This window comes from Centroberyx affinis, unplaced genomic scaffold (genome assembly GCF_046629955.1).
Source record: "Centroberyx affinis isolate AG114_WGS23_722 - 3 ecotype Tasmania unplaced genomic scaffold, CSIRO-AGI_Caff_v1 ptg000814l_1, whole genome shotgun sequence".
Classification (NCBI taxonomy): domain Eukaryota; kingdom Metazoa; phylum Chordata; class Actinopteri; order Beryciformes; family Berycidae; genus Centroberyx; species Centroberyx affinis.
This window is the reverse complement of record NW_027279416.1, coordinates 287,811-426,819: the sequence shown is the minus strand read 5'-3', so window position 1 is coordinate 426,819 and position 139,009 is coordinate 287,811. Positions and strand designations below refer to the sequence as shown.

The 139,009-nt window shown below is 42.2% G+C and overlaps 7 protein-coding genes across 12 annotated transcripts; 2 read left to right on the top strand and 5 right to left on the bottom strand.

Moving 5' to 3' along the window:
• Positions 1 to 17,602: 17,602 nt before the first annotated feature.
• Positions 17,603 to 66,662, top strand: LOC139645050 (sphingosine-1-phosphate transporter SPNS2). The gene is made up of 12 exons (XM_071520632.1): positions 17,603 to 17,702; positions 36,629 to 36,765; positions 41,258 to 41,409; positions 44,046 to 44,112; positions 46,818 to 46,960; positions 47,772 to 47,924; positions 48,440 to 48,629; positions 51,256 to 51,321; positions 51,995 to 52,093; positions 55,420 to 55,583; positions 58,307 to 58,343; positions 62,961 to 66,662. The coding sequence occupies exons 2-12, from the start codon at positions 36,646 to 36,648 to the stop codon at positions 62,973 to 62,975; spliced, it is 1,206 nt and encodes a 401-aa protein (XP_071376733.1). The 5' UTR covers positions 17,603 to 17,702; positions 36,629 to 36,645; the 3' UTR covers positions 62,976 to 66,662.
• A 10,989-nt stretch (positions 66,663 to 77,651) lies between these two features.
• On the bottom strand, positions 77,652 to 83,711 carry ruvbl2 (RuvB-like AAA ATPase 2). Its single transcript, XM_071520647.1, has 14 exons — positions 83,667 to 83,711; positions 83,068 to 83,122; positions 82,818 to 82,873; positions 81,794 to 81,935; positions 81,503 to 81,632; positions 81,359 to 81,425; positions 80,656 to 80,762; positions 80,421 to 80,514; positions 79,839 to 80,057; positions 79,643 to 79,761; positions 79,427 to 79,546; positions 79,208 to 79,337; positions 78,767 to 78,881; positions 77,652 to 78,022 (listed from the first exon to the last, which is right to left on the bottom strand). Exons 1-14 carry the CDS (start codon positions 83,676 to 83,678, stop codon positions 77,997 to 77,999), a joined length of 1,392 nt encoding a protein of 463 aa, XP_071376748.1. The 5' UTR covers positions 83,679 to 83,711; the 3' UTR covers positions 77,652 to 77,996.
• A 6,189-nt stretch (positions 83,712 to 89,900) lies between these two features.
• ftr83 (finTRIM family, member 83) lies at positions 89,901 to 95,504 on the bottom strand. 2 transcript variants are annotated; one of them, XM_071520637.1, is made up of 8 exons: positions 94,850 to 95,504; positions 94,265 to 94,360; positions 93,834 to 94,067; positions 93,171 to 93,330; positions 92,954 to 93,010; positions 92,035 to 92,103; positions 91,067 to 91,148; positions 90,659 to 90,796 (listed from the first exon to the last, which is right to left on the bottom strand). In XM_071520637.1, exons 1-7 carry the CDS (start codon positions 95,423 to 95,425, stop codon positions 91,096 to 91,098), a joined length of 1,245 nt encoding a protein of 414 aa, XP_071376738.1. In that variant the 5' UTR covers positions 95,426 to 95,504; the 3' UTR covers positions 90,659 to 90,796; positions 91,067 to 91,095. The 2 variants fall into 2 exon arrangements, with proteins under 2 accessions (XP_071376737.1, XP_071376738.1); XM_071520636.1 differs by lacking the exon at positions 91,067 to 91,148 and having other exon boundaries at positions 89,901 to 90,796.
• Positions 95,505 to 100,483: 4,979 nt separating this feature from the next.
• On the top strand, positions 100,484 to 106,387 carry ftr82 (finTRIM family, member 82). Of its 4 annotated transcripts, none has more exons than XM_071520640.1 (7): positions 100,484 to 101,164; positions 102,720 to 102,815; positions 103,047 to 103,280; positions 104,396 to 104,555; positions 104,651 to 104,707; positions 104,959 to 105,009; positions 105,103 to 106,387. In XM_071520640.1, the coding sequence occupies exons 1-7, from the start codon at positions 100,580 to 100,582 to the stop codon at positions 105,621 to 105,623; spliced, it is 1,704 nt and encodes a 567-aa protein (XP_071376741.1). In that variant the 5' UTR covers positions 100,484 to 100,579; the 3' UTR covers positions 105,624 to 106,387. The 4 variants fall into 4 exon arrangements, with proteins under 4 accessions (XP_071376741.1, XP_071376740.1, XP_071376739.1 ...); XM_071520639.1 differs by having other exon boundaries at positions 104,651 to 104,716; positions 104,944 to 105,009; positions 105,103 to 106,384; XM_071520638.1 differs by having other exon boundaries at positions 104,944 to 105,009; positions 105,103 to 106,379.
• Positions 106,388 to 109,747: 3,360 nt separating this feature from the next.
• On the bottom strand, positions 109,748 to 112,253 carry atp5l (ATP synthase, H+ transporting, mitochondrial F0 complex, subunit g). The gene is made up of 3 exons (XM_071520653.1): positions 112,118 to 112,253; positions 111,548 to 111,708; positions 109,748 to 109,944 (listed from the first exon to the last, which is right to left on the bottom strand). The coding sequence occupies exons 1-3, from the start codon at positions 112,167 to 112,169 to the stop codon at positions 109,846 to 109,848; spliced, it is 312 nt and encodes a 103-aa protein (XP_071376754.1). The 5' UTR covers positions 112,170 to 112,253; the 3' UTR covers positions 109,748 to 109,845.
• A 954-nt stretch (positions 112,254 to 113,207) lies between these two features.
• Positions 113,208 to 118,931, bottom strand: nherf4b (NHERF family PDZ scaffold protein 4b). Its single transcript, XM_071520631.1, has 11 exons — positions 118,905 to 118,931; positions 117,130 to 117,157; positions 116,472 to 116,536; positions 116,144 to 116,355; positions 115,829 to 116,033; positions 115,584 to 115,720; positions 114,650 to 114,854; positions 114,366 to 114,562; positions 113,701 to 113,913; positions 113,345 to 113,563; positions 113,208 to 113,240 (listed from the first exon to the last, which is right to left on the bottom strand). Exons 1-11 carry the CDS (start codon positions 118,918 to 118,920, stop codon positions 113,208 to 113,210), a joined length of 1,530 nt encoding a protein of 509 aa, XP_071376732.1. The 5' UTR covers positions 118,921 to 118,931.
• Positions 118,932 to 128,031: 9,100 nt separating this feature from the next.
• Positions 128,032 to 138,753, bottom strand: abcg4a (ATP-binding cassette, sub-family G (WHITE), member 4a). Of its 2 annotated transcripts, XM_071520648.1 has the most exons (15): positions 138,525 to 138,753; positions 134,067 to 134,184; positions 133,791 to 133,923; positions 133,659 to 133,709; positions 133,411 to 133,556; positions 133,167 to 133,290; positions 132,824 to 132,938; positions 132,613 to 132,720; positions 130,190 to 130,219; positions 129,727 to 129,833; positions 129,397 to 129,565; positions 129,195 to 129,295; positions 128,944 to 129,102; positions 128,638 to 128,756; positions 128,032 to 128,257 (listed from the first exon to the last, which is right to left on the bottom strand). In XM_071520648.1, the coding sequence occupies exons 1-15, from the start codon at positions 138,751 to 138,753 to the stop codon at positions 128,032 to 128,034; spliced, it is 1,935 nt and encodes a 644-aa protein (XP_071376749.1). The 2 variants fall into 2 exon arrangements, with proteins under 2 accessions (XP_071376749.1, XP_071376750.1); XM_071520649.1 differs by lacking the exon at positions 130,190 to 130,219 and having other exon boundaries at positions 129,727 to 129,825; positions 132,581 to 132,720.
• Between the last annotated feature and the right edge of the window lie 256 nt (positions 138,754 to 139,009).

Below are 139,009 nucleotides of genomic sequence, written 5' to 3'. Positions count from 1 at the left end.
CCATCCAAATTATATTATTTGCACTTTGTAATGACAGTTTATAATTGTTTACATTCTAGCAAACCAATGCCATTGCTAGAAAGATTTGTGGCTCAGAAATAAACAGAATTCTGCACAGTCAGACATTGTTGTCATTTAACTTTATTTATTACATGGTCTTGTGGCTGTATCGTGAACCCCATATCACGTATCGAATTGTATTGTGAGATAAGCACATCGTCCCATCCCTACTTTCTATCCACTTCACTATTCTATCTGCCTCTGCTTCTCTTACTTTCTCTTTCTCACACAACCCCTTCCGTGGAGGCTATTCAAAGCGCACCCCAACGGCACAGATCTTAATTGCAATTACGCATGCTCGTCCACACCTACAGAAACACACACACACACACACACTAGTAAAGGTTTCCCCCCCAGCATTTCAAGCGGGGCTGAATGGGAGAGGGGAGGGGCTGCTTGCTGCAGTGGCTGGCAGTCAGAGAGTGAAGAGTGGCCGCAGAGCAGAATGCAGGCAGCTCCCCCTCCGTCAAAAGGTCCTTGTACCAACAGCCTGCACTGTGGTGTGTGGATCAGTAAAGCATTGTCACAGAGACAGAGGGCTTCCATTCCACACACCGAGGCTATTCTGCTCCGCAACAATGGTGGGAAAATCACACACACATCAGTAACACACACAAACACTAACACTTTCTTTCTCTCTCACACACACCCCTGTCAAAGAGTTAGATCTTTCTGGTAATCCCCTGTGTCAGAGGTGGAGACACACGCATACAGACACATACACATATTAAAAGAAGCACTGCGTACAAACTGCAATTTATATTTCACCACTTGCCCTTTATCTTAGATGATGGTTAGAACCACAAACGAAGGGAAGAAAGTCACAGTGTCTTTTATTGGAGGTTGTTTTGTTCTGGATTTGATAGATTTACAGCCAATATTATTTATACTAGAGTTGAATACCTAATGCCGCCACTTTGTGAGGAGTGACAGCTTCAAAACAAAGTAATTATATGAGACTTAAGCTGCTGTATTTTGGGGTTATTGGATCGTAGTATGGCCCTCGGTTAAGAATGAACAAAAAACAACATCAATATTAATTCATTTAAATAAATCAAAATGTTCACAGGGCAAAAAGCAAAAGGCATTACACTTTATGTCATATGTCCTTCAGATTTATAAGAGTGACTATTACGTTCCCCTCTGGAAATATAATTGACTGTACTGGTAGCAAATTACTGAAGGCTTCTATCTTTTCCACCCCCTAAAACATATTTAGAGCAATGCTGAGAATTCTTCTTGAAATGTGTTTTCAATATCCGTCTCACTGCTTTGTTGTAGTGCTCTATAATTTCAAATGCTTTGGTGTTCAGCTGGGGAACGGATACAAACAGTTCTAATTTCTGCAATTTCCATATTTCTACGCTGTCGCCTCGGTAAATAGACAGAGCGGGTGAACTGTTTTTAGTCAGACACACTTATGGGCAAAAACCCAGGTGTGAACAGGCACAAAGGACACCACTGTTATGTTTCGGGGGGTGCTGAAGCGATGGAGGGTGCCAAGCGACAGCAGTTAGCCACAAACACTATGCAGTTGGATAGACTTTGGGCTCAGCTGTTCAGGCGGCGGGTCGGGCCGTCTGAGCCTCTCACCCCTAAACTGGAGTGCTGCTTCAGAAGCCTGCGCTTGTTTTTACGACTGTCTGTGAAGCAGACGGGAGAAATGGGGGAGAGTCTGGGTGGGTGTCCTTAGGTGTGGTTGGATGATGAGGTTGTTCACTTAACAAGGCTGCAAGCAGGGGAAAGAGAGGGAGATCAGACCACAACGGATTGGAGAGGAGGCAACAGCAGCCGGATGAGTTACGATGCTCGGGCCGGGTCACCGTGTCTGGCCTTTCCATCCGTGGAAGCAGCCACTTATATATGCATTTTGCTTTTTTGTATGAGAGTATATGAGAGAGCTCAGATTTAGAGGGCCACTATGTTTAATTTAATTTGAGGTGGCTTCAAAACCTTAAATCCTGGTGGTGGTCTCCCCTGCTGCAGACAGTCCAAGCTCCTCGACAGCTTATCATAAAGAGGGGATTAAGTGTTTTTGGGGAATATGAGGATATGCGGGGCAGACAGTCAGCACTTAGAGTTATTTGCCGGTAGAGTCAACGCTGATCTGGGTTAACCCCAGCCACCCCCCGTGTGCACCCACAGTCACCCCCTCCTCAGCCTGTAAGGGGCAAGTCGGAGGGGACTTACTCCAGCCTAATCTGGCTCTATTCTGAACGGAAATGTTGGGGAGCGGCAGATTAGTGTTTCCTCCAGGCACCTTAAGCTTCCAGCTAGTTGCCTCAGTCAAGCTGTCATTCCTGGAATACCCCGAAACAGGACAAGTGGACCCTTGCATGTGAACGCTCAGCATCTTGCATATATACGCAGATGACAGTGTGGCAGTAATCCTCTTAAAGGCAAGCTCTTTGTCACACTGTAAGAAAGATATTATATGTTGGGGCGAACTATCCAGTCTGACTGGCTATGCAGATTAGAGCCTGATAGTTCTGTCCAGCTCCCTCTGGCTACTCATTATCACTGTCTACATAGGCCCTGGGGGCACTGCGCTATATTGTAGCTTTCCTATACCTCCTATACATTTGAAGGCATCGCAATGTAAGTACGTTGGGTTTACTCTCTATCCTCAACATGTTTTGCTTTGTCAAGCTCAGTTTTTTCTTGTGTTGGAAGCACTCAAAATGCAGTAAATCCCATCATTTTCAATTCCACAGAGGGTAGGAAAAAAGAGAGCTGAAGACAGTGCAGGTGTAAGAGGGAATAGTCCAAATCCTATGCAGATACAAGTGTAGATAATAATGTCAGAGCTGATCGTTTCTGTGAAGTTTGACATTTTTCAGCTGTGGGTACAAATGTGTCAGCGTGGATCTTCTCAGTAATGAAAAGCTGCGGTGTTAGAGCTGAATATCTCAGGATAAGACATGCGGGATGTGTCTTCTCACTACTAAACTAAAGTGTGGGGCATGCTGCAGTCGCTTTGGGTTGAGCTGTTGATTATATCACCCTTCACTCGTCTCCCTGTTTCACCCTGGCTCATTTTATAGTGTTCACATTAAAGGTCCCCGAACAAAAGCACAGGCATTAAAGAGATGGAAAGGCCTCTAGTAATTTACTTTATAGGGTTGCCTCTTTCTTGCCATGCTTTTTCCATCTGATGTTGAACTGCTTCAAATTAGACAAACGGCACTATACAGCACATATCCTTTTCGCTCTGTGTTCAATCAGTAACGTCGGCTTCTGACTATTATCAGATCTTTCATTTCACTGCAGACAGCACGATATCGACACTATTCAACAGGCTTTAAAATAGAGTAGTTAACAAATTCATGATATCCCGCCAAGTGGACTTTTCCAGACTGGTTTCCCACAGATATGCCGGTAATGTCTTTCGGTCCATGTCCTAGCGTGCCCGTTCCCATTGCTGTGGGAAAACAGTCTGTGTGTTCTTTAGGCTCCGATTTAGCCGACGTCTGTAATAGTAACCAGTGAAATTAGACGGACCTTCTTCCTCTGGCAGCGCCGGCCCTTTCATGTGGGCACCCCAGCTTTTACCATCAAGACGACACACTTCCCTCACAACCGCTCTTACCCCATGACCCTTTGTGTGAAAGCATGGTTTCATGGCTGAGGGGTGACACTCGATGACGACTCCCCCCCTTCCCCTCCCCACACACACACACACACATTATTTTGGCTTTGCCCCAACCTTGTATCCTACATCACTCATCGTAGCTATGAGGCCGATCCGTGCGTTGCATTCTGGAGGAGATATTTTTACTCGGCCTCGTTACCGCTGGTGTTACGGATTAAAACAGCCATCCCTGTTAGCGCCCAGGCCTTCCCATACACAGCCTCATATCATTGCGGGGTTAACAAGATCCAAGTTATCAGGCAGGAACCTGAGTGGCGATTTCGACATACAGTGCTTTTCTTATCATTTAACTTCCAGTAGCTTGAAAAGGACAACAGTGCTTACTCAAGCCCTCTGCTGATCTTTGACATGTAAAGGTGAGCGGTAGCCTGATAATCAGTGACCTCCCCTTTGTCATTAGAGGCCACCTTTGAGCGAGTTCAAACAGTCAGACTAAAGGAGTGCAGTGTGGACATTAGGAGAGGGCGGTAGTGTTTTCTTTGGTGTTGTCTCCTCCACTTCCAGGGTTTGCTTTAGGATTACAGGCCTGAGATAAACGAGCTGTCCGCTATAGGTTCACTCCAGCAAGGCGTTTCAAAGCATGCTGGACTGACACCGATGATAATGATTCATCCCAGAACGAGAGGGATTCTCCCAACCTTCATCCAGCTCCTTCCAAACACCCCATTAGCACCTACGTCACATTCTCTCCCATGTTAAACACGCCGCCTCTCCCTTCCTCTCTCTCATTATCTGAGAAGATTGGTGTGTTAACCTGCGGAAAGAGCTGGAACTCCTCGCTTCAGGCAGACGGCAGGATCGCAGGAAGGAAGGCGGAGGGATTTGGGATGCGCTGAGCACTTCACCATGTTTGACACGCTGTCAAATAACAGCTCAGCCCTGCTTGAAAAATGTGATAGGGAAAAATGTTGTTTCCTCACTCCCTGCATTCCGTCTCTGATGATTACTTTAACATTTTAACAGGGAATCATTACAGCTGTTAATATATTAACACAATATTATGCAGGTGTTTGCATTGTTACCACATTAATCACTGCAATATCAGACGTTGTTATAGATAACGGTGGCAAAAAACAATGTTAGCAAGGTGCGTTATTTCATTGAGCAGCCACATTTCATCCAGATCCAAATACGCTGTGACATTCCCCACATCCATTTTCCACACACACACACACACACACACACACACACACCAAGGGAAATTAAAAGTGAAATTTCTGTCCTGTTAAGGTCATATTCAAATGTTCCCCTGAGCCTTATGCTTTTGGCTGACTCCAGTGATACATGGAATGGAGGAACACCCTCTGAAAGACAATGTCATGAGTTTCATATCCATGCACACACACCCACACACACAGACACACACTCACGCACACACACACACACACACACACACACACAGGGGATATTGATCAACAGAATAACATCTTAGAATTTGTTCCAAGTAATGAAACTGCGATGTCGTGCGACACAGTGAGATTTTTCTGTGAGACATTAACAAGTTGTTCTGGAGAGGACTGGGGTCTAATATTGACCTGCTTGCAGCAAGAGTTACACCCAGTGGTTGTGAAAGCAGACCTGCTTTCTCTGACCCACAGCTAGCAGTAATATTAGCTCTCAGCCCCTGGAAGGTTCCCCACAGCTAGAATAATATTTAGAGTGTTTATTTACAGCAGCCCTATATTTGAAAACACTTCCTTACTTGAGGAAAAATTTAATCTTTTTCCCCTCATTTACATATGATAGAGTAAATAGTCAGGCTTGGCAGGGGATTATGTAATCTGTTTATCCACCAATCGGCCCCTGGATAAGGTCTTTGTGTGTTTGTGTGTGTGTGTGTGTGCATATGTGTGCATTCCCTCACATGCTCCATCAATGTTTGTTTGATTTAATTTGTGAATATCTGTCACGTCTGCAGAGCTAGATGCGTTTGCGGCAAAGTTTTCATTACTGTGTTTGTGGGAAGAACAGAGGTTGAATGAGGGCACTGACCTCTGTCAGAGACTTAGAGCTTTCTGTTACTGCCCCGGGTCAGAGGTGGACACACACACACACACACGCACACACAACACACACCCTTTGCTCTGTGTGTGTGTGTGTGTGTGTATTTCTGCTGTAAATGGTGGTTCACACTTAGGATTGAATTCCTGTGAGAATGTGTCATTGGTTTTGTGTTTCCAAGACGTCAGTGACAGGAACAACACATATGTGCATATTCAGGTACTGAACCTAAGGATATTTGGCTCTAGCCTGGCAAGACTTTGTTGTCTTTTCCATTCAGTCCCGCCCCCATTTAAATCCTGGCTAATGACTAGATGTTGTACTACCCAGGAATGAAAACATTAGCAGGTTGGTAGGTTTTTGCGCCTGTGTGTTTTCTGCATCTACTGTAGGAGAATTTCTGGGAGCAGACTGAAGTGACAGGCTGAGTTTATTTGCGCAGTGGGTTTGTACAGCAGAAGGGTCGGTTCCACCCCACTTCCCACGGTGGATTATTACAACATTCTTTTGATTCTTCAGCCCCATAAATGTTTACCGGTCCATGTTTGAATGTCTACCCCCCAGGCAGCGCGTCACCACACCACTTCAAGAAACATAACACATGCATAAAAACGCTTACATAGACACATTTTCATCTCATATACATATGGCACAGAAGTCCTCGCACACAACGCAAAACAGTTTGCCTGCACAACATTGATTAAAAAAAAATTTGCAATTCTTTTGCTGAATGTTGCAGCTGTGATATAAATTGCGATGTGTACATGCATTTTCTACATAATTTTGTTTTTCAGTAATTTGAAAAAGTAAATTTGGGGGTGAATAATGAGATGCTAATGGTTTGAATATAATGATTACAGTGTACAGCTTGATTTTGAGGCCAGCCCAACACCAAACAACATTGTTTAGGAGACAAACACATTTCCCTTTGAGATAAAACTGCAGCCTACTGCAGCAGTTAATATTGGCATTTTGTTTTTTGATTATAGTATGATAGATGGATATGGTAGATGTCTTTCTACAGTTTAATGACCGACTGATAAACTGTGTATAAGGCCTAGGGCTGTGTACTGTGCTGAAGTTGGAGAAGGTGGAGGAAGTTACAGAGGAATGAAGAAGAGTCCATGATTTGTTTTCCCATGCCAACACTAAACTAACTTCAAACCACCTCACCTCATGAGAGATAAAACCGTTATCGAGGTCAGTCGGGGAAATGGGGTCAGATACTTTTTATCATGTAAAATAAGTTCAAACACATTTTTATAGAAATAACACGGTGCTTGAACTCATTTTAAACAATAAAAAATAATTGCTGTTCGTGACCCGCAAAAGATTTGAAATGGCCTCTGAGGTCATTTTTCATAAGTTTGTGCAAAAAGACATATTTGGGTTTCTCAGAGTGTTTGATGAAATAGCAGAGGAAGTAATGAGATGCATATCTAATTCATGAGCAAATGAAAGATGAACCCCACAGCCCGAGCTGAACTGTCCTCCCTGTAGTCAAACTGAAATGGAGTTCAAGGGCCTTCCTCCTGAATGAAGACACAGTATTTGAATGACATTGGTAGGAAAGGCGATAGTTATTGTTGATGGCTATTCCGTGACTAGTGTACAGCTGTTGAGAAGTGACCTTGACAGCATCTCAGAAAAAAAAGGCTTTTATATGTCTGATTGTCCTTCCCTCTGGCTGGACTTCTAATGGGAATTCAGGAAGAAGCCTGAAGATGGAAAAACCATGTTTGACATTCATATACCTATACTGAATGTCTATAAACTCCCAGGAGCCATTATGGAGCTGAGTAACTGTTACAGTGCAGGCATTGAAGTACACATGCAGTATATGGTTAATGTACTGCATGGGAGTGACAGATATACCCCATTAGTGTGTTATGGGGCGAATGGAGTGTTTGTAGCTGCTGTGGGGATTGTGATTGATCTCTGTGGGAGTGGAAATAAACCCATTTATGACAGATGTTATCATTGTGCTAAGAAGACCGGCTACGGCAGAGAGCCCTCCCTTCTTCCAGTTTCATCAGTCATAATGATCCTCTGCACTATCCAGCCTTGCAGCCGTGCCACTGAGGTACACATGAATGTCTCTGCTCAGGAGAAGGAACAAAATGGCCGCTAAGCTGCACGGCAGAGGTGTGGTGCGGCGACCTGCCGGTACTATTGTCAAGACACCCGAGGCACATTAAGTTCCTAATGGCTGACTGTTGATGGGAGTTCACTGGTCCATGCCATTGAAGCAGACTGCCAGTCATATGGAACCAACTGGGCCGTTGTGGCCCCCCGCATTCTCCATTTTGTGGAGCCTAAGCATTGTGATTATCCAGGGAAGATAGCTCCACTGTCACTATTTGATGCTAAATTGAGCCTAAAACACAAATCTTGGCCAATTTTCTTCTTTTCTGTCTTCATGGCCTAGGCTCACTTTAAACCCCCTATATCTTTTTCTACAAAGAGCAGAGAGGTCTATCTGGTCGTTTGACAGCCTATCGTTCTGCTTTACAGCCCAAGCATGGTTCAATCAAGGCGAAGTCAGATGAATTAGGGGAGTCAGGTGCCAACCAGGGAGCTAAAACTGATAGATATGTAGCATTGTCTTCACAGTAGACACAGGTACCTAGTATATTATAGCTAAAACAGCAGCGTTTTAGAGCTCCCTGCTTTAGAACCTCTGGGTAATTAAAGAGGCCTTCCAAAAAACGCTGTGTGCGTAAATGAGTGTCATTAAGAAGGCTAATCTAACAAAGCCCGCCTTGACTGTGTGTGTTAATTATGCAGCAAGATGGCTTCAGTGCCCCCCATAGTGGATCCCTACATATTCTTCATATCGAGAGGGGCTGAAGCCAAAGAGAGACCAAAAGAGAAAGTGGGAGAGAAGGAGAAATGAAATCTCATTAAAAAGCACTACATAATGACTTTAATCCTCCACGCTGTTATGTAAAAAAGCACTGGGATTACCGACGGGATATTTCAATTTCACATGTGCTGAGACCGGCTGTGTGTTAGCTGTGTACCATGCACACACACGCATTCGCATGCACATGCATACTTACACACACACACACACACGCAGGGTAGTGTAACTGAACTCCTCGTTGTCTTCTGGCGTTTTTGTTGGACAGACTGTCCCTGCACTGACATAACCCTACATCCCCCTAATTAAAGGGAGCACAGCATGGTGGGTACGAGGGTGGTGTGTGTGTGTGTGTGTGTGTGTGTGTGTGTGTGTGTGTGTGTATTCTCATATGAGTGATTCTTCAATTTTGACAAAAAACCTTGCACATAGACTAGCAGTGTTTGTGGGTCTGCTGGGTTCTTCCTTGTGACTTACTGGTTAACATGCCAACTGTCTGGCAACAAAAGAGCTTGTTATTTATTGCTGTTTTTAAATAACTCTTTCAGACAGTACACACGCACAACATGGTAACTGCTGTATAAAAGCAGTAATACTATTAAGGTTATTTTTTTTTAGTTTTGGGGGGATTATGGCTACAATGGTGATGCAGCTCAGTATGAGGCTCAGCCAAGTTGGCAACTAAGGTGCAGGGCATTTTTTGTGGTTTTGTAGTGAAGGGGGGCAATTTCCACACCACTTCCCTACAGAGCTCACCCGGGCACTATCTGAGCCTCTCTCAACGATTTTCTCTGGTTAACGTGGCTCCTTTTCAAAACAACCCTGCTCCAGGTCCACATTCAAGGTTGAGTTCAATTGCTGTTCAATATTCCTTAGGGGCTGTGGTGTGAAGCAGGGCAACTCACAGAAGAGATCCCCTGGCAGTCAGACAGCCTCATCTCATCTCAAATACCTTTGCCTTGCTCCACTGCATTTCTTTCCAATACATCTAACGCATTATCTCATATGAACAAGTGTGCTACCCCTGGATCTATTATTGATGAGCTATAGGTTAAGTCTGCTCCGTGGATGCTTCACCATGCATCCTCTCCACTACCATCAAATATTTAGCACTTACTGGCTGGGACTAATACACAGTGGCCCTTCAGCTGAATTCAAGCTTTTGATTAGTAAAAGAAAATCCGGTGGAAAAAAAATCCTATTAATCAAAATGGTAGAGCTGGGAAATCTACAAGATTTTATTTTGATTTAGCCCCAGTTTGGCTGTCACAGATTTAGAAGATTAGCTTGAAAGCTGTCTCGAATGTCATAGTTTTCCCCAGTGTCTTTATCAGGGCAACCTGATCTATGAAATTGCAACATTACCACACACACTGGCAGAGCAAGTTATGATTCAAATACTTGTCCTTGTGTGTGACAGTCAGTGATAAATAAAAAGGTGGGTAAACTATAACCTCTAGCCAGTGGCATCAACTTAAACGTAAACATGAATTTATATTTGTTTTCTTAAAAGAACCTATTTTCATATAACTGACAGTTTCAGTTCGAACCTCCCTCAGTTTGAGTGATATAGGTTTTTGAAGACCAGTAACTGATACTGATATTTTTCAACTGAAGTTGCTGATAGCTGATATTTTGTGTTGATATTCATTTTTAGATTTGACCATTTTCATGCCAAAAAATACAATTATTCAGTCTTTCTGGGACAAATTAAACCTTGAGCAATTCATTTACAAAAACACAACTGAACAATTAAATGAATAAACAGAATATGCAAAGAAAAAACATTCTTTGCAGGTTTTTTTATAAGCCGATATATCAGTCCAACCCTTACGTATATGAAGAATCTACGTTCTAAAGATTAATGTGAGCTTAAAAAGGTGGGTAAATGGAATTTAGGTGGATTTAAATCCCTGGTGACAGTGAATAAATGTATAGCTGCACTTAATCAGCTGTTTGGCTCAGCTCTCAGATGGATTATGTTTTACTTCACAGTCACACAGTAGCGCCTCAACTTGTCACTAGAGTGCCTCTAAAATCTGGACTGCTTCCTCAAGTGAGGCAAAGACGAGGTCATATTTCTTCGAGAGTGTGCAGTACAAGCGATTCGGGGTGAATCTGAGTCTTGCCAATAGGGAAGCAGGATATGAACTTGCAGGCATACGCTCACACGCATTACACACACACGATCTCACACTGTTTTTACAGGGAATCCACCTCTTGTGTGTGCTCTCAAGCCCTCCCATGCAGGCAGGCGGCCCCGCACTGTTGCTCCGACATCTGCAGCACGTTTCCTTTCCGTGTGGCGGGGGGAAAGGAAGTGGAATGGAAAAAGCGTCCTCCGCCCACTGCAGCCACATGGCAAGGGAGGAGAGCAGTCGGTCAGGAGCCCGCCGGCCACAGTCGGGCATATTTGTGGTCGGCTTTCTCCTCGCTGCCGTCTCAGCCTGCCGCTCTGCAGCTCTCCCCCTTTCTCCCCCTCTTTCTACTTTCTCTCACACACTCGCATCGAAAACTTTCATCAACCCCCCCCCAAATACACACTCTCACTCTTTCTTTCCCCCCGTTGTTTTTCCCAAAGCTCAGCCTATTTATACTGATCCGGGTGACACATGAAAAGGGATCGCCCCTCTGCAGGAATGGAGAGGAAGGATCTGGCCACATCAGCAGAGCGGTTCACCGCTGCCCGTCACACTCTGGCCAGGATGAATGACTTCCATCCATGGCTCCCTCACTCACACACACACACACATACAGCAACGGTGAAACCAGGGGAAAGGGGAACACACACACACACACATATATATATATACACAAACAATGGAAACATATGTTTTACAAAAGGAATCCAGCCCTGTCTGCCCTGATGTAGCCACCTACTTCTTTGCTACTCTCAACTCCTTTCCCCTCTCTTTTTCTCTCTTTCTCTTTCTCTCTCTCTCTTTCTTTACACTCCTCCCTGCTAAATTGGACCGCTATTCTCTCCTTCCTCTTAGCCTAGTTTCACTGTGCAGAAATAGAACCAGGGGGCCGGAGATCCATGAGTCTCTGGTGGGGATTTGATATGAAGTCTGTCCTCTCCAAGCTGATGGGATTCTGTGTGTGTGTGTGTGTGTGTGTGTTCATTTACGGTGTATTTGTGAGTGTAAGGGGGTCCCAGAGGAGTAAGGCTGGCAGTGTGAGTCATAGCGCAAAAGCTGGCCTCGCAAAAACAGCACGCTGTATCCTCGTTTAAACATTTCCTCTGGATCAGACAGTCATTCTATATTGTCCTTTTAAACTGAAGCCTTGTGGGAGAACAAGTTGGTTTCAGGTAAATGAACATTTTACAGCCTCCCCACTGATGATCACAACAGATGGCAGTGTATTGTCATCAATATGTTCTTTGGAATTATGGCTTTTATGTGTTGTTTCTCTGTGTAGGGGAGGCTTTTGAAAAACACTTGATCTATATACTGTAGATTTACAAATCCCACCCCATACAGTAAGTGAATAGTCGACTGGTGGCCTTATAATGGAAACAGCAAAGAGAGTATGAACGTAGTATTCATATTGAAGACTGATCATTCACCATTCACTCCTCTAAATGCAGCATTTGTGGCACGCTAACATTCACCAAATTGAGAGTCATTTCTGAAGCTACATTGAAAGGAGCGGCCATAAAGGAGGACTTTATGAGAGGGTGGAATAAGTGTCAGCTCCAGGCTGCACCCGACTCTGTTTCAACTTTGTTTTGACTGGACTGAACACTGCAGACGCACAGCACATACAGTATAATGTCACTCGCGTCATCATAACGATGGAATAAATCCTTCAGTGTCAAATAATAAAAAGGTCTGTCAGTGGGTTTGTGATTTGGCTCTGGTTTGTGCTATTCCACAACACACAACAAGTCACTCAACTCACTGTTTATGTACCAATGGACCAGTGCGCCCTCAGAAACCCAGAATATTACATAAACCATGAAACATTAGGAACTTTAAAACTCCAGACTGAGCATTTATTGTTTCCTGTGGCTTGTTCATTATTCTTGTTAGGTATATAGGTGAAAATGAAAAAAGAGCATGTCCTATTTCTCAGAGGGAGCGGCCTACAAAGCAGCTTTTAGCGTACATTGCTGAAACCACAGCCACTTATTTAAATCAAGCTTACTTTGTGTGCGTGTGTGTGTATGTGTGTGTGTGTGTGTGTGTTACTTTGAAGTTGGAAATAGTTTGTGTTATTGTGTGCTGTCAGGTAGATCCACATTCCTGTAATGCTCGGCTGTTTCTTGCTTGGCATAATGCTCAGATGTACTCAGACCCCTGGAGGCCTGAGACTTGAGGAGCTCATTTGCATTGTTCAATTAAACGGAAACAGGAATACATTTGCAGTATTTGTCGCAGCTAGGGTGGCGACCTGATATGTGCCTATACTGTGAAATAACCTTAGCATCACTTGTCTCAGTATTTCTCTGGTATTATACTACCAGTCAAAGGTTTGGACACACCTGATTGAATGTGCTATGTTTTTCATTATCTTAAAGCCATTTTGATCTAAAGGTTTATGCTTAAATGGTTGAAATTTGTTTCCATCAAGGCAAAGGGTGGCTACTTTAGAGAATCTAAAGTATAAGATTGTTTTGACTTTTTTGGTCACTGCAATTCCATTTGTGTTATTTCATGCTTTTGAAAAATAGTAAAAATAAAGAAAAATGCATGTCCAAACTTTTGACTGGTAGTGTACATGGTATTACACATAATCACCGGTATATTTCAGGAACAGCCATGCCATAGTGAGCAAAGCCTACTGTAGAAAGATCTACAGGTTTACAGTTTTGTATATGAAGTTTATTTTTGATTCTAGGCTGAAGTAACAGTGATAGTAAATGTCAGATACACTGTGTAATCAGAAACACTAGAAGCAGGTGGAGTGGAGAGCACAGGAGAAGAGAGAGTGTATTTAAGAGAAATTAGAAGAGGACAGGTTGGTGATTTGGAAGGCTGAGTTCCTTTGCAGTCTCTTGACCTTTTTCTCTTCGAGTGCCCATACAGCATCATTACCATGGCAACTAAGTGCTGGCGCTGCCAATGTGGGCGACAGTCAGACGCCGTGGTTCCTCATCAAAGATATCACCAAATTAAAAAATATTAAGGCAGTTAAACTTAAAAACATAAGTTTCCTTTCTTAAAATTGTGAGTTGACTGAAGTAGTACTGAATAGTTAGGTCAAAGATCATTAGTTAGTTGTCTAGTTGTCAAATGTCTAGTCATGCTGTTTCGTGTTTCCAAGTTGAATGCATTAATTGATGAACTGAAATCCAGTGTTATTTATTTTTAATCACTTTTTCATTTTAATTAATCACATGATTAATACACAGCTCAGCATATACTATAGTATGCAGCTGCAATACACTTACTAGTGGATTGTACTTGCCATGTGCATCAGAGAGAAACTTACTTGGTTGTGAATTCCCAGATACATAGATAAGATAGATAGTAGATTTTATCATGTTTTTTTTTTTAAATCAGAAATTGACCTATGATTCACCAAACATACATACATAACAAGTCTATCCTGTAACTTCATTCAAACCAAAAGAAGGAAGAGTTTCTGGAGAGTTAAACTGAATGCAATGCATACTGGGAAGTCTGCTAATAAACTAACAGTGTTGAGTTTAGTGAATGCTTTATAAGGTGTTCTTTCAACTCATAAGTCATAAGATGTGAACTCATGCTTTTAAGTCATGAAGCTCATAACTAGCACTTTTAAGTTGAAATTGACAAACACATCTATATACATTGTGTTAATGGATAAAGATGAGTTGATTTCACTAAATTGCACTACGAGTTTTTACAGTGCAGGTAGACTGAGGAAAAGATGGAGAGATGGAGAGATGGCACTGAAAGGACAGGGAGGGGAGGATGCAGAGGAAAGGAAGCTGAGGTGGTAGAAAAGGGAGAGGAATTGAATTGAGGGCAAGGGCGGAGTGTGATTACCATGCATTGAAAGACCTCATTGAGAGCAGAGATGATAGCAGTGCTACTGGCTGCCTGTAATCCCTCAAAGATTAACACAGTTCATAACACAGCTCATTGCACCTGAACACAATACAGTAAACACTGTAGCAGTCTGACTTACCACCACTAATACACATTCAACCACTGCAATACAGAAAGTTCTGCAGATTTAAGATGGCAGATTTAACATGACTTCATCACACAGTGGCTAGTTCTAGTATTTATCTAATAACCACAGCTCTGTTTTGCCGTCTTCGGCTTGCATGAAACGTCTATTTGCCAACTCTACCTCCACTAATTGTTTGGTTATTGGGCGGTGAGTGTAGACGGGTGTGGCACAGACAAATGCTGACTCTGTTCAGGAGGGACGCTCCACCATCTGGTGTAGGGATCCCCCCTCCCAGCAGGCTGTGTGTATGTGTGTTTGTGTGTGTGTGTGTGTGTGTGTGTGCAGTTCTGCCAGGCTAATTAGAGTGCAGCCACTACACTGCAATGTTAAACACTGTTGTCGCTGTTTGACAGGCTTGACAAGGGGGACAGAGTCGCTGTCACAGCCAACCTGTCTGCATCATACAGGAATAGAGTGACAAGCTAATGTGTTTAGGATTATTTGTAGTTTTAAGTGTGTGTTTGTGTGTGTGTGTGTGTATGGTGATGGTAGTGGCCTAATGGATAGAGGAACTGTCTTGCAACTAAAAGCTCACAGTTTTGATACCTGCAACAGCCAGTGTCCATAAACAGCCATGTATCCTGCGTCCTTGAGCAACCTCTACCTGTCCACTCATTTTACGTCCCTTAGGATAGGAGCATCAGCTAAATGCCTCAGATGCAAAATGGAAATGTGTCACATAATGACAGATTCTCATTCGACCCATGATTCACCTTATCCTGGACTGGATGCGGACTGGGATTTACCTGCATAGAAATGTAAATTGAGTCTCGCCTCCCTTGAGGAAATTGCTGCATAATTGCCATATTGTGTGCTCTAACTGCCGTAGGACCTGTTAACGAGGAGTGCAGTTAAAGAGGGAAAAAAGCGGTTGAATACCACCTGTCAAAGCAGAGCTGATATAGCTGCCGCTGGCTTTTACATGCACGTGTCTGTGTGTATTCCACATTGGACTTGGACAGCCATCAGAGAGCCCACAAGCAGCAGTAGCAGAAATCATCATCAGATTCCCCATAGTGAAGTGTGTGTGTGTGCATGCGTTCACATAGTTACGAGGGAACGCTGACAGAGTTCTCCCCATTAGTCACAGCGTACAGTAACTAGCATACAAGCACCTTCAAGTGAGGTCATTATCAAACAGAAACCAGACACAGTGTTGTGGGTGTAGCGCTTGCACAAGAATGCTGCCTGAAGTGTGAGAATGTGAGCAGGTGGCTTGTCTCAGATGACTGGAATCTGACTTATGTCTCTGCTCCCAGTCACAGGCCAACCTGCACCTGCCTCTGCATCGCACTACCTTTGAAACATGCTGTGTCGCCCCGTTGACGAATGAACTAGCGATGACAATGCTGAGGATAGCAAATACAACCGCACTTACTCAGTTGAATAAAATATATGAATGAATGGGTCTTTGCCAGTTTGGCTGTCGTCTTTCTGATCCTTTTTCAAACCAAAACGGTCAAGGATATGATGCACAAGATATTGTTGAAAGTCAAGGGTTTGCTGTATTTTCCTGTATAAGCTATAGAGACTGGGTTATACTAGACTAGAGGAATAGGTTATGCTAGGTCATACTGGTCTGCCAGCCTTACAGGAGAGGTGCAGAGAGATGAGAGGCGGCTTTTTAAAATGTTACTCATGCTGCTATTCCATTTTCATGAGCTGTGTTGCAATGCCCAAGACCAGCCTGTCAGTTTCACACAGAGTTAGCTTGCACTACCACACACATTGCATCCAGACTGCAAGGGTTACTAAGATATAGAAAAAGAGATGCTGTTTTATTTCTTTTTCTCGGTTCTTTTAAGCAAGAAAGTCAGACTTTGAACCCTTCCAAGCTGGTGGTCTCAGGAGGAGCATAATTAATTAGATGATGCTGTGTTGCTGCTTCTTGTTTACAGACTCCTAGAGTTGTATGGTAGCCATGAAGGAATTTTATAACTCTAACATAGCCTACCACCCTCTTATCTTGCTGTTTATGATGCATTATAAGTGTAAGACATTTCTTTTGCGTGTTTTACAGGCCAGACTTACAGCCCTTATAACAACAAACGCACACGAGTGTTAATGTTATGATAATAACCACATTTTCAGCTGTTCACATATCCTCTATCTGTCCTGCAATCAGCAAGTGCCAGGTAGTTCATTAAGGCATCAGAGCGATGCACAGTATGTGACCTTTGCAAAGGAATTTCCTCCATTCCAGCCTAACTGCTCTTTTGGTTACAGTAACAGAATAAAGACTTCAAAGTCAATGTGCGGTTTCTCACAGGAGAGAAGTGCTGTGCTGCTATTCTCTGTGACTGATGGTTTAATTTCTGTTGGGGAAGCAAACATCATGTGAAATATTTGCCTCACAGAGCCGTGGCAGTATCATCTGGTGAAGCCAAATCAACCACAGTCACTATGCTGGAGCTGTTTACATGAGCCAGTGGGAAGCTAATGGTGGAGAAAGTGCTCTGAGCTGGTTGAGGTTGTTTGTGTTTGTGTGGGTGTGTATGTGTATATGTGTGTTTAGAGGAAGGTGTGTTTAGGGATTTAAGACCAGGAATTGTCCCCATGTACCAAGACCCTGCGGCAAAATCTTAGCAGCCACTTACTGAGGCTTAGCACTGTATGCCAGCCAAGAGAGCACTTATCACCGAAATGATATTGCTCCTTGGGGATGTTAAGTGAATGATAGCGTTGGAGTACAATGTATCCATCATAACCAACAATAATCACAAACCACAATGGGCCGCCATAAAGCCAGAGTTAATTCGGCTATAAGTCAAAGAGAGCTGAGTGTTTAAATATTGGTCATTATGATTATGATTATGGCTGTGAAACCACTAGTCCAGTATCAAACGCACGGTATAATACACATCAATGTTCTCCCTCTCCTCTTGTTTACAGGTGTTCTGCTCGACATCCAGCGGCATTTCAAGGTATCAGACAGTGGAGTCGGCTTGTTGCAAACAGGTAAATCTCCTTCAATCCCATAATTACATGGGTGAATAACCTTAGCTCACACAACTCACACATTCTCCATGTGATGGACGCCGATAATCTGGTTTCAGCTATGCTGATTGGAACAATTAAAGGCAGAGGTGGAAGTCCTCCCCTGTAGTCAAGCTCTTTCACCAGTCTCGAACCCCTCTCTCCACTTTGTCCTAAGCCTGGGTAATTGGCTATACTTAAATCGCAAGTCCCAGTCAACAACAGAAATGCTTGCTTTGGGTATTGTGTCAACACACCCCTTTTTCTGTTTTCACAGACAGCCAGCAAAAGGATTTTCCAAATGATAGACACCTCAATTTACAGATTGTGAAACTGCACATTAAGGACAAAAACTAAATGATCAACCTACTAATCATTCAGTTACTGTGTGCCTCTAATCTCTCTCTAATGACTACTACTTGAACTATTGCTAAAGTAAGATTTATGTAGAAACCACTGACTGTTTTTTTCAGAAGAACAGATAAAAATTGGCTCAACTTCCCTGCCTCCAACTTACAGAAGAGCAGAACTGCAACACAGTTGAAAGTCAAACTGTTTAAAACAAGATCTTTAAAGAGAGATCAGGTACTGTTTCCATCTTTGCAAGAATTCAGCAGTAATTCGAGGCATAATGTATTCTAGACCACTGAAACCTGGATTTGCAGCATTGACTGAAAGAGTGCCTGAAAATGACATATTAGGAGTCTGGTGGTGTTTTAGGGGTGCAGACTTCTAGAAGTCATTGCATTGAGTTTTTGAGAACATACTAGATATATTTAAAGTGAAGCTGACTGTATTTACTTAAAGCCGCTGTATCACACACTGACTTAAATGTAGGAGGTTGGGGATCAGCGTTTCCTCAGCAGGGCAGCAGGGCAGGTCAATAGAAATGAAAACAAAGTTGAGAGCCAGGCAGGCAGGCGGTTCTCCTGAGAGCCTGTGTGCATGTGAGGACTCGGGGTTAGGGCAGGGTTTCCTGCTCCACTCCAGACCCTCATGAATTCACCTTTTCGGGAGATACCTTGCAAAGACCTCTTATTGGAGGACAGGACCCAGTCTTGTCTCCCTGTCCCCTCAAACTCATTCAAACACAAACAAACTCGCACACAAAGTGCTATTGAGGGCCAAGCGAGCAGGTTTGAGGTTGAGGGGAAAGAATATAGCCCAGTGTTTCCTCTTCTACTTGATGTTCTCTGACTGAAAAATCCCTTTGCCTTGGGGTGAGCTGAATACTGTGTGAGTGTTCAGGACAAAAATACCTTCCAGAAAAAGTCACTGTAGTAATTTCTGTTGGCTTTGAAATGAATAAGCCATTTCATTGCTTCCAAATCTCATTTCCACTCATTTTCACCTTAGTATGACAAATATATATTTCACTCAACTGAATTTCCATCTTCTTAGCTTTTATTTTTATCCAAAACAGAGAAGCAATTCTTCTTCTTGCACTTCGCCTTCTTTTTCTTCTTCCTCCACTTTACCTTATTTTTTTGTCTTCTTCCTCATCTTCTCCTCCTTGTTTTTGTTGTCGGTGTTGCTGTCGTTGTTGCTGCTGCTGTTGATCTTTTGTCTGGTAGTGTTCGCTAAGAATTTAAATAAAGTCAGTCTCATGTTTGTTTTACAGTATCAGTTCAGTTCAAGTTTATTTGTATAGCACAGCTCAACGTGCTTTCACAGAATAAATAGGCATAAAAATGCAACAAAAGCAAAAAATTCAGATTACATTAAAACGTCAAGTTATATATACATAAAAACATACATAAAGTATACACAAAAATATACACAATATACATGAAAATATACACAAAATTTACACTCCCCCATCCATATATTTACTACCACCACACCTATATAAAAGTTTTAGGGAGCACTCAACTTCACTCACACAGTTTTTTCACATGACGCCTGTACAGAGAGGTAATGGTCCTGGCTGAGCAGTAATGTGTGGAGTTAAACAAGCTGTTAGGAGCCTGGCCCAATGAAAACACAGGAGAGAAAAGTGCACTATTAGTTTAGAATCAGCAGGGTGCCTGACTTTGTGAAGGCTCATTGACCTTTCCAGGTGACGGCTGCTCTGCCCGGCACTCTCTGCACCGCTCTCTATATTCAGATTTGCACAAAATCCTTACGAGAGACCGGACACTGAAATGGCTGCTTTACTTCTAATTTTATTTACATTGGCTCATTATATGGGTCATACACACAACCCCGGTAGCACAGAGATATAGACACACCTGAACACACAGATACGGACGTAGACAGAAACACAAACACACACACAATATTTTCCACGCACAGTATGTCAGTAGACTGGCATGCATAGCTATCTTGCCCTCTGCACCGTCTGCATTAGCAAGTCTGTGAGAGGCGGCCAGCCGCCCGGCCGGCTGGGCTAAAGCCAGCGCTGCTCTGTGTGCCTGTGGGCCTGCTCCTGGCCTGCCTCGTCCCGGCCTGCCGTGCCTCAGACTCCGCTTGGCCCTTGATCCCCAGGCGACCTCCGTCTCACACCGGCCTGAGGAATGCTGGGTGGCCCGGGCCCCTAAGCTGTGAAAGCGGGTGGGCGCAGACAGAGAGCCTAGGTGTGAAGGAGAGGTTAGAGGGGGGAAGGCTGACGTGATCAGGGTGGGGGGGGGGGGGGGGGGGGGGGGGAGAGAGTGTGTGTGTGTGTGTGTTTGTGTGTTTACTGTATGCACATGTCCCTCCAGATCCCCCCACCCCCTGACTTCCGTCTCCAGAGAGAACAATCCCCGGCTCTGTGAGCACCTGCACACCAGCTCTGCCTTCTCTCCTTCCTCGCTCTCCCTCTATTCTTGGCAGCTTTCTTCCACCTGGGAACGCAAACTGCCAACACAAGTGTTTTGCAGGCAGTGGGCGTTGTGTGTGCTGAGGCTTTTCTCTCTTCCTCTGAAGCCAGGTCACCCTCACGCCTCGCAGAAAAACACTGACCACACACTGCAGGATCCAATTCAAAGAACAAACTCGAGTGTCTGGCTCAAAGACACTTTAATGAACTCTGCTCCGGTTCATTTTACACCTGTTTGGCAACGGGTAGTTTTGGCCCTTTTCTTTGGCTGTTGATGAGAACTGTTGGAAAGGCAAAGTCTCCCATATCTAGAAATTACAGTTTTTCCCTGTTGGGAAATAAGTCTATAATCCAATTGGCCACTAGAGGAGCCATTTAACGCTGCAACAGTGTTTGCATTTTAACGGCTGGTGGCTGTAATGAGATTTTTAAGGTGGTGTTTCCAAGGACAACAAATGGAAAAATACCCTGTGGTGAGCTCATCCTGTAGATAGCTTAGCCTCTGCAGCACTAGTTATTTATGTTATGTGGCAACTCCAACCCTTTCGAAAGAGCTTACACAACACAAATTGGCATGAGGTATGTGTTCTTTGTTATGTGTTTCTTTCTATTGTGTGTGTGTTGTGTGCGTGCGTGCGTGTGTGACATTATTGCCTGAGGAGCTGAAGCCTCAGCCCTCTGTGTAAGAGGATGAGGTGTGTGTAGCCATCAGTCAGGTTACGGTGAGGCATGCTGTTTGAGCCCGAAGCTCTCCGGGCCGTCCGTCAGCACGCTGAGATAGTCTCCATCATTCCCGGCCTCACCTGTGTTCAGCAGACCTGTCAGATCACTGGGACAGCCTATACTCAGCTCTCCCATTGGAAATGACAGCCCTCTGCGCTAATGGCCCTCGGGCGGCAGCCATCTGAAGTGACTGACACTCACACACAGCTGTGAACAGGACCTGGCTGTCCCCAGGGTGTGGAGGACACGGAAGGTTAATGGAAGGGGGGGTTCACCTGGATGATATTACCTTTGGTTGGGGGAGTTTTGAGCCCTTTTGTTAACCCTAGACTGGGAAATCTGAGAGAAGGCTTTCTCCTAGTGTTAACATGGTAAGGTTATTGTAGTGAAAGTGCTTTGAGGCAGATTAGGAAAAAACTGTTGTAAGGGGTTGAGTTATCACCTAGAGTAGACAGTCATAATGAAAGCTGGCATAATAATTATCCATCATTGGTGTAGCATGAAAGCAGACTTATTGGGGTCAGTCAGGCTGGGGGTGCAGTGGGTTAGTGGCTTAATAAGGAGCCAGCGCTCTCACCAGCCTGCAGACTGTCTGTGCCCTGCTCTGTCTGGGGCTGCCCACCTTGTCTGAAACACGACACCGACATGTGCACGGGCAAGCCACACACACACACGCACACACACACACCCCAACTGACATAGTCCCAGTCTTAACATGGTGTCAGTCTGCCATTCAGCCAGTATGTGAGCTGTAAGGAATGGGGCCACAGGTGCTGTGTGAGCCTAACGCCTTGAGCTCCACTGACACAACATACCTAAATCCTGCACATATTGCACACACAGCTTTTAGGCCTAAACCGCAAGAAGTCAGTATTATGATTAGTGGTAGAAGTCAGATGCTTATGCTTAATGCCCATGTTCTTTTGCTACTGAGGGTTTATCCCAAGGCTTATGCTGTGGACATGGCTATCTGAAACCCATTAGTAACTGGGCCTGAGGTGTGGCCAGCTGTATACGTTTATGGACAATATCAATCACAAACTTCTACTGTTGAAGACAGGCCTCTCTGATTCCCTTCTACACAGTGGGAAGTTAAGCTATCAGTGCTTGATCAGCTGTGTTGGCTGCTCACAGCTGCTCCTATTTTGTCTCTTGCCCTCCTTGGTATCCCTTGGTACACCCCCCACCCCCACCCATACCTCTCTCTCTCTCTCTCTCTCTCTTCTCTCTCTCTCTCTCTCTCTCTCTCTCTCTATCAGCAGTCTGGCAGCTGTTGTTGCCCTGTTGTCACTCCTACTGACACCTTATAGGAATTAGAGAGATGGAGGGATGAGGGGAAAATGGAGGGAGAAGAAAGAGACACCTGTGACTCCCTCCCCCCGGTCATGCATGGCAGCGAGGTTTAATCTCTGACTGTATTGATTCCCAAAGCCAAATAATTGCGTTGCGACGGTGCTCGGCGGCCCCGGCTCCTGCCGAGACAAGAATAGAATGATGACCCGATGATACATCAGCATCATGGCCGCGTCTCCTATCGAAGGCTGTTTTTATAGGCCACGTCTCGGAGGAGGGCAGCTGTTAGCCGATGATTGGCACCCCCGCACCCCCGCTCCCTCCCCCTCACTTCCTGTCCGCAAACCAAAAGCGCTGCCAATGAGTGACTGCCAGTCCAATCAGGACATCGGGGCCAATTACAACAAGCATGCCGCCGATCCTGCCTTTCATAAAGGCAGATTCCTACATAGGGGGGTCTTCCTGGTTGCCCGATTGGCTGAGGCGCTAAAGGAACTGCACAAATAGGGGGTGGGAGGTGGGGGTGAGAGACACAGGTCTGAAATTAGGCCTGCTATTTCACCCTCTTTTTCAATCATCACCGGAGCGATCGAGCAGTTGTTTATGTTAACGAGGGTCCGGGTGATATTTTCTCTTGCCTCTCCGGACAGGAGGCTGAACCCAGATCAATAGTCTGTGCCGCCTTGCCTGCCGCCACGGGAGGCTGCTCCACTCTTTCTGCTCTGAGTGACATCAACAGATCAATTAGGAACACACACACCACCCCCACCGCCCCCACCCCCTAGTCAAACACACACAAGCACACACACACACATGCTAGATTCATATGAAGCTCAGCCGCTCAAGGTCAAAGATAGGACTGCTGCCTGCCTTTTGGTTTGTTTTCATTCATGATGAAAACAAGCGCGTTTGTGTAAGTAGAGGAAGCAGAGGAAGTGTGTGCGTGCCTGTGTGTGTGTGTGTGTGTGAGTATATGCGTGCCTATGTGTGTGTGTGTGTTCATGCAGACTTGTTTTCATATCCCATTAGTCCCACTAACAAGGGCAACATACACAAACAGACACACACTCTAGCGTGGCCCTCTGTCATTTCAGCCATAGCTTGTCATTAAGTCGTCTGCTCCTGTAGTTATGGCAGGAAAGTAGCAGGAAAGAAAAACTCCTTGCCCTGCGCTGGATCCCAGTTCAGTGCCATGTCACCAGCCACAGGAAAGTATCCCTGGGAAGAAAAAAAAACAAGATGTTTTTAATGCTGCAGCTTGGAAAGCAGCCTGGAGCCTAACTGCACGTCTGTCTACTTGTCCGTCTCTTGTTTTTGAAGTGAGCAAATACCTTCCTTCATACTTGCCGCATTGCATACCATATGCATTTTCCTTCAATATGTGCTGTTAATGTGTAAAGTGTGGTGTTCCAATGCACGCCCTTGCCAGCCTAGTGTTTGTAGCAGTATGTAACTCTCCGCAGCTGCAGCTCTCAGACCTCAGCTTTGAGCAGGTAGTAGAGAGGCTTGTTGAAAAGTCTGAGAGGGGAACCCAAGATTATTGGGCCAGCACAGAAGCAGCTGTGGTGACAAGGAGAGGCTAACAGCTCACACTGTACCTGATAGAATCGGTAAAATAAAAGTGTTTTAACTTGTGAACGAAGCAGAACTCCATGGCCGTTTCTCAGAAACAGGCGAGTCCCGCATGGGTATTTCCCAGGCTGCATGTGGCATTTATCAAACAGTGGTCAATGCAATGGTAATCCACACGGGTGAAGTCTAAATGGGTGGCTTTTTGGAAGAGTTTAGCGGTGTTCAGAAATGTGTGGAATGCAGAGATGTTTTGAGCTCCGCGTGAAGGGGAATCCAGGAGGGAGAGACATGATGCATGGGAACGTCTGAGTTGAGACACATCAGCCGGGTATGGTGTCCTACTCAGGCCAAAGTTATGTGGCACACCCTCCCCAGGCAGCCGCATTAATCATTAGAGGAAGAAGAAGAAACCTGCCACTCCTGGCCGCGCTGCACACCTGACCTGAGAAAACGCAACACAATACCCTGCTGCCACAATAACACTTGATGCAGTCGGTTGGTGATGATTGACAGGTAAAGGGGGCGAGATATCTTGGATTCCTTTTTCCAGACTGCTGCTCAGGTTACTTTTTTCTATCATAACAGACTATAAGACCACTTCAGTCAGGCCAATGGTAGCAAGATGTTAGATAACAGAATATGGAACATCTTATCCCAAACTGTGCCGTAGTGAATATCTATTCTGTCTGATCCCTATTCTACCATCATGGCATGATGAGGTGTCATCTGGCAGACAGAGGGTAGACTAAATTGCTCTGCTCCATATGGATAGACCGGGACCATTTATGAGACCCAGAATTCGAGTAAACAGTCTTAGATTTAGTGTTACGTTAAATATAAAGTACACCGGAGACAGTGCAAACCTCCAGACTGCATTCTGTTAAAGTCATAGAGCGCTGTGCTGGTGGAACAGCTTTATTCACTAATACACTTATCTTACACTTTCCTCCCTGTATTTCATTGTACATTGTACACTGTTTCATTGTGTCATTGTACACTTGCATAGCTATTAATTCTGGCATATAATAACATAGCATAATGTGAATTATTAACGTGAGTTATCCTACCTGAAATACTCATTCATCTACTGTAGCATCTTTGCTACCAAAAATTTCACTCCGAATGTTTCAATTCTTTTTTTCTTTCTGTCACATGCAAACACGCACACATGTATGGAGAATATTTCCTATTATGAAGACCGGGAAACCATAACCTGCAAACATCAACTTTGCCAGGTGGTGTTGTGTATTTTGGCACACACAGTGGTAATTTGCACTTGTAATGTAGAATAATGATGCTGTAATTACTGTGGAATTAGGAACCTGCACTTAAAGTCAACATACACGACTCAAAATCATTTACACAGATGTTTCAACAGGCCACTAACTCTTCCTCTGTAATAATAATAATAATAATAATAATAATAATAATAATAATAATAATCATGATAATGATAATGAACAGTTTTCCACTCAGAGCGAGAGGAGAGCTTTTCCCTCTGGTCCTACACTGTCTCTTCCTTCCTGGAAACGATGAGGATTCCTCCACCTGTGATTTTACTGAGAAAATCGTGAGGCCTAGCGTTGCTTCTCTCAGTGGGAACTCCAGGTACTGTTCAGTTTGAGCTGGCCCATACATAAATGTACAGGTTGAGTTTGAATGAGGACACCAGTTGAGAGAACAGACTCCAGTACCAAACACGGCTTCTCATCCAGAATAAGCATTGAAGCGCTTTCATTATGAATGCTTAAGTCTTCTCAGGAATAGCTGAAACAGCATCAAACAGAATCCATCTGGTTGTCTGTAGTCCAGTATAGTGCACAAATTAATTATTTTGATCATGACACTACTGCGTTCATAAGTTTCTGTCGTTAGTGACTCATGCCAGTGTAAAAACAAACAACTTTTATGTATTAGAGACTATGGTATTATCCTCCTTTCCTGGGAAGGATTACATATGGTTGGAGTGCCTGACATATTCTGTGTTGGTGCTTTGACAGCGGTATGCAGGGTTGGATTACCTTGCTCCAAGGTGTTTCCAGTGTATTCTACCCTGGGTTTGAACCGTTCGGGTCACAATAAGTGTCGTTGTCCCGATATTTATGTGAGAAATGTTCAATGTATTCCAGACTGCTATGCCAAGAGGAACAACACTGTATTGTAACATCAGTAAGGTGAGTCACCAGGACACTATGGTGACAGACAGAAATGTCAGCCCAAAAATAACAACAGTAGAATCTCAAGTTTTATTGGGCCCGATTGTTCTGCCCAACATTAGATTGCGTTCATCACTCAGAACGCAGCAGGGGCGACAAAATACACTGCTCATTTTAGCTACGTTTCATCTACAAATAGATTTGCTAAAGTGGGATACAGAGAGAGAGAGAGAGAAAGAGAGAGACAGAGAGAGAGAGAGAGAGAGAGGGGGGCTTCTGTATCAGGAACTGTCTGAAAAAGGACTACTGAGAATCTGTAAACAACAAAACACCTTTGCGTGACATGTCAACGGTGGCTTGCATTCCTTGAGTTATGAAACACTGGGCAGTGTAGATTGACACCTCTACTGTGGAAAGACATCAATGAAAACACATAGTTTCGGTTAGAGGGAACAACAAACAGAAATGAACAGAATTACCCAGTCCTACACAGGTTGTTCACCTTTCAGCAAATGTAATTCATGACATCATTTGAATGATAAAGCAGCGGGGGGCTATTGTTTTTTTGTAATTTCATAGAATAGTGAATCAAAATCAGTGTTGATATTAGCCTAGACTCGAGAAAGCCTCGCTCTGGGCCAACAGGAGCGCGAGACGAGAGTTAGAAAGCAGTTTTTACTGAGTAACAAGACATTACTCATGCACAGTTTACTCTTCATACAGCGCCTCCGGTCGCAGCAAGCAGATAACCTTGGTAGTGGCGGAAAGGGCAGAGACACAGAGGTAGAGGAGAGTCAACAGAAACTGAAGAGGGAAGTTGTATTTATGGAAGTGGCATGTTTGCGAGGCGATGAACGGCGGCACACAGACACACACACCTCGTCCACGGTGGGCAGGTCAAAGTGACACTGTGCGCTGCTGTACATGAGTGACAACGCCCAGCCTGCAGACATGTACAGACCTGCAGTTAGGATGTGGTTCTCCTGTTCCTCTAATTCAGTCTCTGGCAGCTGAGGGACATTTGAATTCCTCAGACTGCGGTCCTTCGGTCACACCGTCTGTCCTGACTGTCAGGTTTCACAGCTGCAAGATTAACGCTGCCTTCATGTGCCGTCGGAAATTCCCTAATTATGAGGGAGTGAGAGCATGTAAGCATGCTAATAACGATGGTAATGATGTAATTTATTACTATATGCTACTGTTTGGCATGCCATGTAAATAACTAGTATTGTTGGATGTTTCTATTTCCCCTGTGTGTTTAACATGCAGTTCTCAGGCATTTTTGTTTTTAATAAATTAAGACATCAATTTAATTACATGCCTGACATGGATTTTCTCCTCTATCAGCCACCAAAAAAAAATTACTTTTGTTATGGGGTCATGTTATCATTTCCACCCAAAAGCATTTGAATGCATGACAAGTTGTATTTATGACTTCTGATCTTGGAAGTAAGGAGCTTACAAGGAGCACTTGAAGGCAGCATGATGCTACACTTATACACTTATGTATAAGCCTGTCTCTCTGTCTATGTCCGTCTGCATTCATAGGGGAGTAAGCCGCAGTGTATTTTAGTGCCTTTAAACATCCTCATACCCACTTATTCAAACACTGTTAACCACATTCAAGAGACATTTGAATTATCCCATCGTGGTCAGGAAATAAACATTGTTATCACAATCAGACAAGCGCCTCGAGACCTTTTTTTTTTGTTGATAAAGTTTTATATGAAAAATAGATCAAACGGACCGCTGTGCATTTGGTATCCCGCAGCCGGATGCGGAGCCTCACAGGTGTTCTCTTCAGTGGAAACTACTGTTTCATAGGGAAATGTATCTGTACAGGCTCAGTGAATATCAATCACGCACGCACACACACATACAAAACATACGTGCGCCTGCAGCTCCTCCTGATGCTCTATTCACAGTGGAATTGAATCATAGGGGGTGAGTCATCCCAAGAGGTATTGTTCTGCTGGCCAATCAAAGCCAGAGCTGGATGTCCGGTGTTTCTAGTCTCCTCCTGGGGGTGGCATGTGGAGGAGAAGTGTGTGTGTGTGTGTGTGTGTGTGGGAGGGAGGTCACTAGGTCTGCCAGTGGAGGTGGACAGCTTTCTCTGTTACATCCAAGTTCAATTATATTCACTTTCTAAGCTCAGTTACTTCAGTTACTATTACTTACTATATGTCTAGTTACTATTTAAGACGCATGACTCTGCAGGCCAATCCATGGGCTGCTCAGTAAAACTCTCTTGTCTACATCTTTGTCTCTACTCTGCACAGTTATTTTCTTCTGGGCTTCACCGCCACACAGCAAGCTGTTGGCAGGCTGTACTGCACCTGTCTTTACACTGGTGTTTAGAGCAACTCATGTGCTTTATTCAAGTATGGTGCTTGTGCTTTTTCCATTTAATGAAGCTTCATACTTAACTAAACCACTAAAAAAGACCAACCAATTTACCTAAATATAGACGATTGCGCTTCAAAGATGGAACGTTGTGGATTGCTGAAATACAAAGACATTACATTGAGTGTGCACTTTCAATACTTACAGTACTTAAGTTAAATAGCAAATGTCTGTACACTTTGACTGAAGACCCATTCACATTTAGAATGATAACAATAACTAACTATAACTATAAAAAGGTTTAAATCGTTCTCAGTAAATAAAATGTCTGTGCTCCCACTACAACGATAACTATAAAAACATCCCAAACGATAACTATAACTATATTTTTGGTTTGATCTCAGAATGATTTTTTGGATGCCAGAGACAAAGCTAAAATATTTTCAACTGATCAAATTATAGTTCTAAGAAAGAAGAATTTGTTAGCTCGCTGCAGTAATGCTTCATTTGCTAAAGGGGAACAGATACCATTGTAGTGTGAATGCCTGAGCCACAATGTATTGTTATAGTTTATAGTTATCTTTATAGTGATTGTTCTACATGTGAATGGGCCATTACCCTTTCCCGAAAACTAGTCTATCAGGGTATTTCTGCTTTTACTTAAAAAAGTTGTGAGTACATTTCCGGAAAGAATTAACCACCGGACATTCACAGCATGATTCACCTATCTCTAGCACCACAATGACACAATACAGCAATGTTGTTCTCACACCACCTTTGTCATCCCATGGAATGTCCCAGGACTGTGATAATTGATGTAATTCGCACCCTGAGAAATATGCCCAGCATCTCATTCGGAATTTGAGGAACATTAGAACAGGTTTTCCACTTCCACCTCAAGCAGAACTAAGACTGAAATTGAAACACAAAGGTGTATCGCAGTATTCAGTGTGGGAAGATGTGAGTGAGTGGTGTTATCTATTCTGTCAGAAGTACACAGAGAATTCAAGAGTACAAGCGAGACTTTGAGAGTTATTTTTTTTAACAAATGCTTTAGATCATCTCTAACAGCAGCAGCAGAGAGAATGAGAATGAAGCAGATAAGCAAGAGTAATGATTAAGTCATCTACTCTATAGAGGCTTTAAGATACAAGACCACTTCTAGCAGACTGCCCTGAAAGGCATCTCCGCAGCGAGACGAGTCAACATTAATGAATGACCTCGATGGTTCAAACAGCTCTGCAAGGTTACAGTGAGTCGTCTCCATATTCACCGCATGGCTTTGTGCCGCATCATTATGAGCACACACAATAATTTAGTCACAAATGTCCTTGCCATTAATTAAGAGGCCATTCTGAGTGCAGTCATGCTTTCTTCTGGTACCAGAGAAAGCTTCGGCCTCAAGTGTTGGAATTGCCAATTACCCTCAGTCTAAGAGGAGGGAGTTGGTTTAATGAGAGAAACAAAAGATAGAAATCTGTGTTTGTTAAGCTAGTAGTAGGGAATATGTTACATAAGCCTAATGATAAAGCCAGGCTGCCGGGCAGCGCGGATACAGCTATTGTTTTGAGCTGTTTTCTAGTGTACTGTTAAGTCACTTTCCTCAGATGTCTATGTAATGCCTCCATTGTCACTGGCAGCTATCACAAATACACACCATGTACAATGAACATCAACAATCTGGACCCGATGTGGAACTTGTCATTCTGATGGGCCTCAGTAATTACTGAGCATTCAATTGTCTTGTCTGATCAGGGAAAGATTCATTTCTTGAGGAATGTCTGTTATCCAGACAAAATGTTCTGTTGTATTGTCTGCAACCTTGAAAAGTCGCACTTCTATAAAATACATTTAAGGCATACTACACATTTTCTCACTGCAGTGATGCATATGAAAATGTTCTCCATTTACATAGAGGCATCTCACCTAATCCTTTGCCAAATATTAAATTCTTACTAGCAGACAGTGGTGTTGGACAGAAAGTGGAGCTCCTTAGAGGAAGGCAGTTCTGCCACGCCACTGAAAATGTGGGTTGAATGGGCTGGCCTGTTTAAAAAGTCGGTCGCTGACCAACAAAGTCAAAGCTGGGCATTGTCCTATAAATTAGGCTTTCAAAAACTTTTTTCCTCTTTGGCCTGCAGCGTAAACATCCACAGGATAAATCTACGGTACGAAGGAGCTCCTGTCCAGACATCAGCTCCTCACTGTTGATCTTAGTGCTTTTCTTGCTGCATGTTTGTTATATATACACTTTATTTATGAAAGATTGTCATCTTTGGTGTTGGGCCAGAGCTTATCTCTACTGGGGCTGTAAAGATCACACAGAAATGTGGCCTCATGTGGCTCATGTGGAAAAGTGGCTCCACGGTATAAACAAGAACAAACAGAGAGACAATGGTACTCAGCTTAGGAATGTGACCAGTGAGGACAGCTAAGATTTGGTCCTGTTTCAGGCTTAAGATCCATTTACTGTATGCCAATCAAACCTCCCATTCATTCTGCTTCTGTCTGACTTATTGCGGAAGAGGCAATTAAGGTCTAGGGCTTGATTCAGACTGGGCAGAATGACACATCTCTGCAGATTGACATATGCACTTTGAGTTCTTCCTATTCAGACATATTCAGTGCCCATACTGAGAGCTTTGGGTGTGCCTTTGTGTCTGTGAAGATTTATTCTTCATCAAGGTTTGTTTGTCCTTCCCATTGTGATGATGGAATGTCTGGTCATGGATTACTGTAAGCTCAATTTAGTTTCTTGCCATTGAGTCCATTCCTGTTAGTCTTGCGTACCTGTAACACCTCTAACCACCTACATGTTATGTAGTTGTGGAGATCATGGTGAAGCCAATGTGAATATTATTAATCATAAGAAAATATTCTTACCAAACATAACCTATAACCTTACTGTAACATTTTCAATTTTTTCAGTTTTTAAATGTGATCCCACTACTTGAAAACGTAACCAAATGAAGCTTGTGAAGATCCGTTTATTTTTAAGAAAAACATATCTATCAAAATAAGTTGCACCAGGAAGAGGAAGTGATCGTTTGTTTCCAAGCATGACAGATTTCTTTATTTGAGCCCTTGTGTGAAAGCTGACAGGCCTTCATTTTGTGGCCATCAGTGAGAGTGAGAGGGGAACAGTGGGCTTGTTTTAAAGACAGAGCATTTCCCTTATCCTGGGAGCAGATGAGCCTGCATAAAGGTTACATGTGATATCAGTGTGCATCCGATCCGGTCTCATATATCCGTGGCAGCATATATTACAGTTTTTCTTAATTGCTTAATCACATTTTCTGGAACATTGTCAACATTCAATGGACTCACTCAAGTGCTGAGCCCGTAATGTTTATAATGTGTAGCACAGCACTATATTTCACCTGCAAAAGCCCCTAACTCACTCAAAATGTTTAACTTCTGTTTTAAAAGTAAATAAATCCATCAATGAATACAATCAGCATCACCAAAAGGAAAGTTCCCTTTATTATTGCTTTGCCAAGACAGACAAAATGGTAACTATTAGCATCAATATGAAAGTTTGTTCCTTTACCTCATACCATATTGATAAAGTAGCCGACTGTAAAATACTGTCAAATTCTATGTAGCTGACCGCATGGTTTTGCTGTCAAAGATTATGCCACAAAAACACAAAATTACTGTAAAGAAAATATACAGTATATTCACAGGTTTCCCATTGTGTACCTTTATAGCACAGTAATATAAAATACAAAAAATGCAAGTGTACATTACAAGTATAGTGAATTTACTGTATTTTACACATATATGTATGTCAGTTTATTGAGTGTTGGTTGTACTGTTTTGCATGTAGGGTTTGCACAGTGAATTATGTAGAAATGCATGTGAGAGTGATAGAATTCAACAGACAAACAATGTAATCCATTCTGTTCAGAGGACTTGATTGAATATTGAGGCAATTGTAGACAATTGTAGTTACAGGTTTGGACAAATGTGCTTCACATTTGTATTTTGTGTGAAAGTAATGAGAAATGATATAGTGCTGTGAGCAAATGAATTAGTGGTGTGGGGTATTTTACACATTGTTGTGAGAGGATACAGTAGATAGTCATTTTAGGATCTTCTGTTTAGTGGTATGTTTTCTGTGTACCATCCAAGTCAATATGTACAGTGTAACACTGAATTAATTACACCAATTACAACCACAAGAAATTCCTCTATATTTAATGTTTTTCGGAAATTAATTTTGATTTGCTTAGTATGAGGAGAACCACGTTTCTCCTGTGAAAATGCATATTATAAATTTTATTGCCTTTTAATTACCTCTTTTTATATTTTTTAAAAGAGGCAAAGGTTTTTTGTAACTCTCAACAAGATTTTTAACAAGTTTATCCTATTGTGGATCCATACACTTGTGTCATTCATCACTAAGGCCAAAGGGAATTGGGAAACTTATCTGGCCCCTTGTATTTTATTTGAACTTAGAGTGTGGCAGGGTTGGTGGTGAGGACTCTGCAGAGTGAGTCAGGGGAGATTAGCAGGAATGTAAGTTACAAATGAGAGAAAAGACAGCCTCATTGAAACTAACTCACCCTGATTCTGTGGAAGGGTGTGTCTGTTTCTGCTAAAAATAAACGGCCTGACAACACTTCCTATACGTCTTGTCAAATGGACAAAGCATCCATCGGTAACTCAGTGACGCAGTAATTTATCATCACATTCTGTTATGGTTAACACCTCATATTTATAGGTGATAGTCACTGTACTCTTGTTCTATGGAGGGTTGGTCAGGTGACAGGTGAACATTGGATCTAACTGAATACTCTTATTACATTGTACAGGCCAGATCTGTGTGCGTTTTCAGTGTATTGCAAATTAAAATGGTAATTGGCATTTTTTAACATCAGTGTGCTGACGTTTTGTAAGAAGTCTTGTACTGAGGGTCTTGGCTTTTTCCTCTTAATATCTTCTCCTCTGTTTACACTGAGGCTGAACTTGTTTCAAACACGCAGGGAGTTAAACCACTATCACAAACGCTAGCATTAAATAACATATACCCTAGCTCAAAACACAGCAAAGTTAATGACCAGCAAGGTTAACAATGAATAAATCAAGACTTGACTTCATTCCCATGTGCTGACACTGCAAAGAGGTGATAATGAGCCTTCAGAAAATGGCATAGTTCATTTACAAATCACAAAATTACATGAAGCAAGACACACAGGGAGTTGCCGATGTGCGGTCCTGGTAATAACCTAAAACAGGCTGGTTAATGATGTGAGGACGTGTCTTTTAGACAAGCTGCTAAACAGTGGCTGTCGGCTCTGTGAAACTAATGATCTCTCCCCCCTGGCTTTAAAAACCCATGTGGAACCGGCTGGTGGTGGGTGATTGTGGACCTCTCCCTCTTATCTACAGCATGCACTGCAGAACACTGTGCTCTGTGTGTGTGTGTATGTGTGTGTGTGTTTAAGGGTCTCTCCAGCAGTGCTGTGGCCCCAGGGTGGATGGGTAAAGCTCTTCAGAGAGCTGGACCTGCATGGAGCCGTCATCAGAGTCATTTAACATTACACAATAGACCTGCAGCACACAGCCACATAAATACTAATGATGGAGGCTGCAGAGAGAGAGAGGGAGGAGGAGGGGAATGCAGGCAAAAAGAGAGGGAGACAGAAAAGGAGAGTAGAGAGAGAGAGAGAGAGGGAGAGAGAGGGAATGGAAAAACAAAGGTAGAGACAAGGGAGATGTGTGAGGTGTGATGATGAACACATAAAGTCATTTCAAGCTTTGTGGCCAGTCATGATTTGATTGTCACATTTACTGCACATTAAAGCACACAAATAATGGTGGAGATTAGATTTCGATTAGCACAGACATTCGATTTAGATTAGATTTCACTTTGTCTTAAAATGGGATTTTTTTCAACAACCTCTTCCGCTGTTGTCAGCGTAGAAAATGAGCCAATGGCGGTGACTTCCCATAATTTAGCAGCCGCAGCATTTCAGAATTTATTAATATCAAGACGTGGGAACTATCGGCAGCAAACCAGGTGCATATACAGTACAATAGTATAATGTTGGAGTTTTTAATGCATTCATTGTAAGCTAGCCATATTGTCATTAAGTCATTATCTTTTCAGATGAAGAATGGCATTGGTTCTTCTTTTCTTTTATTCTTTCTGTCATTCCCAACCAAAGAGCAGCTTCTTAAGTATGAGTACTTATTTTCTTCTGAACTTCTCTGATGGAAACCTTTGTAGCTTCCCTGTTGTTCTTTTTGTGTATGCTGCTGTTTTTTGCAGGCTATGCCCTTGTTGTTTCAATGCTGAGTCCAAAAAACGCACTGATGGTTTGAAGGGTTACTGTCAAATATTATACACGACAGACTTAATTACCTGCCTAGAATTGCTGCAATGTTATAATGTAATGTGCTTACTTTCACGTCATTTTTGGGTTACTCTTCCCCCCAAAGGTTTCACCTGATAACCAAATTACCTTGTCTGCATGTACAATTGTTCCTTTTTTCTGTTACACATCAACACTTCCTGACCCTGTATGTTGGCTACTATAGCAGTAAACTGAGGTCATGATTGGTTTGTCCCTTACCAGCTGTATGACAGTGATGCTGTATGATCCACGTCTTATATAACATCCCCCTCTCTCTCCTCCTCCATCTCCTCTCCTCCCCTCCTCCACTGTATGTTTATGCTGATGATGTGTCAAAACACTCCAGCCGGCCTCCCTTGCTGCCTTCACTGCTGTCAAGAGTAACATCTCTGCCCTTTCTCTACAAAACTCTGTTTGAGAGCATTAAAAATTCAGGCCTGTTTGGGTTTGTCCTCCTCATAAATATTGACTCAAAGCCCTGACGATGAGGCATAGTTGTCCAGTCAGCAGTGGGGCAATTAGAGAAACACGTTTTAAACCACTTGTGTTTCTTGCACTAAGGCGTAAGTTCAGTTGCAAGAAATTAAGATGAAGGAATTATTTATGGCCAGACAGCAGCCGCGCTCCTCTCCCTGGAATAAGGTGGATGAGAATCAGAGCGGCATCGGTCACAGGGTGTGATTTAATGGGCTGACGGTGGAGATTTATCTCCATTCTGCTTTTGATTTGGTCTATTTAATTGTAACTCCCGCAGCGATACATTTTGCTCCCACATATTCTGTTCTCATTTAAAAAATAGGAATTTTGTCCCCAGCATCTGTTTCATCAGTTTGATCTCACTTGATTATTTTTTGTAACCGAAACCCCAATGGTGTTATGACCTTGTTAAGGCCCAACATGCTTTTTTATTCACTGCATTTGACTCACATACAAGAAAAAACTGTTGCATATACTGTACTGCATTGCTTATTAATTAAAAAGACTGGGATGTATTTTAAGCAGAGGAGGCTACCGGGTGCAGTTCATACAGTATAAGGTTGTGGTTTAATTAATTAAAGAAAGTGATTCCTGGTGAGTGATGTTAGAAGCCAATAGATGGCTATTAGTATTGTAGAAACAATCTGTCTGCCTGTCTCTGTCTCTGCCCCTTGTCTCTCTCTCTCTCTCTCTCTCTCTCTCTCTCTCTCTCTCTTTCTCTCTCTCTGTCTCTCTCTCTCTCTCTCTATGTGTCTATTTGGCTGCATGTCAAAGCTACATTTATACAAAACCTTCTCTCCTCACTTTCTTCACAAATTGCTCCCTTTACATCCCACATCATAATTCCTAATAGCATTACCCAGTGCTGTGTCATCTTTATTTAATATTCCTGTGCCAGGTTTCATGTAATATGTAGGTGAAGTGTAATGGGATCCTAATTGGTAGGAGTTGAGCAGAGGCGTCCTCTGGCAGTCCTTCACTGTGGCTGGCTGGTATCACACAGTTGATCTGGACAGGATTAATAAGTGGACCTGCAACCTGAAATATTTGGCTCAAGGATCTTTGCAACAACGTTGAATGCAATAACACACTATCAATGTAATACTAATACTGCTAAAGATATTTCACTAGTATTTTCTGTATCGTATTTACTGTTTTGTCCTTTCTTCTTGTCTCCCCCAGTCTTCATCTGCAGCTTCATGGTGGCAGCTCCCATCTTCGGTTACCTGGGCGACCGCTTCAACAGAAAGGTCATCCTGAGCTGTGGCATTTTCTTCTGGTCCATTGTTACTCTGTGTAGCTCCTTCATCAGTAAAGAGGTACGGCAGCACTCTGAAGGGAACTGTACAACAATTGTGGCGCAAAAGCTTTTACTCCATACACTGATTCAAATGTTATTCTATTAGCCAGTCTTGCCTTTGATCTGGTCTACACTGACGGGCTAATTATTCTGTTATGATCTGGATATGCTTGATATTAAGGCTAGTGAAATGAAATGACATGCTCATTAAGCCAGAAACCCAGATTGCCTTTGTAGACATTCTTTATGTCTCCCTCCCTCTCTCTCTCTTTTCTCTGTCTTCTCTCTCTCTCTCTCTGGCTACCAGCCAATCAACTAATGAAGGCCCATGCCTCAGAGTTGTCTCAATTACAATGCATCAGAAGATAAGACTGTGTCGTTTTACTGCCCCTTGACAAGTGGATTTAGATTTGATATCTCTAAAAGCCTGTGTGTGGTGGGTGGTGTTGGAGGCATTAAACAATAGCATTATTCTTGGGGGCGTTGAGGTCGGGGTGGGTATCCCACTGAGATTTACCATCACATTAAAAGCCTCTGTGTGGGTGTGTGGGTAGGTTTTGAAGTGACTGGGCAGACCCCTTCTCGCCATCTTGATGAACAGTCCTAATAAAATCAAACAAATCGACAATTTCAAGTCAGTTGTTGACAGCAGGGGATATATGGCATTAAAAGCCTAGTCAGTGAAATATTCGCAGCACGCGGCCTGTGTGCAGAGCAGGATCACGGCATCCCGCAGTGTTTTGTCTCCGGTGAGTAACTCTGTTCACTGCGGAGGCTCTTGGAGGGGGATGACAGCTTAGGGATGTGTGTTGCTGGACTCAGGAGGGCGTCCTCTGACTAAATGCCCGATGGCAGCCATTTGCCTAAGCAGGGAACGCATTCGGGCTGCTTGTGCTGACGTTAAGGGCCAGCAGCATGCGTCGGCCTTCTCCTTCTGACAAACGCCACAGAGGCTAATGTTACTGAGGCCATGAGGAGGGTCGTCAGCAGCCACAATGCTCTCCCTCCGACTTTAATTCCACCCTCAAGAGATTGGCCCTGAGTCTGCCAATCAAATAAATGGATGTCTCTTTTATAACAGCTCTACAGCGCAGTCGCCATGAGACATGAAAGACATGGCATGTAATGAAATGTTAATAACCACTTACAACTGTGTCCTATCATTATGCATTTGCGGCACTCTGGGGCATTTTGGAGGGATTTGCAGCAGATATGCCATTCACGTCTTACGTAACAGAAAATTGTCCAGCTATTGTCATAAAGTGGGATTGTATCGTTTTTTTGCTGTATGCCCACAACAATGTCCCTGCAGTGTTTGTAAATTATCATCATAAAAAAAGATCACTTTTTCACTAGATGATTTGAGATTTGAAAGAAATTAGTGGCAGATGTGTTTCTATTTGATTAGTAAACAGGAAAGGTAAATTCTCCGTATTGCTTCTGTCTGTGAGCCAAAACACTAAATGTCTTGGTGTGCAACAAACTACACTTCTTTGAAAATATGCACATATTTTAGCTGTAATTTTTTTGCACAAACTTAATCTCTGTTTATCATTTTATCAAATGGAAAGTGAGACTTATTTCATTTATTTTTATCTCATATTAATTGGTGAGAAGAATTCAAGGATAAGCACCACTGTACTATTACAGTTGATGATTGTCATCTTTGTAATTGTGACAGTTATCTCTAAAATTGACCTTACAGTTGAACAACATGTTTTTTTCTTCAAGATTTTTGATCAAACTGTCTGTTGAGTTATTTTCAAGCCAGCAATATAAATGCTAAAAATATACAGTATATGTCCTCATTTTTTCTTCAGTTGAATTCCATCACCTCCCCCAACCCCAACCTGTGGCAATACCCGCCTCTCTTCCCACACCCAAATTGACACTGAGAGAATGTATGGGGAAATGGGGTAATGTAGGAAATCACTAACTGATGCAGAAGTAGATGAGGCAGGTTGGGGCAAAGTGGATATACCAAAAAAGTAAACTACAACACTTGGGAGTTTCCTTTAAATACAACATGGAAATAGGTTCAAAACAGCTTAAAACCAAAATTTCTGAAACCTCCTTATCTTCTTCTATCTTTTCATACTCTTCAATTTTCTTTTCCAGTTGCTAAACCTCTAAGTTCTTTTTTTGGCACTTTCCTGGCGTGGCTGCTTGGAGCTATATCTCTTTTGGTTGTTGTCACTGCTACTGGCAGGTCTGGTGACCACACACATAAAAACAGCTACCATCAAGACTCCACTAAACGAGGGGCCATCAAGAGAAGAAAATAGACTTGCCATAATTCATTCAAAACAAAAGACAAGCGCAAAGATATGCTACAGTCACAGTTGTAATCAATCATAAACACACAGCAGCAAATATAATCCAAAACCAAAAACAGTTTAGAGCAACTGTAAACACATATCATTTAAAACAACATGGGCGAATACCACAGCGTAGACAGTTCTGGGAATAAGCCTCCCCGGTGTCACATTGTATCATGGCTGGTGGGGTGTGTGTGTGTCGTTGGCTCTCCGGAGGGTGTTTGATGGCTGTGTGTGTGTGTGTGTGTGTGTGACCCCTGACATGACGGCCCATCCAGCAGCCTTAGGCCTGGAGTGACAGCTGAGGGCTGAGCTCAGCCCAGGGGTCACGGTCTCTGCCCCGCTACCTACAGCACCTTAATTAATCTCTTTTCAAAGCTGACAAGCCCAACAGGGTGTAACCTTATCACACACACACACACACACACACACATGAAAATTGTTGGATGACCCACAATGTGCAGATATATGATTAAGGTAGAAATAGAGAATATATATAATGTAGGGATAACGTGTGAAAAGCTCACAAGGGAGCAATATATTAATCGACCCAAATTCTTCTATGCCGCCATCAATGGATATGACTGCATGGCCACATTATCAAGTTGTACTCATAGACACGCAACCAGTCTTACTGATGGGACGAACAGACGGTATGCGAACAAACGGCCAATATTTGCGATTCACTTTGATCCCGGTGTGTAGGAGCACCAGATTTCTCCGCAGCTCCAAAAGCAGACATACAAGTCTGCATCCAGTGAACGGTGGTTGCCATAGAAACAGTTAACAATCCAGCTGCCTACATACGTGCCCCCCACTGGCTGGCATGCGCCTGTAAAATACACTTTTTTGTTTTCATCATTTTATTTATCTGTTTATTAAGAATGATGTGAATATGCCACGGTAATTTCATAAATACTATTAAACACGATCAGATTCTCCTCCATGCTGATGTGATGCTATTTCACAACACGATGAAGTGAAATCTTATTGGTCGATCAAGATATCTTCCACCAGTTGGCTGGAACATGTGTGACCACCTCTCAAAAGTTGAACAGATTTCAACTCTGATGAAAGTCGCACCAGTGCGGCAGTTTGACGCCTAGGCAGAGCTTCAAAATACCACTATTCCAGTCACGTATTGTCTCTTTGTCCCATAATTTGTGTTGTGTGGGAAAGAGTGATTACCACTCTGTGATTATGGTCTGTCTTCCCGATTCTTCCCACTACAAAATAAAGTTTAGGACTCACATTTCACTCAGCCTATCATATTTCTAATATGAACTCCATTGTCATGCATGTGTTAGACCAATAAAACTGAAGCAACTCACTGGAATACTCAGGAGAACCAAGAGAGGAAAATTGTTTTTCAGCAGTAATAAAGGTCTTGAGTTGCAAAACAAGGCAAATTCACTCTGATTGGAAGAAACCAATGGAAGGAAAGAGGACACATATATTTGCAGAGCTTCTTTTTTCTGTGACTTAGACTGTAATTTATACCACACTTTTACTGTAAGCTTCACATGGTAGGGTAAAAAACTGATATGTCATATATGTATGGACTAGAACTTTCCAAACGTGATCATTTCAATGTCCAGCCTCCCACATCCATAACATCATTGCTCAGCCCTGCATGTCCCCCTCTGTAGGCTGAAGCTGATTGGTTCCTTAGCTGGTAGATGTATAGAAAGAAGTGCGTCTGCAGCCTCCTTGGTTCTTCCCAAGTTGACACAGCTCATAGCTTACTGTCCTGAAGTCGCCCCCCCCCAGCATCTTCTTATTGTTATGGCACCTAATGCCTTGACAGCACTGGTGACTTTTCAACCTGCAGTTAGCACATTCTGCTGCTGAATCTGTACTCTGTGTAAGGAACTCTTGGGAGTTGAAAGCATGTAATTATATCTCGTATGTGCTTTGTAAGCCTGATTGGAACGGCAATATAGACATATTTATGGATCTGCTGCTGAGTAAGCGTTCTAAGGACTAAATGTAGTGTAGAGAATCCGAGCTGTGCCTTGCTCTAATGGCAGACTCATAATGAAACACTGGGTAGGAAGAGAAGAAGAAAAAAATCACCTTTGGGTTTCTTGCAGAATGTTTCCTGCTGAGCTTGATAACACAACTCCTGTCTGTCTCTCTCTCTCTCTCTCTCTCTCTCTCTCTCTCTGTTTCTCTGTCTCTTTCTCTCTGCAGTACTACTGGCTGTTTGTGCTCTCCAGAGGACTGGTGGGCATCGGTGAGTCCAGCTACTCCTCCATCTCTCCCACCATCATAGGAGACCTGTTCACCAATAACAGCCGGACCATGATGCTCTCTGTCTTCTACCTGGCCATCCCCCTGGGAAGGTAGGCGGCAGACCCTGTACTCTTAAAGCAGACACTGGGAAACAACAAGATAAACATTCTGCCTTGATGCTGATGTTCATTATAGTTTGGTAATGATATTAAATGTGATGATCATTTCATCCCATCCAGCCTGTACTTTAAATGCTGCATCTGACATTCAGTAAACCTGAATGCATTTAGGATAAAGTAATCAGGAGAATTAGCATTAGTAATGGAATTTATCCTCACATAGAGAAGGTCAGACTGGCTTCTATCGGGCCCATCATGGTCTTTGTATTTGTAAGCAGAGAGACAAAGAACATTGGCACTCTGCAGAAAGAAAAAGGACAACTTACAATTGCCAGTGGAAAGCTTCAAGGAGGGTGGGAGGCTTTTTTGGAGATGCGGAGTGGGAGTGTGGGAGTTGGAGGTATTATTAAGCTCAAATCTCCAGCCTTTTCAGTTCATTCAATCAGAAAAAGGGCCACAGGGAGAAAACAAACAAAGCCAAGTAATAAAAGATGAATGCGCCGGTGGATACGGCGCGGGAGCCACTTGAGGTTTATCGTTATATACAGTGCTTAACAGCATCTGCCTGGGCTGCGGCATGCTGCACTGCTCTCCAGCTCACACATGCAGAATCACATAGAGACAGACAGTTATGAAGGAGATGCTAAGTGAAGGGGAAATCTGCTGCAACCTCTCCAACAGTTAACATTAGCTTTAAATTAATGTAATTACAGTATGTCACTTTACTTCAACTTGTAGTTACATAGCAAAAATAGAGTGCTGAATGGTTATATAACTGTTTTTAATGGAACAGCAAAAGAAACAGCAACAACACATGGTGAGAAATTCAATATTACAATTTACTATTTCCCATCTGGCAGAAAGATAAAAGCTGCCCATGGAGGCACTGTGGTATGATCAGGCAACATGTTTGGGTCACAGTAAACTGCCCAGCAACACGGACAATAGAAGGTGAAAGAGTGGGCCTCAGTAAAGTGCAGTCAAACATCCTATCCACTCTCCCGCTTGTTTGTCTTTACTGAGGCTGTTATGACCGTTTCCAGGAAATGACCTCAGGAATGAGACTGGGTTCACAGGAAATGGATTCTCCTGCTCTCTTCCCCCCCACCCGTGATTTTCAGACTTGGCCCATGGGCCGGTCCCTGTGTGTCCCCGGTGTTTGAAGTGACCATATTTTTCATGCTTGAGTTTTATTGTTGGTGTTGAACTTTCCAAACACTCCCTGGGTGGACTCTGATAAGATTAGCTGTTAGTCACTCACTGGAAATATCATATGCTGTCTGAGCCCGTTATACTATGCTGTTATTTTTGGAGCACTAATCAGCTACATGGAAGCACAACGGTAGACTGTTTCCCCCTTTCCTCTGAGTGTGTGGATATGTGTGTGTGTGTGTGTGTGTAAAACCAGTTAAACGTGTCTTGGCCTTTTAGTAGCCAATGCTGATAAGAACCTATTGTAAGCTCCTGTTGGTGACGTTTGATCATCAATCTATTGCTCCAATCTGCTATTCTAATGGAAAACAACATCTCCTGGCCAAAGGCGCTGTACGTGCGGACAAACAGGTTCAAGGAGCTCTGAGAAATCAGGAATTGGGCTTGGCATGTATTGATGGTAGCAAAAGGCCAATTTAAGTGAAGGGGCTTAAGGAATTATGGGAACAACCTACATCCACTGTGTTTTTTGGCAGGGGAATAACATAAATTTATGCAATTCTGAAGATGTAGTTATGTTTTTGTCTTTATCGGTGGTTCTTCGGCTTATCATGATCACCAACTAGAGTTCATAGTTTATCCACCATTTTATTTACTACTACAAGATAATGCCCACATCTGAAACTGTCAACCAAAGCACCTCTGCCCCTCATACCTGCTGTTTCCCATCTAAATCCTCTTTGTCCTTTGAATGCTGATGCTATCTAGCAGCGCAGGCTTAACACAGCATAGAGGCAGTTTTATCGCATCCGATCTGATCTACAAACATTTGCCTCAAAGCGGTTCACTGTTATTTCCTACTGAACAACATTCAGGTAAAATGCAGTGACATTAAATTACTGCATAACAACCCACAGCCTTTGGCCAGACACCATGTTAATGCTAGGTTATTTTGCGGGTTTTGACTGGGTATTCACATGCACACAAATCACACACCCACACCCACAAAATAGACCAGCTAACAGAGTAAGTGGCTACCAGTGCTTTGATCAGTAACAGTGTCATATGCTCCCAAGGGCCCAAACACACTCAGCATAGCTTTTATCAAACTATAAACAGGATGTGTGTGGCACAGGCTGAAGGTGAAGTGCTGGACATGACACTGAGTCATTGAATTCACAGGGTAAAAAATATATATACATGTCAGTGCTCAGTGGAAGAAGCAGAAAGGTGGGAAATGAGTGGCAGGAGGCACAAAAGAGAGAGAACTCAGCAAGAGAGAATGGCAGCAACTAGCAACAACAACACACACACACACACACACACACACACACACACACACACACACGAACACACACAGGCACAGAGTTCTCTAGATGTCAATGTAGGAAGGTTAGAGTAATGGATACAATTTTTTCAATTGCTAATACACTGTGTCCCTCCCTCTCTCTCTCTCTCTCTCTCTCTCTCTTCAGTGGGTTAGGTTACATCCTGGGCTCCAGTGCCAAGGAGGCTGCAGGAGACTGGCACTGGGCACTGAGGGTAAGAGCATCATCATTATTATCCCTCACCATCACACACACACACACACACACACACACGCGCACACACACACACACAAAGACAGATGAGCACACCCCCCCCCCCCCCCCCCCCCCCCACTTGCGGGGTGAGGGGTCAGCGGTGGCAGAAGCGCTGAGGGACACACATGGCTGAGCAGGCGGGCCGAGCCGTGACGCTGCTGGGAACTGACAGAGGAGAGGCGGCTAAAGGCGACACAACCCTCACACACACATCATCATCATCATCAGCATTAGCTTACCCCCCCGGCCCGCTCCAGAGTCCTTTCCAAAAATGTTAAATATGATGAAAAATCCCCTTTAACATCAACCTCACTCGAAACCATCCAACATGTGCTCAGACTAATCTCTAAAATAGACGGATGCTACAGCGGTGCGATTCTGCAGCAAAGGAAAGTGGATTTCTATTAAAGTTCAAGACTGATAGCAGCTTTTTCTTTCTCAGTTCCTGAAAACACATTTATCTTCCATTACACTTCGCCCCTGGCGGTCGTCTCCGCTGAAGTAGGATCAATGTCAGCCTCAGTGAATAACAAGGTCTCCGTGCTTCCTCAACCTGCTTACAGTGTCTTAGAGGACTCGGGTCTCTTTGCGGGGCAGTGATGGAGAAGGGGGGTTGGGGGTGGGGTTTGAATTTGACCTGGCACAAAGACACACTTGTTACCACATATTGGCTCACAATACGCCCCCGATGGAGCTCCAAGAGCATTAAACTGGATCCCTTTTAATCAAAGGCTCATTTCAGCTCCCTGGGGAAATTAATCTGGAGAAATTTACTGAAATTTTCAAACCCTAATGGAGAAAAAATTCCTTACTGGACTGTTTCCTGCTGTGGCACACTTGTGCGTACTCAAGGGCACACGCGTTGTTAAATCAGGTACATAAATCACTGTTGTCATGGAACTTTTTTTTATTGTTACCACCATTGAAACACTGGGCCTCCACTGAGTAAATTAAAAAAACTGTTAGACAGCTAGGTGAACATAAGGCATACCAGTAGTAACAGAGAAGGCCTCAGACCAATGAAAGCCCTACTGCGGGGTCGGCCTTTAAAGTCCTTGTCACTGAAAACAAATTATGACCTGCCTGTTCTTACTGAAATTTTAAAAGAGGACGTTAAACATCCTCCCAGTGCACCACGGTGGAAGGGATTCCTGGACATGACAGTGCGCTGGGCTTGAGGAAACGGGAAGTTCATTTCTCGGAGTCTTGGTGGGGCGTATCAGAAAAACAAAGAGTGGGGCTTTTTGTTCCACAGCGGTCACAATGACATTCCAATAAAACAATCCCAAAGCGCAGAAGGGCCAATTAATCACCGGTGTGGCACGCAGAGGAAAACAAATACCAAGACATGAAACGGTTTCTCGGCGGCAGTATCCTGTTTTAAGGAAAAAACACTTTGCAGCGTTTTCCGTTTGTTTTTGCCCAGTCGTGTTCTAGCTACCTTCCTCGCTTAGGGGAGAGGTGGAGGGTGAGAGAGAGTAGGGGAGATACGTAGAAATGCGGAGTCAGAGAGGGCAGCAGTAGATTTGTTTGATCGCTAGCCCTCTATACAGGAAGCATAGTCTAATGGGACCTGTGTGAGTCAGGGTCAAAGGTCACAGACTCACACAGCATTTCGTTGACTAATTATGGAGGGAGTTGAGGGTGAAAAGCAGAACTTGTGAAAAACAAATTTTAAAGTGTTTATTGTCCTTTTCACTGAGAGGAGCTCTATATTTTCCATTAAGTTGCCTCTCAGCAGATGCTTTGATAAGATGTAGATCCAATTAAGTTGTTCCACACTAACTTAGAAGATTGTAGTGAAAATAATGGCACAACATAGGAAAGGAAATTGCCCATGTTAGTGTAATCTTCACACCTCTGAGTGCAAACTGCTGTGTTTGAGCCACATTATGAGCCATGTTATGAGCCACATCAGCCACAGAATTACTCCCTCAGCGAAAGAACATTATACATACCATAATCATCTAATAATCAAACACACACACGCACACATACAGACACACATATCATAGTGCATTAGCCGGCTGCTTATGCATATAAATGGGGTTTCATAAGTCACAAAATATATTAAGATGAATTTCACCTGACAGATGAAATTGGTTTTGCTTTTGTGAGCAATTTGTTTTACTGAAACAAATCCTCTCCCACACATCCCCCACTGCCTTTGTCTTTCTCTCCCTCACACACACACACACACACACACACACAAACATGCTGCGGCATATCCCATAAAAGATGATAAAAGAGATAATAGCAGATGGGCAACGATGCGGTTTCTTGCTGCTGTGGTACAGAATTCATACAAAGGACTGAGCTTTCAAAGCCCAAACACTCTTAGAGTCGTACATGCTTACTGTTTACAAAGACACACACACACACACACACACACACACACACACACACACACACACACACACAGTGCTAACAGAGTAAGACGAGGCAATGTTCTTAGCTTTAGACAGCTTGTACAGGACATCAAGCGTATCGGCAAACACAGTGGCCACCCATTCAGACTGTGAACACACTGTCCTTTCTTTATCCTGCATCGTACATCTGATGTCGCCGCACCAATCCACTCCGAGGCTCACTGACACCTAACGCCATGACAGTGTGATGTCTTAATGTGACCCGTGCCCTCATAGAGCTGTGATGTTCCTGTAGGTGTCCCCAGTTTTAGGGATAACCGCGGGGACTCTGATCCTGCTGTTCGTGCCTGAGCCCAAGAGAGGCAGCGCTGACCAGCTGGGAGGACGCATCAAGACCCGCACCTCCTGGTTCTGTGACATGAAGGCTCTCGCCAAGAAGTAAGGCCTCTGCTCAGCTTCAAGGAATACACTGAGTTTTGGGGAGATTGTCACCTGTTAAGTGATGAGAATATAGACACTAAAATCATCCATGTGTCCCTGGTAGATCTTTGGCTCCGGTACTTAGGCGACTAGCAGTATCTAAAGTAAGAAGACTGGGTAATAATACGTTCTTGGCTTTTATTATATGGCTTGTAGATTCATGAGTTTTACAAATGAAACTCAAAATAGCTGATGTAGCCAGGTTTATTTTTGGAATTATTTCATGTGAGCAACCATGAATTCATCTGCTGCACAGTGATTTTTAACTGCACACAGTCTCCCATTGCCCACAATGTTAACTTGCTATGGAAACAGGGAAAGTAGTCCAGAGTAGTTCAAATTAAGTTGTTTTGTATCATGGGCGTGCAAAGTTCTACCAATTGTCATACAGAAAACACACTATTTAGCTTTAGAGCTGCTACAAGTTCTCATTTTCTCACTTTTAAGATAATTGCTAGTTTCCTACTATCACTCAACATAGTGTTTGCTGAAGTGTTAGCATGGAGCACCGTAGCCAATGATCTACTGGGGACACATGGATGATTTTAGTGTCTCTGTTCTCATCACTTGACAGGTAAGCTCCCCAAAACTTGGTGTATCCCTTTAATATCTGTTAATAATTGTTATCTGATGGGTTTTGGAAAGAGAGTGAGGGAGGGAGACCTAATAGCAAGGGAAATGTTTGAGATTGTTATGTTTTTCTTTTGTATGCCAAGATAAATATCTGACGTGTGCGGCTGTGGTTGTGTGTGTGTGTCTTCCTGGCTAGTCGGAGCTATGTGTTCTCCTCCCTGGCGTCTGCGGCGGTATCCTTTGCTACCGGTGCTTTTGGCATGTGGATCCCCCTCTACCTGTTCAGAGCACAGGTGGTGCAGAAGACGGCGGAGGCCTGCACTAAAGAGATTTGTAGCAGCAAAGACAGGTGAGAGGTTAATGACTAAACCCAGGCTTTGAAGTCACGCCTGCTTCTGTTAGGCTGATGTCATTTGAAACCTTGTAAAAGAGAAAGATACCTGCGTCCTTTGTTGTTTAATCAGCGATGTCTCAGCCAGAACCGGGCTTTATCAGGCATGCTGTACACTCATGTGAAGGAAGAAGGGGTGCAACATATACAGTATATATATATAAATAACTATAATTCATATAACCTCACAATTAGTGATGTAGTGGTAAATAAAAAGACCTCCAAACAATCACCAATATCAAAATGCAAACAACCTTGAATATAAACAAGAATCAGTTTATTTTTCAGAAAAGCATTAATTTATGCTTTTGTATAGCTAAAAATATCCTGTCTTCATATACGTTTGATACTAGTTTCTATGATATATACTACAAATTAATCTCATAAAACCTAGAATGGTAGGTAAATTGGGTTTAGGTGGGATAAATAAATGGAATAACATTATTTCCCCTCTTCTCTGCTGTCCTGTCTAGTCTGATCTTCGGGGCGATCACCTGTGTGACGGGCCTGTTAGGGGTGGTGATTGGTGCTGCCACCACACGCCTCTGCCGCCAGAGGACAGAGCGAGCCGACCCGCTGGTGTGCGCTGTCAGCATGCTGGGCTCGGCCATCTTCATCTGCCTCATCTTCGTTGTGGCCAAGAAGAGCATCATAGGAGCTTATGTAAGGGCGACACCCAAAACTTTGTCCTACCTCTCAAATTGTGTGTCTGCTGTGAAGGTTCAGCCTGGCAGACATAGAAGCTTCATCAAACATTGAAGGGAGACTTGTTCAGGAGCTGTAATTGTCAAGTCCACTTTTGCTTCTCTGCTGCCAAGAAGCCACACAGGTCCCCAATAAAAAAGGTCTCTCCGACAGCGAGCGATATTAGTATGTTAATTATGGATTAGCCTTGGGGGCTCAGCATTAAAAGGGAAAGCCTGTTAACTCATTTAACAAGAGAGGGCCTAGTAAAAGCTCACCAGGGCAGGGTAAATGTTTGCATCAGGAGTAGAGGGGGAAGTGGAGACTTCACCTGACGGCCCCAAGGCAGCAAGTCGGTCTTGCACCTAATAATGAATAGTCTTAGTTGCAGGTTAGATTGAGATGCCCTTAGGAGGTTTATACCTTGGTTTATACCTTCTCAGGCCAAAAGGAAAGGGTTTCAGGCAAATGTGTGGGGGTGTTTGCGTGTCTAATTGCCATGTAAAGCAGGAAAGGGTGCAACTTTAACAATCACTGCCCTGGAACAATGCGCTGCGGCTTTTTGGACTCGCCAGGCACGCATTTCACAGTCTTATCAGAGACAAAGGAGTAGGAACTGACTTTCAGCAAGTTGGCCAATAATAATGTGGTGAAGTTGGAAGTGATGGAAAATATTTCCCATGCTTGTAACAGAACATAACAAACAGGCTCCTATGTCCTAAATATGTGACCCTGGCTGCCCTTGGAAAGTCTGACCTCTGACTTCATGGAGGACTACTGCTGCTTCAATGAGCAATGAACTCAATGAACTACAGAGCTTCTCTGAAGGAGTTACACTATATCTGATTTGTGTCTGAGGAGTTAATCTTGTTTGTGTGATTGGAACATTAATGAAGCAATAAGCCACAACAGGCTGTGCTTTACAGTTATTTTAGTACAGTAAAGAGGCGATGACTGCTTTTATAACGCATTGCAATGAATAAAGAATGCAAATGTTCAATAAATCATTTTTTAATCAAGAATGATTAAATAATAACATAATTAATTACATTTTAATCTTCTGCCAAAGCAATACACTGTAGTTTTTGAACAGCACATAAAGTGGTTACTAAGTGACACATAATTACTTATTTTTTTTCTGATACCACATTAATATTTAAATGAACTGTTATGCGGTCAAAGGTGCGCGTTTATCGGGTGTTTTACAGCGGCTTCACACATGACTCAGCCAATCAGAACTGAGGACCGGAAGTATCCGTATTAATTACATAATTACAGATCTGTCCAACTAGATTTTATACTGGCGCTGTGTGACGGAGTGAGCTTTATCTTGTGCTGTTGCACGGCTGCTCAAGTGACACCTGCTTTCTATCTTTGTATAGGAAAGGATAATGGTGGAGGGGATTGATGTTCTTAAATGTTTTATATCACAGTTTAGGGATTTACTGCAAGATCTTAGAGCAGCTGCATCTAAGAAAAATTTTGCTGTAAAAAAAAAAAAAATATAACAATAACGATCATACTTAGTGAAACAGGGTGCCATTTCAAACACTGTGCTTTCACTTATTCACACCCCCAGATAAACTGTACTCACTCATGTACTGTACAATATTAAATCATCTTACAGTACAGTGGCTGTTGTAAGTGATCAACTCAGGTTTCATGGCAAAGCACTGACAGATGTGTTATATTATACAGCGTGACGTGGCTGTAACGCTCGGTGCTGCTCTGTCTGGGCCGATTGACCCTCCGCAGCTGTCGCCTCCTCGACACACAGCTAATCTGAGGGAAGGTTGGGCTTCTCCCTTTTAGGAGGCAATGTGTCGGTCACGGTGTCTGGTTCGCAGCTCTCAGGACAGACCCGTCTACATCTCCACTGTCAGGCAGCTCCTGTGGCCCTCTGCAGGCCTGGCAGACTGGCGTAGGGGTTATTCCCCAGTCAGGAAACACACATTCACCGGCAGTGTGAAAACCGTGCCAGACCCGACCGGCCAATAGAGATACATGAGATTCCATTGCAACCAAATCCCTTTGGGTCTGTTATTGAAAGTGGCCAAATAGCCCCACCAGCTGCTACCAGCCCTTGTTTGAGGTTCGGATGTTAAGAGCCTATGTGTACATACGCTGAATGTCAACCCCACTTCGTTATCTGATATTTTCATTTTCCTGTTACGACCCTCAGACTTGTGATTCAAGAAAATGATTATTCATACTGGATGTGGGAAATGGTTAATTAAGTTATTGCAACTGGATCCAAATTTAGGAAGTGTTAAAATGCCTCCACATCTAATTTATGTGTTTGACAAGGCTTAGAATAGACAGTCCTTATCATCCTGTGCTGTTTTTCAGCTCTTAGGCTAAATACTCAATGGGACCAAAATGAAGGCCTGTACATCCCTGTATAATTGGGCCACAGCATAATAACAGGTTTCCAAACCACAGCAACCAAAGCTCTTTTATTCAACAGTGGATTCCCACAGACGGTATCAATATCTGCAACACTAAAACACCCGTTGGCTTCATGTGTTGTTACCAACTGTCTGTGCAGTGAAAATTGGCTGATCCTAATTAGTGCTAAATGTGTAATCTCTTCTTCTTTATTTAGGTCTGCATCTTCATAGGAGAAACGCTGCTGTTCCTGAACTGGGCCATCACAGCAGATATTTTAATGGTACGTACTGAGAACCTATACTTATCCACTGGGTCACTGGAAACTTCTGCAACGCACTGAAACAAACGGCGGTCATCCCCTTAGACGCAGCCTCTTATTTTGAGTTATGAAATGTGTGAGTGTGCAGGGACCTTGTATAGTTCGGGTGGGGTTGATAATTACCCGTTTTGACTGAGATTGATTCATTCACCACTCATGGAAATAAAAGGAGGGAGGCCCCCTTTTTTTTTTTTTTTTTTTGAAAATGGCCTATATGTTTTTGTATCCCAAAGCGAAAAGAGAGGGACAGAGTAAGAAGAGACGGCAGTTCCATGCGTGCGTGAGCCAAATGAAATGAGACTTCCTGCAAAGTGGGTCTATCAGCCAGCTCCAGTTAGTTTGGAGACTGTGGTGAGTGTGCAGAGACAGGGACAGACGGCTACAGTGGGCTGGAGAGATGGCAGTGGCTCCCGCTCTGACATTTTTACTGTGACTGACAGGCATGCATGCCCGCCTGGGGTGTCCTGACCCAATGAGGTGGGCTCTGCGTGCATAATTGAAGACTCCAGGAGTTGTTTTATTATGGATGAGTGACTCTTTCTACCTCTTTCTACTCATCACCCTACATGATCTTATGTATTTTTCACCCTCTCTCTCTCTCTCTCTCTCTTCTTCTCTCCTGATCTCTCTGCAGTTTGTCGTTATCCCCACGCGGAGAGCTACGGCCGTCGCCTTTCAGAGCTTCACCTCTCATCTCCTAGGTGACGCAGGAAGCCCGTACCTGATCGGCTTGGTAAGACTTTACAAGAAACAGCACTGCTCGGTTGGTCAAAGTGTATAAAGGGGAATGGGAATATGTGTAAAATTCACCCCAGGTTATAAATCCCAGCTGAAATGTATCGGTAGGTAGCTGTGAACGTCCCATTCACACACACACAACGCATTCAGATACCAACTCTGTTTGCTCTTTAAGTGGGCCAGTGCAAATTGAGGTACAGGAGGAGCTTTTAGCACAGGTCTCAGGAGGGCTAGTGAACAGACTTGTGATTTCACCTCTCCTCCTCAGGCTGTCATGGTGTTTTCCAGTAAATCTCGCAGCTCCCAAGAGGGGCCAGTTTTACTGTATGATTGGTCAGGAGTGGAGAGAGCGGTTCTTACTGGCACAATTGGCGTCTCAAGGTCACAGTGTTCCCTCCGGTCTCTTGAAACTCTCCTCCTCATCCGCAGACAATAGCTGCAGTCCTTGCATCCAGGAGGCCAGAATACAAGGTCTGCCCGCTATTCAAGGGACAATAAAACAGGATCCACCTCAGATTGTCAACTGGCATTCCTCTCATTCCAGAGTATGAACATTTTTTTGAAGTTAAACAGTAACTCCATGGAAGTACCCCTTCTGCATGCCTTATTTGCGCTAAGAGCAAGCCTCGAAAACTGGGCTGTGTGCACATATTACACACAGACGTAAGCCACAGGAAAGAGTGACAAGCCTTAATATGTGTTCAGAGCTGCTTATCATCCCAAAATGGTGCAATAACACCATGAGCAGATATCATAGTCTACACCTCACATCCTAATTCGAAACTATTCATATTAATGTGTAACATGCACTTTGGTGTCAGCAAATAGCTGAGACAGAATAGCTTGCCCTACTGTTATGTGTTTACATTGTGTTTTATTGTCCTTCTGGCTCAGAGCCTAGGTCATGTTAACAAAGGTAGTGGAAGTTCTTTGATCAGCGAATCAGACTGAGATCCTGAGTCCTTGAGGGGCTGACGGGCTGACAGGCTGGTGACATACATAACTGTCGAGCTGCATAGAAAGAGTTCACTTCTTTTTTTTTTTTTACAAATGGAGCTGAAAGCCAGACAAAAGGAACACTAAGCTATATCCAAGTACTGACAAGCTCTTCAAAGGACTGAACAAAACTGTCAGTACAAAAAAACCCCTTGAAAACAGAATCAGGCAAAAACAAAACAGTGTATTGTTTTTACTCTTCAAATGAAACCCCAGTGTCATCTTCACACACTACAAACAGAACACTTCCTACTGGCGCATTTGGAGACTGACACCTTGGAAGACTGTGTGACTCAATCTGGATCACTTTAACTCTATTGATAAATACTGATAAATACTGCAACCCTGTAACATTTGTGGATATGGTACTGTACACAACCAATGCCCTGGTCACATTCCAACATGCTCCAAATGTCAGAATACTACAACCCTCTAACACACACACACATGTAAACACACACACACACTGGCAACCAGAATTGCCCAGCCGTGGCCCCACAGTTAGCCAGTCACCCTGGTCCTCTGCGTGTTCTCCAGGGCAAGGCTCTCCTCTGAGTGACACACTGAATGTCCCTGGGTTTCTCACCCTTCCACAAACCCCTGACCAACGAGGCCCAGAATGCACCAAGTGCGTCACTGCTGAGTCCTCAGTTCCCCGACTGAGGTTTAACATCCGAGTGTGACAGCCTTGTCGTGACGCACGATGAGCGCGGGCGGATGCACGATCACCCGTGCAGACTGGCACATATCCTGCAAACAGGCAAAGCGAAGAAGAGAGAAATCTTAAGAAAAATAAACCTCCGATTATTGCTTAGCAACTGCAGGAGAAAGCCTTGAGTCAGGCTTTGGAATTTGACATTTACATGTACGTGTGCACCAAATGTTAGACCTGCAGAAGATGTATTCAGCACTGCAAACCAATGTGGCGTTTTACACACAGAAAATTAAAGGTGCTGAAAATGGTTCTTCGGGAATGATGCCATCGAAGAACCATTTCTGGTTCTTCTAATAGCAGTACCTTTGTCTACTGTAGGCCTGCCTGTGGATATGAACTAGTTGGTGGCCACTTGCCAGAAAACTACCACCTCCTCTGCTGTGTAAAAAATGCTTTGGAACATCTGAAATTCTCATAGCTTCAGCTGAGACACCCCTTCATCAGCACGTAGACCATGCCAGTTGTCACATAAGAAGCGTCCCCCTGAGAAACACATAATGGACTCGCTCCACATACGAGTGGGACATGGCCTGAGGCGGAGTGGGTGGCAGGGGAACGCTGGGAACAATCTCTCTGCAATCTACCAAGAAATGCCTGCTAGCACAAGCACAATAATTAGACATGCACCGGTCCGCTATGTATTTTTAGCCGAGCCATTTTATCATGAGCGGCACTGTGCGAGTGGCAGGCAATGTAGTGTGGCAGAGCGCATACCTGACTGACTGAGCTCTGCGCTGCCCACACACACAGCTGTTGGACGGGCACCAGATTCTGTCTCACACATGCATTTATGTATTTATACACTTTCTCGAACCCTCCTCTCTCTCTGATCACTCCTCACATACACACACGCACACACACACACGCACACACACACACGCACACTCCGACATCCTCCTGTCAGCAGTTCTCTCTCTCCAGCTCTCCCTGCAGAGAGTCTCATTCTGCTGATGCTAACATATAATCAATGTGCTTCAGCCAGGGTGACCTATGTCTGCTCAGACCCTCACTCACACACAGAGAGGCAAACCCCCCTCGTTCCTGCTGAGCATACCTCAACACAACTACATTAATCTACTAAAGGCTGTAATCAGCAGCCTCCTCCCCCTCGATTGTCAGTATGGTGATCTATACGTGTTGGAGAGCTGCTGTATGAGTGATATGGGAAGGCAGCAATCATCACTTTGCACCCCACCATCCCCCCCAGCTGTTGTTTTCCTTTGCGCCATGCACGACAGACTCTCCACCAGCGTTACTCAAGCCTTCCACAAAACGATGACCTACGAGCTGTGAAATCCTGCCTCGTTTAAAACAAAAACAGGGCATCTTACATCACAGTGTGTGTGAGCAGGTTTTTCTGTTGCCACGATGAAATATCTGTAACTCGCACTGGTAAAGCAGTCAAGTGTGAGCGCATAACCATCACAGCGTCATGCAGGAGACGGAATGATATTATCATTATGATCCCTGAATGATTTGTTTGACTAAAATCTCCCTCTCTTCCTTTTTGTGTTTGTGTGACTGTGTTTGCATGTGTGCGTATGTGTGGTGGTGGTGGGAATGTGGGTGTTTGTGTAAATGTGTGTTTGTGCTGGTATGCGTGGGTGCAGATCTCGGACGGCCTTCAGCAGAGCTACACTACGTCAGTGCTGTGGCAGTTCCTCAGTCTGGGCTATGCCCTCATGCTCTGTCCCTTTGTCATCGTCCTGGGGGGCATGTTCTTCCTGGCGACTGCCCTGTTTTTCCTGGATGACCGGGAGAAGGCCGAGAAACAGTGAGTGGCTCACGCGTTGTTTGAATCTGTACGGCAGATGACTCATTATTGATTCATTCATTATTTAGTAATTAATTATTTGAATAATTTATGCTTACTGGAGATGTCTTGGGAGTTGATAGTTACCCTTCTCTGCCTTTGTGGATAATATCTTCTCTAGATAATGGGTTGAGCATTTTCCATCCAAACACAACATCTGAGTGCGTGAAACTGCAGAAGTAGCAATCATTTTGGTTTTATTCTGAGCGCTACAGAGAGACAAAGAGGTTCCAGGTAGAAAAGACCTCCTTAGGAGGATGCTGTAGCCTTTTACCCTGATCTGGGAGTTAGATATGTTGAGGGACAAGCTGCCTGTTATTCAGAGCGATGCCAACAATGGTGCCAACCCTGCAAGACTCAGAGACGCCCCTCAGCCAATAGAAAGCCCCAGTCAGCTAAAACTGCTCCAGAGCTGACACAAGCTGTTCTAGCCATCAATTTGTTAAAGTGTGCTTACTTAGTCTTTTATGAGCTACCGCCCCTCATATTCGTGCATTCATATTTTCCCCTTTCAAACACCAAAACACAAACCCAGAGGCCACAGCAGCTCGTCATGGCCTTAAAAGGCTAAAACAAACACACTCATCCTCTTTCAGATGGTGAGACATGGGTTTTTTTTTTCTTTCTTCCTTTTTTTTCTCATTTTTATCACATTGACTGACTCCCCTGGTGCCGGGGCACTCAGAAATGACTTCCTTCCTGTTGAAGATGAGGGACATTTTTAGGCAGGATGGCAGTCTGACGTTCCTCTGCAGTATCATTCTGTCTTCACCCTGCTGCGCAGGTCGCTGGCCGTTCCCACGCTGCAACTCCGCACAGAGGGAAGATCCTTGAAGCATGTTCGTACAGCTTGACCAGAATTAACATATTCAGAATCATTTGAGTCGGAAACATAAGCCTCTACACGGTAAAACTTGCAGAAGTATAAAATGCAGTCAGGCAACTTTTGTGGAAACCACCAACTTCACTTTTCATAGGGTTTACTGTTTAATATAATCCAAGGGGTGAGCTACCATCCAAGCTGTTAACATCTCTCCTGCATGATATTAATATGCAGCCTTGGAGGGGTCACAGCTAAGGCAGAGAACCATGGCCACCACTAGTAAGCCATGCTGTGGCTGTCGCTGGGCCCAGTCCAGGAAAAAAGAAAAGGGAAGAAAGGCGGAACAATGATAAAAAAAAAAGTCACACTCTTGCCATCATGCCAGTAATAGATACTACTTTGTGGTTTGATATGTGGTTCAAACCATCCGGCCACATTATTGCCCAGTGTGGGTGGATGGAACATGTTCAGTCAAACTCTATCTGACCACAACCCCTTGACTTCCACGCCACACAGGGCAAGGCTGACACAGATGGGAGTTAAAAAGGATCAGGGTTCACTTCTCAGACATGAAATAGAAGACATATTTGTAGGCAGGGATGGAAAGTCAGTTTTACACAAGTATGACCCTAAAACATATTTCTGTGGTTGTTGGAATATTTGAGTTTTCCCCATTTTAGAGTTTTTGAGCTACTATATTTCAAAGCAAATATCCAACTTTTTACTGAACTACATTTACTACAATTACCATGCATGCCATCAGTTGATACTAGAGCATTGTATTGAACATATACTTACTTAGGTCCATGTATTATCAAATACAGTACTTCAGTACATTTACTTAAATAGAAATATCCACCAATATCTTCCGGAGTATTGTCCTATTAAAGTATTTAAACATTTCCTTAAACAGAGGATTTGTGCAACTGCACCTCTTGTTTGCTACGATTATAGAAGGGTTAATCATACACTAGCTTGTTGGATTGCACCCAGGCACAGATTCAGCGAACATACTGCTGCATTCATCATATAGCTGTGTACAACATGCCTCTCTATGCTAAAGGCCTCTGCAGAACTGTATAGATCGGGACTGGCAACATCCCAACCAAGACAAGGGCTCTACTCTGACAGCAGCAGCTCTTATGTAAGAAGCTTCAAACAGCACTTCGGGGACCAAGAAAGATGACAACATCAACACCTAAACTAGGGTTATTCCACAACTGGGATATTTATAGCATCCATTCACGCTCTAAAGCCCCCGATTTATAAATTTCCCCTGACTTTACAAAGCGCTTTGCAGCTTTTATGAGTGTGTCCTCAGATACTCAGAGCTATTTATAAAAGGAGCGGAGCCGAACGAGTTACTCACTGGAGCGCGCCTGTCTATTTCCAGCCCCGAAGAGTGCTTTATTATTTCTAGGTTGTTGGCTTTTTTTGGCTGAGGGGATTCCATTAATAGCTCAGGTTTAATGCATACCCCCCCCCCCCCCCCCCCCACACACACACACACACACACATTCACACACGCATACAGCGTGCACACCCACACCCCTCGTACTTACATGTGTGTGAGCACATCTGCCTCATCTGCCATGCCAATTGACAGTACAGATACAGTATGGGTCAAGGCAGACTGAGCTTCACAGCCTGGAGGATGAGAGAAGCAGATTGTCATGAAGTGTGCATAAGAGATGGAGAGACCGAGGAAGATAGTCAGCTTGTGATGAAACAATGTCTGTTAGGGAGAAATAGCTTGAAAGAGTGGGACGAGGCTAGAGAAGAAGAGGATGGGTGCCTATGTGGGTTCAGAAAATCTGTCTCATGTTGTGCATTCCTAATTAAAACCTTTTTCTCTTGCCAGGTTGAGCCAGCTGACACGGCCGCCCTCCTCAGTCAAGGTATGATCAGGTAATTTGCATTCAAATATGCCTTTTTCTACTAAAAAGGCCTTTTCTCTTTATAGCTTTTCACATCAGCAAGTTTAAGAGGTTGATACAGAAGAGACGTTCCTGGAACATAAATATTTATTGAGATCTTTTCTCATTAGCTGGCGAGCATGATATAGACCCCTTCTTTCTAGATTCAACAAAATCTGAAAGCATGAAGATTTTTTTAGAGAATTTTAAGACACTTAACAAACCCTTTGACCTGAGGCTGTCCAGACCTTTTAATCATGACAGCGTAAATGTTGGAAGTGATACTCATGGTGATACAAACATGATTGATCTCTGATCCGTTTCCTGTCCCATTGTATTTATGTGTCTGGGCATTCTTGGTGGGGTTATTTGGCTATGTTTCTGGCATCTTATCAAGACCTGAGTTGCCTTCCCTCCTTCCTGCCTTTATCAGACTCACACACACGGCAAAACCTCTCTCACTAATTATTAACTGAGAAAAAAAAACACAACAATTGGCGGCGCACCAGCCGACCCTGCACAGTAGGACAATAGGGAGCCACTGTAGTTGCCGGTTAAGAATAACAAGATTAAACTCTGACTCACTGATTGCAAGGCCAAGGATTTTGTTGTGACTAGCTTGTAAAGGTTATCATGTTTAGCCAACAGGTCAAGGTTTTGCGCATTCCTATTCATTTCTTTGTACCCCTATCCGGGCTTGTTTGACTTCCAAGATATTAGTCAAAATACCATGTTAAAAAAATGTGTAATAAAATAGGTCATGAATGTATACACTGCTGGGTTTATTTTACCACCTCCCCATAATGCCCTGCCTATGTCCTTTAGTATGAGAGGGATGTAAAAAGAGCAACAAACTGTAATGAGTCAATGACCTTATGTGGCAGCCCCTTCACTATTTCTTGTGTTTGAAATATTTTTCTTTGATCACGTGACCAAACAACATTCTATTTTGTGGTAGCTTTCCTAAAAAAATGCAAATCAGTTTGTGTTTTTTCTGGGTTTATGTGCAGTGCAGGGACTGACAAACTTCCAAGAACAAAGATCATAAGCTTGCTGACAAGTGCTGTGATTAGAGGTTTTATGATAAAATCGCACCGACTTGTGAAAACTGGAAAACCGAGGTCCCTTCCGTTTCTTTCATGATGGATAGAGTTCCATTCAGGAAGAAGTGTGATGATTTGCCAAAACTGCAAGTACTTGCAGTATGTGAGGCTGTAGTCGATTTGGTGAAAAAAAATCTTGCCTTCACAAAGGTGCGAATTCCTGGAGAGGCTGAGGAGAGGATGATCTCAGGATCTTCAGGAGGACGGTGTCATTATCAGTGGCAGGGTGACATTAAGCATGCAGAGCGAATGACAGGTGACATGAAAGGCACCCACATGGCTGACACACGTTTCAGGTTTCAGCCCATGAGTGTCATTTTCTGCTCCCGGCCTCCGGGCTTCATCAGTTCTCTGTCACACACACACAGGAGCTAAATCTTTCTCCTTCTGCTGTCAGAGTGGCTAATTATAGGGAACAGCGGTTTGCAGCTACATGAGGTCAGAGTTGAATGTCCTCGTGAATTGTACATTTCTATTCTGAAGTGGAGCATGAGGGCGCTCTCTGCTGATAGATTTTCAACAAATTGGTTTTGGAGGCTAATCCAATCAGAGGCAGGCAACATTTCCTCCCTTGGGTCTGACTTGCTCCTCACGGATCAATACAGTTCACAGTTGCCTGCTCTCCGATGACAAGAGTCCACCTCCCATTCTCCCCCAACCCGGCAGTACATGCTGTTAATCTGTGCTGGTTTATGGAGGATATTTAAATTGCAGCAAAAGGTGTTTTGCACGGACAAGCAGCGGGCCCAAGAGAAGGAGAGGAACTTAGAGGGAAAACACGAGAGGGAGAGAGAAGACGAAGGGACTGTTGGATAAATGAGGATAGAGAGAGGCAGTAATCGCCTAAGCTGTTATACATCGCAGGCTATTAATCTCTGGCGATGCAATCCCAGACGGAGATCAGATAAAGTGAGATCCAATTAACTTCCTCCACAGGAGTAACCGGCCTCCGCTGACCGCTGAACAAAGATTCCCTCCGCAGCACACGTTAACTAGAAGAGATCCCCAAGTCGGAGGCTGTCAGAAGATCAGCGTGAGATCTGACAGCGGGGCTTGACACTTATTTATTCAGTAACCGCTACCCCTGACTACTTGGAGAGGAAATTCGCAACACGAGGCGAAACCCTGATTCAGCTGCTGCGGTCCAAACTTTTAACTGTTATAAGTGTTTATACAGCTGCAGGCACACACTTTCCTTCTTTGCGCTCTTATCATTCAACAAAAGCTTTGAGTCCTCAGTCAGCAGTGCTGAGTGGGTTTATGGTGCCGGGTAGGGCACTAACCACAGACCACACACACACACACACACACACACACACACACACACACACACACACACAGTGTACATCCAGGCTCTGACGTGAACTATACAGCATACAAAACACCAAGAGAGGCCCTTGACTTTCAAGCCATTCCTCTTTCATAAGCTGATGAATAAGTGAATAGGAAGAACCCATTCAGCGCTTTCTTAAATGTGTCTATGGTCTTGTTTACCAGGCCATTCAGTGCTTTCTCCATCCGTCCCCGAATGTGAAGCCCGCCAGACCTATAGTAGTGTCAGAGCATTCAGCCCAGCCATGTTCAGTCATGATTTGCATCCTCCCGGCCAAAAAACCACTACAAGTCGGTTTGATTAGAGTTTGTTTGCTTGCCAGACCAATCAGACCTCCCCTTTGCTTGAGAAGCCAACAAGCTCCACCACAGTAAAAGTGAAGCTGTGAGGAGGCAGGCCAGTCTCGCAGATATCAAAGCATTCACAACTCTAATTATCGTCATGCTGGCGTTTGAACAATTTAATTTCAAGTTTGGCCCATAAACATAAACAATTCACCAAGGTTTTACAGTAACAGTCGAGACTAATAAGTGTAGAAAATGGTCAGACCCGGAGAGGATTGAATGTCTCTCCATTGAATACACAACCAAAACACAGTGTTTTTTTTTTTAAGTCCTCTAATCCCCTGTTTTAGCTAATTACTCTTGTTTGTATATCATAGGACTGCTGTTTTTCTGGGACATGTTTGTGTATCTGTGTGTGTGCGTGTGTGCATGCCTGTGTGGATTAGTATGCGTGTCTGTGTGTGTATGTTTGCCTGTGTGTATGTGTGTATACATACACTACCAGTCAAAAGTTTGGACACACACATTTTTCTTTATTTTTACTATTTTCCACATTTTAGAATAACAGTAAAGACATCAAAACTATGAAGAAACACAAATGGAATCATGCAGTGAGCAAAAAACTATCTTATATTTTAGATTCTTTAGTAGCTGCCCTTTGTCTTGATGTAAATAATGAAAAACATAGTACATTCAATCAGGTGTGTATATATAAATGTGTATGTGTGTGTATACGTGTGTGTGTGTGTGTGTGTGTATGTGAGTGCGAGATGCTAGCTTGGAACAGCGCTCTGCCAAGCCCCCTGCACTAATCCCATTGTAGCAGCAGTGGTAGCTTGTGTACTGGAGCGTCCGGGGCAGAGGGATTCCTCTGTAATGACAGACCACAACAAGCAGCGCGACTCACTGCCATCTCTCTCATCCAATCTGAGCAGATCACAGCCACGGCCCCATGAGCACTTAATGGCCCAATCTCCAACTGGAATATAGTGTTCCTTCTGGCACCACATCTCCCCCACAATACTGGCTTTGTTTATGAGTATTTCAGCAGCTGGAAGACATTTTTAACAAGTCTGATTGAATTATCATGAACGAGTAATTTCGTTTTATTAAGTCCATTTTCAGATTTTGGTGGGAAAATTGCTAGCATTTGTTGCCAATGCTAGTGCAAGTGAATGGGGCTGAAAATGGAGCAAAACAGTAAAACTTGCAGAATTTTGCACAATGACATATGCACCAATTGAAAAAAGAGACACACACTCTTATGATAGATAGCACAGAATAAAAACAATTCCTTGCAATTGCAATTGGATCCTCTTTGGATTTTAGAGATACTGAATGATTAATTGCAAGTTAAGATTATTTTGCTCCAAATTGGTTTTTATAGCATTTTGGAAATGAACTTGTGTGATCTGAAAGTTTCAAAAATATCATTTTACATCAGCAAACCCCTAACCCCTCCATGAATCTTGTTCTATCTATGTCTATATGTCTATTGATGTTAAAAAACACCTTTGATGGGACACTAAGTATAGCGTTAAATCATAGTGTAAAGTGAGGCAGGTGTATTGTAACACATCAACATGCATGATCCCCACTCTGTACATCCTGAAGGTGCAGTGATTCTGTTTTGCTTGTTGCTTGCTGTCACACAGATTGAGGGGATCTGCAGAAAACAGAGTGTTAGTGTGTTGGTATGTTGTGTACAGTGACACATGTAGGTCAGAGGCTGGTCCTACTGGGCGGGCGTTATCAGGAAGGTCCTAACAGATGGCCAAGGAGCTTTCGACCTCAACATTAATTACATGAGAATGTCCTGTGGTGAGGACAGACTCTAACCACACCATTTCCTCTTCTCTCTCTTCTCTCTCTCTGTCAGGTGACACCCAAGTGAGGGGGCGTCTAGAGGAGCAACCAAACTCAATAAGGATGACAAAAAGGAGCTAAACAGCGAGGGCAGCTGATCCACTTCTTTAAAACCACGCCATCATCGCCTCGTCCTTTTGTACATGCTTATGGAGGCTGTTCGTAACTGGAAAGAGGGAGCGTCTTGCCCCTTTAAACACCTCTAAATCACCAGCCGGTGAGAAGGCACACAGCAGTGTGTTGAAGCTGGCCAAACCGACAGCTGGTGTCCTCTTCACCTCTGTCTGCTAGGATCCACTGAACCTTCCAGGGAGGCAGTGCGGTGGTAACAGCCCCTGTGACCCCCCGCACCCTCCCCCCCTACTCCCTCCCGATGCCATACTACTGAATGCTGACCATGAACCTGCCCTGTCTGTCTGCCTGTCTGTCCAACGGTCTGTCTGTCTGTCTGTCTGTCTGTCTGTCTGTCTGTCTCTGTCTGTCTGTTACATCGGCTGTCAATCTGCACCAAGTGCCATAGCGTCATTACATTCCTTCGGACTTTGCACTGACCACCAACAACCTTCATGGCGTCACTGACTATGTTTACATGCACACCATCAAATCTATGCTCTTACTTTGACGATGAGATTAGTTTGATTCAGCTGTTTACATGCATAGCAGAAAAATTTTTTTTTTCAATACCCCCGTTTTCATGGATTCTTGCATACTGGAGTTATTAATTGAACACTTTGTCATGTGCATCATATTGCTCCCTTGGCGTTTCTGTTGCTCCCATGCAAATTTCCCACAATTTATTCAGTGCTGACATTCAAAGCATGGAGCCTGGATGTAAACGGATAGTAGCTGTACAAATTTACAAATCAAGTTCTGCCGAGCAAGTTACGCAACTTGTTAAAATGTGTTGAGTGAGACTGTTTGGAAAGTAGTGCTTATGAGTCCAAATAACTCTCTGATAGCGTGACTAAAATCACATTAATCCACACGTCTTCATCGCAGTATTAACAGTATGAACTTCAATATGACATAATTACAGTGTTTACATGGTGAATGCATTAATCACAGTATTCTCATAATCGCATCAAGATCAAAGTTTTGCTGTGCATGTAAACATAGGCATCAATAAAAGGCCAAAAAGTGTTACTGTCTAAAGGTCAGTGAATCAGCCTTAAGACTTGGAGCTTTCACATCAACAGAGCAAGCAAGCTGTTTCTTTTGACCCCCATGTGTCGTTGTTGTTGTTTTTAGCTTTTAGCACTTATATCAATGTAGACAGTGCCAGAAAACATGACAGAGATGAGCAATTTCTGCACATTACTATTCACAAGCTTTCTTGTGATTTTTATTCTGTGTGATGTTGGATTTGAAACTGGAGGTTACTGCCTATGATTGTTTCAGAAGGATGATGCAATCCAGGCAATGTAGAAAGGACACTGGATTATATGTTTTATAATTTATAATGTACATGTTTTTTTTGTTTCCCAAAAAAGCTATTCTTTTGACTTAGAGCCGTTTTAAGGAGTAACACCTGTCTTTGTATACACGAGAAGCAATACAAGAATTTTAATGTCGAGGAAACCAACCTTTCATCCACACTGCCTTATCAGTGAGCTGAGTTTCCCTTTAAAGGATGGCTCTCTGATGGCTGGTTTTGAATTTCTGGACACGACACCCACACAGAGACGGAGTCACTTTTAATGATGGATTCCAGTCGGTGCTAGCTGGTTACAATAACGAGCATTGTGAGAGGAGAACTTTTCCCCCTGCAATTGTAGATATCTCATTCCATGCTTAGAAGAAAGGACCTTTGAAAGGAGCTGGAGTCACAGTCATCCGTGTATTAGTCAGGGAAATCAAAATCCCAGACAGGAACAGGAAATCTATTGGCCCCAGGTTAGACTGATGGAGAGCTTTTATCGGCGATAAAGGATAAGCAAGGAATCCCCCTGAAACCGGACCAGCATGTCCTCAGATGTCACTACAGGCAAGGAGAGAGAGAGAGAGAGAGGGAGGGAGAGAGAGAGAGGGAGAGAGAGAGTCCCCTTCAAAACTTGGAGTTAGGGAATTAGGTAAAAGCACCAGAATAGAGGTATGTGTGGGAAATACAAGTCCGCTTCCTGAACGACACAATAGCCAGTAAACATAATTGCCTGGATTTTATTTCTTCATCACTCTATGCACCAATTACAGTATCATATTTGTAGTTATGCAAATTCAATGCAATCTACCACAAAAAACAATATGTCAGAGAGGACAGCTAAAGCTAGTTGTGTGTATATATTTAAGATCTAGGCAAAAGCTTGATCAGAAGTACTCTTGAAGGATAATATTTTGTAGTATTTTACCCAGTGGATACAATTTTTACTGAAACCTTGGAACCGACAATGGAGTCGGCGGATTCAAAACTGCATAAAGGGAAAAGCACCTTGCAGACCTCTGAGAAACACAGGAGGAGGAGGAGGAGGAGGATAGATTGAACTTAGCGGAGAAATAAAGGGAGACTTTGAGATGGTTCTTGTAGCATTGGTGTGTGAGTGTGACTCACTGGCTGTGTGTGGGGTGCTGTGTGGGCTGGGTGTCCTTGCTGCCAGATCATTAGCTTTAGCTTCTCTCCAACTGTGTGGAGCTCTCTGAATGTGATTCTGTCCAACCTGACGTGTTTACACACCTACATCATCTTAATGAATTAAGCTTCTTACCTTCCTTTTATTGATATTCTTTTCTTTCTTTTTTTTTTACCAAATGAGTTTTATAAAATTACTACAATAGAGATATATATAGCTATATCATGCAGCAACTTTAATATATTGTAAATGATGGCTTTGATGCAATGTATTTATTTGTATGTTACCATAATGAAGAATAATCTGTAAAGGGAAGTTTAAGGTTTAAGTATACTACACTTTGTTGTTTGTTTTGGGTTTAGAAATGCCTGTATGTTCATCCTATTGTATCACAATGAAACAACACAATACCTTTTTACATCACTAAGATTCATCGTGTTTACTGTGATCATGAATTGGACATCTCACACATAGAGAAACATGTTGCGCACACACAGACACACACACACACACACACACACACACACACACACACAAGGAACTGCAATGTGATAAGACAATGTATTGGCCTCTTCTTTATGGCGCAATACTTTTGTATTCATTTTTGTAGCTGTTGTATGATGTTTGTTTTTCTAGGACAACTGATCAAACCATTTTGCACGCTTAATGTTCAGGGATTTATTTTAACCATAGCCTAGCATCCACTTCACCACCTCTGCCACAGAGGTCCGACACTTCATGCTCACAGTAAGTGCTGACATTTTGTCACTTATCATCAGAAGGGAAGCTGGCTCTGGTTGGATGGGTCATGAATTGAGTTTCACCTTGCCAAATTTAGTTGATTTAGCACCAATCCTTTAGGAGTATAAGTCCATTGTATTGAGTAATTCTATGTTAATAATCACTGAAGTGATGTATTGAGAATGTGCTATTTCTTGTCATACAAGAATCATGTATAAAGAAACCTATTTCTGATGTTGAGCAGAAAACAGAGGTTATTTTTATTTTTAGAGCAAGTGAATACAAGAGGGAAAAAAAGCAAGAGAAATCAAACAATATTATTCTAGAAATGAACTGTGATGCTCCCTTGGGGGTTGATTTAAAATGTACATGTCTCTGTAAATCAAATAAACTTATTTAATCAATTCATACCATCATGTTGTCTCTTTTCTTTTTCTTTTACCAAACGTGCAAAATCCAAGTGAACCAACATCCAGGAGAATCTTATATTAATTAATAAGGAATTCATTACTTTGCATGTATCTATTTTAGAAGAATGTAACATTAAGAGTTCAATTCAGAGCTAAAACTGGATTTGATGCAAAGATTGTGTGTCAGTATTCGCACCAACTTGTCTTTGGTATTAAGTGAGCTACAGACCTGGTAAGGGTTTTCCCCATTTTCAAACAAACCAATACTAGAGTATAGAAACGTCCTCTATGTCCTCTATGATTCTGACAAGCCATTATTATTCTTGAAGTCTTTGTAGTTATCTATTTGTTTAGTTATCCCAAATACAATACTGTATGGATGTGACAGACTGAAGATGCCTGCTTCTTGCATTTTAGACCACAGCCTCTTCCTCAACTCAATGGAACCTGATGAAATACTGTATATTCATGTATATTTTATCAAAATAAAACAAGCCAAGCATGTCAAGAGCATTGCATTCCTAATGAAAACACTGTACAGTCTACATAATGGTGGTGAATATCCTTGGATGGGTACTTCTTGTAGGAAACTCATCCAATTCAAATTCTGGCAAAGGTAAGCGAATTCAAGGTGAAATAGACCTGAGTTATCAATAAAAAAAATCAGCATTTTCAATTTTCATCAGTCATCCACAGATTGATCAGCCAACTGCAGTCACAAATGGGCGAATATGGCGATGAGTAATGACTGAAATCTGATGATAAAACTTTGCAACCAAGTAGAGATTCTTTCAAACTTAGTGAGCTGCCAGGTGCAGAGTTGAACACCTGTGCAGCACAGATCTGAATATAAATAACTTTTTCCTCATGTGTGGGACTTAAGTCAACTCAGCTGAAGTCCCAGCGCTGAGTCAATGCACTTGCTAGACTCCCTCACTCCCTCAGGCTACCAACACAAGCTAGGTGAAAGGTAAAAGCTAATGCATAGACTCTTTTAGAACAAACTCCGCTGTTGAGAGTCGGACCTTTACTTGCTACAAACCCCTTCTTTTTTTTTTCTTCCTCTTTTCCTCGTCTTTGGACAGGCTCACAAAGGCTTGATTTTTATCACAGTGAGAGGACAGTAGGCCTGAGCTGGTCTGTGAATGAACTACTGTATTGTTCAGGTGCAGTCAGGCAGCGCTTTGTGAGGCTTAGTTTGTAAAGTAATCTCGCCGTCCCCGGAGTGGTTTACAGACGCACTGACACATCCCAGACCCAACACAGGGCTCCATCCACGCTGCGGACGCACTGAAATAAAAACACAATATTTACCTCCGCAGGAACTGAGGAAGTCCACAGCTGAAGGCCCTCAGTGTGGTGAGGTTCATCAGACAGGGGCAGAGCTACCTGCCATGGCAGCCAGCAGCACTAATGGGCTTGTCTATGACAGGGCTGCACAAACACAAAGCTTAAGTATACAGTTGTGACTAAAGAAGATCTGAGATGCTCGGTGTGAGGCCTTTAATTAGACAGAGCCATGTTTTAAATGGATCCGCTAACTGAAGATCTCCTATTATCACCCGGGGTTGATGAGGGGAAGATTACAAGTCCCAGAGGGAGAAGTGAAGAAGTAGTATAACTCTTCTGTTTGGTCTCATGGTGACCCAGAGAGAGCAACACCCTTTTCCCACAGTCGGACCAATATGTACCCCTATAGATGTTCCAATCTAAAAGTCAACACACCTAGTCATGCAGCAGGCAGGAAACAGTGGGGCGTAGACAGGAAAAGGGGAGCCATTCTAGCAAGCCATGGAATTTCCATTTGCACTTTGCCACTTAAATTCACAGAGGACAAACCTTGTACAACACACTGGGCACATTTAGATCGCAAATAGCTGCTGGTGGATGTGAAGCTTCCAAATGTCAGCTGGGCAGGATTTAAAAACCACGTTGTTTTGACCATTTTTTTTTAGATGCTACAATGTGTTTTGAATCAGTTTCATGGTATTTTGTTGACATGGAATTTACTCAGCACATGAAGGACCATGTCAACTTTAGTTAAATTAAAAAAAAAAAAAAAATTGAGTTATAAAACTTTCACATAACAGCAGCAAAATGTAAGTTTTACCACAAGATTCAAGAGATGAGATTGAGACATTGACATTGGAGAAGTGACACCCCCTGTTGAAACACAGTCACCTCTCATTAAGGCTCTCATTAAAGGCTTAAACATTTTTTTTTTTAAATCTTATTATGAATCAAATTTTAGATTGCCTCATCATGGTGGTAATCTGGTCTCATTATAAATATAGGACACAATAACTTATTATGTGTGTTGACATTTATTTAGTTACAATGTAACTGTTTATGAATAGTCTCACAATACTATATAGATATAGATGTATGCTTTAAAATGACAATCTATCCTAGAACAGAATACACACATCAGTCCTATGATCTTAGACACCTCAAACAATATTTCAGTTATTATTTCACTTCAACAGTAAGTTGTCGTCATTTTGATGTGTACATGTCTGTCTGAGAAGCTGCCACACTCTTAAGCTGGAATAATGGATTTTTGGACAGATTGAGTGACAGGTCCTTAAGCATGTAATCACAGTCACACACACACTCCTTATTTAACAGAATGTAATGGGAAATGTCTGAATGTCAGAGTGCTTCACAATGAGTTTCGTTGTAGACGGAGACATTAATGCAATTAGACCGGCCTGATGATTAATACAGAGGCACCAGCACAGCACAAATAGAGATCAGGGCAAGGAAGCCCTCTTGTCACATGGAGACAGAATAGACTATACTCTAATGTCTATAGTAGAATACATGATACAGAAGAATCTGCACTCTGCCATCACACCTCCACTGTGAATCTCTCACCTCTCTCTGCTGCCACACTCCCATTGACGTTTCCAACCGGCTTCACACTCCAGATATAACCTACACTAATGCAAACTGAGAAACTACGGTGCACGGAAACCCTATAGAAGTCACCCTTTGCACTCGGAGAGACATTTGTCATATTCCTATACTCATTTGAGTGTTCTTTACTTTTGTATGTGAGATCTCTTTCACATTGGAAAGAAAGCTGGAAGTGCAGCGGATCATTTTACAGTGGATTATTTTGTTCATAGGAGCTCATATTTGTGTTTCACAGGAAAGAAAAATGGATTTAACTGGGTGTTGGTGAAAAGAGCAAAGACTTTCTGGCATGCTGTTATGTGTGAAGGAAGAGATGCAAAGTGACAAAGCTAAGTCATCCACTTCCCCTTGTGGCACATTGTTCTTTCCACTACTAGGATTAAGCATGAGTGATTTAAAAAGAGAAACACAGCATGAAAAACTAAAACAGCTACTGTAATAGTGTGATTGAGGGGGGAGAAGGCGAAAATAGCTACTTACTTCATCAGAGGTTCACTTGAGGCAGATAGAGCACTTATGGTTTGAGCCACAGCTGTCACAAGAAGACACAATGAAGCAAACACATTAGTAACTTTCCCATCACAGGCGCTTGTGGCAGTGGCATGCCAGCTCCGACATGAAGGAAGCCAGGCATGAAACAGGACATAACAAAACAACAAAACATATTTTCATTACAAGTTATCAAGTGTTTTAATTGCATTTACATATTATGAGTCGAGTCAAAATAATGTTTTATGATCAGCCTTAGGGGTTCAAGGCATTTTTCTAACGCCTTGAACAATGTCTTGACAAAGAAGCAGTATTTCTTCATTTCCAACTGAATGGTGTTTTTTGTAAGGGAAGCACATTACTATGACGAATTAAATTATTTACTTGGAGGTGAAGATGCTTTAACATCACGAGTAACACAAGTTTTCTTATTATAAAGTTACCAAACTGCTCAAGGATGAAATTATATCAATGCCAAAACTGAGACATTCCCCTCCTCTTCTCCCATTGATAAGCATTGGGGCTGAGATGTGTGAGACAGCCTTGTAAATGAACAGTCAGGCCCAGAGAAGCCAACCAACCTTCGGCCGGGCCATGCGCTTTCTGAGATCCTGCATAGGCTACATGAATGGCTCTGCCTCCGCTGCTGTGTGTAATGAAGCCGACACATGTTCTAATGGAAAGGCGACATGTCCTCCTCCCCTTCTCTGTCTGCCCATGCGTGTGGAGGGAATAAGAGACGTGTTTCATGCTGAACTGAGCAATGTCAATGAAGGAGCCGACGAGAACGATTCAAGAGGATGTGAATGGCAAGTAATGCTCGGGCCCGCTGTCTTCTATTGCAGTTCCAGCAGCAGAAGACTTCCTTCCCCTCAAGCCAATTATAATGATCACTCCTCATCTTCTCGTCAGGCCTGGAAGCCAGTGGGCTTGACTTCAAACAGCGCCGGCAAGGTCCCCGACGCAATGAAGGATTAATTTAATTTGCATGCTTACTAACAAGGATGTAATGTAAATTGACAGAGGAATAGTGTTGCCACAACTGTGCTTGTTGTACGCCGCAATGGGTTCAGTGTCGCGGGTGAGGGAAGTGTGAGTTATAAATATCGCAGTTTTCTGAATTAAACATGAGCTTATGCTTGACTTGGCTAGCAGTGAATGATGTCGGTTGGCTTTAGTTGCCATTTTTAGCTCACACGATTCCATATTTAGAATTCGTGTTTCCATTGCAGCATAAACTGAATGAGAAAAAATCTTCACAGGCAATGTGTTTGTGTGTGTGTGTATGTGTGTGTTCCTGTGTGCACGGTAGCATCTGTATTTATGTCTTGGGTGTGTGTGTGGCATACGCGGCTTTGTGAATGACTTGCGTGTGTGTAGTGCAGAGTGCAGGCAGGCAAGCTGGCTGAGGCAATGAATGGCATCGGCTCAGGGTGAATGGAAGCAGAAGAGCAAATTACATACATTACACACACACACACATACACATACACATTCATAAGCACAGTATAGGAATCTTGTTTCTTATTCATGCTGAGCAGACGTGTGCAGCCGAGGGGCCACGCATACACCGATGCACACCAGTGGACCAACCAACCCACACAACACCCACACACATACACACACACAAACACGCACGCTAATGTTAAGATGCATTCCCATCATTTCCCATCATAAGGCTCCACAGACACACGCTGGCAAGCAGCAATGCAAAACAGTACTGGAGGTCTGCCACTAAACAGATGCAGAAATCCATCCAAGATGTTTAATTCTATTGTGCTTATTGCCACTGTAAGTCATTATAACAAGACATCTCAAAAGGCCTCAACAGACCGATAGGCCCACAAATATCACAATCACAGACTACAGCTAAAGAAACACATTGAAATGGAAGAAAACAAAACAAAAGAAACAAGCCTTTCCTTCACCAAAATTTCTTTCTCCTTTAGTAATGGCGGTAGACTCATAATTAATGTGAAAGGTTGACTTTACTTGACTTGGCATATGTCATTGTCTTTAATCCCTTCCTGCCTCAGACTAACAAGGCAAGAATATAACTTAAATCACTGTCATTCTCATTTCAGCTGTGGTGATTAACTCATAATTGGTTTGTCATCTGAAAGCCGATACCTGGAACTCAGCTGAAAGACTTTGAACAAGACCATAACACTGAAGGGAGAATGACGGCCTCTATTCTTGGCTAGGAAAGCATCACACTCTTGTACCAACAAAGGAGATCCTGTTCAATCTCTCTTAGATCCCCATTTTCTTGTTCTTCCATTCTCAGATTCTTTCTGTCTCTCTCTGTCTGTCTGTCTCTTTCTTTTCTCTCTTTTAACCTGCTCACACAAAAAGAGCATTTGCCGCTGCTGCCTGTGCCAAAAGGGCCTACTTCTATTTACATAAGGCTTTATATCATTGTTTCCATTGCCAAACCCTCAGCTGAACCCAGATGATGTGCCACATGCAGGCTTCTTTTCACCCCTTGTTCACCTCCTCTACTCCCACTTTCCTCACCCCTCACACAACTAGAGGGAAGAAAAGCTTGAAAAAAGCTTTGTGAGTTTATTCATGTTGTCAAGTGACCTATTTGGCACTGTATACTCTTAAACAGTGATGGGCAACTGACTGCATGTGGCAACTCATCCTTCAAATCAGTCCACCCAGAAAAAATATTTATCTTAACTTCTTAACTTATCTTTTCATATTGCACTTTACCTGTGCTGCAAAACCATTTTTGAAATCTACAAACTCTGTTGTATCAAACTGGAAGAACTTTATATGAATGTATAATTGTGGCATTAGGGTGGTGTAATGATTAGAGAGACTGTTCTACACCAAGAAGGCTCAGGTTAAATGTCCCGTAACAACAAACTTCCACCATGTCAAAGTCTTTGAACAACACATTGAATCCCTTCCAGCTCCAGGGTCGCTGTACTGTAGCTGACCCTGACCTTTGACCTCTCTGTGGAGGAGGGCAAGTGAAAAAACGTTTTTTTTCCTTTGAGGATCAATAGAGTAGACCTATCAAAAATCCAATTTCAGAAAGAAATTGTATGTGAAAGTATTCAATCCCTTGCTTCACTTGGGTCAAATTGCCTCATTCACTGCAATCACTACAATTTTCTTCATTTCATACCATATATTATTCATACGTCATCTTGAAAGTTTATCCTATTATTTATAGGATTTTACCTCTCTCTCCAAATGTGATGTAGTAAAATGGCAGAGCACAGCATGGATTATCTCAATTTTTGAGGTTTCAAAGAAAAAATAAAATATCATTCCACATCACTACCTTATGTGAAAACACAGATGATGCTCTTCCAGTGAACTTTCTAGTCTCTAATTTTACCATGAAAATATGGACAGACATTTTTTTTTTGCATGCTCTGCACTTTCACATATGGTAGTAAGAGGAGGATGATTTATTTTTTCTAGGAAACCTCAGGAAATGGACTCAAATGCCATCCATTCATGAGCCACATATTCCATGTGATGCTAAAATCCTACAACCCCATTGAAGGAGCCTCATATATAGAAAAATGTGTAAAGAAAGATGGAATAGGGAATATTTTGAAAGGAAAATCCTATTCAAAACCCTGTAACTAGGATGTTTGAGTTGCAGTAGGGAATGTTGAATACAAAATACCAAACCAAAGGGGTTGTGAAACTCAATTTGGTACCAAATGAATGCGTATCATCTCAGAATGAGTCCAGACTTCCTTTTGACCGCCACCCCTAGTAAAGTTGTTCTCTGATCTAAGAGGTCACCCTATCACCCTGTGCATAACCGCATATCTGGTTGATACATCAGTGCATTAGAGCCAAGTTTAACTTCAAGCTCCAGATGGAGAGGATAGAGAAAACAGGACAAGCCAAGCGTGAAACAGCACAACTTCTAGTAATCAGTTCTCACGCTGGGCCGCTTTACAACTGGGAGCGTCATCAGTTAGAAAGCAATAAAACTACAAAAACACTGTTTTCCCTACAGGAGCCACTACAACAAAACTACCGTATTTACAAAACGGATAGTTCAGGTTCTCAGTTATGATTGGTTCAGTGTTCAAAGCTGTTGTAAAACGCCTGATAAAGGCTTATCTCTGACCACATAGCAGTTAATTTAAATATTAATGCTAAGATATTACAATATATAGACATATCTGTGACTGCATAATAGTTCATCTAAATAGTAATGCACTATCCAAAAGTCACCCCTCATCTGCTACTTATGTGTCACGTAGCAACCATGTTGTTAGGCTACTGTTCAAGAACTATATCTATTGGCAGAAGCATAACATGTAAGCTTATTATTGTGTTCTTCTTTCCATTACATGTCTGATTTGTGTCATGCCTAACAGCGCCTCTCGCCAGCGTCTCGCGTCTTATTGCTTCAGAACAGCAGTCAAAAGCCGCTTGATGAGGACAAGGCAGTGGAAGAAGAAAGAAGGGTGCTGTGGCACATTTCCAAATAGATATTGCCGTTTTTGGGTGACAAGTGATTCAAGAGGAATCCCATTTGGCTCCAGTGGTCCTGAGGTCAAATTCAGGTTGACAGATGAATCCCTTTGTTATCCCTTGTTTCAGCTGACAATATCCCAAATCAATCCAATTGATTCATGAGTCGATTAAGTGATTGATGGAAGTGATTTTAATGTGGATACATTTAACTAATGAAATTCATACTGAAAGCCTTATTAGACGATGAGAATGTCCTGTGACCCTTGACACTGTCAATACTGTGGAGGCCTTTGCTGGCTGTCATCGTGTTTGCTACCACAGACCTAAACCAAACCATCAGACATCACTGCAGACTGCTGGCTGTGTTTGAGAAGGCCCAGGTCCGCCTGACAGGAATGTGTGCTGAGTTTTATCATCCTCACTGATTTCTTTCTTTCCTGGAGAACGAAATAATGTCAAGAACCCTCTATAGAGAGATGACTGGGTACTGTGATGGCGACATGGGTAGAATGCTAGCATGGCCGGACAGTGGAGGAGAAAAGGGCATCCACATCCGTGCAACAGGCAAAATGCCACAACATGTTAGCATGCTGTGCAGCCTTGTAGCCTGTGGACAATGGTGGGTGGCCAAGAGTAGGAACCACTCCAAGAAACCTGCTCACGCCCAGATGGGTTGAGCTGAATGTGCTTCTTGAGCAATGCTTTGGATTCACAGTCACATCGAAGAAGGATAAATGTCTTCAGGATACAGATATTAGATACAGATACAGATCAACACAGGGTTTATTAGAGGAGAGGCAGCAAATATCCTGGCTAGGTTGAGTTTTTGTGTGTCTCCAATCATGCAGCACTGAGCATTATCCCAGCCCAGGTGTTGGATTGTGGGAATGAGAGTCAGAGAGATTCTAAATGCTGCTAAAGAGAGGAAATATGGATTCAGGCCAGGATAGTGGTAGCATGCTGTGGTAGGACTTTGTATTGACTCTGCACAAACACACACACACGCAAATACACATACAAGTGCATAACAGCGTCTGGACCGCCACTGGACATCCGCCAGCTACCCTACACATTTCCACACAAGCTGACCGTTACTAACAGTACATTACAACAGAAAATACATGGTTCCTGCAGAAACTCTGCTTTACTGGATTTTGGCAGCACAGACTTCTTAATATTCTGGACATTGTGCTGTTTCAAAGGAGGGGTCTCCTGCAGCTTTGCACGCACAAACACCTACACACACACTCTCACTCTCTCTCTATCGCTCTCTCTCTCACACACACAATTGATCCCGCATGAAATTTATCCCAGCCTAAATCCAACCAGCGAATCCATCAGATGCGATAGTAGGCAGCGGCCAACAGTGGCCTTGTGGGAATGAGGGCGATTTATGGGATGTAGGCAGCAGGGTAATCCACGCAGAAATCTCTCCCACCAGAGCTAAACATTAAATATTCATTTCCACGTAGGAGACAGTCTGGCAGTGGCAGTCGGGCCTGTCCTCATACTCAATGCAGGTAGAATTGATTATGCCATTATAATTGGTTATGGAAGAAACACAGCCTCTTGGTAGAGGAAATGGCTGTAGGTAAGTTTGCGTGTTTTAGTAGGTTTGTGCAGTTTTAGTAGAAATACCAACAAGAAGTCTGCCTTCATCCTTTCAAACAACCTCAACTAACTGCTAAATACTGTGCATTCAATCATTTCATGTTGATGTTGCAATGTGTCATAAGTAGCAGACAATAACATACTAAGTGCCTAATATCGATGTAATGTAACCATTTTTTTAAGTTATAATGTAAAAATGAGACAATTATACAAACTGTGAAACTCCGTAATGCAGTATAGCATTTTGTCAATAATGTAATGACTATTGACTGGCTATATGAATGAATGGGCAACCATTTTAGGAATAATTAAAATATAACATAAACCCATAATGTAATGACACTAAAGCAGGATAGGAGGATGGGATTTGCAGTGGTGGGCATCTGATGAACTAAATTCAAAGGATAGGTGTGATGTAGTCAGTTACACAGTGTGTGTTGCCTCCGACAAATACACCAGAGCATATGTAATTTGTCAGAGCAGGGAACACCTACTGTGTATCAGACTGGGTGTGAGGGTGAGGTGTGGACTGGTCTTTGGAATTGGTTCACACCCATTATACAGTAGGTCTGATGGGCAATTATGAATTAATTGATGTAGCAGGTGGACAATTTTAGGAGGTCAGTAATGTAGTTTGACTTGCTTGCTGAAAGGCATGGTGGAGGCATGCACACATCCCAGCACCATATTCACATTCTTTTGTTCAGTGAAATACTGCTTACAAGAGATCCTTGGGCTCCACCTAGTGGCAACAATATCAAACTACTGCGCTCTTCCCTATCAGTAGAGTTAATCAAGACATCCTCAAAATCATGAATCTTGGCATTTCACAGAATCCTCAACAAAATCAGGGGGGGAAAAGTTCCTATATGTTGTGAAATGCAGCTATTCTGAGCCTGAGATGCTAAACTGCAACTTAAACAAGCAAATGCAGTGACTTATTCAAATGGACAATATTTCTCAACCTCAATTAACTCATAACATTTACACATACCAACTTTTCTGATTTCCTTATGAATGACTCTGTATCTTTAACATTCTTTGATAAACATTTGGGTCTTTTGTTTTAATATGTGTAATTTGGTAGCTTTGGAAGCCTGGCACAGCATTGGCCAGTTGGTTTAATGTTGTTATCTTGGATAGTCTCTGGCTGTGGTGTACTCGCCACTTGAGTGGAGTTAGCATTATCCACATCCAGCTCATCTGAAACGTCTGAGGTTCAGTAGCAACGCAGTTTCCCATATCAAACCTTTTGCCCATAGTTTATTTTTCATCTTCCTGTTGTTTTTTTTCTTTTTTCACATCTATTGTTCCAATATCCTCATATTGTTGTCTTTTGTATCATGTATGGAGGTAATTTACAGTTACATAGGCCGCCTTGCTGTAAGAATGCACTGTGAATGGTGTGCGTGGCGATCAGCTGATAGATGACTAGCAACGCGTGACGTCCGTCTCCTGCCTGAACTGACGCGATGCTTCTTGACAAGAGAGGAAAAAAAAGAACACAAATTGTACTCACAAAAGCTTGTTTATTAATAAACTCCATAAAAATAAACCACATGTAAAGATAAGTCAACAAAACAAGAGAGGAATGGATATTCCTGCCACCAAGGCCTCAATGAAGAACAGAATTGTGGTAAATTGAGAATTTGTGAATTAAGTCAAATTTAATTCAATAAATTTGAATTCAAACAGAATTAAAACTGGAGAGTAGAAGCATTCTGCTCATGGTCGGGTTCTAAAATTCAAACCTATTCTGATTTGCTGAATTCAAATTCACTTCTGAATCGACTCAAACCCCAATGAACCAGTGACAACGTAAAAACTTCACAGGAAAAAAAATCTTCATCTTCATTAGGAGGTGTCCATTTGAGATGCTTCTGAAATGTAAAAGGAGAGAGATCTTAGAACTTGCTGACTATCATTTGCATCTTGTGTAGAAATACAATCAATCGGCTCCCAAGCTACATTCACCTGTCTACGCACAGGAAAACAACATTCTTCACTGACTAGCAAGGCATTTGATTTATTATTTGTTTTTGTTTTTTAATGACAGGTATGGAGTGCTGAGCCTACTTGAACATCGTACAGTGCATTTAAATTGTTTCATGCTTCTCTTCTCTCTCTCCTGCACTGTGCAACTGCTATCCAATCGGCACCCTACAGAGCAGTGATAATAAGCCATGATAATGTCAAATATCCCTCCCAAACTGAAATCTTCAGTGACTGGAGTAGATTGCAGGGGATGGTCCTGGAGAATCACCTGTTTCTTTTTTTTTTTTTTTTAAGATTTATTTTTGGCATTTTATGCTTTATTTGAGAGATATAGTGAGAGAGAGAGACAGGAAGGTATGGGAGAGAGAGCGAGGGGAGGACATGCAGCAAAGGACCACGGGTCGGATTCGAACCCTGGTCGCTGTGGGAAGGCCTGAGCCAAATGGTACGCGCCCTACTCGGTCAGCCACCAGGGCGCCCCAGAATCACCTGTTTCAGCGCTGAGATGTGATGTTGCGGTCTGATCTGTGCAAGCAGGAATGCTTTTTGCCTTACTGTGTGAATGCAGCCTAAATATGAATTGCTGACTGATCCATACCAGAGACACAGAGGATTAACAGTAAACTTACGCGTTTCGTTGAAGAGGAAGGAATCCTGATACTCCTTCATGTACTGAGAGGATCTGGATTCGTCCAGGAACAGAGAGTAAACTCTTTTGATGTCCTCTACCTGCACCTCTGTCCCCTGAGGAGGCAAACACACAGATGTCTGAAGCTGAAGGCAACCATTAATAAAGTATAGCTCAAGCAAATAAGTACAAGGTGCGCTTCAATGGTGTGAAAACATAACTAGTGGTTCTCTTTGGAAACAGGGGTAACAAAACACTCAGAAAAAAAATCACTAATCCTTCATAGCACTTGGTAGATTTGTGTCATGGAACTATAAAGTACAATCTATCAAAGAAAAAAAAACATTGGTTCATGTTGATGACAATGGCTTTTAATCCTTGTTACAGCAGTGACAATGCGATCTTCTTATCTCTTATAAAGCTGGTTGCGACTGAGACTTACCCTGCGTTTGCGACACACCAAGCCAGCGGTGCTGATCAGCTGGATGGCGTAGCGCAGCGATGTCTCCAGGCCGATGCGGGTCAGGACCGTGTGAGCCTCCTCACTCAGCTCCACATCCTCCTCCTCACACCTGAGATAAAACCACGCAGGTGTAATTCAGTGTTATAATACTGGGAAGAAGGAAGCAAAAGTTTGCTGGCGAGATTAACAGATTCTCACCGGATCTTGAGGATCTGCCTGGTCTCTTTCTCGGTGTAGGGCGAGGTGGCGATGATGAGCAGGCGGTCCAGCAGGTCAATGGGGATGCCGTGGGGACTCTGGTAGTTTGTGCCGCGGATACTGAAAGAGAGAAACACAGAGTGAATATTCAGCCATGGTGAGACACCTCACAGGGTCAGACGGGAGGGAAAGGGAGAAGTGGACAGCGGACAGTACCGAGTGATGCCTCTGTTGGTGGCCATGATGAGAACTGGGGACAAGTCGCTCTCCAAGGCACGGTTCAGGAAGGAGAAGCACTCCATGTCCAGCATATGGACCTCGTCAATAAATAACACCTGGAACAACATACAAGGACAATCAGTCAAGGGCAATCAAAAAAACAAATGCGCACACACACACACTCCCAACCTACCCCTGGAATGATCTCAGCCTTGCCCTCCTCCCTCCACTCAGACACTTTAGCGTTGATCTGCTCGCGGACTTCAGACTTGATCTCTCCAGTGTCTCCGGAGAAGAGGGCCAGGAAGCCCTGCGTGCGGCTGTTGATGACGTCAATCTCATGGAGGGACACCGTATGCACCACCTCTTTCCTCTTCTGCAGTTCCCCCTCTGGACACTGTACAAACTGCGTCTAGAAGGACAAAAATTTAAAAAGCGATCAATAAATGGATATTCTACTAAGCAGTATGGTAATATTAGGCTACTTTCAATTTAAAACAAGTCAGGCCAATGGATTTTGAGCCAATGAGCGGTTAAATGAAGGTGGTAAATATGGTACAGATAATAACTACCATTTCTTTGTGTCATTTTTTAAATCTAACAACCCCGATTTGTACACAAATTGGGTCAATTTGAAAACATATTTCAATGCTAAAATTCCAAACAGGTATCAATTGATAGACGCTGGCCTATCTAATGTTAAAATCTGCTGTTTGCGAGTGTGAGTTTGGGACTACTGCTGTACAATTTCACAGCTCTATCAGTTGTAGTGTACCTGAGCTCCCATGGCATCATAGTCTCTGGCTCTGGTGAAGGAACGGCCCAGCTTGCTGATCTTCCCGGTGGCTTTGTCAATGGTAATGACATCTCTAATAGAGAGAGAGGGGGCAGAGAAAAGACAGGAGAGACCAGGTCAGGCTGTATGATAGTAAACAGTATTATACAGAAAGATAATAGATCCTGGCAAGCAAAGATCAAGGTGTCAAGAGATTAACAAGAGATTAGCTCACCCTGCCTGAACCTTCTCTTTACTGAGACTCTCAATCATCTTGTTGCCCAAGTCATAGACCGTCTCCATCTCAGTGGTCTTTAGAGTCAGCTTGCCCACCTTGGCACCCTGAGAGACAAAGTTAAACATAGTTAGAAAAATGATTTGTCTGGAATGACACTACAGTGTGTAATGTTCTGAGATGTAAATAAAATGTTTAAATGTTGTCTTTTCATCAAACAAATGAGCCAACTAAAACAGCCTAAGATTTTTTTACTGAGCCAAATCAGGAAAAGCATATGAATTGCTAGAATTTTTTTGATAAGGCAAAGGGAGTGAATGTTATTTAAAAACTGCTCATCTATTTAGAAAATGTGTAGTTTGCATATAATTCAAACCAAACATCCCAATTAAATTAATTTCATAATAACTTTGTAGCTTTGTAACAAACAAATAACTTTGTAACAAAACTGAAATAAGTCAGGGCATGAAGGAATATTTTTGTGTGACTGTTATTTCAATGGATATCAACAGGCATTACAATTCAATGCAAAGACATCATTGATGAAACAGATGATGGCATTCCAGCAATAACCTATAATGAGCAGCTGAGCTGATATACTGTATATAGTGCTCTACTAAATATTTTCCAATTTAGGGATAAAGAATTGAAAGTGTAAAGCATGAATTCCCCCGCAGCCTAAGACAGAGTGTAAACAACTTACCGTTCCAGTGGCTGGCCTATCAATCTGGATCTCCACCACCTCTCCTTCAATAATCTCTGTCTCCTCTCTGCAAAAACACACTGAATAGCAATTCATTTCGCACAATGGGAATTACAAACACAATTATTCTGTTTGTTCACTCACTTGATTCTCACTCCAATGGCTTTTCTAAAAGCTTGGCTGAGTGCCTCGGTCTTGCTCATCTCCAGGGAGAAGATCTCACTACCAGCCAGCGCTGTGAAGGGTGTATCAGGGCCAAGGGACTGGGCAATACCTGCATAAGCAACAGATAACTCATACTCAACTAGTGAATCTGGGAGAAGGAACTCTTCTCTAAGGAAGATATGATTGAAGCCAATAATATCAATGCCGGACAACAGCAGAAGTAAAATTAAATTTTATCATGTTCTGGAAAGATCCCAATGTTGGCCATACCCATAGCGATGGCAGTCTTTCCTGTGCCAGGTTGGCCAGCTATCAACACAGCCCTGCCGGCGATGTGGCCATCTTTGATCATCTCCAGGATGACCCCCGCTGCCCGACGGGAGGCCAGCTGGCCGACCATCCCTTCGGACACCTGCAGCAGGATGGGAGCAGGTATTCTTCAATCCCAAATCAACACATACTGATGCACATCTGTGCCTCTAGCATGTTCAGCAGATCAGCATGAGGAACAGACGTGTGACCAGCTGTATGTGCAGCACTCCACTACAGCCTATGATTGTTTTGATATGCATTTCTTTAGCAGCAGAATACACAAACAGAACTAAGATGTGAGACATGCGCCTGCAGATATTTTCCAATGGTTGCAAAGCAGTGTAGATAGATTTACTGTAATCCTGTCAGCTCTAGAATGGTCAGTGTATTTTTGTAGATGTAAAGATTCTGAATAGGAAAATGACAAATGTCACAAAAATGAGTTATGATAAAAAATAATAATAATAATTTCAATAGTGAATGAATAATTTCATGGCTAAAATGTTTAGAACACTAATAGGTATTTTAACTAAAAGACTAAAAACAAAAGTAAAAAAAAGTAAATGGCTTGTTCCCAAGTGATAATTTTTGCAACAACCTTCAAAGCTTTTCCATCAGCAAAATTTCTGCCTGTTGAGGATAAGGCAACATGGCTCATTGGAGGTTTTCTTCTTTTCTATGGTGCAAAGTAGCCTGGTATCCAGCCCCTATGAATCGCAGTTTTCAGCACTCTTCGAATTTGCATGGCGATTCATAATTCATCCTTATGAATCGCCATGCAAATTCGAAGAGTGCTGAAAACTGCGATTCATAGGGGCTGGATACCAGGCTAGGTGCGAAGCAGGTTATGTGTACAAGTGCAGACCCCTGGGCAGGACATGGGATTTACTCCAAATACATCTCTTTTAATGCTGAGTGCCAGAGAAAGAACAGGTCCCACTTTTCACAGCTATGGACTAGTGACTTTAGGACTTGACCCTACCTGTCTTGGCTCCAAAGCATCATCCAAGCCAAGGCCACGAATGTGAGAATGTGCACCTAAACACAAAATCAAACATAAATGTGTTAACAGCAACCACATTTGGGGGAGAAACTGAAGACCAGGTAGCACTTGCATCAACTTAAATTAGGGCTGATCTAAAACATAGTTATTTAAATAATCTAATCAGTGCAGGCAGATTTAAGACTTGTATTAGTATGTAACCATGGAAACAGCTAAACAGTCGGGTTACCTATCCTCTCGATCCGTGTGATGTCACGAACCTCCGGAACCTTTGTTGTCGCCATCTGTATTAACGTTAAAAACAGGCAGAAGAATGTCGTAAATACCGAAGTATTAAAGCTAGGTTAGCTAACCAAACTTGAAATAATTTTACTAGACTAGAGCTGGTCCTGGTCAGTCAGTTGTCATAGAGACAGGGTGTAACGCATGCCACAACAGTGGCACAGCAACACACGTTGGGAAGCTATGTATTTTAGCATTAACCAACGTCCTATAGCTATAACTTTGTCATATGTGTCTTTTACACTAAACTACGAACAGCACACACGTCAGAAGAATAACCTTGAGTGAAATGGCTTTCGGTAGTTACAAGCCTTGCCTGTTCGACAGTGCTCAAACAGCCAAATGTAATGCTAACGCTAGCTAATGTTATGTTAGCAAGCTAGCTCCATTCATATGTTTCTGTCTTGCTCATCTGTAACTAGTCAGACCCCGCCGAAGAAATGTTGAATAGAGCGACTGGCAAAATTTAAATTAAAAACGTGTATACTACGGTATCGAGCCATGCAAGAACAAGGTCTAATATACTCCAAATGAAGCAAAACTCACCTGTGCAGCCATACTTGCGAAAATGCGGCGCTTCTCTCAGATGGTGCACAGAGTAAATGTGTCCGAAGAGAAACACATACTTCTTTTTCTGTGAGATTTCAGACGGCCTGCCGCCCATAGGAAAATATGCACACAGAATTAACTTGCAACTCAAGGTAGATAGATAGATAGATAGATAGATAGATAGATAGATAGATAGATAGATAGATGTTAATTAGTTCCAAATCCAGATTGATCATTGTCCACAATGGTCTTCAACAAAATGGCAATCACATATTACATGTAAGGTGTGCAGTTACTTTGCCTACACACATGATCTTATGGAAAGAGGAGCCTTGTAAAACAAACGTGGACAAAGTGAGGATAGGCAGATTGAATTTGTTCAGGGAGGTCCTTTTTGTCTACTGTTGAAGTAACCAAATAATGAAAGAGTGTGGTGACTGTTTGCAAGGTAAACCATAGATAAGCATGTCCAATACTGTAACCAGAACCAGGAGCAGAGAAGACCTTTTTGTATATTTCCACATGTACTTCCTTCATCTTCTAATTTCTAACCTCTGTCCCTGCTGCAGTCCTCCAGTGTGGCTGCACAGTGACCAATGATAGCCTTGGCTATACTGCTTGCAGCACTGCACACATTCCTCCACTGGGGGTAGCTGCTCTCTCTAGTAGGTGGGTGGAGGAGCCAGTCAAGCTCATCTACTGACTTTATAGATATAAGAGTTTCACTGGCTACACACCAAATGAACTTATATTGAACAAAACTGTACCAACGTTCTGTATTTTACCACCAATGCTCTTTAACTTTTTATAGCTCTTTGTCACCAGTTTTCTGTGTAAACATGAAATAATGTGCAATGAAAATAGATTTACCCTGATCAAATAATGTTGTTGACACTGTGTATGTAGCATGCAGCAGCTGACATCACCAAACCCCTGGACATATGAGGCGATGTAACAGGTTTTAAGTACTTGGGAAACAACTCCCCTAGGAAATCTCAGAAGCTTCAACTTGAGTAGGAAGGTCTTCACACACGTGGACTAATCCCTTGTGAAAAGTGTAATAGCATTCAATCTGGTCTCCTGGTGAAGTAACAATGTCAAAAATAAATCCCAATTTGAGAAGATATTTCAGCCAAGGAAACAAAATCACTGGACAACAGAACACTTTTTCATCCTCTTTGCTGTCTTCAAAGTGCTCCCTTAAGGTTGCATTTTTAGGTTTCCACAAACTAAAATCACTCATCAAAACACCACAAAGAGAAGGACTTTGCAAATTGCAGAGGATTAGTACTGAACCAAAATATATTTTTTTTTCTCCCTGCACTCAGTTGTGATGTGTCTTTATGTTTGTTGCCCTTGGTTTGTGTTTTATGTTCTGACGTTTACAGTATAATGCAAACTGAGCTGTTCAATACCAAAGACACATTTCTTTTTTTATTAAATGGACACTGTAACCACTAAAATAAATGGTGCTTGAGAGAACCATATATGGTATAAATCAAAGATTTACATGTACTAACTGTCAAAATGTATGGACCTGTCAAAGTCCACTGCAAACAACTTTTGTTATTACAAGCAAATCAGATTCAGTGAAGAGAGAAAATGCCACCTGTTTGAGTTGAGTTATTTTAGTTAGTTAATTTATTTTACAGCCCGCTAATTACGGTGTAACTAGTTTGTAATTATGGGTTACTAATAAAATAACAATGCTGTAGTTACAGGGTAACAAAACAAGAAGTCCGGGAATTAACGGGTTACAATTTTGTAATTATGAGAGATTCATAAGGTAGTTATGGTGTAACTGTTTTCGTAATTACTGCATACTAAAAATAATTACAGGGTACAATAACGTAATTAGGGGGGACAAAACAAATGTTATCGGTGATTAAAGGTTCATGCAATGGAAAAGGCCATTGTAAAGAAAAAATATATTCTCCACCTGAAAAGCTGAATTGTAGATGAATAACTTTTATTTTATTTTCCTAAAGTATCCCCTCAGATATAATAGTAGGTAGTAGTAATAGGCTACAATAGGTAATACTAATATATAGTAGTAATAGGAGTAGGTAGTAGTAAGATTAGAGTGAGCTAACTTGTGGCTTAAAACAGTGAAAGTGCAATAGGAATTAGCAATTAAATGTTTTCTGCATAAAAAATACGTTATCTTAATACAAATTCCAAATATTCAGTTTTATGTTTTTAATCATGTGTAGTTTATAAACCATGGATGAAGTGAGACATCTCTGTCATCAAAGTTTACAGGAGCCTGAGCTTCATCTGATGAGTCATAATGCAGCTGAACACAATGCAGCAGAGATCAGAGAGTTTAGAATGTCGGTGTCATAAAGGAGCGATTGACCTGAAGACAGACTCAGACTCACAGTTTCATCTCTGATCGGTGTTCACCTGCAAGTTGAGACAGAAAACTCACATTGCATTCATTTGGAGAAACATCAACAATATCTACCTTTTAGAAAGGAAAACATGGAGAGTGTTTTCCATCTTGGTAAGCCACATCTATTTAGAATTGTATTTTTTAACAGGAAAAGATCAGTACAGAGAATTTTACTGAACAAACAAGAGACAGACAGTCAGGATAGACTAGTTGTTTGTGTTGAAGGATTTAAATTTGTGTCCAGTTCTTCCGTAGTTTGATTTACATTATAAATTCACAGCTAGATATATTGTTGAAGCAAAACTATGATGAAAGGCATAAGATGAAGCTGTGATGAAGCATGTTGACCTTGAATGAAGCAACATCAGGTGGCCTCATGGTTATTTGATTATTAAGATGTTGCCATTGCATTTCTTTCAGCATCCATGCAAATGGTCGCTCGACTCAATGCCCTTAATGACGATCGCCATGAAAATATCAACTGCATGTTTGCGAAAGTCCTGAATAAGGAGCAGTACCTTTATGCTGAAGCCTCTAGTTTCTCTGGAGGTCCTGCTGAGCTCGACTGTGACCTTTCACCTCAGTCTGCTGTTGGTCTCGGCTCCAAACCTGCTTGTGGATTTGAGAGCCTCAATATATGGGAACCAATAGTCAGCACAGCTTCATCAGCATGAAAACTTCTCTTGGATATGGACAAAGGAGACCTTCCTCCCACAGAGAAAGAGTCTCCTCTCATGACCGAAGACACAGCGTTAGGTGCTGGAGCATCCATCCACCCAGCTCAGCATGTTGAGGCTCAATCCAACCTGCTCCGCCTTGTTGAGACTCCATCCCATGAGGCTCAAATGACTGATGACTTCAAAATTATTGAGAGATTGAGGCTGCTTCAGCACTCCCCCTTTGGTTTTGACGATGACTACCACCTGGAGGCAGTTGGAAAGAGATACCTCTATGCCCCTCCATGTGACACATCTGGATCTGTGGCTGACTGCTGCTCACCCTGTGGATCCACTCTGGGCTGCCTGGATGAGTGGGAGCCACTGGTCAAATCCCACTTGGACTTGGAGAAGGAGGGATTTGGTGAGGAGCTCCTCTATGCTTCATCACATCTCTCTAGATTTGCAGTTGACTGCTCCCCACAGCATGGGCCGACTCTGGACCAGCTTGATAAATGGGAACCACTAGTCAGCACTGATTCTCACCTGATGCAGTTCCTCTCAGTCCTCCTGGAGGAGGAGGAACTTGGTGAAAAGCACATCTCTGCTTCCTCAACAGTGAGTTCTACATTTATGGCTGCCTGTGCTGCACACCATGCCCCTACTCAAGATCATCTTGATGAATGGGAGCCAATCGTCAAAGCTGATTCTAAACTGATGCTGTTCCTCCAGGACTTGGAGAAGGAGGAAGAACAATGTCCTTTTATCATCAAGAGGGAAACGGTCAACTCTTGTGCACAGATTGAGGCCGCTGCTGAAAGCTCTGTCACCGTCCTGCATCAACCTGGATGTTGTGAGGGAACAGAAGTCACTGTCCCCTCTGCTGGACCTGACAGTATCTCCACCTCAGAGGAGATTCTCCCCGTCTCTCTTGCTGAAAACACCCTGATTCACCTGAATGAGGAAGGATCAACCAACCTGCTTCAGGAGTCCCAGGCTCCAGCCATCCAGGTTGAGGTCAAAGCTCCACCAAGCCTTATGGTTGAAACTGTAAAGGACACCAAGGATCTGTACGGTCTGACCCTGGAAAAGACATTTTCACCTGTCCAGCTGATCAAACCTGCAGGACCTCAGAGTTCCAGTGCCAAAGACAGCCTGTCGCTAAAACCAAAGAAGAAGAAGTGTGGTTTCTTTTCTTGGCTATCCCGCATATTCCGGGGGAAGAACAAGAAATCTGCTGACAACATGGCCGCAACAGCAGAGACACCGCTCCAACAGACCTGCCAGACAGAAGCAGATGAGCCAAAGTCCTGCCTGAACAGCCTCTCACCTGCAGTCCACTGCTGAACTCCTGTCATCTTCCTATACACTTTACAGAAGTGAACAACTGAATCATTTTATTTGAATACATTTATTTGCACACTACTGTTATAGTGTCTTTGCACATTTCTTCAAAACACACCTTTATTCCTGCAGTTATGGGTAACCTGTAGCCTAAAGCAGTGAAAGTGTAATGGAATTAGCAAATATATGTTGGCCATTAACATTTTCTATACCTCTATTACTAACTATAATCAATATTTATTCTAGCAGTTTTTTCACAGAGTTTGTTTTCTGTAAAAAAACAAACAAAAACAAAAAAAAAACTTATACAATTATTATTATTATTATTATTATTATTATTATTACAAAATTGTTACCCCGGACTTCTTGTTTTGTTACACTGTAACTACAGCATTGTTATTTTATTAGTACCCCATAATTACAAATTAGTTACACCATAATTAATGGGCTGTAAAATAGAGCGTTACCGTTTCTTTTTATGATGTAAACAACTACAACTCCGCTTTTGGCTGTTTATAGCACAGTTATTCTGGTAAAAAGGTTTGAAGTTGAGTTTGCATCACTAATGTGGTAAAATGAACAGTGACCTCTTGAGACAATGAAAATTTTGAAATATGTTGGAATCCGACTGGACAAAAAGTCAGTCTGGTTCAAAATACCATCAACACCAAGAAATGCTGCCTGAAGAATCTCAACCATCTGTGAACTCAGAGTGCTCTCAGTCACACCTCACCTACTCCTACACAACTCCTTGAAATCACACAATGTCTCTAACACAACTGAACCCCCAGTCCCAACCTCTCAGACCTCAACAAAACCAACACTGCAGTCACACACAAACCACTGACCATAACACATAACCATGAACATCCCCTCACTGTTTCACTCTCCTCCCCTCTGACAACTGATCCAGGTCTCTGATCTGCAAAGCGGCCAACTATGGCAAGAGCTTTTCGCCTTCTGCCATCACTGCTCAAAGCAAACTGCATCAATAACACATTATTATTTCAATTACAGTATGTCTTTGACTGTTGGTGACTCTTTAGTTGTTGTTTTTTACAAGCCATGTAAACTAATGTCATTTGAATAATAAATATCTATCTTCAGTCATTTACAGTAGTTTGCGCACCCACTGACTTTTTGCACATTTTGTTGTGCTGCATTAGAAAATTCTAGACAATGTGAAGATATAATCTTCAAATGAAAGAAAAAATCTGGTGTACAAAAGAATACACCCTCTTATTTGATTTGAGCTAAACTGCATCAATGGTAAATAATTGTTCCAACATTTTGTATCTTATAGGAAGTGAACAATATTTTCCTTTCAAAATTGTTCTAATTCTTCTATTTTGAAAAAAAAAGAAGCCGAAATTGGGTCCTTTAGTACATCTCAATAGAAATGTAGTGTCTAGAATGGACTCTAATTCACCGCACATAGTATGAAATGTGTGTCTAGTGTAAAATGTGTGGTTCAAGTATGGCATTGGAGTCCAGTCCCATTTTTATAATGGAAGCTAATCAGGAAACTGGACTGTAGGTACCATGTATTTTTCACATCTAGTAGTGGGTGAGTGACTTTTTTTTGTCTTGAAACATCAAAAAACTTGTGGATAGTGTTTCCCTAGCTGGTTAAATAAAGGTTATGACAGACTGACTGACTGACTTATTGAATGACTGAATGTTGAGTTTTCTTTTGCTTTCTATTTCAGATGTTTGGTTTGTAGGCAAAGGAGTAATTAGCCTAGAGAGTAGACAGTGTATAGAAACTCTGTGATGGAGATGGAGGAGAGGAATGGAGTGAAAATACAACAATCATTTCACAGTTCAGACTTTTACAAAATGTTTATTGAAAATATATAAAAGTGTGAATTTCATTATAGGCTATATACATGATCATGTAAAATATTTTTGTAATCAAATGCAGCCTACTTTCTTTTTAATGGTTATTAGGATCGACATTCACTTTGTATATTAGATTTTGCAATTCACACATCTTGATTTGACATACTGCAGAATATTCACTATTATCATAAACATTTCCCGTGTACACCAGATATTCAGCATATAGTCTATAAGATGACATATTCACTGTTGTAAAAATACTTTGTCGCCATATCATCTCTGATACCAACATCTTTTGTTCTGTAAATCTCTAACAAAACTGAATCACGGTTATACATTGATCATTGGAGGTGTGTTATGTTATCACAGCTGGCTGATGGTGATGGCTGACTCATACCAAACCCAGAAGCCTGCGTATACTGCCTCGCTGAAGGAGGCCTTGAAGCGGTGGATGAGAGACATGGTGTCCCCTACGCTGTAGAAGGACAGGGTGCCTGCTGCGTGGTCCAGGAACACCCCGATGCGGGACGAGTACGGTGCCTCGATCTCCTGCTGGTCCTTGCTGTGGCGGGCCGAGTAGCTGGAGTCGGAGCAGAAGAGGCTCCAGGACTTGCGGTTGTAGCCGATGCGGCAGCTATCGCCGTAACCCGTCCTCTTGATGCCCTTGTAGGTGACTCCGACGGCGGCCCCCTCCCCGCTCCACTCCACCTCCCAGTAGTAGGCGCCTCCGGAGAGGGGCTCCTTACACAGGACCTGGGGCAGGCAGTCGAACCGGGAGGAGCTGTCGCCGTACGACTGGGGGTCTCTCTTGAGGGTGGCTTTCTTGTTTCCCCGAGACAAGTAGAGCTGTCTGTAGGCTGTGTTAGGGTCCAGAGTGAGCGGACAAGCATCTATAGGAGGAGACAGAAGACATATGGAACAACTGGTCTTCAGATTTTGCAACAGGCAGTTATCTTAATTGGCTTGGGTTAAATGTAAATGAGGAAAGTTTCTATTTCTCAGCAACTCAAGTACCCTTCCACCTTTGCACCCCCAACAGCAAGGTCATAGTAGTTAGTTGAATGGCAATTACAGCTGTTAGTTCTGTTAGATATTTAACTAACTGATGGGATTCATAGGGGAAAGCGTGAGACCCTCTGGCTGGGTTAGATGTCACCTGCCTGCTGCTGTGAACCTCCACCTCAGCAGGTCACAGTTGGTGGGACACCCGGTGGCCTCGGCTAGATCTGGCCGGCCTATTATCTGGAATGCCAGAGGTATCAACACTATTTGTGACTTAAACTACAAGCAGAAGTCCATCTAACAGTGCATCTTAAACTATAAGCTGGGACCCACTGTGGGTTGCTGGACTGTTTCTGGTCAGCCCCCACATGGCAAGATTGCGAGCAAGCTTTAAAGCCCCGACTCCAGTGAATTCAAAGACAATGTGAAATTTGTAAACAGGCAAAGTAGCAGTAAAAACTGGTTACTGCCAGCAGGAAAAGGCAAAGCTGCAGGTTTTGATTTTGATTGGAATTGTGACTGTTAGAAACAATCAGACACCACTTTCTGAGATTAACTGTTTTAAAGTATTAAAATATTATTTTCACTGAGATACCACTACTTCAATGGAATATTAATCAAATTGAACAAAAGGTAAACATCTTTAAAACTACTCAAGTGAAAGAGTAGTTTAGTCACTTGTGAATTAATTTTGTACATATCCTCAAATTGCCCCCACCCCGCAATATTAATTAATTTACCTGTTGTTGAATCTGATTGGTCATCATCAGCAATGCTAGGTTTTGCTTATATTATCTGTGATGCCAGAATGATTATGTTTGACTACAAACACCCATTGCCATTGTCCTCATACATATATAATAGCATATATTTTTACTCAAGTAAAAGCAGGAGGAAACACTTAAGATGCTGATCAGGTAAAATGACAAAACTGTGAAAGTAGTTCACACTTAATAGCTGAACATTGTAAGACATGATAACTGAAATCTGATTCTGTGGTCAACCACAGTCTGACAAAGAACCTCATCAGCACCTGATTTGCCTCATCTATTCAATTATTAAAGGCAGAGCATTATAATGATCTGTTCGACTGCAGAAAACAGCATTCTGAGAAACCGAGACTCACATTTCAGGAAGTCGTCCCTGTGCTGGGGTTCTTGGGTTGGCACAGACTTGTACATGGCAACTTCATCAGCTGTGAAAAGAAATATGTACCGCATATTAGTATTAAAGAATGGTGGCATATTGAATTTCCATGACTTGAGATTAAAGATTTGTTTATAAATGAAGCATTTTACTGTTATTTTCAGAGTTAGTTTCTATGAAATGAAGTTACTAGTTTCAGTAATCAGAGGTAATTGCCTCAAATGGAAGAAATCCACTCTGAAATACAAATTCACATATGTGATCCCAATGATTTTGATCAGATTGACCAAGATCAAGATCAACACCTCTCACCAAAAGCTAGATTCCAGAGAATGAAAGGCGCATGGGAGCTTGACTTGGTGGACTCATAGAGTTTGACCTGTTATACCAAATGAACTTATAGAAATGCTAACTCTCTGTGCATTGAATTAGTAAATGTGTCCATGTAAAATCACCCTGGGTGGGTACTGTGTCTATCACACAGTCCACAAATCCTTTCACTATCAATGGAGGAGCTGTTAAACATGTTGCTTGATGACATCATTGATTCAAATCTTGGCTCTTTCCATTCCAGTTACGGGAAACACTTGTTCATGTGCGCAAATACAGATTGAACTTTCCAAGACCATTGGAATAACTTGTATAACTTAGCGGAATTCTATTTTAGAGGTTGCTTGAAGTGTGTTTATGTAAACTCTCTCGCAGTTTGGCATCCTAAAAATTATCAGTCAAAGTAAACATCTAACCATGAGGCTACTGAGTGACCTCAGCCTACCCTAAATATCACGGTGCTCAGGCCACGTCCCAAATCAAACAGAATTGCACAAGCTCTTTCTGCAACTAAAAAGGAAATTGTAAATCCATTTGAATTTCCCTGGTCAAATTAAGATAAACCTCACCTTTCAGTGTCCGTCTCTTTTTGGCTTCATCCAGCTGGCAGAAAGGCATTTTGTTGACTGCAATGATGAAAATGAATAGTTGAGTTAACATGATAATAAATACCTGTGAAAATTTGGTGTTGCACCAAAGGCCTAAATTGTTATCAGATCATCATGTTTACTTTTATATTATTCAGTTTTTTTAATAACAAGCCCTTAATCCTGTCTTCTCACTCACCTGACTTGGCTACCTTGACCAGTTCATCATTGCTGAATTCGTTGAGGTGCTGTTTCATCTCGGAGACGGCCTTAGTGACTGGGCCGAAGGAGAAGTAGGGGTTGACAGTCACTGTAGGCAGCTCCTCAGCCTCCGTCTGGGCTATCAGCATGTGGTAGGTCTAATGAAGAGAAAATAGCAATACACTTATGAGAATGTGTGTTCTCAATTAAATTCTACAACATGCAGCATATTTTCAATGGGGCTTTTACATTATAAATTGCATAATGTTTGACTGATACACCTTTCAAACATAAGAACAAAGTGAGTTTGTTAAGTGTCACTCCAATGATGTATTTATATATCATAACAAAATATATTGTGATACAAAGCATTATTGAACTGGAAAATGCATTGGGATATCAGTTATAGCTATAATCAGAAATATAGCTAGATAGGAAAATTCACACATCGCCTTTATAAATTCATGCCAAGATAGCAAAGCATTGTTCTAATCAATTTGATATTAGCCTCATATTAAGAAGGCAAAACTATCCAAGCATAAACTATTTACAACCTTATTTTAAGTTTAACTTAATTGCTGATATTGTGTCATATTGTGAGACCAGTATTGTATCTATCTGAACTTATCATCGTGTCCCTGTTCAGAGTGTGTCCAGTCACCTGGATGAAGTGGATGTGGTCCTCAGTGCGGGACAGCTGGGTGATCTCGCTGTCTCTCCTCTTCAGGTCGGCGATCTCGTGGCTCAGCCGCTCCATGTGGCCCTCGGCGTTGTTGAGCGCTGCTTTCTTATTGGAGGAGATCAGCTTGGCCATCTCCTGCTGCATCCTCTCAATGGAGCGCAGCATGTCCCCGAAGAGCTTCTCACACTCTTGCATGGCTCTCTGGGCTGAGTTCTGCACAGGAAACAAGGAAGCATGCCATAAATCAGCTGGGTGCCGTACTGGTTTTACCGCTACACTGAGAGAAGCTGTCATCGCTGTTGTGCGAAAGAATGTTGTCTGTGTGTCGGTGGTTGATTTTGCTGATAGTCCGTTCAATCTGTAGTGGTTAGTCTGGTCTTGTCTGTCTGTCGGACAATAGTGGCACAAACCTTGAGTGAGTCCACAGCTTGTTTCAGCTCCTCCATCTGCTTCAGCCGATCATGGATCTTCTCCTGGATCTCAGCCTGGGTGGCGCCCAGCCGTTGCTATGAGGAAAGCAGCGTTTTCAGACAGTGTTAGAAGAAAACAATGCAACAGCACGTCAACAAGTCAAGTTGACTGAGTCAATGTCAAGAATTTTTCTTTAACATATTAATTAGGCTTCACAATACAATGAACATAGCTCGAGGCCAATGTTTGAAGCTGTACACTGAAGTTACAACTTATTCATATGGGTGGGTCTCACTAAGTGCTCGAGGCTTTAGGTTAGGGGCTTGGCATATCTAACTAGCTACTGCTCCATGTATTACCTGTCATTTAGTCTTTTGTGTGCTGCAAAGAGCTATAATACATATCAGCCTGTATTCAAAAATGTCAAAACGTTAATGTCATGGTTATGGCATGCAACAAAGTGACTGTCATGTTGAGCAAAGCACATTCTAGTATTCTTAAGCCTGTTAGTAAGCAGATTACTGTCTGAAACATCAGTATTGTCATCATGAGCCTGTTTACAGACAGAAACAGTGAAGTCTTACCTGCTCCTCGGCTCTCTCCTGCTCAGCAGACACCATGTCGTGACCTTTGTGTTCCTTCACCGTACACAGCACACAGATGCACATCTGGTCGGTCCGACAGAACAGCTCCAGACCCTTCTGGTGCTGCGGACAGATCTGCCTGTCCAGGTGGCCGATCTCATCCACCAGCTTGTGCCTTTTGAAAGTGGGCCCTTCGTAGTGGGGCTTTAGATGCTTCTCGCAGTAGGAAGCCAGGCACATCAGGCAGCTCTTGACGGCCTTGTGCTTCTTGCCGACGCAGATGTCGCAGCCCACATCCTGGGGTCCTGCGAAGTTGTAGTCGGGGGACGGAGGTGGAGGTGGAAAGGATTCGGAGGCGCGTGGGGCAGAGGAGTGCCGAGAGCCTCCCGTGCGCCGCGGGCTGGGCCTCTTGTTGTAGGTGACCCTGCACTGGGGGCACAGGTAGGAGCCTGTGTGGTCAGCATGGTCCCAGTATGTCTTCAGGCACACGGAGCAGAAGCTGTGGCCACAGGGAATGGATACCGGATCCCTGAGGTACTCCTTGCACAGGTGGCAGCCGTCCTGGTCAGATGACATGGGTCCAACTGGGTGCTGTTTCTTCTAATGCAGTGAAGATGCTGTGAAGCTAGTCTGTCAGTTGTGAGTTACTCTCTATGTCAGCGCAAAGGCAAAGTGATCTCACAGGTACTACTGGCGCATGTTATATAGAGTAAACAGAGAGGGAGGCTAAACTGGTTAAGCCGAAACCAGTAAAAAGAGGGCGGGGTGAGGAGAGAACAGAGTGAACACCATCAGTTAGAGAATGCAAGTAGAATGAATGAAATGTGTGATCATATGATACAAGTTTTGACACTTCAATATTATGGACAAAAATACATTTCATCAAAGTTCTCTTATTTTATATAGAAGCCACACAATACAAAAAGACAACCCCTGATGTTTGCTAAGATATTTTTGAGAAGAGATGAAAATTTCCTACAAATAGCCCAGTGAAAGTACAAGGACTTTGAGAAGTAATTAGCCATCTCTAAGGGTACACAGTATGAGGATCCAGAGAAATGGTGTCACATTTTACTGTTGAATTTACTCAAATTGTTAAGTACATACGGTTGCCTAGAGACAGATCCTTGCCTTTGAGTATATGGTGGATATCGATATCCAGTCAGGCCAAGGCACAAACTGAAAGGGAATCAATGATGATGCTTTTGTTCACAGTGACTAATGTCAAAGCTAGTCTACTCTACTGGTAATGCATTGTATAATGGCCTCAATATATGCATCAACAGTGACTCATCACTGCAGCATAGTCATTTGATGGAGTGCAGTGATGCAAAACTGCATGACATAATGTAGAAATGTTGGCCTTGGTTTAATTAAATTGGTTTGGTCTTCAGGAGGCAGTGTGATTTCAAGTATTCACCTTACCATGTAGCTACCTGTAACCAGTTAATTATCAACTCTATGTTACATTCCAGATTATTACCACTGACGACTTCTTCTTTCTTCTGAGTTTTGACCCTGTGATTTGCTTTGCCTGCTGGAGTTTCTTCAAGTCAAAACCGTGATGTGGTGTAATCTCAACTGTAATAATTTCTCAATTAAATAGAATTTGCTCCACCAAAATAAAGTCACTATCATAACGTTGCCTCTTCCAACCTAAAACCTTTTCTCTGTATATTTCATGTTACACTGAACGCTCCTCCCAGCCAAGATGGAGTTTCAGGGTTGTTTAAATGGAGAAAGGAATGCGACCACACTTGATAGCCCAGATAACAGGAGGGCCGAGAAAGCCTGCTTAAAAGATTCCATTGTGTTGCAGCCAGCTCTGGCCAAGCAGAGTGCCAGTCATTATAGGGCCTGTTGTCCATCAATAACAGTAACTGTAGCTGACATGTAATCCTATGTGTAGCGTCTCATTTGACACGTTACTTTATGCTCTGCAGTGCAAGTGATGAAACCTCAATTGAACCCAGACATAATGATGATAATCATAAGGTGAACAACCACCAACCACAAATATTTTATTCAGAATATTGTTAATCTATATTTTATTTTCTTGGAAAGATCCTATATTCATGCCAATTTCATCTGAAATGATATACTATTATAGTGAGTCAGATGCACAGATGTCTATTATAGCATTTTTAGGGAATTAAATATTAAGACAATGTTAAGACAATTTTCACTTAATATCTTGGAGAACAAAACTGCCCCAGGGAAGAAAAATATGAGAAATCCATGTTTAATATTTCAAATAATCCTCATGACCATCAAAAGACCTTGAATGATGTTCAACAAATCATTGAGCAAGGTGATATTACAGATTTGGGAGAGTTACTTACTGTGATTTACGTAATGACTGCCAGTTATGTCTTGAAAAAGCTAAAACCAGTGAATTCATAGTTGTAGACTTCAACACCCCATAACACCTCCTTAACATGCGAGTACATGGATCTCTCCTTTGTATCTGCATTGGCAAATTAAGTCTACAAATTAAGTTTGGGTTTTTGACATCACCAGAAGCAACTGTATTCACCCAAAAAAGAAAGAAATCAAGTTAAATCAAGTATAGGGGAATTGGTGCGGTAACTAAGAAAAAGTTGCTTTCAAAAGTTCCAGTGACCTGTATGTTCATCTGATGGCAAAGTACGTTTTTCCCATTCAAACCAATAACATTCAAAATGGAGCTTCAAAGGGCCTCACAATCGTGGGTAAAGTTGGCGTAGGTGCTGGTATTTAATCAGGACATTTTATTATTGTCTCGGAAAGTGTTTATCCCTATTTACATAAATTATTCGGCCTGTACTCTTGTCTAAGCTAATTGGCCCTATAAGTCTTTAGTTAGTCATCAGGTGAACTTTGATTCTATAAAAACTGGGAACATAAAATGAAGATGTTTTATGGAGAGGCAGGACCTGTTGCCCTTTTTACTACACTTAGCACTGATGTCTGACATACTGACTTCACTGTGAATACAAAACTATCTCACCCACCTGACATAAACTCTGCCTCTCCTCAACCTCTACAGCTACTGAATGTCTTACTCTGAAGAATGTTTCATAGCTGGCAGGTTTCTAAACACAAACCCTATCAAATGAACATCTGTCAAATGTTCATTATTTTCATATCATCCTCTTTCCTCTTAAATTTGAGATACTTTGTGTTAACATAAACAAACGTAATTCCCCTGAAATTTGTCTTGAACATGCCATTTTCTCAAAGTTTTGTAATGGGGCTCGAGTCCAATCTCATTTTGGAACTTTCAGTTTCGCTGACTTAATTAATTATAATTGTCATGTATATTGTTGTGTGAAAGCTCATACTTCTGCCTGAAACTAATGTAAATAATTCCAAAGAAGTATGCAAAACGCATGCAAAGTTCTCAGCTTTATGTGTTGTATCTTAAGGCAAAATGGCATGACAATTTAAAAGATGTGCCTAGTATTTTGGTATTGGTTACAAATAAGACTTGGCTTACTCCAGTCTATGTTTCGATTTGGACTCACTTCCTCATTGGTCTCAACATTCACTGAGACGTGCTGACAAGTGCTGGTCTGGGTTTGTATTGGATTCAACCAAGGTGGTCTTAACAACAGCGATGCTTTGTAATAATGTGCAGCCTGTTCATTCACATCTGGCTTGTGTCAGTGTCAGCACTCCTCCTATTCACCTTGTGTATCCACCAGCACTAACAAATATAACCATTGTCCCCCCACAACACTTAAATATCTTGTCTTCATGTTCTGATTAATCACATTACTCACTGAAATGGATCCCTGACTTCTTTAATCAAATGGCCATTTGTGCTCTCTTTCACTCGCCCTTCAAAACATCTCCTCACCACACCTTAATGAAGGTTGACCTTTGACCTTGACCTTGGACTGAGCAGAGATGACCATGTGGTTTCTTTCTGTTTGATCAAAGAACATCGGGGCTCATAACAAACATACTACTATTATGGAGACATCTTACAGGTGAAGCATGTTATTATCTCAATCTCATTAAAGTGCCTTGTACTGTAAATGTTTTGATTATGTTTCATATTCACTTTCTCAGTGAAATAAAGACATTGTCCTTGACTAACTTGGAGCTTATAGTCTGTGCTTTCCTGTCGTCGGTTGAAACACAGACTCTTCTCATATAAACCAAAGCCATGCTGAAAGTCCCGTCCCTTTGCAGCGATCCTCTCCTCTCTCTAACAGGTAGTTAATCTGTAAGCACAGAGCGCTCCATTTACTCAGGAGACTTTATCTCTCAAAAAGAGGAAGGAAAGAAAAACTGGCTTATCAGAAACCTGACCAAATATGGAGAGAGGCGAAACTACCTATGAAGTGAAGCAAGATGTGTATAGAGGGAGGAGCCAAATGTACTTTGCGCAATCTTAAATTAGCAATTATTTTTTCTGTTACACAATTCCAGATCCAGCTCCAGAAGAAAATACAGTTTCAACCAATAATTCTTTGACAGTCGAGGGGTTTTCAAAGTAATTCTAAAATAAAATAAAAAAAAAAATACTCTCAATGACAGACATTAGCATGGGAGGAAACCAAGGAGTGGGCCTAATTGAAATGCTAATGAGAGGCTATGATGTCAGCAGATACTTGGAGAGAGAAGAGAGTGGAAGAGAGTGGAAGAGAGCTGTCAGGGTCTCCTCTGAATCCTTTCCTCAGGCTGGTTGTAGATGGCAATAAATCAAGTAAACATGAGAAGAAGGAAGGCTGAAATAAATGTAACATAACCTGTACTGAAGTACACACACAAATATTTAAAACATCCATAGTGACAACACACCTGTATTTGACAGGAATGTTCTGTGTGTTTTGCATGTGTGGTTTTCTTTTTTTTTTCTTTTTTTTTTTGGTCTGCCTCCACAGTGAATATTTTCTCTCTGCTTCACATACAGATGCTATCTACATATCTACAGTTACAAATACACCTGTAAAAGTGACCAGACTGGTCTGACCGGTCACAGAGTAAATATTACAAGTAGCTCATAAGCTGAACTCAAATTGTTCTTTGACAAAACACCTGAGGCAGTTTAAACTTTGGACACGACAAGTTTTGGGTGATAAAAGCAGCGAACAGGTGCCTTTGAAATTACCCTGAAACTCTGCCTGTGGTCAGAGAGTGTCTGTTTGTTTATAGGGTGGTCCATAAAATTCCTAAACTACCTTCGTCTCCATGTTTGTTGGACTGTATCCAGTGTCAAAAGAGACAAACATTGTGTGGAAATTTAACGGTTTCAGTAATTCTCGAAATAAGTGAAGTGTGTAGTGTAATTTATCTACAGATGAGTCTTTAGAGAAATCCAACACTGCTACAGAAAACACTAGAATTTCCTAGCACATTAGTTTCACTTTTTGTGTCATTTACAGTTCATTCATTCTCAATCTCCGCCTATCCTCCTTTTCTTCTCCTGTATGCCCGCCCTCTCCCTCTCCCTCTCCCACTCCCTCTCCCTCCCTCTCCCTAAGTCTCCTGCAGCCTTTGCTCAACCTGCTTATCTGAACTGGGCTGGGCTCGATATACTCACAGCACAGGGGGAGGGCCTAGTCTGCTTTCAATCAATAACCTCTGGAATTCAGAAATACAAGTAGGTCCTGTCTCTGGCAGGCTGTACCACAGTCTAGAGGGCGGGCTCCCAGGCGCACTCGACGGTATCCCTGTCTACTTCTGGCATTCCCTCTCTGTCTCTTCAGGTCTGACTGTGTGTTTTGTGTGCCCAACGCGATGGCTGAGCGTACGTCTCCAGATTACTTCAGCTGCCCCCTGTGTGTGAGCCTCCTGAGGGACCCGGTGGCGATCCCCTGCGGCCACAGCTTCTGTATGGACTGCATCAGCGGCTACTGGAACGAGGCTGACTACACAGGGATCTACATTTGTCCCCAATGCAAGATCACATTCACCCAGAGGCCCGTGCTGCGGCCCAACGCCACGCTGACCATGGTGGCTGAGAAGATCAAGAAGAGCGGCCTGAACCTCAATGCAGCCCCGGGGAACACCTACGCCGGGCCAAGTGACGTCCCCTGTGACTTCTGCTCTGGGAAGAAACTCAAGGCCGTCAAGTCCTGCCTGAACTGCCTGGCGTCCTACTGCGAGAAGCACCTGAAGCCCCACTATGAATCGGCCACCTTCAAGAGGCACAAGCTGGTGGACGAGCTGGGGAACCTGGATAGGAAGATCTGTCCGCAGCACCAGAAGTCCCTGGAGCTCTTCTGTCGGACAGACCAGATGTGTATCTGCGCTATCTGCACAGTCAGTGAACACAGGGGCCACGACATCGTCTCCGCTGAGGCAGAGAGGAGCGAGAAACAGGTAAGGAGTTAGTCTTCCTGTTTCTGTTGATGGGTCCTAAGGAATTGCCTAGAAACTGTAGGACAGTCATAGCAGTACTGTTCACATGTTAGAAAAATCACTTGCAATCAACTTCTCAGGAAATAGTGGTGTAATTTCATGATAACATGATGAAGAAAGATAACCAGTGCATTCACTTGTATGACAGAAACCACAAAGCTGAAACTACAGTGCTCAGTCAAGGGAGAATTCAGCTCTAACAGACTCAAAGTTTTTCACAGAGAGATAAATTGACAAGAATCACATCCTTGAGGATCAAACAGGACAGTCTTGTTGAAGTAATGTCAGTTAAGGCAGACGTGGTGTTATTCCCAAACTGCTACCCCCGCACTCTCACTAGTGGTTGTACTTTGACCCAGTTCACCAATGCTATCAGCTAGCCTGGCAGGCATTCACCGCCAAAACAAATGCAGCCCTCTGATTAGCTGTGTGGTGGCAGGAGGAGTGTCTCAGTTATCAGCTCTGAAAACTCCTTTTACAGTGTGTGGTGTTCCAGCTGTGGGAAAGATACCACAGAAACATGACTTCATTCTGCCCAGGCTGATTCCCACCTGTGGGAGTGAGCCTGTGTTGATACTGGAATTTCACGACTGGGTGTCAAGGCCTTCAACACCTCACTCACATTCAAATTGCTCACCAATTACATGGCCTGTAAAGCATTGTAGACTAGATAAGAAGTTTCGGCAGCTAGTGTAAATCTGCATCAATTACAATGTATATGCATGAGTGATTTATGAAGGGTATTTTCATGGCATCCAGGGATATGATTTTTTTTTTTATTACAAGATGAAGTAATAATTCACCCTGTTGAAGTTTTCTTTACTAAATGGGGAGTCTGGTTTCTCTCATCCCCAGATTTACAACCTGAGTCTCACACATCTCTCTCCCCTCCCCCTCTCATTTTCATCCCCCCCTCCCTAGATTCCCCGCATTCCTCAAGCTTATCTTGAAGAATGGGTTGGTGGGCTTGAGTAAAAGCTGAATTAGAAGCCCTCCATTCTGCATGTCAGTCCTCTGTGCACCTTGAAATATCTCTTTAAAAAGTCAGGCAGCGGTACTTTCACATTCCTGACATGGCCAGGATTCCATTACAGATTTCTTCCCCTTCTCCCCGTGAGATAAAAGCCGGCCATACTAAGAAGATTCTTTGAGCGGGGTTTATTGGACATACAGAACAATCTCCCTAGCTATTCCTTGATGAGAAAGAATCCTTCTACTGAACCATTAAATATGAGGCTTTATATCTCGTAAGATGGCACCGCATAGCATTCCACTACAATAGGCCAAGAATGATCACTGACAGAAAAACTGATGTATTATCTAACATAAGACATAACAAGATTTACTATCCCCTCAGTACAATTTTTATCATGAACTATCACAACACTGCATAATAAATTAAGCTACAGCTCGAAGGCAGTGCAAATATCAATTATGCACGGGATTGCTTTGCAGAAAACAGTGAAAAAGGTGAATATTAAATGTGTGATGTAATTCTCTCTCATTCCATCAACAGAAACTCTTGGGAGTTTCCCAAGCTGAGATTAGACAAAAATGCCAGGAGAGGGTGAAGGAGCTGGAGGAGTTGCGGACTGCTGTAGACTCACTGAAAGTAAGGAAACCAAGGCACTAATATATTGTATTTTTCTACCAACCGTCAGTCTGGATCATTGGTATTTCAACCACCACAAACTTCTGTACTGCAATGATTGTAATTGTGTCGTCTGCATCACTGCTGATTCTTAATAAGCCAAAGCAGATGTTCATGAAAATGTAGTTCACCACAGATCTGTGGTGAACTTAGTAGCAGCTAAAACACTGACATCGTGGGTGTCCTGTCCAGAGCTCAGCCCAGAGAGCCATGGTGGAGAGCCAGAAGATGTTTGAGGACATGATTCGCTCCATCGAGAGGATGAGGTCAGAGGTGACCAAGCTGATCGGCATCAATGAGAAGTCTGCGTTCAACCAGGCTGAGGCTTTGGTCGAGCGACTGGAGCAGGAGATTGATGAGCTGAAGAAGAAGGAGTCTGGCCTCAAGCAGCTGTACAGCACTGAAGACCACATTCATTTCTTGCAGGTGATGTGTAGCCTACAGCATCTATTTAAGAAATAACAGATGATGAGTTGTCATGTTAATGTTCACCGCGGAGCTACCACCTGATGTGTATGGGAGTACTTTAACATAGTAAATATCTAGTCTAAAACAGAATTTCAATGTGATATTGCCCTAGGATAATTCAGAAGAAAACAGGTCTCTCTCAGAGCCACAAATGAGAGAGAAAACACTCTAATTTGTGGTTGATCAAATGCCGTACAATTACATTTGGACCAAATATTAGTCAATATCTCAAAGTGGATTGTTGATTGCTACATGTGGGTGTGGCCTTTGAACAGATTGGCTTATTGCTCACAGTGGTTGAACATGATGACTGTGAAGCTATATATATAGTATATGCATATCAAGCCCTCTGTTACAAGGAAGCGTATTAAATTACAAGCAAATCCATTGAAAGAGGAGCCAATTGCAGCACTTTGTTTTGCTATTCACATTTTTGTCGATATCAAGTTGAATGCATACAGATAACTGTCACTGTCTAAATAGATGGATGTCCCTATTACTATAAATCTTGTTGAGTGTCAAAACCGTAAACATTTCCATGTGGATTTGAATAGCAGCGATATTAGGGGGATGAAATCCTGTAGTTTTAGCTTTAACTACATTGTCCTATAGCAATGAAACCTCCAACACATATTCATCAATTCTTGATTGACACATTTGCCTTCTCTACTGAGATTTGTTTGTAAAAAAAAAAAAAGCAGCTTTTTTTTAAGCCTATCAACCCCCAATTTTGTACTGCGGTCTGTCACAAAATTGTCTCCAACTCCATGACAATTTGTCCAACCATCACAAAACCTGAACTAGTTTTCACTCTAGTAAACACAAATGAGAAGCCATTACATTAAATCCACAATCCATCAATCAACTAACAAGTCAAGACCCTGGAAAGACATGTGGGCGCCTGGGGGAAATATTTTTATGCTGTGGTGGAATGATCATTGGGTTCATATTTAGCAAGTGATCTGTAATGTTTCTCCTCTTCTCACCCACCTCCCCAAAATCTAACTCATGTTGATGCCTATTCATCTTTGTCATGAAGCTAGATTATCTGACACGTTTTCTTTGACCATCAGAATTTCAACTACCTCTGCACACCGACTGATGACGGCTTCATACCCAGAGTGACTGTGAACCCTGACTTCTCCTTTGGGGCTGCCAGGAAAGCTGTGGCTGAGATCAAAGAACATCTGGAGGAGTTTGGCAGAGAGGAGCTACTGAAGATCTCCAAGTCAGGTCTGACCTCAGCACTGGAAACACAGTTGTTTCAAGTGGGAAAATTAAACTCCAGAAACTCGATTTGCTGATAATGAATGTTTTATGTCTTACAGTGAATGAGGTCCCAGTCTACACTACAGAAAGTCGGACATTAGAGAGAAGGAGCAGAGGTGAGCATTGCCATTTCCTATAGCAATAGACGACTTTGAGGTTAGCTATTATGTTCAGTTTATTGTGTGTTTGCCATGAATTGTTGCAAGCAAATTACAAAGCAATTAGATCATAGATTTTTTCAGTTTAAAGAATTGACTCACAAAGCAAATAAACAAAAGGACTGGGTGTGGGTGTGGGCGTATGCAGTTGAGTATAATACACGTTGTCTGACATATTGCTTCTCCATCTCCAGTCAAAGAAATTACAGTGGACAGTGCTCCTCCTCCAGAGCCCAAAAGCAGAGCAGATTTTATAAAATGTAAGTATCTGGTCCATTTACCTGACTTTTGACCCCTTCTCAACTCAGCCAATAGATGCAGACTATAGAACTGTATTGATTCTCTTCATTCAGACTTCTGCCAGCTGAGACTGGACCCCAACACGGCCTACAAGGAGCTGCACCTGTCCGACAGCAGCAGGAAGGTGATCCGGACCAGGGACCTGCAGCCCTATGGAGAAACCCCCGAGAGGTTCGACAGCTTCGCCCAGGTGCTGTGCCGGGAGGCCCTGTCCGGAGGCCGCTTCTACTGGGAGATTGAGTGGAGCGGGGAGTTCTCCATGGGCGTGGCCTACAGAGGCATCAGCCGCAAGGGCAAAGGCTCGCTGTGTCTGCTGGGCTACAACGACAAGTCCTGGAGTCTGCTCTGCTCTGACACAGGCTACTCCGCCTGGCACAACCGAGTGGACAAGGCCATCAACGCCCCCCACTCCCCCAGGATAGGTGTCTACCTGGACCACACCGCGGGCGTCCTGGCGTTCTACAGCATAGGCAACACCATGACGCTGCTACACAGGTTTGAGACCACGTTTGTTGAGCCCCTCTATCCAGGCTTCGGAGTTGGAACCTCAGTGAAGATCTGCCAACTCAAGTGAACACTGATACCCCCTCTGATTCAATTACTGGAAATTTGAGAATGTTTTGTATATGTTTTGTTTCTCATAATATACAGTAATGCCTTTGGAATATACAGTATATTTTTGCAGTAATTGGAAACTGTCCCAAACTACATTAATGAAGTTCTATGAATTTGCATATTTTTGAAGAAGAGAAGTCCTCCTGAATGTGTATATCCTTTTTTTTTTATATATACATATAACTCTACACATCACATTATAAGGTGTGCATTGTGCTGTCAAGTCACAGTTTGATGATAGTTACCTGTCTGTAAGGTGTTATTATAATAAATAATTACTACATAATCACACAAGTACAATACAATGAAAAGTGTTACCCCATGTAGCAACTGATGATCTAATAACTGCTGGATAATGTAAACATTTAATAAAATGTCCCTCTAAAAGTATTACAACCTGTAAACATAATATGTTCCTGGACAGTTTATAACATCACATTATTACATTGACACATATTTATTACTTCATAAAGGGTGCAACAGATTTTTAATTAATGATGTAATAATAATGACGAATGGTGAATGTAACTCTTCTTATGCTTATGACTCATTACATTGTTAGCCAATATTGTTATTGCATCATCAATTAAAAATATGTTAAACTCTTATGATGGGTATGGGTAATGTAATAATGTTAATGTTATTACATGAACATGTTTTCTTACGTTTTCAACTCATTTAGAGGGATATTTTATTACATTTTGACAAGTTATTACATAATCTGACTGTTATTACATAATCAGTTGCTAAACTTCCTTAAAGATTTTTTCACTTGAACTAACCTCTATTTAAAGTCTTGTTTATTGATATAAAGGAGAACCAGAGTATAATTATTATTCAAAAAGGACTTGTTTTTTATGACAAGAATTATTCATTGATAGTTCTCAATAAAGAGTTGAATAAATGAATTGATTGTTGTGTTTTCTAGATGACTTGTTCATATTTTGTTTTTATTTTAGTAGAAGATCAATAAATTGACTGGATCAAATTGTGTAATATTTATTTTGTTAAATTAGCATTACATTAGCATGCTATAGATCTGTCTGATGGGGATTTAGTTAATGATTGTTTTAAGGCATATAATTAGAAAACTGCTACTTGCTTTATTTACCGTTTGTGTCTGAGCATCAGCAAAGGCAAGGTCTAACAGTTTCACAGTTATCATAGTATTAACACTCAGCTAGTGACACAGCAGCTAGTTTGAATTGCAGCTCCATTAAAACATTTAACTGTGTGAAACAACCCATTTACAGTGAGTCAGCAAATCACCTGTTCTGACTTTCAGTGACACCACACTGTACTTGAAGAGTATTTTAGCAGTCCTCATGGCGCCCTCTGTTGGTTGACTGACCCTTGTGAAGATGGACTGAAATAAAATGTAGATGACTACTTGCTAAAAACAATGTGTTAGCCTATTATCAAATGTAAAATATAACTGTCAAAAGAACAAGTATTAAGATGAAAAATGAACAGCTATTATTCTCCCATTGTTTTTATGAATGACAGATAACACCTTTATCCTCCAAGGTGCACCATCAGTGTAGTCAGAGGGGTGAGAATGTGTAGTGGACAGGGTATAAACCAGTCTTTTAACATATAAAGTATATGTATTTTAAGTTATTTTAGATTCTAAATGTAGACATGAGATATCCCACATTATTCAGTACAAATAGCAATAGCGGGGTAAAGACAAGTTCAATTCCAGTGTAGTTTAGGGAAAAGATGGGTTAGTGATCATTGAGCAAGTGGGAAGCTAGAGGATGAGTTGAATGTCAGGGTTTGTCATTCTGTTGCTTAAGGGATCCCCTGGTTTCCCCAATGGAGCCATTTTCCACAGAGATGTGATTAGTTTAATGATGTGCCTGGTAGTCCATGAAATAACACCCCTACAGGAATGTTCTTGACAGACTGGGGATGTGTAAAAATGACTCTCCAATAAGCTATTGCACTGCAACTACATTTACCTACTATATTGGTATGGGTGCATGAAGTGTCTGTCTAGGTGGAGGGCATATTTGAGACTGGACTAAAATCTTCTGCATTTTCCCAGTGTAAATTACTGCAGCCCATATAATTTAGTGGAAAACATAATCATTTTTTTCTTTGAGGTCTTTATAGTTCAACCCTTGCCTTTTGAGAAAGTGAGACATTTTCAGCTGTACATCACTCAGAAGTTTAACCTGATAACTGATCAACTTAAATTTTGTATCATGTATTTTGCCATATTCGGATGCTGCAGCTGCAAACTTCAGTTTTCCCATGGCACAGGTGAGGGCATCACGAGGCATATTCTGGTCAGACAGTCAGTCAGTCATCAACGCTTTGTCAAATGGTCTCGTCTTTGGCTGCGAGATGCAGTGTTTCCCATACACAGGCTCATATGTGCGCACCGCCACAAAATAAGAAGTTTGTCAATGTATATAAATTGATCTAAATCGCTAATGCTCCTAATGTGTGCATCACTTAATATCTGTCATTTTGAGATGCGCAGACCAGTAGCATTGCACTCAATCCCACAGTCTCTCATTGTGAAATCGAAAGTGAAACTTAAAATTACACAATTACTCCAATTAATGGTATTTGTACAGTAACTTGATAACTCCTCTTCTGCTGACCTACGAACTTTATCAGTAGGTAACGTTATTACCTTATGGTATTTAGCCTAAGTACCTTAGTGGAATTAATTAACCTAACCGTGTCGCAATACACAATGAATCAAATTAAATTGCGCCATATGGCCTGTGCAGGATCTGCGCCTGTTGAACGGGGGCTCATATATGACCTGCAGTTTCAGGAGGCGGCCTGACATTTTGAGAGATAACTTGCTGGTTTAGGTGACATTTTAATGAGGGGCCCTATTATATTAATTAGAATTTTCATCTATTTTACTGTTTGTGGAGATATTCAGACTGAACGGCCATTTCGTTACCACTCCAATCACTCGATAAAATGTACAAATAGCTCCCCAAAAATCCCCACATGCCCCGGTTCATGTGAAAACTACTTACATTTACCGGTTTCTTTGCAGATCCTCCGCACTTGTTCTCTCACAGCTTCACTCCAATGTAAACAAGACCCACATGTTTTACATCCTGTCACGTGGCACCATCCAATTGGTTTGGCTGTCAGTTCGGTCAGTTCATACAGTCTAGTCTTAAAAAATAAATGGGGGTCACAATGTTGAGAATTAAGTTTTTATGATCCAATTATTGAGTTACCTGCCTCGATGCATAAACGTTCATAAATTGCGATGCATCTAAGAATCGACTACCCGAAAGGAGTGGAGCAGATAGTTTGACTTCAGTGTTGGTTTTGCATTTATGCAGTAGTGTTTGGTAGCCTACTTATTTGGTTTAGATAAGTTAAATGGAGGGAGGAAGGGGGGTATAGTTTGACTGCACTGTTGGTTTTGCATTATTTATGCAGTTGTTAAATAGTACATATTTACAGTACGTATCTGGTTAAGTTAAATGGAGGGAGGGAGGTTGCTCTCTGTCTCCATTTAACCCCCCGCCCACATTTAACTTAACTAAATAACTAATATTTAACACTACTGCATAGATAATGCAAAACCAACAGCGCAATCAAACTATACCCCCCCTTTAACTTAACTAAATAACTAATATTTAACACTATTGCATAAATACTGCAAAACCAGCAGTACAATCAATCTGTATTTCCATAATAATAATTACATCATTTTGCATCATGCAACACATAATCATTCAATACTTTTGAACTACACAGGATGAAATGGCTAGAGAAAATGAATGATAAAAACGTGGGGTTTGGGTGATTGTTTTCAAAATAATTTTCTATCATTTAAATGTTTTATTTACCCTTGAATGAAATTAGGGTTATTTAAGCAGACACCTTACATATCGTTTGATAGACTTCGCTGTATTATAAGTGGGTTTAATCCATTGTTGAGGATGTAACTTTACTGTAATAGGTCTTGCTAAATGTATGTTAGAAGAAACAGATTAGGTTTTAAAACTTCTGTTTTTGTACATGATAAATGCATGTTATATTAAAATAGCCTTCTAGTGTACCAAGAAACCAAGCACTCAAAAACACACAATGTAGTTCTTCAACAACAGACATTTATTTATTGGAACCCAAGATTGGTGCAGGAAGTTGAGCATACAACGCTCAAGAAAAAAAGCAGGACAGTCCAAAATTCAGACATCATAGCCAATAAGGCCTCCTTTGCCGATGCACTCTCCGATATAGAACCACATCAGCACCTCAGTGGCCACCAGTCCATTCCTTAATGCATCCTGTGAGAAAAACAAATTGAAATTAGCCAACACTTACATTTGCCAGCTGGGGATATTTATCAGACAAAATGTCTGAGAAAATGTTTTCCTGCCAGACAATCCCACTTCCCCATTAATTTATATGTTTACATACATTTTTCTTTTTTTTTTAGTGTAAGGTGAAATGCCACTTCAGATGGGTTCTTTTGGCTGAAGGGCCATTGGCTAGTGCTGTGAAATAGCTGCCAAGGACCATTGGCAAGACTTACAAAATTAAACACTTTGAGTTAGGATTTTAACTCTCCCATTGCACAAAATGACCATAATATATCTTTCCGGATTTGATAGGGTTGTTGAGCAATAACAATGACTCAGCAAGTGGCCTACTTTGCCAGGTGCAGAGATTTTTGCCTTTCAAAACTCACTTAACGGCCTGTTCTCTGTTTTGGAACAAAACTCTCTGCCCATTGGAATTTCAAGACACACCCAATCTCCTCTCCACCACTCGCAATTTCAACGGCTCAACGATGGAGGATGGTGCTACGAGTGAGTGAAGGGCATCGCAAGACAATTCACTCTCAAGCCAAAAATGCAAATGACAAACCAGTGTTGCCATTAGAGTATTTCACGTTGTGATGCATCACCTCTTTACTGGACATTTCTGTTGAATCTCTGCTTTAATTAGCTAGCTTAATCATCTCTGTGAAAATGCGAGTTCATTATTTGTGTCAATTATGGGCCAATGTAAGCTGTGCCAGTCACCTGTCAATTGTTGCAATTCCTTGGTCACCGATACAGATCAATGTGTTTTACAGACAGCATTACTATCCTATATTGATGTGAATCAAGCTCTGTGTGCCTGCTACCTTGCATCATTACTTTTGAGTGTTCATGATAATGCTGAGGAGAGGACAGTGTTGTCATGAGATGTGTTTTTAACACCCCAGCTAAAGTTCTGCTCACGAGTCAGGCTGTCCTTTTACAAGATTTCGATTGGGCCACCAATAATTGCTTAACCAACTAACTTCGATAAATGGCATGCCATCTCCAGTAAGATTTTTGGATGAGCAGCAGAGTTCATAATTTGACTGAGACTTGAGATTTGACCATACATCTCATACACCACTAGAAGGCTCTGCAGAATGCCCTAGTAAATGGGAACTGCTAAACTCCCCTGTGCCATCTCTGCAATAGGGGAGTATTGAACACAACAGGAATTCAGAAGTAAAACCTCTTCTCATTTGTAAATGTGTGTAAACTAATTCACTTCACCCTAAAATTTAGATGCATGTTATTGTGTTTCCCACTGACGTGGCATGTCACTGTGCTTGATGGTGTAAATCTTACATAACTGATGAGACAGAAAACCGTCATTAGGACTAGGAGGTCTAATGGCAGACAACGCCTGTCATAAGCTGCGCAGTGAAAACCTCAGATCTACAGCCTATCACATAGCATAGCACATCAGTGTAAACTGATGGGCTTACAAAGTCAAATGTGTAACTTAACATCTAATCTTGACAAATGATTCAGACATAGTTTCACTTCTAGACATTCTTTATCTACATCAGTAACTTATGAGACACAAAATGTCTAGATCTGTCAGGCTCTGATATCCAGGCACCTTCACTGTAATTTGTCCAAGACGTCCTGACTGGAAACCCTTGATGAGGTTTGTAGCCCCTTCGATGGCCTTGGGGATCTCAGCAGGGGAAGGAGGGACCAGTTCAACACGGGCGTAATACCAGAAGGTCGCTAGCCGGGGTTTGGAGTAGGTGACAGCGGCTAGGAGAGAAAAAAACACAGCGGTCATGGCTCAGACGGTGTGTCCCCATGCTATCGGTGGCTAGCTGCCGTCCACATTTGGTGCTGCTGGGACGTCCTGCTTGCTAGCATTAGCCAACGAGCTATATGGCCTCTATTCATACAGTGTAAACTATATCAGTTCTATATCGCATCATAGCTAGTCTACAAATAAATTAGCAAAGAAACAACACACAAATTTTCACTTCACCGATTACTTTCTGCTCTAGACACAGTTAGGTTAATTTCAGTTAGCTGTCTCTGTGGCTAGGTCACGGTGCTGTTCATAACATTAGCCTAGCTAGGTAATGCCTGTCAGTTAAGCTGTTATTTATTTTCACGCATCTTCCCATAATTAGTTGCATATTGTAGTAGCAAACACTTAACTTACCGCCGACCAATGTAGGTACTTTTGCCACCAGTTTCTGCACTGCCTGTGCCATGTTGAAGCGTTATTGGATCCACACGGCTCACTGTTCCCACTGGCCGTGTCAGCCGACTGAATGTCACCTCCAGCAGAAAGACCCACAAGTGCAGCTGGCCACGTAACTGCCTGTATAGAAACAGGCTGCTCTGCACGGTCTACACTGCAGCTACAGTCATTGGTCTACACCGATAATATAATACCCTACTGCCATGGTCTACACCAGTGGTTCTCAAACTGAGGTCCCCAGTGTGATTCAGTGTGTGTCCGGACAAAATTAGTATTTAATTCTCTAGAAATTATCCAATTTAGAGTGACTTATCATAGTTTCACTCTCCGTATTATCTCCTAGCCTACAGTGTTATACAGTTCAATGTATATATTGAGAGATATTTTGTCTTTGTAGGTATGAGGGCCACATACTATATTTGTTGCATTATGCAGGAGAAAAGGTTCAAGTGCATTCATTTAGAATGGCAATAAAACCGCAGCTTCAGTCTGGTATGTTAAATAATTTATTGGAGCCCAAGAGAATTAGAAGTAAAAGTATTTTCCCAGGTTTAATCATAAAACTGGTTAGTCAACAACACACATAAGAAATATGCTCACAGAGGCAAAGGTCCATGAGGCACCTATCAAATGCGCCTTTGGAATTTTAATGTATTTATTATTTTAATGTATTTGTGTATGTTCTGCACAGTGTCATATTTGTGACTTCATGTCAAACGGGTGGGGAATATTCAAACTTTAGGTGGCAAATGGCAATACACTTTAAAATGTTGCACAAGGAGTACAATGCAAAAATGATCCATCATTCTACAACTGTCAGCTACATACACAATGAGACTGCTAGTACATTTCTTCAGAGATTTATTTTGTTTGTTTAACCGTTTCATCTTTTGAATTCATTTGAGAAACCCAAAAATCAGATTAAGGCAACTTTGAGCAATATCTATACAGTCTTCTGTGAGATTAACATTTTCTTGCTCAACTCCAGTCGACGTCTCCTCAGTGGGACATTGGGGGATGCCATCAGGATTGCGTGAGCATTTGTCACTCACAGAGCCGATATCTCCTGAGTTTCTTCCTCCTGTGGAGTTACAAACAAAATATACTTTAGATAGAGCTCACTGAAATGATAAATTAACTCCAAGAAGATTATGTTGTTGTTGTTGTTTTTGTTTTGTTTTTTACCTCAGAGTCAATGGCATCTCTAGTAGAGGGCGTCTGATTCTGATTCACCTTGTTGTAGCTACTCTTATCCATAACCAATAAGGAAAGAAAATTCCCCCCTTCCTTCACCATCATAATCACATCTTCCAGATATTTTCCCTCCACATTATGTCCATTGACCTCCATCACCACGTCCCCCACAAGTAGTCCTGCTGTCTTCCCAGAGCCTCCCAGAGCCACCTACAGGAGGAGATGAAGAACCAACACCATATAAAAACCATCAGAAAAAAAATAACACCCTGGCATCCTCCAATAAAGACTTACAGCAATGCTTTAACAATTGTCAAATAAATATCCAGTCACTATTTCATCCGTACCTGGCTGACGAAGGTCCCGGGACTCTGTGGGACACAGCCCAGGTTAAAGCCAAACCCCAAAGGGCCTTTCTGGAGAGAGCAGAGTCTTGGACTGGACAGGCCAACTGTTTCCCCTTGTGATGTCTGCTGTGCTGCCACAGAGGTTGGCACACTGCTCTCCTTTCCTCTCTTACCAGCATCGTCCCCACAGAAGAGAAGAGGCGATAGACCCAGCTACACAAAATTAAATGTAGAAAGTAAACATAAGGGGCATCAACTCACTAAACTCTGAAGTCCCTGCATCTGATATCATTTGGCATGACAACTTCCAAACCTGCATATACTGACTAAATATCAGAAGATTAATGGAGCAATGACTGAGAAGTAATTATTATTTGGTCACCAAACTATCCTGCACAGATGCACACAGCTTAGAGGGAACATTGGTTTTAGATGTGGCTTCCAATTAGATTTCTGTTGATTTTCGCTTGACCTATGCTCTCTATTGTAACGATAAAAAATACAAGATCAAACTTGGATTCCCTCGGACTAAGGTAGGGTGAGTGCCACACCATGCCATGCCCAGCTGGCACCCATGAATAAGCATTTGAATATTAGATATATGTAATATAAGCCATGGTGTTTTACAGAAACCTTTGTCCTAGCTGGTTACTGGTCCCACCCACCTGGGTGTAGAACTCTAGTCCCTGTGGAGAGATGGTGGTGAGGTCGACCTGTTGGCCTCCCTGCCTCACTCTGTCCACAATCTCCTCATGCTTCAGTGGCTCCACTGACTCCCCATTGACCTCCAACAGCAGCTCTCCTTCCTGCAAACCTGCTCTGTCTGCTGGACTGCCGCTGTCCACCTCACCCAGAACATGAGCTATTGGTGAAAATACACAGAAAATAAGTCAGAGTCCAAAAGGTAGAGGGCATGTGTTCGAATTTTGTGGCGTTTTTTCCCCCTCACCTATGCGTCCTGATGGCGTCTTGTCCTGCCTCAGGAAGAAGCCGTAGCCCTCAGGCCCAGAGACCAGGTGGCATGTCCTGGCTGTGTGAGGCAGGTTACGTGGAACAGCCATGGCAGGCAGAATGGGCATCCTCTGCCGAGCGTAGCTGTTCTCACTCTCACTGTCAATCACCAAGATGGTGATGTGATCGCCACATTTTTTCACCTACAATAAAACATTATTTATTATTGCCAGACAAGGCTGGAAGTAACAAATTACATTTACTCTTGTTATTCCATTGTGTTTTTGTATACATGCATTTTTTGAGCATTTTTTAAGCCAGTAATTTTGTATAGGAGGATACGAGAAACTAATCAACTTGAAGTGAAAATAATTAAAATGCCTCTGTTGCATTGGCAAGTTCTAAATACAGAACATGATTAAAAACTAGTAATTTTGTATGTTTTGACTGAAATATTTTACTTGCCTTAAATTGTCTCCATTTCAAAGTACTACATCAGAGTCTAGCCAAGGGTAAAATGTGAAATTGTGGAGCTAATAGCAGTAAACTGTCAGTCAGCAGAGAAGACATGTGAAGCATGAGTTTACTTTGTTTATGGGCTTCATTTAGAATTTTTAAATAAGGGAAGAGAGTTCAAATTCTATCTCCTCTTGTCCTTTTAGAATTGCACAGGAAAGAGCATAGGTAACAATGTTCTCTCTTCAAAATTAACTCAGTAACTTTTACATTTTTCAATGAGATACTTTTACTTGTAGATTTTTACACCAGTAATTTTACTTCTACTCAAGTAATTTTCAGCAAAGCAACAGTACTTCTACTTGAGTAGGATATTTTCCACCCTTGCTCCTGGTAATGCAGAACGTTTATGTAGATACCTATGAGGAGGGATAAAATTGATTGTGAAACAGCTTATTACACATGACACTACGCACCATCTTGCTGAGTGCAGAGTGTGTGAGATCAGACACTGTTGCTCCGTTCATCCACACCAGACGATCCCCCTTACACACCCCCGCCCTCTGGGCTGGGCCTCCTGCCACCAGGCTCACAGAGAACTGACCTTTCTCTCCTACAGGGAGGAACAGTGGGAGAAACTGAAGAACTGCACTGTACGAACAGCAGACTTTAAATGAAGGTCCTGCTCTCAAATCCAGGGCGATTACCATTGGCACATTACCTTCCACAGGTGTGAAGGTGATGCCCAGGCCTGAGGCGGGGTCCCTGCTGATGTGACAGAGCCTGGGGGGTTTGCAGTCCTCGGCCTTGTGTGTTCTGGTGAGGGTTCGGAGGTTTTGACCCCGGGACACAGCCTGCTCATACTCCTCCCCATCCAGTACTAATAAACACAGCTGGTGTCCACTTAGCTTTATCTTCCTGGCCACCTGATTCATAAAGACAGAGACACAGTAGCTCCAGTTAGAATAGGTTATTGCATATATCCTATCAGTCCTTATGAGCAGCTTATGTCATTTAACTTATGTAAGAGTCGCACCTCGGGGTGAGAAACGTCATCGACAAAGCAGTTGTTGACTTCCAGAAGCCTGTCTCCATCTCGGAGGCCGCTGCGCTCCGCCACCCCCAGCGACATCACGTTTCTGATAATATGACCTTGGCAGCCCCTCTCCACCCGCAGATGGAAACCATAGGACTGGCCCTCGTCCCGTCTGAGAACACACAGACGAGGTTTGGGCGTGGACACCGAGTCTGAAGAGCAGGGGATGGATAAGTGCTGTCATACCTTCTGTCATACCAATCAGACGGTTCACTCACCGTCTGATTGAATATATTTGGAAATGTTGTAACATACGTATGTGAAGTACCTGCATCGTCTGTGATGACCATCACTGGGTTGTCTATTCCCTCTTTAGGATTGAATGTAAATTTCCTTCAAAAGGAAAAAGTGGAGACATTTGACATTGCTTTTCAGTTACAAAGTACTGAATACCCAAGTTCAGACCTAAACTTTAGGTCTAATATTCAACGAATAAATTACTATATAATGGAATGCTTATTGTCTCACTTTTGATTACATTGCTGTAATCATTAGTACACGCTAACAGCACAATCATATCTGTAGTGTTCTAAATCATGATGACAATAACAAAAGCATTTATCTGTGCAGACGAGGGCTTATCTTGGGCCCAAAGTCTTAAAGGCGACTATCTACCAGTTCCAAAAGTCAACATGCCAAGCAGAGTCAAATACAATATTTCAAAAATCCTCTCTGGCTGTATGTGCAGAACAACAATGTAACATATTACTGAACTCCCAACTCTGATCCCAACTCTGATCTGTTATGAATGTATTTTCTCCTACGTACATAACTTCATTAAGCTGTTTGAGCGGCTTAAATAATTATTATTACACATATTTGAATATTTTCCTCATTAAAATTGTTACATTTTGAATGGTGCAATGAAATAATGAAGTTACTTTTAAAAATATGGATATTAGTGTGAAAAAGGAGATGAAACTTACTCTGTCAGCCCTATTACGTCCACCAAACCTTGAAAAACAGAGATCATATCAAGTTAATTGTTTTAGCAGCACAAACTGAGGTAGTGAAATTAATATGAAAATGATTATGTTTATCATAAATATGACAGCTAGCTCCCATATTCATTTTAAATCTGTATTGAAATCACACCCTCCAGATCAAATTTTGTAGCATACCAACACAAATTATACATGAAATCATTAACTGCTGTCAATCACAGATCAATTTGAACTTACAGCTTTATGAAAGTCTGCGTGGTTCTGTCCACTAAACTATTCTCTTTAAAGCTGAGAGGCATCTGCCCAAGAGTGAGACTGGTGTGTGAGCCTTGCATGACAAATCTGCTGACTACAATTATCAGGTGGCACCATAAAGCAGGGTTGGACAGAGTGTGATTACCTTTAGCCTTTGTCCTGTCTAGAAAGAGAGGAAATTAAAGAACGGTTTCTAATAAAGTCAAACAAAAAATTAGAATTGCAAATGTCTAATAAACATTTCATTATTAATAATAATGAAATTACAGCCCAAGAGGAGAAAAATCCATCAGAACTGGAGCGGACCTGTCATTCAGTCAGACTTGGGTCAAACAGCATTTGTTAATAATTCCTAGCGTTTGTTTTAGTCTGCTTGAAGCAGCAGATAGACGGGGTTTACTGCAGCAGGATAAGTGAGATACTGGCAGATATTGTCAGTCACAGAAATATATACTTTGGCCTTCAAACAGTTTAAACAATCTGGCACTCCTTGTTTTTTTTGTGGCCTAACCCATCTGTTTTGTGCTCCAAGCAGGTTAAAATAAATGGAAAGAATTATTAGAAAATTCTATTTGACCCAGATCTACTGTCAGCTCATAACATTTTTAGGGAGGGTAAAATAAAAACAAAACCAGCATTTTACAATACTTCTACAAATTTCCTCCCCCTTATGAGTCTCCTTCATCTGTTTGATTAATTGGGTAGTAAATCAGTTTAGACCACTTTGATGCCCGACACCTGGATAGACTAGAGGATGGCAGAAGTTGACCATGCGCCTTGATGATGCAACTGGCAGAAAGTAGATGATGTCACCAACGCATCTACTAACCATCTGCTCTCAAATGAAATCCAACACCACCTCTCTCACATCACATCTGAGTGGCTGCGCCCTCACTGATCACAGCTGGTTATACTACAGGCACTTTGGTGCAGCTAATGGGTCACTGTTTGCTTTTCCCAACCATAAACCTTCTTTCTCCTGTTCTAGGACACAGTGATGCTGCAGACACACACACAAAGCCCTGCTGAGGCTCAATTGGCTCTGGTGAATATTCATAATTAGCTGACCTACTATACAGATATAAGTATGTGAAACCAGGACTAATGATCACTGCTGAATATATCATTTGTGATATGCAAATACCATCTGCCTTAAATGTATCTCACAGCTATCATGCAAGAGGTGAAATCAGTGTTCAATTTGTTCAACTCCAAGAAGTGAAGGTGTAGAGGTAAAGTCAGGTAAAATCTATATTTTGTAAGGGGGTAGTTTATTTATTTGTCAATATTGTGGATTACTTTTTCCTCTCATTCCATCTCAATTTGCTCCCAACATTTCAAAATGCAGTATCTTCAGCACAACAGAGAAAAACAGAAAGAAAGCGCAAATGTAGTGACTTTACTACAAGATAAAAAGACAGCAGAACGGAAGACCATAGAGATAAAAACACGCCAGCTGGAAAACAAAGATAGGGAAAATGCAAATGGTTTGAATGTAGTACCTGTATTTTGTCTCATGTTGAGTCTCTTTCCCATCAGGTCAGCAGAGAAGCAGACAGAGGGATGTAACAGTGTATTTCCTCAAACTGTTAACGTTAACCACAGTGAAACTCCTCCCATTTCCACTTACTTAAGTGACAAGTGCCAGTGCCAGGCTTAATGTTTAATCTGTGTGTGTGAGGTTTTGAGTGTGCACACGCACACTTGTGCCTTGCATCAGAGCAAGACCACACTTCTGCCTTGCATCAGAACAAGACCATCCCTCACTGTTCTGTCTCAAATAACTTCTCAGTTACAATTTATCATTTTTGGAATAGTTACAAGTGGATTTAGTGCTGAAAAGTGACAACATTAAGAGGAAAATGTCAGTTTGAAGAGCTGAAGCTGTATCTGTATCTGTATCTGTATCTGTATCTGTATCTGTATCTGTGTCCATGAGAAAGACTGCAAGGCTATCCAAACCTGCCTGTCAGTGTCAAGGCCGTAGCTTGGTGACTTGTTACACAAACAGACCAGCACTCAAATAACAGAGGAGTGATTTACAGTTCAGCTGGTGTTATGGCAGAAGGAATGGAATTTGAAAATGTTGCTGTAAATGATGAGGACAATTTAGAATTGATTGACTGGAAATACAAGGAAAAGCAAGAGGAATGCCGAGACATCAAAACATTAAGTGTCGTATCTATTTGGCATGCCAGTAAGCCAGTAGGAGGAAATGGCCTTAAAAAAAAAATTCAGGAAGCCATATATTACACAGCGGTATTATTTAGCAGTTGGAAGTCAATGAACATTTCAGGACATTTGCTGGCATTTTGGAAACAAATAGATTTCCATGCCTCTTTAATGGAGAGAAAGAGGGCATTGAGTCATCATCAGTGAAATACTGATTGATCTTTAGTTTTGTACTTATATTTAGCTGGATATGCTTCAATATGAGGGCACTTGAGAGGATAGAGGCTTGTTTATTTGTTCCCATTTTCCAACCTTGGGCTCCAACCTTGCCCCCCACGCTACAAATGCAAAAGGTTGGAAAGAGATAATCATATTACTTAGATAAACTTGTCCACAGTATGGTGATGTTCATGAACGACAGATTTTAGAAGTCATTGCTCATTAAGAATTTTTGCCTATATATGAAAATCCACTAATTCATTCTTAATCTTATCCAACTACTTTTGTTATGTGGAAATGTTGGTGGGAGCTGTCAGCTAATGTCTGTTGCTACATTGTGCCATCACTGGGGGCCTTGAAAAAGTACAGTACGTTTTAGTCAATATCTCACTCCTACACGGAAATGAGCCGAGTGACAAGAGGGCCTGTTTGACTGACACTCAGAAAAGCCTCCTAAAGACTGCAGTGAGGCTCACCTCACTAAGTGTCAACTTGCTGGGTGATAGTGAGTGACTGAAACCTACTCATTTCTCCTGGAAGATCCTGGGGGGAAAAAAGTGACACCAATGAGGTTGGCAAGGCACTTACAATTAATGTGGTGAACATTGTTAGATACACTGTAAATCTATACTGAATCTGCTTAAAAGGCTTTCAAATATCTCACAAAGAAAAATGGGATAAAAACTCCCTTAAAAGCAAGAATGTAAAAAGAAATGTTGATATTGTCCTAAAACATTCTGTATCTTAGATCAACGAACAGTAACAGTAGTTCAAAGAACAGTAACACTGTTGTTTCAAGGTGGCCCGTTATTAATGGAAATAGTTTCTTGCCAGCAGGGGTCCCTCTTGTCCACAAACTAATTTAACCTCAAAGGAAAAAAGTTTACTGGCTTTGTACTGAATGTGTCCTCCCCTGACTGTCATTGACAAAATAACCTAGCAGGGCTCAGTAAGTGCTACTGTGTATTTCTTTGCCTGTTAGGCCATATGGCATCTCAGTCTGAATCACAACCTTCTAAACAAAAGTCACTTCTCCCCCTCCGCTTTGGAGAAGTGTAGTTACATAGGAGCAGAGGGCAGGTGCAGGTCTATCATTTATAAATGAGGAGAGGTCGTAAGCAAGCCACTTATGCAAAGGAGAGTCAGAATTAGCAACTGGGTGTAAATAACAATCGGTTCAAAGGGTGCTGAGAGGAAGTGAGGGGGAAAGAGTGCTGTAATCATCTCATGACTGAACAGCAGACTTAAAGCCCATTACCCTCATCAAAATCAGAAGTGTACACAATATGTGACAAAATAGATAAAATGTAATTTACTGTCACACCAATTTACACAACACCAAATTCCCATCCAACTAAACCTATACACTCTAAGTTATAATTTAGACCGTATTGAAGAGTACCTGGGACCAATAAACTAGGACTGAAACACTATTGTGCAGGTTAAAAGCATTTCCTTGCCATTGCCAAACAACACTCTGCCTTAGCGCCTGTGAGTGGGCACTAACAGCAAAGTGTTGGTTCTGTCCCCTCTAACTGGCCAAGCAGTGTAGTCACAGCAGGGAAGTTCAGCATCAGCATCTCTGACTCTGACAAGCGGCATGCACACCACAGCAGAGATGGTGTGTGAGGCTGCTAATTGTTTCTGAGCTATAACTCTGCATTTCCAAATGGGAAATCCAACACAAATGACAAAGCACCACCTTCGGCCCCCCAAGGTGTAACACAGAGCACCTCGGGCGCTCTTTTGTGCCGACAGCCATCAGACTGTACAATGTCTTCTCTGCATTCCTAGGCTCTTCTATATACATTATCACTCATTTATAGTAATTTACTGCTGTGTCTTTCCTCTTGACATCTGCGCATTCTCCTGGAACTGTTCCTGCTCCGTTTTCTAATAATAGAGTGACACTGAACGGATAATAATGCACATTCGCTTTTGCACACTGACATTCTTCTGTACATGTGGCACCTCCCTCCTGGAGCTTTGGTAAAGGCAGAGCTAGCAAAGCACATATCCAAATGGGCACATTCTGTACTTATACTCTCGGCAGCTGTAAAGGGAATATATGTCATAATTTATATAGTTTTTACAATGCATGCCTACACACCACAACACTCTCTGCACATATGTAAAGCCATCTACTTGTTAATATGAATGTGATGCACATCTGCACATCATGCATATTGCTGTAAAATTGCATATCTGCTTCTTCAGTTTCCATTCACCTCTCTTTCTTATATTCTGCATATATACTAATACTTTTCATAAAGGTTCCAGTATTTCATACTGTATGCATGCTGATATTTTTAGATTTGTATACATTATGCTTACACATACTTCAGCAAATATTTTGCACATATGTCATATTCAGTAATCAATACTTAAGTAAGCAACCGTGACTGTTAGTAACATCTGTAAGTAACAGCTACTGTAAGCAGCAACTATGAGTAAATCCATATATGTAATTAATCCATACTCGTAGCCTATATTTTCCCAAAGATTCTATTTTTCCTACTTATATTCTATTTTTCTTTTCCCCTGCTGAATCCCATTACTTTTGCTGCTGCAACGGCTTAATGTTTTCATTACGGGCATCGATTTCAAGTTTCATTCTGTCTTATCTTATCTTACATGCAGTGGTGAGGGAGGGCAGCGCTCCCCAAGCCCTAAATCTGTAATCTACTTTCCCATCTCGACCCAGCCTAACTACCCGTCTTTGTAGATGGTGGTCCTGTGAGAGCGAGTGTAGAATACAGCAGCATGAATCGGCAACAAGCCCAAATGTTTATTATAGCCTTGGTTCCTTTGCTTTGGTCACCTGCACTCTCAGTTCTGACTTGTATTTCTGCCAGAGACCAGACAGAGTCAATCAGACATACAGGAGCTGAAAACAAACAGTCTGTGACTTGGTGATGTTGCTTGGATGGAGCAACATAGAGAGGAGTTTGGGAACAGAGGAGTTCCCAAATTCCTGCTCTACAGTATGCCTGATGTGTTTTCTAATGCACACTGACAGTCACATAAACTAGATGTATTTGAGATGGCAGGCCCAGTTTATCCTTTCTAGATTTAGATGTCTCAATCCTGGATGCCACTGTTATGATGAATAAAAGTCATGACTAAACTGCTTGATTATAGTGAATGAAGCCATAACATTTGTGGAAACACGTAAATGCACTGAATGACTTTTTCGCCTTTTTAACTCATTCAGAATATACCATACAGCAATTTGACAATATATGCCTCAAAAAATGACAAAAAAATGTTTCTTGTACCTTTATATCATAATCAAATTACTTTTACTTCCTTTATCTTTAATAGTGATCTCATCATGTACCAGGAGGCGTACATAAAATCAAATCCCATCAAATAAAACCTTTCTCTCCCTAGAAGTAAGACGCTCTCAAAATTAGGTTTCATTGTGACTTCAAAACGCTGTCATTATGATTTATTATGTTTGCTCGCAATTACTGCTATCACAATTATTGGAAGACAATGGCGTACTTGGGCTGAAAAACGTGTGTAAAGGTCAGGCTGATATTCTGGCCTTTGATGATGTGTACTCCTCTAAATATTGGACTTATTTTCTTTTATTAGCAATGCCAAAACTACGGAGTCCTTTTCATTTTCTATACTCATAGTCAATCTTGTTCACTGTGTTGTTCACAATGATCAACCTTACATCTGACATGGTTGCGCTTGTTTACCGCTATTTGCTTTCAATGTTCTCATATTACTGTAAGAATGAATGAGATGAATGAAGACTAAACAAGCTAACACTGGGCATTTCAACAACCATTGAGGGCTAATTGTGGGAGCTGATGGGATGTGAACATTATGCTTCCTTGTGTGTTTATTAATTTATAACTAGGAACATGTAGTGATGGTGTTGTTACAAGAAGAGCAACTGAATGACTGTCTGGGGATGAACCTGCAAAGCTATGTGTAAAACAAAACTCATGTAGGAATGTGTGCACCAGGGACACACACACACAATATGTGTACACATTTCCACCTTTGTCCATCTCCGTACAGACAGTTTTAGGGATGAAACTACACAAAACGTTATACATGCTGCTGGTTTTCACAGCTTGTCAGAGTGTTCAACATTTGTAATGGTAATATCTGACTAAGCAAACAACAAAATAACAAGAATTATATGTGTAAAAGTGATTTTGGGTTGATTTTTCACTTTGACAAGATCATTAAAGATTTGGACTAAATTTGTTTGAGCCTCACTGGCAAATAATGTGAGCTAATAGCAATGAATGTTTGCACAAATCCTCTCCGGATGAGCAGGGGAAAAGGTTATAAATTGTTATCTTTATTATAATCCTTGGAACATCGTTCAGTACACAGAACTTGCATTGTTTGAGTTGAGAAAACATATATCAAACAGAAAATTATAAACAAATCATATCAGACAAAAGATAAACAATCTGTGTAAACAGCCTGCCATTCCATTACTAATTTTCCAGTAGACAATAGGAGCTTTCTTTAGGGATACATATTATTACTTACCATGCATGATAGAGTGCAAAAAAGTCTGGTGGCTTACGTTGGCAAATGGGAGAAATAGTGACATGATATATGAAAGCATCAAATTTAGCAAACATGTTCATTTCCATTTGACCATAAGCTCATCAGCCACATTAGTGATTCACTCACTCAGAGCCTCGTTGTACCGCTTAAACCTGATTGCTTTCAATTAACATTACAATGTTCTCTGCTGGAGCCGAGTCACAAGAAAATCAAGAGAATTGTAGGAGAATTCAAAATGGTTGTTTACATAACAAATTGTCTTCAAACATACCGTAAATACTTCATAGAAACATACAATTTGATACAGAGGATTATTGGATTATCCGGCTATAAAATATCCAATGGGATTTGAATAACTACAAAAATCCAAGTGTATGGATCTTGTCAAATTTCACTCTGGAAGTTAATGAAATGAAAATTGGACAGGAGAATCTCACTGAAAGGGCTATAACTCTATATTTCATGTATTGCAGCAGAGGGGCGATGATTTGTTTCTTCTTTGGTACCACAGGCCTTTACACCTATAAGGCCAAGCCTTGCCTGGACTGGTTAGTGGCTTAGTGAAACTGCTAATTATCCCTGCTTTGTGCCTGGGCTGGCTCGGTTTCCTTTCCTGGTTCAGTTTCCATTCTGCAGTTGGGGTTGCTTTAGCATTTTCACCACATCAACTCACACCCACAGGTCTGCTACCAACTCATGGCTTTTGACGTAATTTGGACAAGGTTTAAGACAAATATCTGCTGTGTGGGCAGTAAAGTTGGATTTTTGCAACAATTCTTTCCCTGCTACAGACTTTCCTGCTCCATTTTGAGCGGCAATTATCGTGACTGAGTCTGATGTGAGAGTGGCAACAGGTCTGCCCAGTGGCTGCAGCATATCCATCACCCATCCTCATTATACCCTTGTTATTATACTCTTGCCCCACATATTAGGTGCTTGATAAGGTCATCCAGTAAGCAAGCATGTATAGCCTACAAAAGTCGTCACTTTTACTCACCAGAACCTGATTTTTTGGGGAAAAGACACCACTAAAATGGAAAATTGTGTATTAACAGATTGCCACATGTCACATTTATCCTTCATGAAATCAGTCTCATAGAGGTAAAATACCTTTGGATGGTTATTGCACATAATAAAACAAGTAAGCACAGCAACAAAAATGAAATCAAGTACATAACATGAAATCATAAAATGGGCATGACTACAGATGCCACAGCCATGGGAGGTATAACAAGTGAAAATCACAATGTCAACTATTGCTATTAATGACAGCCTCCAAATCTCAGCTGCTGCAGCGGTCTCTCTCTGTACAAGACTGGACCAGGGGAACAGTGATAGTAATTATTGATCTGCTTTCTAACCCAATATGTTCCTCAACAGACAGGCAGCCTGACCACGTGCTACATAACAGTACATTTGGTTGAATGTTGTAGTTCATTATCCCTGCTTCCTGCTGTCTAGCACACTTCACATCTCACTTCTGATCCTCTCTTTCTTTTTGTATCTATATCTGTGAAGCACATGATTCCAGATAATATAAAAATGTTCAGCAAAAAAGGAGAGGCTTTGCCCCTCCTCAAAAATGCCAGAATAAATACATTTGGATGAGGAAATCAAATCATTACGCTATACTATGAAATTTATTATTTCATAAATTTCATTCCTAAAGTGATCATGCAACATTCAGTTGCTGTTTTCCCCTTATACTTTCAAGCAGCACTCGTCACATTGATATATAAAAATAAAATTAAATACAAATAAATAAAAAATAATAAACATACATTGAAAAGTGCAAATGTACATTTCTTTACAGCATAACATATTCACTGTACAATCATTGATTATATACTCACATTATTTTATGCATTATAATAAGGATTACTAAGTAGCATAGTTTGAGTAAGAAATATTTCATAGCAAGTCTATTGGAAAATAATATCTGCATTGCCCTGTGACAAGGAGAGGCTCTTCTAAACATTGCCAAGGGTGAATTTGTGTGTGTTTGCGTGTATGCGTGTGTGTGTGTGCGTGTGCGTGTATGCGCGTGTGTGTGTGTGTGTGTGTGTGTGTGTGTCAGCATGTATGTTGACATAAGGTGTATGTGCAAACAAGGAGCATCGAAGCAGAAGAAACTCATACCATTCTAGTTCAGAGGCACAAAAACCGCCCAGCCAGCATTTCAAGTATCTAGCATTGTTTTGGACAACACACATCTGTCGGACATCAGCAAAGCAGAGGAAAAAAAATAATATTTTTTTCCTTTCATAGCTCTAGGAGGAGTCTGCTAAAGAGTCATATGACAAGCGGAAACAAGCAGTTCAAAGATTTGTGTCAAAAGAGTGACACCATTTACACAAACATCACTTTTTTTTTTTTTTTTACCATAGAATTGGCTATTGCACTTGACCTAAAACATCATTCTCTCCTTATATCCAACACAAGACTCTGCTTCAGTCTGGAATCGGCAGTTCCACCATGCTCGCCTTCACATTACGCTCCTGGGTATTCTCCCCGTCCGCTCAATGGTTACTTGGTTATGGCAGAAACAGATGTGAAAAGTGAGGAGCATAATAAGGAGCGTGTTAGAATCGTAGGCCTAGTAGGAGGGTGGATCCGTGTCCTCTCTCCCATCTGAGACACACTGCAGTGCGCTGACATTTTCAAGGACACTTCATCCATGTCTCAACCTTCTACCTCCGTCATTGGCGGGGCGGACGGCCTGCCAAAACGATCCTCACTGGAGATACAAACCATGGTGTATCATCCTCTGGCAGTCCTTTTGTTAATGTTGTATTCCTTAGAGAAAAGTCAGCGTATCCTATCTCGTGGCAAGGATATCAGATAAGCTGACCCTTAAGGAGAGAAAGAGAAGCCTCACAAGAGTTTTCTGGCACAGAATATTTTTCACTTTTCCTGATGGCGTTGAGAATGTGTCCATCTTGACTCCTTCATCCCGCGGTGTGGTGATTGTGGCGTTGTCCAATTCAGTATCAATTAATGGGCTTGCGGTGTGGATCCTGTGGTTCTGGACTTCTGAGTAAAGGTCATTATAGATAACCTTTACAGGCGTTGGAGGGAGAAGCTAGACAAGGTCTTGGATAATCCTGCACCAGAAAGGTCATTACGGCTCCCCCTAAACCCATTGGACATGGCTTTAGCTCACATAATTGCAGTGCCGTGCGGCGCCTGCTTGGAATTTCCTCGTCCAATAACTACACATCCCAATTTCTCACTATAAGGAAACATGCTTGTTGTTATTATGTTGGGTATTCTGTTCATGTACTGTATAGTGCAGTTACACAATATTCTTGGACAGTAATGGTGATCTTTAAATACTCTTAACAAAAACACTATTAATTGGAGGACAACTAATTATGGGCAAGGGAGGAAAACAACACTCCATAGTCTGAACTAATCTTCCCTTTTCTTCAATAACAAACTGTTTCAAAGATAATATTGTACTGTACAGTTTGGGTGATGATGCAGCACAGCTTTCGGATGATTGTGTGCTGTGTTTATTCTAATGTGTGTGTGTGTGTGTGTGTGTGTGTGTGTGTATGTGTGTGTATGTGTGAGTATGTGTTTGTACATGTGTGGGAAAGAGAGAGAGAGACACTACAGGTTTGCTTACTGTCTCTTACTGCAGGGATATGTGTGAGCGTCCAAATCCATGAGTGGTTGACTATGGACGTCTTAACGCTCCGACTTGACCTTGTAGCGTAGGACCAGGTAGGTGGCCAGTCTGAGGACCAGGAAGAAAACCCCCAGCACCATGAAGTCCACATAGAGCTTTGCGTCCTCCACGTCCAGCAGCTGCAGGACCTCCTCCGGCTTTTGGAACTTACACACCAGGCCCGGACACTCCAGCTCTGACCGGTTCATCCCATAGATCGACAGGATCACTCCCTCAAAGCCATACCTGGTTCAGACCACAAAGAGAAGCTATTTTTGACCAAATCCCATGAACCCAGGCTCATTTAAATTGAAAGGAGAACCATTTTAGGTCAGAAAAGGTTTGATGAAATGCACTTATTTGCACTTATTATTTAAAATTAAGAATTCACAGAAAATAATTTATTTACCTCTGTCATATAATATGACAATTTAAAGCTCTGAATTCAAAGATCAACAATTGATGAAATTTTTTTTTTCCCACAATGTGCCTGTTTTCCTATGTAGGCTCGCATTTATAGTGGCTACAGTAGACAATGGCGGAATATTCTTCGAAAAGGAACCTGGAGGAAGGACATTTTTGTTTATACCATGTGGACAACTGCATTAATATGTAGCTGACAATACCTGACATAGGACACATAAGAGCTCCACTGCAGGTACTTGGGAATGGTGTCAAAATTGACAAAGAAGCCGGAGAAGAGGAGTACAGGTATGGCTGTGACTGGACCCACGAAGGTTGCCACCTGGGGAGCGAAAGCGCATTGTTCATTGAAACACAAAACAAAAAAAATCGTTTAAAATGGCTGTTATAAGTGAATGAGACAACGACTGACTCACTGACTACTTTAATAACTCAAGTGTTGTAGATTAAAGCTGTTTTCAATCTAATCTGTCGACAGTGTAGCAGTAGATACACGCGGATGTTCCTACCTGCAGCGAGGTGGATGCAGCCCCTATAAGCAGACCCAGGGATTGGGCAACCAGAGCCGTGGATGTGGACAAGGCCATGAAGAGCAAGTAACGACCCGCCTCCGGAGGCTGCTCAGTCATCCAGTAAACTATACTGCAGTACATGATCGGACAAATCACCTATGAAAGAGGAGAAGAGTTTTTAGTGCCACAAATTCAAGATCGTGTAGCCGTGTCTGCCTCACTGTCTGTTGCATCGCTGTAATCATTACCTGGAATGGTATGTCAGCCATGGTCTTGGCCAGGTAGTAGGCCTTCAGGCTGTACCAGTAGTTGAGATGTTCCCTTAGAAACACAGACATCTCCAGAGGAACTGTGGAACAATGTTACAAGTCATTAGGACTTTCCAGTCAAACCAGAATATCAACATGCCCAAGTAACGTTTCCAATCCCTCCCCAGACTTAGCATCTTACAGGTGAGGACAGTGGGCATCAGGGCGGCAAACATGAGGAATAGCATGGAAAAGAAGAGGAAGCCGGTGTTGTTGAAGACCTTGCTGGCATCGTTGCCGATGTTGAGATAGAGCAGGCCAATCAACACTCCAATACATAGATGGGACATCACCCTGAGGTGGGTCAACACCTTGAAAAACACACATCAACAAACACATCAACAAACACAACTCAAAACTCTTCACTTGATACCGACGATTGGTTAAACTTGCTTCTCTTTATCAATTTGACCATTCTCTGTTTGATTTCACATCATTTGGAAACAAATAACTCATCAATTAATTGATTTACCATGTCCCTGCATATCGTAACGAAGGTTCTTTTGAACAGGATGCAGAACTGTGTGAATGTACTGGTGGCAAAGCTGTGTTTCTCAATGGTTCCTGTGTCCTGTGGAGGAAGAGAGAGAGGACACAGATTGAGTTATATGTTACACACAGACACAGCAAAACTATCAGACAAAATGATGTTTTCCCCTTCCCTATGGCATGTTGCAAGAAAACTTCTCACTGGTCTGAAGCATTAAAAATGGGTAGAGGAATGCAAGCAGTCTGATTCATGCAGGTAGCGCAACATTGATTGATTGGAAAGTCTAGTGTTGTCATGCAGCCTAAATAATGCGTGTATTTATCATGTCAAGTAAGAAAGTTGTGTTATTTTCTGAGATTATTATGCTTCCGTATCAAGTATGGGTCCCGAAACCCACATCTATTATGGAAGTGGTTCCAAATTCCAAAGTGGAGCCAAAATGTCCCCGACCGATGCCAAAGAGAAGGTTCAATTCCTCTTATTAATACTGAAGTGTCAGAATGAATATGTATTTTGTCCCTACATGAATAAAAAGTTCACAGAAAATACACCATCTCTGCACCATACACTCGGTGATGAATGATTGCAGAGATTTGGGAGTGGAAGCAGAGAAGTCAGTGTAGGTTCATATAAAGAAAACCACTTTTGCCTAGAGGCTGGTACCTGTTTACATACATGTCACTATTGTTGATTAATGTATTAAAACTTAAACAAATAATCAAAGAAGTGGACAATCTGGAGGGCCCAGTGACATTTAACTACGGCAATATCCTGCAAAACAAAACTATGAACCTAGAGTATGCACAAGAATAGAAAACCAACTTGATCTCCTAGGGTTATGTTTACAGTTACTGGCTAACGCCCACAATAGAGGAAAACAAAAACTCATAACAATATAGAGAAGATGAGGGAGAAGGCTGAGAAAGAAGTTTAAGAGGCTCTCAGGCAAAAGCATATACACCATGTACAATACATGAGTAATGCCATGGTGTAACCGAGAGAGCTCTTGAGATTTACATTTACACTTTAGGCATTTAGCTGATGCTCTGATCAAGAGCGCCTTATCAAGCAGAGAGGCAGAGAAGGAGAGTGAGAGGAAGCTGAGAGAGGCGGAGGAGACAGAGATCGATAGCAAGAGACGAGGAGAGGAGAAAGTGGCTGAGATGCTTGGGGAAAAAATAAGTCATAAGGTGGACTGCAAAGGGTAAAGCGTAGTTCATCACAAAGAACGGCCATTCTCTTTCCTTATCCTGGGAGAGAGTTTATGGATTATTACTGTTAACAGCATGTTGGCAGTAAATGGTTATGGGTTTTTGGTCCTTCAACTGTTTTGCTGTTGCAGAGGACCTGGCTTTTCACACAAGCCGACTGGGAGGAATGCCTCTTAAGCACCTCTCTCACATATATTATAACAATGTTCTCTGTCATTAAAGGCCCTACGTGTAGAATGTTTATCTCAATACATTATTCTCAAATTAATTTGGATAGCATCGTATGATAGCTGTAGAAAAATAAGACCATCATGGTGAAAATTGGTTTATTCTAACTGTTGCTTTCTGTGTGTTTATTGTATTTGTCCCCGGGTACGATTTGGCACGAAATGTGCAGGACTGACTTAAAGCACAAAGATAAAGCCTCAAGCAAAAAAAATAACTCACTATGAATTGCTCTACTTGTTCCTATAAAAACAAATACACAGACAAGTACAGATGCAGTACAGTCCCTTGGCGCCTATCTAGCTGTGCAGCATCAACTGTTGCTGTAGTTGAAGTTTCTACAGTCCTGGAATAATCAGGATAACCACATCACCAGTGTATTGTCAAGAAGAAGAGATCCACTACTATATTGCTACACTCTGGTAGGTTAGCTCTATTTCAGTATCATAACATAGCAGCCTGTTAGCCAAAATGTTTCGTTAGCATTGCCCAAACTTAATAAATTCCATATCTGTTAGGCAAGACTGCTTTGCTAACTCAGTCTAGTTGTAACCAAAGTATTTGCCAGCAAAATATTTTAAATTAGCCACTGCAGTTCCAAACATATAAACATACAGTATATAGACCTTGTAAGGGATGTTCGTAAGGGATTTTTTCGACAAAACAGCATGCAAATGCAATGGTGTTTCGTAGCCAACTTGTAAGTCCTGGATGTCGGAGTTTCCCACCAGCATGTGAACACACATGACTGCAGACTTTTCAAATCAATGTGCGCATTCAACTACATTACCACGCAAAACCAAGGCAGGATGTTCACTGTGATGGATTACTTATCCTTAGCAAATTTCTCTGTAAGTTGATTTCCGAAACTTAATGAAATTAATGGAAACAAATGGCTGCCTGGACTCATTCACAAATGTGAAAAAAGTATTGTAGCCTATACTTTGGAAAATGGTCGGTAGTAATGTAAAGTATGCGTGCAGTGTAAAAAAACCACAAAAAAAGTATGGTCCTTTATCTCCAACAAGACTAATAGATCTATTGTATAAGGAGAGTCTACCTGGATCTGAGTGCAACAAAGACTACTAACATTATCATTGCCTTTATGAGAGACCCATCCTTCATTTCCACGACACTATGGCTGTGTAGATGTAACTTGCACTGTGAGCATCATCCATGTAATTAAAGTATCAATCAGTGTTTAATGAATGCAGGTAATCTACCAAAAATCACTGCAGGAAATTGACAAAAAATTTATGTAATTTCCTGTCAATGAACAATTCCTTGAGATTAATAAAAGTAGCCATTTTTGTTGTTGTATGGTTGTAGGGCATGTTTTTTTCTTTAGTATGTAATGAGGGGCAGTTGTTGCTAGTTGAGTGGGCCGGTGTGTCACTCACACTGTGACACTGAGAGTGACAGGAAGAGTCACTTTTGTCACTGGAGTTCTTCTTGCTCTCCTCTGAGCACAGTCCTCCCTGGACGGCCTCAAACAGCACTGGGTTCAGGTCCCCATACTCCCCTGAGGCCACCTCGATGACTGGGGACAGAGAGGACACGCTAGTGAGAACAGACACCGCTCAACACATGACACACACACACATGCACACCTGCACACATACTCGAGGCATTCCTACACTTACTGAAATCGGCAGGATTGTGGTAAGTGGGGCAGTGAAGGCCCAAGTTCTTCAGATAAGGGATGAGGTACGGGACGGTGCCCTTGTATATGCACTGGCCCTGACTGAGGATGTACAGCTGGTGGAGGGATAACACAGATACAGAGTAATCAACATAGCTCCCAACACACTGACATCTGCCTCTCTGAATAATACATGAACAACTGACATAACAACAGGCCTGGATATTGACCACTGCACAGATTGTCAGCTAGCTGAAATACATCATGCTACCTGTTAGTGCCACGGTCTGAGAAGCAGCTAATGGAAAACGAGAGTTGTCCAACACTGTAAGCACTCAAGTTACCTTATCAAACATCTCAAAGAGCTTGGCGCTGGGCTGATGGATGGTGCAGATGATTGTCCTCCCCCCCTGAGCCAGAGACTTCATGAGGGACACCACCTGGAAGCAGGACGCACTGTCCAGACCACTGGGATGGGACACACAAGACAAGAGGATAGGTAAAGAGATGGAGAGACAGACAGATGCAGTATTAGTTTGGATTCATGTTTTGTGGAGATCAAGCCGAAATAGGTGAGTCAGCTCCTACCTGGTGGGCTCGTCGAAGAACATGACAGGAGGATTGTTGACCAGCTCGAGGGCGATGGCCAGTCTCTTACACTGACCACCGGACAGAGAGATGGTGCGGGTCTGGGCGCACTCCTGAAGGCCCAGAGCAGTCAGGATCTCATCCACCTGGGACACACACACACAGAGGAATGTAGGGAGATTACATAGAGGATGACTGACACAATTGCTATGCAATCACTGAAATGTAACCAATAAATTTAAACTTACAAGTTCTTTTTTGACCTGCACGCTCTCATTCAGTTTCAGATTGGCAGACACCTGAGAGACAGATGTGATTTAGTTAGATTTTGGTCCTGAATAGTAGGATTCAATGAGTTAGGCGTTTTTAGGTGACCTTACCATCATGGCCTCCCGTGCAGTGAGGTGTGGCAGCAGCATGTCATCCTGCATGATGTAGCAGGACATCTTCCTGAAGGTCCTCAGGTCTCTCGGTCGGCCGTTCACCAGGATCTGACCCTTCATCCCCGTCTCCCTGTTTCCAAACAGACAAAAAATGAGCTTGCGACCGCATTCTATGCATAATATAGGCCAAGTTAAGCCAAAAAGATGTGAATATATCAAGATATAAGAGAATTTAAGCCATTCGGTCCAATCCCACACCCGGCCAGGTCTCACCTGTACCCAGCCAGAATATTCATCAGAGTGGACTTCCCGGCTCCAGAGGGCCCCATGATGCCAATCAACTCTCTGCTGTTGAATCTTCCTGACAGACACTTGAGCAGGGCTTTGTAACCTGAGAAAGACCAAAAGCGTAATTACTCATAATGCTATAGGTAATTGCTCTGTAGTTATTCTCATCAATCATTCTCAGACATTTTTTTTTACATCTATTTCTATCCCTATTGGGAGAACCATCTATTAGGAAAACACCCAAGATGATTGATTGTCAGCTACTTTCGCCCCTAATTATGATTAAAAAAAAACCCAACAACATATGAGCAAAAAAATCTAAAATTATACTAACATTAATTAGCTTTTTTTTTTCTTATTTAAATTGTTCATCTTTGTATTAACGCATACTATTTACCATTCACAAAACAATTTTTATATTGAGTTTAGCTTAAACTGTGGCTCCCATTGCCTCCAAAAGGCATCATGAACATCCACAAGTAATATTATTTATTTTTTTGTACATATTGCTTTACCAAGTAGTAAATACAAACAAAAAAGAAAATCCTCAGTAACAGTAAAAAGCAATGAAAGTAAAGCAAGAAACGTAAAAGCATAAGATAAAAAGGGAGATCATGGCTAATTAATAAGGGATGATAATTACATAAAAACAAGTCTATAAAAGTGAGTTTTAAGAAGTGATTTAAAAGATGGTACTGATGGGACATTTTTGCCTGTGTCCTAATTCTAATTATGGAAACAACTTCCAGGCAAGTGTTTAACACGAGAGCCACTGCATCATTTCTCCACCGACTTCACTGATAATTCACTGATAGACAGACGACAAAAACAAGCTTCTAGAGAGTGTTTTGAGTACATGTTGGGGGTATTTGGAGATATGAGGAAGGCCAATTTTAATTCAAAGTTTCTGATGAGGCAACAGATGTAATTAAAGATGTTAGTGGTAGATGTATAATGAAGCGAGTCAATAACACAGTTATCATTCTGTGCAGATGACAACCATACATTCAGATTCAATGTCTTGTTTATGCCCCCTGTATAGAGATTCACTGTCTTGATTAAAAGAAAAAAAGGTTGAAAAACATTGAAAAAAGAGTGTATGAGACACAAATGTAAATATGAGATACCAAGTTTGGAACTGCTAAAATGTTGATGTTGTTACTGTTGATAATAACAAGTGAGAGTTCCTGCTGACACAAAACGATGAGCCAGTGCCATTATGTATTCAGTTCGCCTTCACCCAGTGGTAATTTTACACTCATGGTCCATCTGCTTGGCCATGCATGCATAAATCTACTCATTAAAACACCTCTATATCCTCCTGGCGGTGAGAAAATGAGTCAGCTGGAGTAAGAGTTCAGGTTGAGGCCCTCACCTCCCCCAACCCCCACTCCATCCCCCCATCCCTCCTCTTCTTGTCTCAGGTTGTGTAATTAGGGGTCCCAGTGGAGTTGCCAGCCCCTTCTAACCCTCACACTATGAGCAAAGCAGTCTAATGGCGGCGCCCCCTCCTCCTCCGCAGTGTTATTATATCAGACCGGCTCCAGTCAGACAGCAGAGCGGCCCCCTGTCAGTGAAGTAGCCCTGCCTTGACATGTGGTGCATACAGATGATCTAACCCGGCGCTGCAGGTCGCGCATACTAATAGTTTTATCTGAGTATGGCTGCAGGCGCATCCTGATCACTCACTGTGGAGACATGGATAGCTCACCTCCATGCATTGCTGAGGTCAATTGTCCATCTGTGACACCGCAAAGACACACACATAGATTTAATAGTATGGGGTCTTCAGTAGGAAGCACTGTCACTCACTTGGTCCAGTCTGATCTCTCAAAAAACATTATATTGTATTTTGTAATAACAATCTATTAACTCATTTGCACATGCTATCATGTGCACAGGATAGGTCTATCTCATGGCCTGAACATATAGTTTATTATTCTCCAGTGGCCTTTCCCATGCTGCATACAAACACATCTAGTGCACTAGATACTTCTGAAACTGCGACCAATCTTCTTATCACAAGATGATCAAAGAGCTTTTTAGCCAAAACATTGGTGCATTCCTTTGGTGACTGTTTTTGTTTTTGTCTGAACATAAACATATACTACAGATAACAGGTGAAACCTTCATACAGGGGATTCCTATACAACTGTGAGCTGCACATATAGCATTTTGGTTCAAATTGGATGAAACCTTAATCATAAATTTTCATAAGCATCCTACCAGGACATGATAAAACATTAGTAGGGAGGCAGCACAGATTACTGAGCATATCATGCTTGTAATTTTGAGTAATGTTGTGCATGGTAATACATTCCGAAAAGCAGCACAGGCTAAACAGTGGAGAACATGTATAAACTGGGACTTTATCTCCCACAAATGATAACACGCCTCTCCCTAACAAACAAAAATCATCGAAACAAGTGTGGAGAAGAGCAAGCAGCAGTAAATAACAGAATGCAGAGCCCAGATCACCAAGAGGCATGTCAACTCTCTCTCTCTCTCTCTCTCTCTCTCTCTCTTCCTCTCTCACACATTCACACACACACAGACACTCTCTCGCTCTCCCTCCTCCATGGCTGAGCTAGTGTTACACCACTAAGTAATCTCCCTTGGGAGGAGAATACCCTCAACATGAAAGCAGGTCACAGCGGCTTCATCATAACAGGGATAAATGGTTGCCCTCCCCAGGAACAGCCTACAAAAACAGATGGAGATAGAGGGCGGCTCATGCCTCACCTAACCTTCCTTCCACCAATAAAAGACACAAGCTCACCCTCTCCAGTCACTTTGCACTTATGTTCGTAATATTTTATGGAACACGATGAAATCACACACAGCCCCTCTTGGTTATCTCTTTCTGTTCGTTGAAGACATTTTTAGGGATGAGTCATGAGGAGCGTCTCAGTGACTCAAAGACAGACGCATTTCCTCCTGACATCATGGGTTCAAGACTCGCTGTTCGTGTTGCATATAATCCCTTTTCTCCTATCTTTCCTCTCTCCCAGCTGTATACTAATTCAGCCAAAATACTATAAAATTATTTTTTTTTTTGTTTTTTTCTACTGAAATTACTGAATAGCACACTATAATGGAACCACACCACTACTACAAAGCTCTTCTCTGTGTGATTACACCTATTCTTCAGCTTTGGTGATGCACTGCAGAAAGGATCTGTTCTGACATCAGCTTGTTTCATGAAAGAAGAGAGATTACTGCCTCCTGACCTGAGACACAAACACCAGCAAGCCCATCAGAATGAACTGCATGTCAAATATAAGCAATAAGTTGATAATGAAGGGACGGAGTGTGATTTTATTTCAGTTGGAGAGGCAGAAAGGGGTTAAGCAGGGCATGTGCGGAGCTGCTAAGGTGATCTAGACTGTGTGTCAAGGGGGGGGCTTAGTCAGGTTGGAAATAGCTGGAGTGAAATGACTAGCCAGCCTCCTTATCATAGGCACTGCTCTCTCGGTAAAAGCTGAGACACTTCCTGTTCACACATCATCAGACTGATAGGCTGAGGCAGGCGTCCCGCTGAGGCAGCATAAACAAAGGGAGAAAGCACAGGTTGATTTAGATGAGACTACTGAGGAAACACGACGCGCTACGTGCCTCAATATAAGAACAAAGGCTGATCTATTGACCGGTGCTCAGGAATCCCTTGTTGTTCCTGTTTCCTCGCTATGATCCGCCTCCCGCTCTGCTCGTTTGTCACCTCTACACACTCAGGTTTCACAGTGGAACAACAAACATTCCTCTGCCAGGCTTTCACAATGCACATCGATATCGGACAAGATGATTGACAGTAACATAAGGGAAAAGGCAAGGCATCATGTATGGCCTGTCATAAGGATAACTGGTGGAGAGTGTACATAAAGATTTCTTTTCAAGTCCCCCATCCCTGCCCTGCTAAACACATATAAGGTAACCATAGCTAAACAGAACAGTTTACAGTGGGTGGTTGAGCTAAGACAGAGAGGTATGACCAACCCGGGCACTGAAGGCTGGAGACTCAAAGTCTCGTCATTAATAAGGGTGGTGAGTTTAAATGCCATTCATATTTCATGAGCGGATCAATCATGGGTTTGACTCTCTGCTATAGCCTATCGTCAGAGAACACAAGGAAGGAAAAGAGAGGAAAGGAGCTTGCCAGCCTGCGAGTGTAAATTATTTACTATGTCTAAACTCTGCTGAGCGCAGCAAAGCTACAGGCACACTGCCTGCTACAACATGGTGGAAGTCTGTGTGTGTCAGTGTGCGTGTGTGTCTGTGTGTGTGTATGGGGATTGGGGAGGGAGGCGGGGTGCACATGTGTCAGAAAGATGGAAAATCTTTTTTTTTTAAACATTGAGAAGGCTTTTAAACGCCTCTTTGAAATTTCAGCGCTCCAGATATTGATCATCATGGGCGGTGCTTGCTCATCCCTCATACTCGCAGTACCTCTTCTCCTCCAGCAGGGGCCCTCGCGGATGGTGTAGGAGAGCTCGGTGAACTCCAAGTCCACGGTGGAGCGGCGGGGCAGGTGGGAGAAGCGCTGGGCCTCAGTGATGTGGTTCTCCACCTTCTTCAGGTGGGTGAGCAGGGCCGCCTCCTGGGGCGCACCGCTGTGGAGTTTGGTCTCCTCCATGGGGATGCTGACTGACCCCGGGTCCAGCGTCCTCTCAGCCATGCCGGAAGGCTGGGAGAAAAGGAAAAATTAAGTAAAAATTGGTAAAAGTAAAATTGGAGAAAGATTTTGCACAAGCATCCCCTTTCACCATTCCTCCCACCTATTCCTACATTTTCATTCCAGCCTGAATATGTAGAATCTTCAACTATTAATTTATTTTGACCTGAACAAGTTGGATCTATCTTTCATTATTTTTTATCTTCCATTATTTTTCATTCATTTTTCATTCAAGTCAGGTTAGTGCCTTGAATCCTCT

Coding starts and splice junctions, on each gene's coding strand:
- ftr83 (XM_071520636.1), bottom strand. CDS start 95,425: ATGTCATCTGACCAGGACGGCTGCCACCTGTGCAAGGAGTACCTCAGG. Junction 93,011..93,170: donor GGTCAAGGTAGCCAAGTCAG/GTGAGTGAGAAG, acceptor TCATCATTGCAG/TCAACAAAATGCCTTTCTGC. Junction 90,797..92,034: donor CAGGGACGACTTCCTGAAAT/GTGAGTCTCGGT, acceptor CTCCTCCTATAG/ATGCTTGTCCGCTCACTCTG.
- atp5l (XM_071520653.1), bottom strand. CDS start 112,169: ATGGCACAGGCAGTGCAGAAACTGGTGGCAAAAGTACCTACATTGGTC. Junction 111,709..112,117: donor AGTACCTACATTGGTCGGCG/GTAAGTTAAGTG, acceptor TTTCTCTCCTAG/CCGCTGTCACCTACTCCAAA. Junction 109,945..111,547: donor TTGGACAAATTACAGTGAAG/GTGCCTGGATAT, acceptor TTTTTCTCACAG/GATGCATTAAGGAATGGACT.
- LOC139645050 (XM_071520632.1), top strand. CDS start 36,646: ATGGTGGCAGCTCCCATCTTCGGTTACCTGGGCGACCGCTTCAACAGA. Junction 36,766..41,257: donor GCTCCTTCATCAGTAAAGAG/GTACGGCAGCAC, acceptor TTCTCTCTGCAG/TACTACTGGCTGTTTGTGCT. Junction 55,584..58,306: donor CGGGAGAAGGCCGAGAAACA/GTGAGTGGCTCA, acceptor TTCTCTTGCCAG/GTTGAGCCAGCTGACACGGC.
- ruvbl2 (XM_071520647.1), bottom strand. Junction 82,874..83,067: donor CACACGGATCGAGAGGATAG/GTAACCCGACTG, acceptor TTTTGTGTTTAG/GTGCACATTCTCACATTCGT. Junction 79,762..79,838: donor AGGCTGAGATCATTCCAGGG/GTAGGTTGGGAG, acceptor ATGTTGTTCCAG/GTGTTATTTATTGACGAGGT.
- ftr82 (XM_071520639.1), top strand. CDS start 100,580: ATGGCTGAGCGTACGTCTCCAGATTACTTCAGCTGCCCCCTGTGTGTG. Junction 104,556..104,650: donor ACTGAAGATCTCCAAGTCAG/GTCTGACCTCAG, acceptor TATGTCTTACAG/TGAATGAGGTCCCAGTCTAC. Junction 105,010..105,102: donor CAGAGCAGATTTTATAAAAT/GTAAGTATCTGG, acceptor CTCTTCATTCAG/ACTTCTGCCAGCTGAGACTG.
- nherf4b (XM_071520631.1), bottom strand. Junction 116,356..116,471: donor GGTCATCACAGACGATGCAG/GTACTTCACATA, acceptor CCTGCTCTTCAG/ACTCGGTGTCCACGCCCAAA. Junction 114,855..115,583: donor ACTCTGCACTCAGCAAGATG/GTGCGTAGTGTC, acceptor GTTTTATTGTAG/GTGAAAAAATGTGGCGATCA.
- abcg4a (XM_071520648.1), bottom strand. CDS start 138,753: ATGGCTGAGAGGACGCTGGACCCGGGGTCAGTCAGCATCCCCATGGAG. Junction 134,185..138,524: donor CCCCTGCTGGAGGAGAAGAG/GTACTGCGAGTA, acceptor GGTCTTTCTCAG/GTTACAAAGCCCTGCTCAAG. Junction 133,710..133,790: donor CTGCACGGGAGGCCATGATG/GTAAGGTCACCT, acceptor TCTGTCTCTCAG/GTGTCTGCCAATCTGAAACT.